Source organism: Eleutherodactylus coqui, chromosome 5, assembly GCF_035609145.1.
Source record: "Eleutherodactylus coqui strain aEleCoq1 chromosome 5, aEleCoq1.hap1, whole genome shotgun sequence".
Taxonomy (NCBI): domain Eukaryota; kingdom Metazoa; phylum Chordata; class Amphibia; order Anura; family Eleutherodactylidae; genus Eleutherodactylus; species Eleutherodactylus coqui.
In genome coordinates, this window is record NC_089841.1 from 213,823,220 (window position 1) to 213,933,164 (window position 109,945).

A 109,945-nucleotide genomic window follows, 5' to 3' on the forward strand; every position below is an offset into this window, starting at 1 on the left:
AGGTTAAACAGCAGGGAGCCGTGGTTTCTGCGATCCCCGCGGTTAGTGCAAGTGGCAGGCTGTCACCTGACAGCGGAGCACCCACTCTTCCTGGCACAGGAGACCTGTGCCAGGCTTCTCATGCAGCTGCCGTCAAAAGACTGCAGTGCAGAATAAAACTCCTTAACGGCTGCAGTCAAAGGACGTATGGGTGGCCATTAAGAGGTTAATAAATCATATGCAGCAATGTACTACAATCTAAAAAAAAAAATTAAAAAAAACAAGCCCTCATACTGTCAATGGAGAAATAAGAAAAACAACATATGGCTTTTGAAAAGTGGATATCAAAATCCCCCAAAAACGGTTGACCCTTGATGGCTAAAATAGGACATGCCCTTAAGTACGGTAGTTAATAAACCAAAGCAATAAAAATTGTGACTAGCAACATCCTGAATGATGAAAGATATGTCGTATTAATAAAAATTATGAACCATTCAATAACATCAGTTTTCCTGTTTGCTGCTGCGGTTAACGTCACATATGCACAATGTACGGTCCTGTTAGACGTCACATGAGGATAACGGTACTTTATGTCACTAGATCACCATCTCTGAATCTTTCAGCGCCCGGCCCGGACACGGGCTATCAGGGAACCTCGCGGCCGCAGACGGCCCTGTGATGTCATCTCCTTCCTTTTAATATTTTGGATTGCTGTACAATTTCCTTTCCGCCTTGAGGCACAAGACCTAATCAGCAACTATTGTATAGCAAGTCCTGCTGTTAGACGTAGTTTCACAGATCCTGTTCTCATGGCAGAAGCCAAGTGTTATCTCTCTCCACCCGATGCACAATGAAACAGTGGCTGGCTCTTGACATTTCACTTCCCAGTGATTGGACTGCATGCCTGTGTGCTTAAGTCAATTAACTTAACACAAACGTTTACACAGAGGCTACAATATTCCATTTAAATGTAAAGCGAATCCCCTGACCTGGTGATCTGCAGATATTAATATAAAAGGGTCTGCGGTCCCAAGCTAGAGAGAAGACCAGGAGGGGGCGCTAGCACATCATAGGCCCATGGGTTCCAATTTGCAGACTTTACTGGTTCCACTCTCCACCTACGGCCGACTGCACACAAGGTGCATTTATGCGTCCATGATATGGATGAGTGTTCGGGCCAGAGTGTGACCCTCGAACTCAGATCATCATTGATCCCTATGTTGATTGGAGTAAGGACTCATTCACACGGGAGTATGCATACAATGCTGCAAGTATCCCGCAAATGTGTATGCATCACAGCCCTTTGCTCTGCCGGCAGAGATCGCATAGGGCTGCAATTGGTACTGCGCATGCCCAGGAATATGGCGTCACGAACATGAGCAGTGTGATTTTGTTTTTTCCTCTTCCCCAAATTCCCCACTCTGAACAGAGCTGGAATGCATATCGAAATGCTGCCCCTTTGCAATGCATGGTGTATGGACAGCGTTTCATTCGCAACCCATAAAGGGCTGCGTAAGATTCGCGGAGAACTAGACCATGCTGCAATGTATTTCTCCTGTATACTGATACGCAGTGAATGGAGGCAATGAAAGGCCATTGACCTTCATTGCCTCCATTCACCGCGTGTTATGCGCAGGGAATACGCGTGCGTATGCGGTGACAATAAGCCCTGTGGTCAGGCTTGAACACTCGTCCATATCACACACTCATAAACGTGTCTGTAATTATTTCCTATGTAGCAAATATATCATGCCAATTTGATATGGAAAGGTTTACTTCTTCGCTGTATAACAAGTTTGTGATTGTTTTTTCCCGATAAATATTGAACACTATGTCTGTAAAACAGATTGTCACAGACTTCCATCTCCCCATGAGATTATGGATACTGGCAATCATTTGTGTTCTGCCATTAATGCGTACTTTCCAACATACAGAATGCCAAATTCAGGACACAGAAACACCTCCCACTATAGCCACCTTTGAACAGGGTTTGCAGAAATCCTATCCTTTTTGTAGGCCGATTCACGAGACTGTCCCACCAAATCGGGACTGTTGGCAATTATGTAAAGCTGCGTCTTAACCCTTTGCAATCTAATTTTGGATTCAGGGTTTCCTAGGGGGCTTTCTCTTTCTACCATTATACAATGGCGCCATCTGCTGGCTAGAGCAAGTACTACAGTATATGACATTCTAGAGAGGCCTCCCGGCAACAGAGCGGTCAGTAATTTACAGTAGGAATACCCTACTGGACGTCTTCTGATATCGGAGCTGTACAGCCTTCAATCAGAATGTCTTCAGACGTCAGACAGTGGATTGGAAAGGGTTAACTAGAGATGCGCGAGCATACTCGTTAAGGACAAATACTCAAGCGAGTATTGCCCTTTTCGAGTACCTGCCTGCTCGTGAGAAAAGATTCGGGTGCCAGCGTGGGTTGGCGCTGTGTTGCGGGAGTGAGCAGGAGGAAGCGGAGGGGAGAGAGATCGAGATCTCCCCCCCCCCCCCCCCCCGTTCCCCCCTGATCTCCCCCACTGGCACCCGAATCTTTTCTCACGAGCAGGCAGGTACTCGAAAAGGACAATACTCGCTCGAGTATTTGTCCTTAACAAGTATGCTCGCTCATCTCTAATCTTAACCCCTTAAAGACATACGGTTTTAATTTTTATTATTGCTTGCAGAGAGATGTAGCGTTTCGTATTTTTCTACTGACACAGCTATGTGAGGGCTTGTTTTTTTGCAGCAGTTGTATTAAATGCCACAATTTCATGTACCATATACTGTAGCCCAACGACACTCAACTCTAACTCTCTGGCCCAGCTATCACCTCTCTTCCATCCCTAGATTCCCAAAATGGCGATTAACTATATCCTTTCTCCCCCCCACTTTCTAAAACTCCACATGAAGAAAACTGAACTCATCATATTTCCCTCATGTAACTCAACACCCCAAACAAACATCACAATCAATGGCTCCATACTTTCACCAGTCCCACAACTGATTCTTGTTTAAACTGCACATTTAATATGTGCAGTTTCCTCAACCCAGAGAAAACAGAAACACGAGTGCATGCCCTCATCATTTCCAGCCTAGACTACTGCAACATCCTTCTCTGCGGCCTAGCCACTGCTCTTGTGCTCTTCCAATTCAATCCACCCTCAATTCTGCTGCCCAGCTAATCCATCTCTTCCCCTGTTGCTCCCCGCTGCCAATTCCTTCACTAGCTTTCCATCGTCCAGAGAATCTAGTTCCAGATATTATATATGACCCACAAGGCTGCCCACAACCTGCCCACTCTTCCATCTCTGACCCAATATGCTGTTATCTCCTCACATGCAAACTCCGGTCTTCGTAAGACCTCCTTCTCTCCTCTCCTCCCACAATCGTCTCTAGGATTTCTCCCGTGTCTCACCTCTACTCTGGAGCTCGCTACCTCAGCACATCAGACTCTCTACCACCCTGGGAGGAAAAAAACAAAACCGGGAAACTTGCCTCTTCAGAAAAACCTTAACCCTTTGCAATCCAATTTTGGATTCAGGGTTTCCTAGGGGGCTTTCTCTTTCTACCATTATACAATGGCGCCATCTGCTGGCTAGAGCCAGTACTGCGGTATGGGACATGCTGGAGAGGCCCCCGACAAAAGAGCGGCCAGTAATCTACAGTAAGAATGCCCTGTCGGACGTCTTCCGACATCGGAGCTGTACATTCTTCAATCAGAATGTCTTCAGACGTCAGATAGTAGATTGGAAAGGGTTAAAATCTACAGTTTCTACTGTTCACAATTTCACAGGGTAAATTATTTTTTAAAAAGCCAAATGTTTTCTCCTGATCCAGGATATTTTTGGAGGCCAAAACACAAAGTCCAAATAATGGTAGCATACACCCAGCCTAATAAGAGAGAATTGGGGTGCTCATCCACTCTGCGAACAAGCAGCAGTAACCACAAGTAGATCACCGCCAACTCCCGCACTGCAACTCAACTCGCCAATCCTGGTTCAATGCGACACTTAGCGATGATCTGCACGCGGTTCAGTTTAAAAAAAGGAGAAAAAAAAATTGGGGCTGTCCTATTTTGGAGGCATTTCGAGACAAAAATCGCCCATGCAAAACTGTGGCTGTATCAGATTGCACTTGCATGATGCAAGTGCATTCTAATTTTAATGCAGGTAACCATGGAGACAAATAAATGAAACTTTTTTTTTAGAAGTGCATAAAAGACGGACACACCAAATAAAAAAAATGCAATCACAAGTGCAGGAAGATTGTTTTGTAGATTCAGAACATATAAAATTCTTCGATTTTGCAAACGCCTTTGTGTATTTTGTCCCTTTATTAGTTTCGGCTGTTGCCACGTTCATGAGTCTTCAGGCTCACACACTACTTATAGGTCATGTTATCTGAAGAATGGCAACTATTCTTTAATCATGAAAGTTTTCAGTAAAAGCTCTATAACTTGTATAGCATTAGGATAGCGTTCTGTAACCACACAATGCTTTGTCACTTCAAGGAAGAACCACCAAGAGTGCTTGTAGCTCCCTTTTGAAAAACCTACTACACTTCACCACAAGAGGTCACTGTACACCAACGTGAAGCCCTGCAGCAAACAAAAGGTTTTCTACATTAGCATGAAGTGAACTCAGTAGTTGGCAACTGGGTAATTCTAAAGCCTTTTATTATCAATTCCGTCCTTTTAGTTTTCACGCTATTATCAAATTTTGCCATTTACTTTGACATCGTATGCAAAGATTTCAAGAACAATTATATAGTAATCACATGCGGTAATTCGTTAAATAGAGTACAAATTATAGAACATAGAAAAAAAGGTGCAGAATATAGAAAATACATTAGAATGTTGCAATATTAAAAAAAATAAAGGAAGGGAAACTAAAAATAACCACTTAGTGAAATATATATTATAGCTAGCATAGAAGTTGAACATAAGAGTCCGTATGACAGTCTGATGGAGAGATAGAACTACACCAAAGGGGGGCAACACATAAAACAAAGCGAAGAGGGGGAATGTAGGGGGCAGGAGAAAAAAAAGGGGGGGTAGGCGTAAGGGAGCTTAAAGAGTCTCCATCATTCCAATTTACAGTGGGAAATTAAAGGGGTTTTCCAGGCTATTCTGATCAATGGTTTTAATTTCAGGATAGGTGATCGACTAGGGTCTGCTGCTCGGTACCTCGACCAATTATCTATTTCGGTGCCCACTATCAGTGCCGAAGCAGAGTGTATGAAGAGGAAGCAGATCGCTACAGAAAACCCCTTTTAAGATAATCAAGCCTATCCACAAATGGGGAATTCAACTCTACAGCAGCTCTTAGAGATATGCTGAATACAGTCACAAAATGGAGAGGAGCTGACCCATTGACTTCTATGGTAGACTGCTCTATGATCTGTGCAGAGGTCATTGTGCCGGGAGGGGGAGGAGGTGAGCTGTGACAATCACCTATTCTGCATGGTTGATCCTGTGTTAGGCTTCACCTTTCAGTATAATCCTGCTTGTAATGGATAGTGAGAGGACTGCACTGATCAGCTGTCTGTGTATGGTTTTCTGGCTTGGTTTCCTAGTCCCAATCATTGTTATAAAGACCTGTATAAAGGGTCTGACATTGATTGAAGGAATGCTGCCATCCAACAGGTGGCGCTGCAGAGGTATCATTCTATCTTCCTTATTTGCATAAACTACCAAGAGGAGCATGCATAGCCGTATAAGTCTCCTCTCTCACTTTTCAGGTGTCTTTTCACACCCCTTCTGAGCGCTCTCCTTGGGAAGCGACAACCCACTCACCCCCTATGTGTCTCCACACACTTTTTGGGAGCTCTCCTCAAGGAGAGACGACACCCCTCTTGACTTCCCGATTACAAGAACATATGTTACTGGTACTTTATGACAGTATAACCAATAGTAACGCAGTTCACTAAAGTAATGTATTGGCTAGTTACAGAACGAGGAGGTGCAACCCCGCCCCCACCTCCCTCTTGACAGAACGCAAAGATACAAAGTTTTCTCGTCTCCATTCCACGTGAATTTATAATGTTACTTGGATATTGTGGAAAATGTATAGGTATACAGCTATAGGTAGGTCAGCATCTTCTCTAATGTTAGCTGCCGCTCGCTGCAGCTTTTTTACAGCGTGTGCCGTTCACATGCTTCGTACGTTTGCCATCATCGCCATCATCTTCATCAGACTCTAAGTCTAGATCAAAATCCAAGTCATCCTCTTCCTCACCAGCGGCATCATCGCCCTCATAGGGTGCGGAGGGGTCTGTCTGTTGTAGGGTTGCAATTCTAGAATGGGGGGGAAAAAAAAGAAAAGTTACCTCAATAAGTTAAGTTTTAGAAGAAAAAAAAATAAGAGTATCTGGAACAACACACTAATTATGCTAGAAGTGATTGGATTCAGATCGGTGTAAACAGCATTAAAGTGAACTCGTTATTTTTTCTGTGCTTCCCTCACCATGGACAGCATACAGTACTGGCAGACAGGCTAATGGCAGTGGCCTGTTGCTCATGGTGCCATCTATAGTGGGTTTTAAGAACTTACAACTTGTTTCTGCTACTCCTGGCAAGAGATGAGGACAACACTTTTCAACCAGCGGCGCAGAGTGCCAAGTCAACAGAAATGCAGTCCTAAGCTCTCGCTCACGACCTGAAGGTTGCGAGTTCAATCCCCACACGGTTCAGGTAGTCGGCTCAAGGTTGACTCAGCCTTCCATCCTTCCGAGGTCGGTAAAATGAGTATCCAGCTTGCGGGTGGGTAGTAAATAAATTACCTGAAAGTGCTATGGAATAAGTTGGTGTTATACAAATAAGACTTATTTGTATTTAGTATTTTGCTAACCATCTTGGGCAAAGCATTCTGCATCTTGTGGGTGGCACAGGATCCATCATTCACAATAGGTGATAGACATAGCTCACCTCCTCCCCCCTCACTGCATAACTGACCTCTGCATAGGCCACAGATCATCATAAGAACACTCTTCAAGAAAAGTCAATGAGTCGCCTCCAGTATTTAGGCCGGCTTCACGGGAGCGTATGCGTATTTTTGCATGCGGTTTTTTTTACAGTGATCAAGAAAGCAGCGTCTTTCAAAAGGATTCTGTTTCACACGGCACCGATCATTAATATATATATTTTTTTGCATATATTCTTTAATTAATAATTTTATGGATTTTCCCCAAGAGTAAACATACTTGTAACCTCTTCCCAACACAAGGCACCTCTGGCCTGTGAACATCTCATGACGTTCTTACATTCACACTGTCATCATGGTTTAGAACGACAGCCACAATGGCAGTGCTAGCCCCCTTATACAGGGCCAGATGGACCCCACTGACTCATAATGGGGTCTGTCAGGCTTCTATAGAAGTGCGCATTCTTTTAATTGGAAGAATAGTTCTGCATGCTGTGCTCTTCCTCCCGTCACATCTAACAGAACTGCCCACAGAGGTTTTGCATGGAGTCACTGAGGGTAGGGTGAACCCAGAACTAGTCACTGCTGCCCATACATTTTTCCTACACAGGCCACTGTGTAGGATCTGATCTTACAAAAAAGCTTTACGTCTTCATGAACCCCAGCGTCATGGACTTAAATAAAATATATTCAGGAACTTAAAGGGGTTCTGTCAGCAAAACTAAATAACTCTATACTCACCTGTGCCTTACCCGACCGTTCACCAGCCTTTCTATCGCAGTGAAGAAGCTGGCAAAGTTTCAGCTTCCACCACTGCCGGACGGCAAGTACTGCCACCCGGGCCGCATCTAACCTGTGACATCTTGGATAGTCAACGGCGAGTGTGCATGCATCCCCCTTTCCCAGTGCACTTGCCGTGGACTCTGATTTATATTACAGGGCAGCCCTGGCGTCAGCGGGGTACCGATGGGAGATGACCCCTCACGCGCCAGGAAAAACAAGGAAGGGAGGAATTACAACGGGATTAGGTAATTTTACTTAGTTTTTTTTTAATATTTTCCAGGTTAACATGTACAGGGATGCAGGGCAGGATGCAGGGCACAGGTAAGAAAGGGGTTTTGCTGACAGAACCCCTTTAAGGTCAACTTTGAATAAAACTTTTGAAGCAGAAGCACAGCCTTACTGTCGGGAGGGCACTACCGATATGGCGAAGAATACCAGAGCCCTTACTGTCAGGATGGCACTAATGATATGGCAAAGAATACCAGAGCCCTTACTGTCAGGATGGCACTAACGATATGGCGAAGAATACCAGAGCCCTTACTGTCAGGAAGGCACTAACGCTATGGCGAAGAATACCAGAGCCCTTACTGTCAGGATGGCACTAACGATATGGCGAAGAATACCAGAGCCCTTACTGTCAGGAAGGCACTAACGATATGGCGAAGAATACCAGAGCCCTTACTGTCAGGATGGCACTAACGATATGGCGAAGAATACCAGAGCCCTTACTGTCAGGATGGCACTTAGTAAGGGCTCTGGTATTCCTTGCCATATCTTAAGTGCCATCCTGACAGTAAGTGTTGCAATATTCTTCGCCATATCGTTAGTGCCATCCTGACAGTAAGGCCTCTGGTATTCTTTGCCATATCATGTCAGAAGGGCACTAACGATATGGCGAAGAATACCACAGCCTTATTATCAGGAGGGCACTAAAGATATGGTGAATACTACAGTATGTGAAATACTGGTAGTTATTCCAAAGACCGTACAGAAACAGCAACGAGGAGGTTTGTTCCTGCTTTGATAATAGAATAAAACACTTGAAAATGGTTCCAACTCAATCTATCATTGTGCTGCTCACTATATTGTTTGCACAGTCCGATGTGCTTGCCTGCCAGAGAGTAATGGTTCCGGTGGAATGTTCCATACATACATGTAGAGTCATGGCTGCAGGAGACGGGCCAAGTGTTACATCAATGCTAGGTAGCTTCAACTTGTTGGAGAAAACAATGTAACCCCAGTAGACTTTGGCTCGTTTGTCTCAGTCCTCTATAGATGATCAATTATGCCTTAATCTATGCTGTCGTTTTGTCAAAACAGAGGGGAAAAAAATCATGCGAACAAGAAGAGCAAGAAAAAAAAAAAAAGCCGTTCTGGATGGATGCCACCATTGCTTGACAAACAGCAGTGCTACCAGGTGGGCACATCGTGTTAAAGGGCCTCACCCAAATGACAAGTTATCTAGTATACTTTCTCTGGGATTAAAGTTCTCCTTAAGGCCTCATGCCCACAGACACGCACGGATTCCGCATGCGTACCTGTCTGTGTCTTGAAGTTCTGTACTGCAGGTGTGTGCGAAAGGACCTGTGCACATGCACAGTACAAGTTTTGTTTTTTTTTCAAACTACAAAATCTGCGGCCCATCCACAGTGTCAATTGCGAATGGGCCGTGGCTCGGGCGGCTTCTATTGACTTCAATGAAAGCTGTCCATGTGGGAACCGTAGGAAAATGGAGCATGCTGCGATTTGTCATCTGCGAGCAGAGACCACAGTTTTCCATAGCGTGCTAAAAAATCCGCCTGTGGACATGAGACCTTAGGCGATCATCTGCTGCCGTTTAAAAAAGTACTGGAAATTGACACAAGGGGTTCTATCATACGTAGCAGAAATGCTGCAGAATTTCCGCGGCAAAATCCACATTTCCGAAAACGAAATAGTCTGAAAAAATCCACACCGACTGATCTGCAACTGATTTGGGCAGTAAAAGTGTTCCCCTCGCCTTCCAATTCTTCACGCCACCAGCGCAGCGCTTCTCCTGCTACCCAGCACCGCTAGTCAGGTGATGCAGAAGGTTGATGTGGAAGCGGCAAAATAATTTTTTTTTCTGACTACGTTCATCATCTGGGGTAAATAATACGTTACTTTAATAGACCAGACTTCTATGGACGCAGAGATACCAAGAATTTTTTTTTTTTAATTTACATTTTTTTCTATTATAAACATAGTAAAATTTTTGTTTTGAACTTTCATTACTTTTTTTTTGGATTAATATAACTCATCCACTCTCGGCTCAATTATTGCAACTCGCTGCTGATTGGTCTCCCCCGCGCCAGGCTCTCCCCCACCCAATCCATCCTGAATGCGGCAGCCGGGCTCATCTTCCTGTCCAGCCGCTACTCGGATGCCTTTGCCCTGTGCCAGTCCCTGCACTGGCTGCCTGTCAAATACAAAATCCAATTTAAACTCTATCTTCATCCATAAAGCTCTCCACAGCATCACGCCGCCCTACATTGCCTCCCTCATCTCAATCCACCACCCAGCCCATGTCCTCTACTCCGCTAACAAAATCAGACTGAGTGCCCTTTTAATTCGAGCCTCTCATTCCCACCTCCAAGACTTCTCCAGAGCAGCACCAGTCCTCTGGAATGCACTACCCAAAACTATTCAGGCAATCACTGACTCACAAAACTTCAGGCGTGCCCTAAAAACTGACCTCTTCAGGGAGGCATACCATATCTCCTAAGCCAAACCCCTCTTTACTCCCCGATAACATGCTCCTTGTCCTACCGACTGCAAAGCCTGCCGGCCACCATAAACTGCCCCCTGCAGTCACACCGTTTCTGCAGTCACACGGCTTAGGTCTGACCATTGTCTATGAATATAGCATCCCTCACTCTCCACCTCGCCATACTGTGCACATCTCCAGCCCCTTTACCTTCTGTATAACCCCATTACTTGTAGTATGTAAGCTCGCTGGAGCAGGACCCTTACCACTACTTTTTCCATCAGCTGATTACTATGTAACCGTGGTTTTTGTATCTGTTCTCCCCGTCTTGTAAGCGCTGCAGAATATATCGGCACTGTATAAATAAAGATAACTCATTTTTACATTTTTTTCCTTTTTTAAAGTTCCCATAGGGGACAAGAACTTGTGATGATTTGATCACCCCTGCAGTATGATGCCATAATGTTTCATTATACTGCAATCTGACAGGGAATCAAGCCACGACGCAGGCATGGCTAGATAGGCAATCTGCAATAGTAGCCCTGGGAGCTTTCAGAAGGCCCCCGGCTGCCATTGCAACCAAACAGCACCCTGCAAATCTGCACAATGCGTATGCACATCAATCTTATTGCAGTGGCCGTTTGGGACCCCCGAACTCCAATCAGGGCATTTAAATCCAGCTGTCAGAATTGACTGTGACATTTAAATGGTTAACAGCTGCGATCAGCGAGAGTGCTTATCAGAGCTGTTGTGGGCAGGTATCAGTTGCAAAAAACAGCCGCCACCCACCACATTGTATGGCGTGGGATCGACTCCTGATTCCCCTCTGTACACATGTAGTGCAGCCCCCTGTTTAATGCTTATCATCTTGAGGCTGAGATTTTTTAACTTTCACAACAATCCTACGATGTATCAGCACAGCATTAGCTGAGGCTATACCATTTTCTGCATGCTTTTGGGGAGAGTGGAGGGGGTGAGCAGTTTAATTATCATTACCTTCTATAGTCGCCTAAATAAGCTACAGGCAAGTAGTAAAAAAATCAGGAGGCTTAGCTGGGATCTCCTCTAATATAACCGTATGACTGGAGCTGTGTGAGCATCATCAGTAACTGACAGTTTTTGTGTCCCTCCCAACACAGTTTCTGTGGTAGAAATCATGTAATCGCATCAGGCAAACTGAGAATTTGACTAGAAAATAAATCCATAACCCAAAGCAGATCTGAGCTGGTCAATAATCAAGATTAAATAAAACGTTAAGAAAAAGAAGGAGGCCAGAAGCTTCAGACAGAAAGAAATAACTAACCGAAGTAATGCTAGCCGCTACCCACATGTGCTGAGGGGATAGCTGCATTATGAATGAAAAACAAAATAAAATCACCGGAGTGCCCCCGCTTATGTATAGGACACTATTCAAATGAACGGGGTTCATATTGGTGTGCCTCGCAACACACAAATCTTGTGCGATTTTCTCGGCCGTGTGAGAGTGGCCCAAGATGGAATGTGCCAAGAATGACTCCTATCCATAGAATCACAGAAAACTGAGGAACAAGACCCTACGGTCCATCTAGCCTGCCCTTACATTATTTCCCGACGGCATATACTAATCCCAGGTAGCTTAGATGGATTATTAATTTTCCAACCACATCAGCTGGAAGTTGGTTACACAAATGTACTACTGTTTCAGTAAGAAAATATTTCCTGACATTGTTTCCAATCCCCCGCCCCCCCAACTAATCTCAGATTGTGCCCCCTTGTTCTTCTATTCAGCTTCCGAACCCACTTCCTTCCTGAACCTCATTTATACCCTTACCATATTTAGAGATTTGGATCATCCCTTTCCCACCCTCTCTTCTCTCCTCCAGGCTAAACTTATAAGTGTTCTTCTTTCCACCCTCCACTATATTTGTAGCCCTCCTATTTCTGTCAGCCCATGCTTCCACCTCCAGGCTACGCAGACAGAAGAACGCCATCAGCACCAGTCAGTGACCCGCTACTTACGGCAGCACAATGTCTTCCTTTTTTCCACACTTGGCACAAAGTTCGAGTTGAAGGGCGCATGGCTTGCATATGATGTGATAAGCATCCTTCACCGTCCTCTGCAGGCACTTCACACTGAACAAACACAAAACAGTGACACAGTAATGTATAAACCACAATATTTGAGTTGCTCCTTACAAATAATGAATGCCTGGCCCCCAAAACATCAAAAAGTAGTTCTTTGTTGTCCGTGGAGAGGTGTGCTAATCTTGGACAATAGGCCTAAAATTATTCGTACTAAGCAGCGAAGAGACAAAGTATCCATTATTGGGCTTTGTATTCTAAAACACATTCTGGTAATACTAAACTCTTTACTGCCAAGGTCATCGGGGGACGGGGAGTGAAGTAGTTGCTGGTGCCTCGTTGCACTGCTGTCCTCCGGCGGATCTTCTATGTAGTGGTTTTCCACCTTTGCATAGCTCCATTCCAGTAAATGCATTAATCTGCACAATCACAGTAAGCAGCAGAGCGAGTGCTTGTAATATCTGTATCAGGCTTAGGAGATAAGGTCTAGAAACAATTGTCATCGTCTTCTATTGTTCACTTCATAGAAGTAAAAGGAGATTTAGAAATAATTGCTCAGCATTAAAGCTTTAAAAGGCCAAGACTGATCCATAATCTCGCAGTAGCAGATGACAGTCTAATTACAGAACACACGCAGAAGAACGGCAAAACACAGCCAACGAGAACGCATAAAATTAGAGAGGACACTAATGCCCTAAACAGCGGAAGAATGAGAAATATAGGCATCTTCCTTCTTGTACTTAGTTAGATGTACCATGACCCTACTAGATTATCCTGAGGTAGGTAGCTGCACTCTATGCTATCCTAGGACCGTTTACCCTGAACACACAGGTTACAAACTACGGGGCAGATTTATTAACCCTTTCCAATCCACTGTCTGACGTCTGAAGACATTCCGATTAAAGGCTGTATAGCTCCAATGTCGGAAGATGTCCGGCAGGGTATTCTTACTGTAGATTACTGGCCACTCTGTTGTCGGGGGCCTCTCCAGCATGCCCCATACCGCAGTACTGGCGCTAGCCAGCAGATGGTGCCATTATATAATGGCAGAAAGAGAAAGCCAACTAGAAAACCCTGAATCCAAAATTGGATTGCAAAGGGTTAAAGGTTGTGTGATTAGAAGGAAAAAAAATTAAAGGCTGGACGGGAGATAGACTTTAAAAAAAAGACTGTATACTCGCCTATCTTCAAAATTTATTAAAAAGTGCATGTCTGCGAAAAAATAATTAGACTTTCCTAAAGGCCTCCTGTCTTCGGCACGCGTGGATTCCGCCTGGAGAATCCAGCATGGACTCCGCCCGTGCCCGTGGCTGGTGACCCTGCATACCTGTCCGTGTCTTCTTACTTCTGTATTACGGATGTGTGTGGACATACCGGCTGTCACACCAGCGCACATGCGCAGTACTGATTTTTTAAAATTTTTAAGTCTCCTGCTCTTTTCGCAGAATCCGACATGGAGTGCAGGCTGCGTGTTGGACGGCTTTCATTGACTTCAATGGAAGCTGTCTGTGAGGGAACCTCAGTGAAATGTAGCACGCTGCGATTTTTCATCCACGAGCGGAAACCGCAATTGTTTTCCCCTCATGTGCGCGAAGAATCGTTTTTCCATAGCGTGCTATGGAGGGTTATTGCTGCAGAACCCGGAGGCGGAGGCCGGCCCCAGATTCCGCAGCAAAAATCCACCCGTGCGCAAGGCCTAAGAAAAAATATGAAACCTACACTTGCTATTTGCACAATTTAGAACGGATACTTTTGTTGAAAAGTTTATGGCCAATCATTCCTCGCTGGACCCCCATCTACTTTCCCCAAGGGGCAAGAAACAAAGACTGCAAATTTTAGGGCAAATATGCCAAACTGTGTAATTTTTATTTTTACACCATAAGACCGCCTGCACACGGGCACAAATTTCCCGCAGAATTTCTGCCAGTGCATTACAAAACGCAATTCTATGCACACAGCCGCGATTTGTCCGCGTGAAAACACGCATGTTCTATTTCTGTGTGGGTCTCGCAGCCGGCACAGAGCAGAGCAGACGCGGAAGCAGGTGAGCCGCATTGGTCACTGCAGGGGCGTGGGTCGGATACCGCTGCGAGAATTCTCGCAGTGGGATCTGACCCGGCAGTCTGCAGGTGGCCTAAGACAGTTTATAAACCTCCCCATAGGTTACAACCCAGGATACACGTACCTCGGGGGATGTCTTTAGAAGGTTATTTACTCGTGGACTAAGGGGTATTTAGAATGCAATTTATTTGCATAAGCCCGCCAGCAGTGGAATCCGACCCCGACACCAGCCGGCGTCCGCATGTTCCTGTCTCTTTTCTCTTCATCCGCACTGCAGAAGGCCGCAGCGAGCCGCCATCAGAAATGCGCAGTACAGATTTTTTTCCCCACGTTTATTTTTTTCCATGCTGTCACTAGGCAAGGACGTGGAATCCGCGACCTGTCCACAATGTTAACTGCAGACGGGTGGCTTCCTTTGACTTCAATGGAAGCCGCCTGCGCAAAAATAGAGCATGCTGCGATTTTTCTTCAGTTTGTGTGCAGGTAGAATCAATTTCCCATATTATGCGGTATTTGCTGCGGATCCGCGGTGCGGACGCCCGACACAGATTCCGGAGCAAAAATGTGTGCAGGCGGCCTAAGAGGAAATTAGCTTATGAACATTGAGGAACGTTATGTAAAGTATTGAAAACACGTAAGTAAACAGTCCAAGACCTCATCAAATCATTATCACAATGGAGCGTTTCTCAGCGCCACTCCTCAAGCACCCCCAGCAGGTCATGTTCTCAGCACTTCCTTAGTACTGTAGCCTGTGTTCTCTCTACGGGATATCCTCAGATCATGACCTACTGGAGGTAGAGGAGGGCTGGAGCTCAGGAACACCCAGAAGATTGGAAGAGTAAGATAATCAAAAACACTTCTGTGCCCACTTGGTATTTTTGATCAAACTTTAGCACTAAAAGTTATCATCATTTTTAACTTTCAGCTTCAGGAATTAATCTTGTCTTCTAATAAAAGGGGTTTTCCACTAAACACCAGGGGATAAGTGATAAATGTATGGTCACCGCGGGTCTGACCGCTGGGACCTCCAACGTTGCACCGGGATTCCCTTGTGCGAAGAGTAAAAGAGTAGCTGATGAATAAGGCCTCTTTCAGGTGGCCAGATACTTGCCATTATGGAGTCAGGGAGAAATTTCCCCCCAAATAGGCTAATTGGCTTCTGCCTCTTTGGGTTTTTGCCTTCCTCTGGATCAACAAGGGGGTTGAAACAGGCTGAACTAGATGGACATTGTCTTCATTCAGCTTAACATACTATGTTAATAGAATAGCCGATGGGTGGATGAAATATATTAAAGACTTCCCGAAAGAATGCTTGTCCAAAACTTCCATAGATAGAAAGTTTCTAGAGATACAAGAACCTAAAAAGGTAAAAAATATTTGCCGGGCAGGTTCCTATAGTTGCAAACACAGAACTAGTGGGAATAGTTTGGATGCCCTAAAAGTTAGTAAGCAGGGCAAGAAGGTGAAAATCTTGATTCCACCCTTTATATAGATGCCTTACGTAAAGAGAACTGGTTTGGTGACAGGTTAGGTTACCTTTGACCTAAAATCAAAAACCTGCAAACATGTCCGTCTTACCTGTATTCTCAAAGCCAAAGAATAAAGTTTGAGAAACTTTCAGGAATGACTTACAGGTGATGCTGTAGTGTCAGGCTTACTCACCTGCCATGTATGAGCACATTCTTAGACGGTGTTGGCACAATGACTCACGGCGACGTCACGCTGAGCTGCGCCCACAGTCATTAGTCTACTCACCGGTTTCTCTAGATACCGGCGAACCAGCAGAAGTCTCTTAGCCTTCAGGGACTGTTTCTCTAAGGTGTGACTTACAGTGCTGCGCCTTTTCAGCATTGCCACTTGTACCACAAAGCAAATAATGCCGAACATTTACAGTGTTAGCGCTCTAATCCATAATTCATCCAGCCGTTAACCCTACGTTAACCCCTTAAGGACAAGGGTGTTTTGGTCCTAAAAGAACCAGACACTTTATAGGAATTTCACTGCCCTATTTTCTTTCTTCAGCTACCAAAATTATTTTTGCTGCATTTTTTCCCCAGTGATACATAGGGCTATTTTTTAAATATCTTTTTTCACTGACTTTCCTCCTCTGTCTTTTAGATCATTTGGGGTTAAACTATAAATAAAAAAATATATTTTTTTAAGCTTTAAATGAGTATATTTACGTTACTATAAAGTATGGGAATGGGTTCCTTATTTTGTTTCGGACGTTTTGATATATAATTTATATAGTCTTGAATTACAGGGGGCATATGGTGACTGTTTTGGTTGGCGGTGGGTCATTTTCTTTTTTATGTATATATTTTAGTCTGTAAATTTTTTTTTTACTTATTTTTGTAACTATTTTTTTTTTACCATCTATGTCCCCCATGATGTCATACAAGACCTCTGGGGGTCATTCACATTGTCTTTTTATACTTTTCCACTGTAGCTGGGGCATCCAAAGGAGCCCCAGTTATAGTGAAAAACTTCCCACTGTTAGTAACAGTAATCACTAACAGAGCTGATCAGGGTGCGCTAGGACCCTGCAGCTCTGCTGTAACAGAGAGCACCCGGCAGTCACATTTTAGTACATAGCGATCATTGTGCGCTATGTAGCCTGGAAATGAGAAGGCAGAAGCACTTAAACACTTCTCCCTTCTCCTCCGGGTCCTCGGCTATGTCTGACAGCTGAGGACCTGACCTGTTCCTGCTTAATTGTAGGAGCAAGAGCTTTAATCTCCCACCATCTAGAAGAAAGCAGGTTTCATCGCCAACATAGAAGGGGGTTCTTTACTGTAAGAGCAGTGAGACTGTGGAACTCTCTGCCTGAGGATGTGGTGATGGCAAAATCCATAGAGGAGTTTAAAAGGGGACTTGATGTCTTTCTGGAGCGGAAGGATATAAATCTTAGGTTAATTGTTAATCCGGGTATACAGGCAGGTAGGAACTATTAGGGGTTGATCCAGGGAATAGTCTGATTGCCATTAGGGAGTCGGGAAGGAATTTTCCCCGAAAAGGGCTAATTGCCTCCTGCCTCTTGGTTTTTTTTGCCTTCCTCTGAATCAATAGCATAGGAGGATAAACAGGCTGGACTAGATGGACATTGTCTTCATTCGGCCTTACATACTAAGTTACTGTACTTCTATCATTGGCCAGGATTAAGTGGCGTATATTAACCACGCTTGGGGTCTTGAAAAGGTAAAAAAAGAAAAAAAAAGGTAAAAAGGATTTCACAAAAAGTTAAAATACTATTGATATACCCAAGGAAAAATCCTATTGTGGTAGTCTAAAGATGCCCATATACAATAAAAAGACAGATGGTGCATGGACTATACTCCGATCATTCATGTGCATAATAATTCAAAAATTCATAAATATGCATTAGCCAAGCTGATGCAAATAAGTGCTTTTAGGGTTGCCTAGCCCCAAATTTCTCTGACAAAAAAAAAATAAAGACAAGTAATTAAAGAGGATCCTACTGGCATGTTTTAAAGAGTTGACAATACAATTTATGACCACTTTGGCCAGTATGTTCTACATTACTCATAGATGAAATGTATCCTGTACTGATAGGCTGGGTTCACACAGGGCGGATTTGCCATGGAAATTCCATGCGGAATTTCAGTGTGACCGCTAATCCCAAGATTAGCCAGCCATGTGGATGAGATTTGACCGCCAATCCATCGCGACAAAGTGGGCATAAGCCGACGCTGCGGCGCGGATTCCCCGGCTACAGCAGGTCTATTATTTTTCCCCCCGTTGCAACCGCGCTCTTCTCTATGGGAGTACAGCAATAGCGCGCAGGAAGGCTTACTGCCCCAACTGCATTATAGGAACAAGAGTAGTAGAGCACCACCTAAATAACGAATGAGGTGCAGCCGCGGGTGTTCGACAACAACTATGATGATCTAAGAAACTAGAGTAATTGGGCTTATCTCTGATTTAGCGATATGTATCCATGGTATGCTGCATAGAAAAAACCCAGATCTGGATCACAAACCGGAGATCAAACCAATGAGAAGCTTTAGGGCCCATTTACATGCAAAGACAATCTTTCAAACGATTGACAGTTGTAGTGATCATTTTGCATAAAGTACTAATGGGCACTAATGTCCATTAGCAGATTATCTCCGTTTGCGTGTAAATGAGCCTCCAGCAGCGGTTTGCAAATCCCAGCATGTGGTCTGAACTTTGCACTCTGCATTATCTTCGCACGGGCTGCCAGCTGAGTACAATGTGATTATCTGCTGCAATACGCAGTGAATAGAACCCCTTGATTTCAGTGGGTTTGTTCACGTGTCCGTATTCCGCGCGCACATTTCATTTGTGCAAAAAACAATTATACCCGTGTGAAGCCGGCCTTAGGTTGGTACTAACACCCTGCATGGATACAGGCTCTCTCTGAAAGTAGTAGTCTAGGATTTAGTGTACTATGTACTTCCCCCAAATGACATCATTGAATGGCTGTGATTGGTTCATCAAGCACCGGCTGTGATTGGCCGAGGCTGCGGTCCTGAGCCAATCACAGCATTTACGTAACCAGGGCGAGAATGGTCCGTTACCGCTGAGGACGACATGTAAGACTGCCGGAGCATCTGGAGAGCACAGAGAGGGCCTGGGACAGCACCTGTGAAGGGAGTATTGTTTTTTTTCCATGTAGGGTTTATATTTCAAGTGACACCCCCCACCTCCCCAGAAATCAGGGTAGGGCTTATTGTCGCCCTGACACATATTGATTAGCGCAAGGACGCACAACCTTTTATGCTCCAAGGACTGCATTGTCATGTTACGCTACATCAAGCGACTGTAGTAAAACAAGACGCTTATTGGTTAATAGAGGCGCATGCCATGCAGGCACGGCCTGTAACTATATGATGGGAGCCTGGATTAAAGGGGGTCATAGGGGATAACGTGCTGATTGGTGGGGGTCTCACCGCTGAGCACGAGGGTCCTCTGTCCTTCTCATTGCAGAGATCTACAGATGTTTTTGCTGTTCCGGTTAACTCCCCCCCCCCCCCCCCAACTAGGCAAAGTAACTGCTAACACCTCTACATGTGACGCAGAACCCCATGCAGAGACCATGGACCCCGGCAAGTACTCCTCTGTGCACAGTGTGTAGTGCTTTACATACATGACACATATTCCCACGCCTGTAAATATATCCGACTCCACCCTTTTATTTCCCCCTTCCTACACAAGTATCAGTAGGTGGCGACACACAGCCCTGTGACTCCTCCGTCACTGCCTTATACACAGCTGCCTTATGGACAGTCACAGAGCGGCGTGAACGCTTCCTTTAATGACAGGGCAAGGTTTCCATCCATATCTATACACTTCAGTAGTTGTAATTGAAATAGCGCAAAAATCGACAAAATATACACTCTTTTACTATCCAAATCGCACCATATGATGGAAAGATATGTAAATTAGGGTCTCCTATAAAGTTAGGAACTTTACAGACAGTTTATGGAGTCATGTAGTAAGTTTATTAATGCAAAGCCATTAGGAGCACTAAGGTCGGGCTCACACAAGCGTGATAGGCGGTGAATGGAGTCGATGAAAGTACTTTGATCTTCATTGATCCGTTCACACTTGTGTATATAAATTGTATATAATACGTGCGTAAAACGCATGTTCTATTGTACCGCATATTATGCGCGATAGAGACCCTATTGTTCTCTAGGAGTGCAAAATAAACGCTGTACATATGCTGTACGTATTGCGTACGTGCGGCATTTATAGATAATGTCACTAAGCGACAGAGCAGGAAATAAAAAAAAAAAATTCTGACTCCGCAGGACAACGCGTGGGAGAAAATACGCAGCGATACGCCGTCTCGTAGACCTTCACACGGGGCGATTACAGCCCGAATTATCACTGGGGACCGTGAATAAGGGCGATAATTGTTCCGCATACAATCAACACTGTCCTGAGCGAGAAATCACTCACTTTTAGGAGGCGCTTAGTTTTAGCAGAACTAACAACCAAGCGACCGTCGGCCCGTGCAATCAGGCAGTGATTCAACTACGAATGATGGGCGTTTACTGTGAATGAAGGCAGGCGGATGGGACGACTTCACCACCATTCACAGAACGACTATCGCTCCTGTGTAAAGCATACCGCTTGGCGCTCGGCTATCTCCATAGACCCATTGAAAATGAATAGAGTGGCAGCGGACTTGCATGACCAGCATTTCATTCATTCTCGCATGATGACAGAGTTCGCTCGTGCAGCCAGATTATACATGCAGACAAATCGTTTACATTTTGTTCGTTCCGCCATTTACATTCACTCAACTAGTGATTGGGAATAATCGCCGTTTACAGGTATCAAGTTGTGAACGGGCCAACGATGATGCCTGCATAAAACGAACGCCGAATTATAAGTGAATTAATTATTATTTGCCCTTCAATCGTCGGCCGTGTTTACGCTGAACGAATACCGGTCCAATTTGCACAATCCGACAAGGTCTTTTGAATGACAATTGTTCCGTGTAAAAGGGCCCTTACACTGTCACATTGGAATAGCTAATAAGGGAGATGGAACTATACCGCTGCAGCACCACCTAGTGGAAGGCAGCATTCCTGCAAGTCAATGTTAGACTCTTTATACAAGCCTTGTAACAATGACTGGGAATAGCTAAAATAATGCGCTTCTGAGTACAAGATGAAAGGATGCTTGGACTCAGAAGGCAACGCTAATTGGCCGCGCAGGTGTATTTCCCTTTTTAGGCAATGTCTTAAGTTACATCAGGGCCTCTGGTAAAGGATGGCTCTCCGTCAGGAACGATTTCATATACAATTCTTCCCAGCCGCAAGCTTCATGGAAAAAGTCTCAGATTTCAGATAAAAGCTTTATTGTTTCCCCAACTCCTTCATGTTCCTCCCAGAGGCATTAGCAGGAAGCTTGTGGAAACCGTGTGAAGTAGGAGCTAGATAGCCCACCGCATCACTTACCACTTCTTGGGCTGAGACAAGGGCTTGTACTTGCTGTATTTCACCCGCCATTCCAGCACCTCCTTGCAGCGCTGGCACACGCCGTCATGTTGTTTGGAGTTTATCTTCTAAAAAGGAAAGAATTCTAAAATCAACGTACAGAACATCTGGAAAAAAAGTTTACTTACTTAGCCGGGTAAGCAAATATTGGACGTACTCCTACATGCAAGTGACAAATAACGCAAAATCCCCCTTCATATATATATATATATATATATATATATATATATATATATATATATATATATATATATATATATATATATATATATATATATATATATATACACACATACACACCCATCTACAGTATGGTTGGGTCACGGATACTTTCTTAAATCACTCCTGATGGTGGATTTCCTCCTGGGTCGTCATAGATCAACCTAATGAGTCCTTTCCGATTCTACTTCCCAAGCAGTATAGGGACAGGGTATACATATAATGGTGCCAGAGAGGTAACGCTTACCGCACCGAGCAACAATCTTAAAAACTTTACAGTTAAGAAAAAATAACTGACATATCAGATGTGAGAAAGTCAATATTTGCTCAGCTTGTATAGTCTACGACTAGTTGACATCCGTATGGCACTTTAACTGCTTAGTGACCACCATCTAGTGTTTTTACATCCTGCAGGTGCAGGACGTGTATGGGGGAGATCGCAGGTAAGAAACAGCTGACACCTGAAGGCAACAGCCCCGACAAGGCGCTCAGATGATCTGAGCTGTTAACCCTTTAAGTGCCACTGTCAATTCTGACGGCAGCGTTTAAATCCCCTGAACGGGCAGCTCCACCACCCACGGCACACCCCTCCCCCCGACTAACACACGCCACTACAAACCTCCTGGTCCTCTCTGCTCTCACTGCTGACAGATAGCCACAGGACTCAATCAGCAGCTTTTGGGCGTTACCACAGCCATTACTGTAACTCACTATGTCTCCACCCATAGTTCCGGTGGAGACATATTACACTAATACCCAAACTGTCCCCGTGGGGTGGCCTGATAGGCTGCCTGCCAGATGGCAGAATGATGTAATGCTGTGGCATTACATCATACTGCAGGAGTGATCAAAGCATCGCAAGTTGTGGTTCCCTAGGGGGACTAGAAAATAAATAAATAAATAAATAAATAAAAAAGTAAAAATAAGAATAAAGTTTTACAAATTATAAAAAAAATAAATGTTCAAAAAAAACAAACAAAAACCCTTTTGCTTTATTTACAATAAAAGAATCTAAATAAAAACAAAAATACATATTTGGTATCGCTGCGTCTGTAAAAGTCCGATCTATCAAACTAATGCATTATTTACCCGCAAGGTGAACGTCGAGATGTACTTTTTTTAGTCACCCCGACTCCAAAAATGGTACCAACGGAAACTAGAGGACGTATCGCACAAAATGAGCCCACATACAACTATGTTGATGGAAAAATAAAAAAAGTTATTGTTTGCTGAAGATGAAGACTTCAAAGATGTTTAAAAAATTAAATATCTTTAAAGAAAAAAAAAAATACAGGTAGTACAGCAAAAAAAAAAACCCCAAAAGACTATATAAGTTTGGTATCGTAGTAATCGCACTGACCCATAGAATAAAGTTATCATGTCATTTTTGTTGCAGTTTGTGCGCTGTAGAAACAAGACGCACTGAAAGATGGCTGAATGGGTTTTTTTTTTCCATTTCCCTCCACTTTTATATTTTAAAAGTTTTTCAGTACATTATATGGTACATTAAATAGCCCCATTGAAAACTACAACTCGTCCGGCAAAAAACAAGCCCTCATACAGCGACATCGATAGATAAATGAAGGAGTTACAATTTTTTTAAAAGGGGGGGGGGGGGGGGGAGGAAAAAAGAAAATAGAAAAAACAAAAAAAAACAAAAAGGCTCCATCACTAAGGGGTTAAGTCAATAAAATCTTCCAGAAGAGATGGCGACATGGTGCTGCGGCCCTGTGTTACCACATAAGAATCTCTGCAGGCAGAAGGTGAGAGGGAGGGACTGTCTGCTCTGGGTGATTGAAGAGGGTCCGAAACAAGAGACCCCTAGTATTAACTTGGAATTCCAAAGAACAGATTCTAAAGATGTAATTACTATCTCTAATTTCCCTTTCGCACTCCCAGTCTATAAACTACCCGTGCTCCGTATTGTAATATTCCCCCAGACCGTCCTGTAGTACGCCGGTCTCCTAGATGCCTCAGGACCACACAGAGCACAGGCCGTTTACAGGCTTGCTGCAAGGAGGGGAAGTGAGCTCAGACATAATAATGCAATGGTTGGAAACTAGAGGATTTCAGGGGGAGCTAAGCATACAGTATATACACACAATATATCAGAAGGGTAACTCTTGCCCTTTCATTTGCATTACTTGTCACTTGTATGACCAATATTTGCTTACCTGGAGAGGACAAGGCAGAGAAATGCTGCTGTTATTTTTTTGCGATTCTCTGAACATTTTAGGTGTTGAAGTATTTGTTAAATTCACTATATGGATTATAGTAATGCGATATTTACCATGTGCATCCTACTGTTTTATGACTCACGGACTACAATGCATGTGACCCAAGAGGATATTTAGGTTTTCTCGTTACAGCCAGAACTTCAGTAAGATGTAATGCTCAAAGCCTATTTGACTGAAATTTCAGAATCAGCAGCCATGTGTGTACATGATAAGCTATTTCTAACCATTCTATGACTTGTATCCTGTGTTTTTCCTATTCTCCTCTCTGTAGGGTGAACATCTCAGTTCTCTCAGGACTGGTGAGAGGAGCCTGGCTGTTGTGCTGTGTTCTGTGAACTGTACACAGAGGTCTGCAGATCCTGCTCTCTAAAAGTCTGACATACAAACATGAAGTCACGTAGGACAGTGCACAGGAAGAGTGAACTATGGAGATGTGATTTCTGTAGCTAAACACACAGTAAAAAGCAACTATTAGCTGCAGGCTTTGTGAGTGCGAGTCTTTCCCCCCTCCCCCCTATATTTCAATGAGCCCGATGACTCATCCCCCTCTTCAACCCCTTTTAAGTCTCCACATCTCCCGTCAATCAGGCTTAAAGACGATGATGACCAAGAGGGGATGAGAGACTACTGTGAAAGAGCAAAGACAAGAGACAACAAAAGAGACAACGAGAGACTAAACAAACAAAAAAAAAAAAGGAGGATAGGAAGGAAAGGAAGTATGAAGTAGAGATCTTGCGTTTTTTCTTTTTCCCCCCTTTTGTGATTCTGTGAACATTTTAGATGTTGAAATAGTTGTTAAATTCACTATATAGACTGTATTAATGGGATATTTACCATGTGTATTTTTATGTGTTATGACTCTTGGAGGTGAGACGACGCACACGGGGAGGACGACGACACAAGAGAGAGGCGGCGAGACGACGCACACGGGGAGGACGACGACACAAGAGAGGCGGCGAGACGACGCACACGGGGAGGACGACGACACAAGAGAGAGGCGGCGAGACGACGCACACGGGGAGGACGACGACACAAGAGAGAGGCGGCGAGACGACGCACACGGGGAGGACGACGACACAAGAGAGAGGCGGCGAGACGACGCACACGGGGAGGACGACGACACAAGAGAGAGGCGGCGAGACGACGCACACGGGGAGGACGACGACACAAGAGAGGCGGCGAGACGACGCACACGGGGAGGACGACGACACAAGAGAGAGGCGGCGAGACGACGCACACGGGGAGGACGACGACACAAGAGAGAGGCGGCGAGACGACGCACACGGGGAGGACGACGACACAAGAGAGAGGCGGCGAGACGACGCACACGGGGAGGACGACGACACAAGAGAGAGGCGGCGAGACGACGCACACGGGGAGGACGACGACACAAGAGAGAGGCGGCGAGACGACGCACACGGGGAGGACGACGACACAAGAGAGAGGCGGCGAGACGACGCACACGGGGAGGACGACGACACAAGAGAGAGGCGGCGAGACGACGCACACGGGGAGGACGACGACACAAGAGAGAGGCGGCGAGACGACGCACACGGGGAGGACGACGACACAAGAGAGAGGCGGCGAGACGACGCACACGGGGAGGACGACGACACAAGAGAGAGGCGGCGAGACGACGCACACGGGGAGGACGACGACACAAGAGAGAGGCGGCGAGACGACGCACACGGGGAGGACGACGACACAAGAGAGAGGCGGCGAGACGACGCACACGGGGAGGACGACGACACAAGAGAGAGGCGGCGAGACGACGCACACGGGGAGGACGACGACACAAGAGAGAGGCGGCGAGACGACGCACACGGGGAGGACGACGACACAAGAGAGAGGCGGCGAGACGACGCACACGGGGAGGACGACGACACAAGAGAGAGGAGGCGAGACGACGCACACGGGGAGGACGACGACACAAGAGAGAGGAGGCGAGACGACGCACACGGGGAGGACGACGACACAAGAGAGAGGAGGCGAGACGACGCACACGGGGAGGACGACGACACAAGAGAGAGGAGGCGAGACGACGCACACGGGGAGGACGACGACACAAGAGAGAGGAGGCGAGACGACGCACACGGGGAGGACGACGACACAAGAGAGAGGAGGCGAGACGACGCACACGGGGAGGACGACGACACAAGAGAGAGGAGGCGAGACGACGCAAACGGGGAGGATGACGACACAAGAGAGGAGGTGAGACGACGCACACAGGGAGGATGATTACGCAGAGACGAGGAGCCAAGAATCTTGCCTTCACCGGAAAGAGTTCAAACTCATCTCTTAAATATCTTGGTGTAATTATGGACTAGGATAATGAAGAATAATAACCAGCACTTATTGTAACAATGTGGAGAAGAACAGCATTCTAATATAACAAAAACGTGCACTATAATAAATGGCGTAACAACATCCGACGCAGTCAGTTCTATCTAGTCAGATGTAATCAAACAAGAGAAAACATTGTCCTCACACAAAGCAACATTGTAGGACATCCTCATTGATAAAAGGTCATCCCAAACCTCTAAGGGCCCATTCAGACCCAACGAGTCGCACTCAAAATTTGTTCAAAGCCCTCTTTTGAGGGATAACCGTTGGGTCTAAATGCACAGACATCATGTAGTTTTTGTGCACGAGTCGTTCATCGTTCAATTCTAGTTTTCTTGAATTGAGCGATAAATAAATCTTGGTATTTGTATAGCGCCAACTTATTCCGCAGCGCTTTCAGGCAATTATTACTTATTACCCCCCACCAAGCTGGGTTCTCATTTTACCGACCTTGGAAGGATGGAGGGCTGAGTCAACCATGAGACGGCTACCTGAATCATGCGGGGATTGAACTTGCAACCTTCAGGTCGTAGACGAGAGCTTACACTCTGCGCTACACGAGGCTCTCTAGGTGCAGGATATTATCAGTCGGCAGCGCCGATAAGATTCTTTCAGCTCCTGTCTTGCTGGTAGTTCACAGCAGGACACGAGATGTAAGCCCAAAGAACAATGCAGCTGTTTGTTTATGGAGAACAGCTGTATGGTTTGCCAAGCCATAGTGGCAGTGTCCCACTCCGCCTGCATAGCTCTTTAGTAGCTAATTAGCTACTATAGACTATGCAAAGATGATCGCTCAAACCTCTCACTCAAACTCTCGTTTGAGCGATCATCTGTCAGTGTAAATGGGGTCTAAGAGACAGCATAATGAAAAGCAAACCTTGGGTTCACAGAGCAGCCACCTCCAGCAGTCACAGGTCCTGGTCAGCAGCAACCTGGAAGCACACAGTGGCTGAGAGCCAAAACCCCTTTAAAACTTTAAAGGGGTTTCCCACTAACAAAAGTTGCTGAATTAGTACAGGGACCACATTTACTGCAGACAGTAATACTAACAATTGCAGAATCTTGTAAATCCCCTTATTTCTGTCCACCTTCTGTACCCCCGTGTTTCTCTTTACTTCCTGGTTCTCTTATAAGAAAGGGGGCGGCCGCTGTGACTACTCTGATGTCATGAAGCTCCCACAATCCACCACTGTAGCCTCAGCCTATCAATGTAGCACTCGATAAACCAACCACAGCCATCGCATTGGTTTATCGAGCGCTTCATTGATTGGTTCTCTCAAGTGCTACTCAGCCAATCACAGCCAGCAGTTCCTGGAGGTGGGATTTATGAATCCTGTAACCAGGAGGCGATCATCTGTTGGCGGCTGAGGGCTTCAGGACGTGCGGTGGAGCTACAGAGGGCAGCAGGATCAAGACCGACCCAGCTAGGTAAGTATAATAATATAAGAAAGGGTCTTATTTTCAGAGAAACACAGAACTACTGGGGGCCACAGAGAGGGGCGCTGCTGCTACTTCTACTACAACTGTGGGCCACAGAGAGAGGGGCGCTGACGCGACTACTAATACTGGGGGCCACAGAGAGAGGCGCTGCTGCTACTTCTACTACAACTGTGGGCCACAGAGAGAGGGGCGCCGACGCTACTACTAATAGTGGGGGCCACAGAGAGGGCGCCGCTGCTACTACTAATAGTGGGGGCTACAGAGAGGGGCGCCGCTGCTACTACTAATAGTGGGGGCTACAGAGAGGGGCGCCGCTGCTACTACTAATAGTGGGGGCTACAGAGAGGGGCGCCGCTGCTACTACTAATAGTGGGGGCTACAGAGAGGGGCGCCGCTGCTACTACTAATAGTGGGGGCCACAGAGAGGGGCGCCGCTGCTACTACTAATAGTGGGGGCCACAGAGAGGGGCGCCGCTGCTACTACTAATAGTGGGGGCCACAGAGAGGGGCGCCGCCGCTACTAATAGTGGGGGCCACAGAGAGGGGCGCCGCCGCTACTACTAATACTGGGGGCCACAGAGAGAGGCGCCGCCGCCGCTACTACTAATACTGGGGGCCACAGAGAGAGGCGCCGCCGCCGCTACTACTAATACTGGGGGCCACAGAGAGAGGCGCCGCCGCTACTACTAATACTGGGGGCCACAGAGAGAGGCGCCGCCGCTACTACTAATACTGGGGGCCACAGAGAGGCGTCGCCGCTACTACTAATACTGGGGGCCACAGAGAGAGGTGCCGCCGCTACTACTAATACTGGGGGCCACAGAGAGAGGTGCCGCCGTTGCTGCTGCTGCTACTACTAATACTGGGGGCCACAGAGAGGGGCACCGCTGCTACTACTAGTGGGGGGCCACAGAGAGGGGCACCGCCGCTACTACTAATACTGGGGGCCACAGAGAGGGGCGCCGCTGCTACTACTAATACTGGGGGCCACAGAGAGAGGTGCCGCCGTTGCTGCTGCTACTACTACTACTGGGGGCCACAGAGGGGTGCCGCCGCTGCTGCTGGGAGCCACAGAGAGGGGTGCCGCTGCTGCTGCTACTACTACTGGGGGCCACAGAGAGGGGTGCCGCCGCCGCTGCTGCTGCTGCTACTACTGGGGGCCACAGAGAGGGGCACCGCTGCCACTACTACTGGGGGCCACAGAGAGGGGCACCACCGCCGCTGCTACTACTACTACGGGCCACAGAGAGGGGTGCCACCGCCGCTGCTGCTACTAATACTGGGGGCCACAGAGAGGGGCACCGCTGCCACTACTACTGGGGGCCACAGAGAGGGGCACCACCGCCGCTGCTACTACTACTACGGGCCACAGAGAGGCACCGCTGCTGAGCTTCTACTACTACTACTACTGAGGGCCACAGAGAGGGGCGCTGCTGCTACTACTACTGTGGGCCACAGAGAGAGGGGCACCGCTGCTACTACTACTGTGGGCCACAGAGAGAGGGGCACCGCCGCTACTACTACTGTGGGCCACAGAGAGAGGGGCACCGCCGCTACTACTGTGGGCCACAGAGAGAGGGGCACCGCCGCTACTACTACTGTGGGCCACAGAGAGAGGGGCACCGCCGCTACTACTAGTGGGGGCCACAGAGAGAGGGGCGCCGCTGCTGCTGCTACTACTACTACTACTAGTGGGGGCCACAGAGAGGGGCGCCGCTGCCGCTACTACTACTAGTGGGGGCCACAGAGAGGGGCGCCGCTGCCGCTACTACTACTAGTGGGGGCCACAGAGAGAGGGGCGCCGCCGCTGCTACTAGTGGGGGCCACAGAGAGGAGGGCCGCCGCTGCTGCTACTACTGCTGCTGCTACTGCTACTGCTACTACTACTACTACTACTACTACTACTGGAGGCCACAGAGAGGGGCACCGCTGCTGCTATACTATTACTGGGGGCCACAGACAGGGGCACCGCCGCTACTATTATAGGGGGCGACTAGAAAAAAATGGAGGTAAAATCTTGTGTTGTGATAAGCTGCATGTCTAGCCACGCCCCTGACCACACCTCCTCATTAGTGGGGGGGGAGGGGCTACCAAACTATTTTCCGAGAGGTCCCCCGAGGCTGGAGAGGTTTTTTAAACACCTGTGGATGAGGATATCCGGTCATCTTGGTACAACCCCTTTAATTCTATATATAGACTTCTAATGGTCATTAGAAGGTAAAGACGCTGTAACCCTAAAGCACGTGGCTCCTAGATGGAGACCCCAGCACTGGAGCTGTGTGACAGCAGGGGGCGCCCGTGCAGCAGACACACCTGTCCCCTCCTCTCACCTTGGTTTTCGTGCTGCTGTCATGCTTGTCGTTCTTAAACACCGTCATATTTCGATGCTTCTGCGGCCGGGACCGCTGCACGTTTCCCTTCTGAGAACTCATGCTGATGAAATTGACCCTCCGCAGCACCCGTCCTCACGGCTCACCATAATAGACGCAGCTATTGGCTAGTCACCTTTCGCTGAGTGCCACGCTATTGGACTAGATGACTGTCCTTCAAACAGACAACAAATCCCGCCCCTCGATATACAAACCTTAGTGCATACTCACGGCGGTCTGTGATTGGCCAGTGCGCTGGAACGCTTACATCCGATTGGTAAAACTTCCTTCATTCCGCCTTTAAATTCACCCTTTGACGTATCGCTTTCTCACGTTCTGATAGGCTGTGAAGGGCGCTAGTGCCCCGCCTACTTAGTAATAGCAGCAGCGCCTGGGGACTCCTCCCCCCGGGTCACTCGGTGGCGAGTGCTGGTGCTGGTGCTAGCAGTGCGGCAGAGCAGCGGGGCCACTGGTGTGCGGACTGTGCTGGAGACGTCGCCGCACAGCTGCCGGTCGCCGCATGTCAGACACAGCGCCAGCTCTCCGAGGTATGACGCAGAGCGCCCAGCAAGAGGGGAGACAGCAGTGACGTCATTGCGTGTGTGAGTGGAGTGACGTCACGGAGAGCCCCCCGCCGCGCACTACAGGCCGCGATCTTCCCAGCTGCTGCCCGCTCACTCCTCAGGTCAGTACGCTAACCCCCCGGATTATTGGGATGGGGGGGACCGGTAAGTGGTCATGTGCCGCCGCTTACTGTAATGTGGTCACGTGACACTTCTCTGTAAACTTTGTCACTAGCAGTTTATTACCTTTTAAAGAGACACTTAACCCTGAAGTGTCCGCCAGATCAGCGCTGCAGGTGTCTCGATTGTCCGCTGTTATCAGCCATTTCAGGGATGTGTAGAGAAGATGTCTATCCCGTGGGTGTCCTCATGTGACGTCACAGCTGCTCTTCCCATGACGTCATAACTATTGGCTATTGGAAATAGTAGCTGCATTGTGTCAGGATTGGCGCTGTACGGCATCCGTGGAACGCAGCGGGGTGTTACTACCCTATCGTTCGTCGTTGGCTGTGTTTACACTGAACGATTATTGTTCATTTTTGCTCATTCGGAGTGTTTTTTATTTTATATTTTTTTCATATAAAAAAGCCTAAAGCGTCATGCACTGCGCTATTCTGTCCCACAAATGTAGTATGGAAACATCATATTACTTTTTAAACATTGCGATCAACTTATGGCTGTACGTTTTTCTTAAATGGTTTTGTGCCTGAGGAAAAATTATTGAACTGTAAAACTTTATTTTAAAAAAGTTTAAATTATGCTTTTTTTTTTTTTTCTTTCTATATGTAGTTTAAAAAAAAATTAAACCGCCCATATGGTTTTAAAAATGTAAATCTACGTTTTTAAGCGTATGTGCTTAAGGGCTCATATCCACGGGTGTTTCTTCACCGCGGTGAGTTCATGCGCATGGCGTGGTGTAGATGCGTGCTAGGAATAGATGGCGGCATACTTTACTTCTCGGCGTACCGTGAGCTCCTTTACGTTTGTATAGGCCGTGCGTGCGAACGCTGTTCATAGGCAATACACTGCGACAATATCGTACGCAGCCCTGCTATGAGACTGAGCGAGGAATCACAAAAAAAAGTGGCGCTTCACGTTCGCTACGGGACACTCGCTGCCTTCCGCGGCTCTCTGCATTGCAGACCCTGCAGCCTCTTACCAACAGGTAAGGCTAAGGTCGGCTTCACACGAACGGAATTCGCATGCCGCGATCTTTCTTGCGATACACGTAAACGCCAACTTAGAAGCCTATGACAGGTGACCCCAACGTATTACGCACGGAATACGCTATTATCGCGCGCCTGTGTGACGGAGCACTTAACGTTTTTTATTCCATGTAACTTTGTCGCATATGTAAACGAAAGTGCCGCCGTGGACGGCCCTTACAGCGGCGTATAAGGGATGACCTGTATATCTACGGCCCACCGCAGAACTATGGCCGCCGTGCAGTCCGATGACAAAATATTACATCAGCGCTGTTCGTGCGCAGTGACAATAGAAGGTCTTGTAAGGGGTGACGATGGTCCCTGACACCAGTATCCCTGCTCCTTTTGTATCTACCCCTCCCCCGCTCGCCGTCCTGGGAAGGAGTCTCGCCTGGACGGGCTTTGTCATGTAAAGTACCAGCCACTTCCTCGGGACGCCAGCATTGCATTCCGCTTTAGATTTGGCGCAGGATCTGCCAGCGACAAGCGAGGAATGTAATAACCCAATTTCTGCGATGTCTTATCTCCATGTGACCGGCGGCATCGTGCCAATACCGCTCCGGACGGGAGGTCGCTTCAGGTCACGCCAACTTCTACGCTACAAATTACTGTCCGCCTCTTTAATTGCTGCCTATTTAACCCTTTGGTTGCTCTGAGACGAACAATGTATGGATTAGCTGGGATTAAGATCCCCTGTTTTCTTCGCAGCATCTCGCTCGCAGCTCTGAAGTATCATCTGGTATTAGGGTGAGGGGGCGGGCGTAGGTGGCAGGCACAGACTGAGCCACATGTCTGCCGCTACGTCTCCTAGGCATTCCTCAGGTCGTATGACCGCACGCAGTGCTATACGTCAGGTGCTGACACGGGACCGGCTTTACACGTTAATCGCGCCTATAACTCCAGAGCAGCCATCGCTAATGATTTATTAGCGCTTTAATTGGTATACTTCACCGCGGCGTATGTCATCGCCGGAGAATAATTATAACGTGCGCAAAATTGGATGATGAGTTAAAAAAAAAAAGTCTTGTGAAAATATATTGGACGGCGCGGATTCTTGCTTACGGGAATGATTCCCGTCAACGTTGTCTCACCGCGCAGTACGTGGCGAACGGAGACGGTATGTTATTTTTTTTTTCATTGATTCATTCACATTAGCGCAGATACGTTGCGTGTAAAAGAACACAATGTTCTATATTGCGCATGTGCGGCGCGGAATACCTAACGCCGCTATAAGACAGAACGGGAAATTTAAAAAAAGATTCACACTGCGCATGACCGCTGGCGCAAGATATGCTGTGTGATCAATGCAGCGTTTTACACGTACGGCCGTGTGAATGAGCCCTGAGGCTGTATCTGTGTGCGCAATACAATCGGTTCATTCATTTTTTTTTTTTTTTTTTTCTGGCGTTCGCATAATCTCCACGAAGTACAGCAAAAAAAAAAAATGCAGTTGCGCACGCAAATACGTGACGCCGTTGAATGCAGTGTAAATGCACTTACACCCGTGTGAAGCCGGCCGTAAGGAGGGTCCTATAAAGGTGTTAGTTGGAATTAGTGATTGGCTGCTAGAGTCACATGTCAGCAGGATGTAACTGCGCACAAGATGCGACCCCCAGCGTGTTAGGATTGGTACTTGGATTGTCGCACCGCCACTTCACACGGAAACCTTTTGTAAGTAAAGGTGCGTTCAGACTGGGCGATTATTGCTCAGAACGGAACGAGAATCGTTCGCCTTTCCGTTTCAGCCGGCATAAAAAATCGGCGCGGCTCATTCACTTGTCGGGCAGTTTAAACGCTGTTCGTTCAGAATATCACATGGCAACGTGAGACACTGAACACACAGTGCACGGTTCTCAGTGCAGATCCTGTAGTGTAGACAGGCGGTCAACGCGCGGGCGAGCTGGTGATGATATCAGCGGCCTGTGCTGTTCTCATTGTGTCTAAATGGCGCTTAAGCTGCGTGAGGTACAAATCGTCATCTGCTACTGATGAGAAGCAAACGTGCCGGGAATGATCAATGTATCGTGCGGCCCGGCGCCATTCTTGTCTACAGTTACAGCAGAGAACCTTTCCATCTTCCTATGAGACGGGTGACTGATGGAAGTGATGAGTAATGGGACGCTGGGATCAAGTATTTCCCCTCGGGGATGCAGGCGCAGCGTCAGGTGTGACGGGGATGCAGAGCGGGGAGTTGGTCCCCTCTGCCTCCACTTTTTTCCGGCCGTAGTCACCTGCGGGGTCTCTGCAGTGACGGTCAGCGGCAGCCGGGTGGGCATCATGGGGTTTTCACAACTTGTCGCTCACGAACGTATTGCACATTAAAAAAATACATGTGTGGTACGCAGCTTGTGCACTTGTGTGAGCCCTTAGATACAGCGTATCTTGCGCACGCTCTCATGCGCAGCCTGGCCCCTTTTTTTTTTTTTAAATTGCTGCATATACTCAATGTAATTGCGTATGTGCGACGTTTTATTATGCGCTCTATCGTGCATAATAAGTGGCTAAATACCATAGAACACGCTGCGGTTTTTTATGTACGTATTGTACGCCATTTTACAAAAAAAAAAAGCGCCAGTGTGAGTGGGTTGATGAAAATCAATGTATTTTATTTGGCTCCATTCACCACCTATCACCGTAAATCGCACGCCCAATACTTGGTGAAGTTACCTTTGTGTGAATGAGCCCTTAGAGTTGTGAAAGGTGCTATTTCTCCTACTAAGGCTAATTTCGCACGGATGAGTGTGATGTCGGGCCGTGAAACTCTACCTGATATCGCGCTCACCAGCGTGCGATGTGCCCACGGATGCCAGGCGGTTTTGTATTGAAACAGCCTTGCAACCCTTCAGGAAAGTAGCGAGCCCCCACAACTAAAGGTTGTTTTCAACAGGAAACTCGTGAGCACGCTGTGCGATGCTTTGCTGGGAAAGTTGATAACAATGTGCGAGGCGTTCCAAAGGGTCGCCGATGATGGGACATACCATGATGTTTTGTTTTTTTTTATTTTTCCTGCGCCGCAATGCAAAAAAAAAAACCATCGCTCATGTGTATGACCCCATTTAAAAGAATGGGGCTTGTATTTGTACGTCTTGCAACACACCTCGTGCGATTTCCTACCCAACCTAATGGTGGAGGCACGTGACCATAATGTGAGCTGCGCCCAAGACACTCGCGTTGTACAATCTGCGGACGGCCCCTTCCCCATGTAGTGACAGAACATTATACTCCCGCCGGGTCTTGCCAGGGTGCTGGTCTCCCGCTCCGCTATGACAGCTGTAGTCCTGCCTGGTTTGTGAAGGGTTGTCCACAGGTGGTACAACCCCTTTAAGAGTCCTTTTACACTGGATGATTGTCGGGTGCCAAAGCCCAGCAGTCGTCCCACAATAATGACTGCCCTGCTATCACAAAGGAGTGATGATCGCTCAGTGAATGGAGGCGGTGTGCGCCAGAGACTGTCCCCACCGCCAGCGTCCATTCACAGTAAGCGGACAGTCGTCCATAGATGGACTGACTTGTTTACATGGGCTGATTGCCGTAGGTGGTTTTTTTTTTTGTTTTGTTTTTTTTTAACGCCGGCACAAACGAAATGAGGAATGAATTATTGTTCGTCATTCACTTCCGGCATTCGCATGGGATCATTGTTCAGATTCACGCAATTCAGCAAGAATCTTTCTGTGTGACAGACATTTTCTGCCATGCCTGATAGGGGCCTAAGTAGTCTCTAAAGCTTGTCAGCTATTACTAGGTAGCATATCTACAGCAATTTTTCTCTCAAGCCCTAATTGGGTCGCCCCGGTAGCAATGGTGACCTCCATTTTGGCCTTGGGCTGCGCAGCACCCCCTACAGGCATTCCGCTCACCTACCCTGCAGGTGTGGTCTTGCAGTGTAGTTTGTGACTACTACCCTCTCCCTTTGGTGTCTGCACTGTGTACAAGTCGGACCTGTAGGCTGCGTGAGTAGAATGCCAGCGGGCCACATAAAATGAGAGGGCAGGCCGGATTCACTCCGCAGGCCTTGTGTTTTACTCTTGTGTTAAAAAAAATAAATAAATAAAAATTCGCCAAATAAGTGAACTATTTTCGACCAATTGATCTGCCTGTATACACAGGCGGCACGAGCGGATTCACCATTTGCTCATGTGAGCGATAAATGGTCCTGTTAAAGACCCCCGTATTACACGTGGCGCCAGGCTGAAGTTATCTTGGCAGTGCTAACCGTCTGTACAGCTCTACAGGATTTGCGCTCTCCCTGGACGATCATAGACACTAAAATGGGCACGGCCCTTAGGGACGACCTATAAATGCAGGCAGAAATGGGTCAGATAGTCCTGGAAATTATTTAATCGCTTCCTATAACAAAATGTAGGCCGATATAAAGTAAACCGCCATCCACTGTGGATGACTTTATAATGCTGGAGTCGGGCATGATGGTTGTCGGATGAGCGACCGTCCAGTGAACACTTCTAGCGCGCTCAGGGCGCTTTACTTGCCCTTCAGGACTGGAGGGGATATCTGTATCTATAGTCTGTCTTCTGGCGTTCCTCCGATGGCCACCACAACTTTCTAACAAAGGGCTTCTACCCACGATTGCCCTGGCCAATCAGAGAGCAGGTAGAGCGTACTAATAGTCGAAGGCCAAACTCACATTTGCGCACGCATAAGCATAGCGTTTTTGCCTGCACTTCGGCATATTTTACTGCACTTTTTCCATGCTCGAGGCGTGCGCATTTGCGGCCAGCAAAAAAAAAAAAAATATGCACCGATTTGAAATATGGAATTCGAGTTCCAGATCTGTTCTTTTTCCTGCGCTGTCTCATGCATCTCCTAGCGTATTTTGAGCACATTCGTGCATCCCCCATTGACTTCCGCGGGGCGTTATAATGTGCAAATGCACAGGAAAATAGAGCATGTTGTATTTTTTATTTTGCGCGGTTGTAAATTGAAGTCCATCTGTCCTATTCACTGCATATTGCTTGTGTGAATCCAGCCTAACGTTGCTACTAGCTAGTCTCAAAATCGCGTCGGCCATCTTGGCTGGCCAAAGACGAGACCCTGAACCAGTGGATGAAAGGCCTGGCATAGGGACTGCAGGTTATATACGGTCTTCCCTGTTAGTCCTCGGACAGAAGTTTTGTCCCAAAACCTTAAGGGTCACTTTAAGAATCCGTCCCAGTGCTTAAAGCTGTGACCCTGGCATCTCCTGCGGGGGATTATTCTAGTTTGGCTAATCTGTAGTGGAGTGTCCCTGAGCGCGGCGGGCACGTAATTGGATCAGGGCTCTGCTTTTGTTTCGTGTGCGCTTCATCCAGCAAACTCCCATATGATCCATAATTAATTTTGAGCCGGTTGTTGGAGTTCTCCTCCTGCAGCACTTCATGGCATGTGATAGTAATGCTGCGTCGTAGGCTGCCGGCGCTGCATGCAGAGTGCTGGAACTGGCACTCTCCTGTTACTAAGGGTCATCGGCCTCAGCCAAGTGAGGCAGTAAATACCCGCAGAAGTGTCACCGAGCCCTGCCGAAGCATTTATCCGAGAAGCCAAGCACAATGCAGACTTGGCATTCATCGGTCTGCTGCAAGGTAATGTACACCGTGTGCTCCAAATACAGCTGGCACTGTGAGCGAAGGCAGAGCCTAGAGCTTGGGGGGTCTGTCTGCGGAAGGCAGAGCCTAGGGCTTGGGGGGTCTGTCTGCGGAAGGCAGAGCCTAGGGCTTGGGGGGTCTGTCTGCGGAAGGCAGAGCCTAGGGCTTGGGGGGTCTGTCTGCGGAAGGCAGAGCCTAGGGCTTGGGGGGTCTGTCTGCGGAAGGCAGAGCCTAGGGCTTGGGGGGTCTGTCTGCGGAAGGCAGAGCCTAGGGCTTGGGGGGTCTGTCTGCGGAAGGCAGAGCCTAGGGCTTGGGGGGTCTGTCTGCGGAAGGCAGAGCCTAGGGCTTGGGGGGTCTGTCTGCGGAAGGCAGAGCCTAGGGCTTGGGGGGTCTGTCTGCGGAAGGCAGAGCCTAGGGCTTGGGGGGTCTGTCTGCGGAAGGCAGAGCCTAGGGCTTGGGGGGTCTGTCTGCGGAAGGCAGAGCCTAGGGCTTGGGGGGTCTGTCTGCGGAAGGCAGAGCCTAGGGCTTGGGGGGTCTGTCTGCGGAAGGCAGAGCCTAGGGCTTGGGGGGGTCTGTCTGCGGAAGGCAGAGCCTAGGGCTTGGGGGGTCTGTCTGCGGAAGGCAGAGCCTAGGGCTTGGGGGGTCTGTCTGCGGAAGGCAGAGCCTAGGGCTTGGGGGGTCTGTCTGCGGAAGGCAGAGCCTAGGGCTTGGGGGGTCTGTCTGCGGAAGGCAGAGCCTAGGGCTTGGGGGGTCTGTCTGCGGAAGGCAGAGCCTAGGGCTTGGGGGGTCTGTCTGCGGAAGGCAGAGCCTAGGGCTTGGGGGGTCTGTCTGCGGAAGGCAGAGCCTAGGGCTTGGGGGGGGGGGGGGGGGGTCTGTCAGGGTATGTGCATGACTGGGCTCACGGCAGTAAGCGGAACCCGCTGTGGGGCAGAGCCCACAGAATCCACAATTCAAATCCAGCTGTGCGAGACAGGCCAATGTGTTCAAGGGTGAACCTGTAGAAGGGTCTGTCTGTATGTAAGGGCAAAGAATCCGCAATTTGAATCCAATTGTGTGAGACTGGCCTGTGTGTTTAGAAGTGTCGGTCTGTAGGGGTGAGCCTATGGAAGGGTCTGTGGGTAGGGGCAAGTCTTTGGAAGGGTCTGTTGGTCTGTGGGTGGGGGCGAGCCTATGGAAGGGTCTGTGGGCGGGGGCGAGCCTATGGAAGGGTCTGTGGGCGGGGGCGAGCCTATGGAAGGGTCTGTGGGCGGGGGCGAGCCTATGGAAGGGTCTGTGGGCGGGGGCGAGCCTATGGAAGGGTCTGTGGGCGGGGGCGAGCCTATGGAAGGGTCTGTGGGCGGGGGCGAGCCTATGGAAGGGTCTGTGGGCGGGGGCGAGCCTATGGAAGGGTCTGTGGGCGGGGGCGAGCCTATGGAAATGTACTATACTCTTTGTACGAGGCATTATTCTCCGCAGTCCTGTGACTAGGACACACACTTCCCCGTCACTCAGCACAGCTCTATTAGTTTCTAGCTGGAAGGTCTTTGATCTCTGCTTTGTATGGATGCCTTTGAAGTTTGTTGGCTAACTTCTTGCCCTCACTAAAACATAACGAGCAGGTGAGCCAGTCCTCCTAATGTGAAGCGGGGCTGTCCAGTCTGATGGAAATCATAGTCCATCCATGAGGGGTTCTGTAACTCCCTATGACAGCCAGACAACTTGACTTCAGAGATACGTGTGAACAAGGTCCAGGAAGACCGGAATGTCATGTTTTTATAACCCGTCGCAGTAATTATAGTGATTAACCACTTTAACTATTGAACATCTACTCGCAAGCTGGCAAGAATCTGGATGGAGACTTGATTTGCTTCCTTATAAGGATGCTATTACAAAAGTGCTGCTAACTCCCGCAATTTGCTGCTAATTGCCAGGCTGTACCTGGACCGGCAGCTTCAGGGGCCAATTATCAGGAAATCGCAGGCATTAGTGGCGGAGGCTGGCGCGTGTGCCGACTTCACTTGTATTAGGGGGCTTTCACATGTGCAGTTTTTGATGCAATTTTTGAAGCCAAGACCAGAAGTGGATACAAAATATTCACATGTGCAAGTTATGTTCAGGTGTGTTTTATTTTTTTGTTTTTGTTTTTGAAGCCCAAGCCAGGCAAGGATGATAAAAGGAGAGGGAGAGTGAAGGACTGATACAACTCCTCTTTTGGAGCAAGTCTTAAGCTTTGGCTCTGGGCAAACTAATCTCAATGTACATATATATAGTGGCATACCTAGAGGCTTCCGATGGTGGTAGATATCTGGAGATACTCTGGTGTACTGCCAACCTGATGTGAACAAGGCCTTATCCAAAGGATCTTTCACAGATATAATGCCAACTTTTATCCAACTCTGCCAGTCTGATGCAATTTCAGTCAATGAAATGGGCCATCACAATGCCGGTAATCCACGTTGTTTTAATGCGAAACAAGATGCTATTTACTGAAAACACGACACGCCTGGAATGTCTTCATACAAATCTTAGGACTTCATGGTGGTTCTGGGGCACAGAAGATGGATGTTACGTACCGTACTAACCCATTGAAATCAATGGACATGCAGATATGTGCAGGAAACTTGTGTATTTACGCATGAAATCAATGGGGTTTTATGTATTTACGCACATATAACGACTGCCAACAGGCAGAAAAACGCGCAGCAATAGTGTATTTTTGCTCATGAATACACTGCGTATTCAGCCCGTGTGAATGCACTCTTAGGTCAGTTTCGCATGGCTGAGAAAATCATGTGGGACGAGACGCACAAATCTCGGTGACTATGAACCCCATTCTCTTGAATGGAGTCTTATATGCGAGCGATGGCATGCCCTAACTTTTCGCATTCCTTGGACGCATCGCCCATTGATTTCAGTGAGAACTTTAATGCCTTGCATGCTGTGTGATGCGAGGTTTCCCATTGAAATCAATGGAAACCCTTCCGATCCCTTGTCATGCATCATACTTGTGCGCGAAGACCAGAACTTCACAGATGCGTTGTTGCCTGACAAAAAAACTGCCTCGCCATCCGCAGGAAAACTACTCCTATTGGGCAGAGTTTCTTGGCCCGATATCGCGCTCGCCCGTGTGTAGGTAGCCTAATAGTGAGTTACACCTGTTACCTAGCTGTTCAATATAGAAGTAAGAGTTAAAAAATACTCTGCTTTTACTACTCACCTTTTTAAATTGGGTCCATATCATGCAGCCACAGACGTAGGATCCCGGGCCGGCCGTATGCTAGTCTCCACTCCCTTCTCAGCTGGCTGTGACATTCCCATAGAGCAGGTGAACAGGGGCTGCCAAGTATGGCTTATCCCAGGAGTAAAGCCCAGCTTGTGGGATCCTTGTTCCCCCTCAGCTGTGTACAGATACGCCCGTTCCCTTTATATATGGCATATGGAGGTGCCCAGGGTGAGCTTGGCATAGTTTGCCCTGCTTTTTCATTATGCAGCTGACTTGATTAGATTTCAGATCTGCAGCTTTTCCCAAGGTTTCCCCGGTGTCTGCAGAAGAATGCAGCCTTTGAGATGGGTTTGCTATACAGCCAAGGTAGTTTTTCTATTTTTACATCTGTATCTTGTGGTATTTGGTCCGTGCCATGTATAAAATACAAATAAAAAAAAAAAAAAAAAAAAAAAGACTCCTTCGTGGTCATAGTAACCAGTCATCTGCTGAGTTGAGCCCCCCCCCCATCCCCCCCCATATTAACTATGGCTGAGAACAAAGCTGGATTCATAGATTTCTACCTTGTTAATTCCCCGCAGCTCACAGGCAGAAAGTTCCTGCCATTCTGAGCAGTATAGTCACTAAATAGATGTGTAATCTTGGCAAATCCCTCCATGTGCTCTTTTTTTTTTTTTTTTTTTTTTTTCTTCTGCAGCAATCAGATGTAAATATCCAGTTTCTTGCTTTATATTATGTCGGAAAATCATTAGAAAGTAACATGCTAGCAAACCGGAAAACTTCAGTGTTAAAGGAGTTTTAAAGGACTTGACTATTGATGACCTATCCTTAGACTTGCCCATAAATAGTTGATCTGCGGAGGTCCGCCGCTCAGCTTCCTTGCCGATCAGCTGTTTGTCATGCTGCTGTCTGTGTGAACAGAGCAGGAAGCTGACAGCTGTGTCCATGTTACAACACCCAGGTTGGTAATGCAAACACAGCTTAATTCAATGGCCACTGCAATATGGACGGAGCTGTCTGCTTCCTGCTCTGTCCACACTGACAGCAGCCTGATAAACGGCTGATCAGCAGGGCAGCTGAGCGGCAGACCCCCACCAATCAACTATTACACTCCGAAATAGAACATGCTGCACTGTTTTCACGTGTGTAATATGGCCCAATGTAAATCAATGGGCTTTAGGACTGCTCGTATGAAAAATACATGCGTAGTAAGCAGCTCGTGTGAGTGAGCTCTTACACAGAATTGCCTAATGGAGTCTTTGTTTTTCAAAACTAAACCCCCATACATGAAGTCTGGTTAGTTTTTGTATCCTTTCATTCTACTTCTGTAGAAAAATGAACTTTAATTTGCATTTTCTAAAGTTTTTAGTTCTGAACCCATGTAATTGCATCCCCGGGGGTACATGCTACGTCTCTAGGGGGCACTCACACGGTCATGCTGTGCTTTTTATAAACCTAGGACAGTGTGCGGCCTTCACTTCAGTAGCGCTCTGATGTAATGGATTTCAGTACAGGCTTCTTGGCAGGGAAACGTTGAGAAACGCTGGTCTAAATCATTAATGTCAGAAATTAAATTGCATTCTTTTTTTTTTTTTTCTTCTCCCCACAGAGACCAAGATGAATAATCTGTCATTTAGTGAGCTGTGCTGCCTCTTCTGCTGCCCCCCATGTCCAGGGAAGATTGCCTCCAAACTTGCCTTCTTGCCCCCAGACCCAACGTACACCCTCATATGTGACGAGAGCGGCAGTCGCTGGACTCTTCATCTATCGGAACGAGCAGACTGGCAATATTCCGCAAGGGAAAAGGATGCTATAGAGTGCTTCATGACTAGGACCAGCCGGGGGAACCGCATTGCCTGCATGTTTGTACGCTGCTCACCCAGCGCCAAGTACACGCTACTGTTTTCTCATGGAAATGCTGTAGATCTCGGTCAGATGAGCAGCTTTTACATAGGACTGGGCTCTCGGATCAACTGTAACATATTTTCTTATGATTATTCTGGATATGGGTCAAGCTCTGGAAAACCTACCGAGAAAAACTTATACGCTGACATCGATGCTGCTTGGATTGCTCTTAGAACGAGGTAAGTGGCACCTAAAGATGGTTACCAGTTGACTCATGATGCCGTTGCATTACAGATGCTCGACCATTACCCAGATTGTAAGAACAGTCACGTGTAGTCATTGCCAAGCTGGTCATTATTGTTGGGTCCAAGTGGCATCGGTGACTACTCTCATTTGATGTTTGCTTCAACAATAAAATAACTGAGCTGAAGAATTCGATGACTCTAACCACCATTGTCAGAAAGAACTATGTAATAGGCTGGTGTCATAGGGGTATGGTCCGTTTCAGGACAAAGTGGACATTGTTGTTGGGTCCAAGTGGCATTGGTGACGAGTCTCATTGACTTCAACAATGAAATTACTGAGCTAAGGAATTCAATGACTAACCACCATTGTCAGGAAGAACTATGTATTAGGCTGGTGTGTCATAGGAGTATGGTCAGTTTCGTGCCAAAGTGGACAATGTTGTTGGGTCCAAGTGCCATTGGTGACTAGTCTCACTTGACGTTGGCTCCGTAATTTCAAGCAAAGAAATTCAATGACTCTAACCACCATTGTCAGAAAGAACTATGTATTAGGTTGGCGTGTCATAGGGGATTGTATGGAACGCCATCCTTTTACGATTCTTAACAGCAGGTCACCTGTAGATTATAGTAGGAGCATGTGTGAAGGATAGTACCTTTCTGTTCTTCAGTGCTCTTCTCCAGTGGTTTGGGTTTGTTCTCCAATGCGGTAAGCCACTCCGTATCAAAGGTTAAAATGATGCAGAATATAAGCTTTGCTTACAGTACACTTTCCATTCATTTGAATGGGACACTGCGCCACTTTCTTCACTAGATGGATTTCTTCCTTACGCCCATCAGTCCACCTCCCATCCACACAGGAAATGGGAAGCTCCTCTTAAAAGGTGGTAACATTCTTCACTTCCTCATTCTTGGCTGTGGGACAGGTTGCAAAATGCTGAGGTAGCTGCTTAGCTACCTATGCTCTTTCAAAGATTTCTCCACATCTACTAAAGGTTGCTGGCTGCAGGGTCTCGCTCCCAAACTCAATGGCATGAGGTTACTTATCCGGTGTAAGTCTCTCCATGCGGAGCCACTGGGAAAGCCTGCAGTCACCCCCCAGTCTCCTGCAGCAGATGCTGGGCTCCCCTGTCTCTGGAGGTTATGAAAGGGAGTTGATGCATCTGGACTGGAAGTTGGTGGTATGAGACCTTTTGTTTTATCTGGTGCTTCCATCAACAGATGGAATTCAGGTATGTACTAAGCTGGGCAACGCATAGTAGTACCACTGAGTGAAGAAATGAGCACCTTCAGATAGGATCTCCAGCCAGTCCAAAGTAGAATTTCCCCAATTAAGGGATTGAGTTCTGCCTTTTGCCTTAACCATACAAAAATGACAAAATTATAGGTGATGGCTGTGCGCTCAATACCCAGACCAGGACCTGTATGACCTGTGCCTGGGGCTTATAGCCTCTGAACTTGACTTAAAGGTTCTTATTCTTTGGCCTATGGCCTATTCTCTGAGCCTGACATAGATACTAATGGCCTCTGTGCTTTGCCTAGGGCTTATGGCCTCTGGCCCTCACCTATACATATTAGTCTATAGGCTTGTGGCTGCAGAGCTTCCGTCTATGACTTATGGCCTCTGGCCCTGCTTATCACCTAAGTGTTTGTCTTATGGCCTCGGAGTTTAGCTGTTCGCCTGTGATCTCAGAGCCTGATGGATTGTCTTCAATAGGAAGACCAGTAAACCTGTTCCTCACCTTGCATCTTCAGTAAGGTATCTATAATAAGGAATTCCTCTGGAAATCTGAAAAGACTTCTGATGTTTGCATAAGAACAAGATGAGGCATAGATGAGGTGCAATTTTTAAGGAGTATGGAGGTTACATTGGGTAAAGTCCCTTTTACACGCAACGATTTATTGCTCAAAATTCGTTTAAACGGACAAAAATGAGCAATAATTGTTGCGTGTAAACGCTGGCATTGTGCACTTTTCGTTTGAACAATTCTTTTAAGGTTAATTTAAAATCCAGAGAGATAAAGCAAACAATGCTGTTTTCACCATGGCATGTTTCCACTAGCCAGGAGAGAACAATGCAATCTTCCCACAGCCCCCAGAGAACAGAAGGTTATCGGCAGCTGTTTGCACAGCTGGCTGTGTGTTTAAACACAGGCTGGGCTCTGCAAACAACTTCTGGAGGTCCTTTTTACATGCAAATCAAGATAATGGTGTCAATGGCCATTAACACTTTATGCAAATGGTTTGAAAGATTATATTTGCATGTAAAAGGGCCATAAGGCCAGGTGATGTATAATTTTACCAATTTCCCAATTTGAAACTTCCAATTGTCTAATCCTTTTATGTGAAGGAATAGTTGTAGGATGCCTTTACACTACTGGTCACTTATTTAGATCAGTGTCTTCTAAACTCCAGTCCTCAGGGACCCCAACAGGTCATGTTTTCAGGATATCCTATAGTAAGAACACCTGTGGCAATGTCTGAGGACTGACAATGATTACATCACCTGTGCAACACTGAGGAAATCCTGAAAACATGACCTGTTGGGGGTCTATGAGGACTAAAGTTTAGGGAACTCTTATTTAGACTTTTTAATAAATTGAAATTCACTAAAATGCCCTCAAACAAACATTATGGGTGTACATTATATAAAACGTAGATGACAAGCATCAATGGGATGCGCAGGCAGTACAGATGTTTCAGTCCCACAGATACAAACAGCAGGAGAGCATAAACCAACATTTACTTGCGCTCCGATGACAGCAGTACTCACCACAGGGGCTGTTTGATGTGGGTACATTCTCCCCACGTCCTCGGCATGAGTATTGTAGGCAAGAGCTTTAGTGCATGTTGACGACTCTCCATATTCTTTCCACTATTCATACCCAGTTAATTTGATAAAAAATAGACTAGTTGTATTAAAAGCAAAAATGGGGGATCTATCAATATAGATGCTCATGTCAGGGTAAAGATTGACCCAACGGAACATCCAAGGAGTCAAAAAAATGATGATAAACCTCTAGAGCTTCTCACTGCTGATGCACTAAGCAGGCATGCACTACATCAAGAACCAGTAACCAGTAACCCATTCTCAACCTATGGATCCATTCGGCTTCTTAACCTAGAGAACTGATCATTTGTTGTCCTTCCACAAGATACTGTCTGTGGAATAACCCCAGAAGACAAGAGACGCTGTCCACTCTCTCATCCACACTGAAGACCAGAGTATTCTTCTACCAGCCCCAGGGCTCCTCTGTAGCATCTGATGGTGAAATCTCATAACGCTGATTATTCAATGGTCATATATTGTCTAAGATCTAAAATAACAATATTCCCCCTTGTCTGAAGGTTTTAGAACTATCGACGTACCTTGCTCTAGGTTAATCAAGACTTCATTCTCAGATCTTGTAAGGTTATTACGGAACTGATATTCACTTTTTTTTTTTTTTCCCCAACTCCTCGAATTCCCACGTTTTGATTCTGTGATATTGCCTGGACAAACCCTATTCTGATCCGGCCACCAGTAAAGACCAAGTGCAACGTACATCCAATGCTGGTGGCCAGAAGAGACCTTCGTGGAACCGGTTTGTCAGGATCGGCAGCGCTTCTAGAAGACTATGCTCAAACCTTGTGTATAAGCTGCGACGTAGACTGGATCACTAGAAGGTCCCTATCCTCCTCAGACTAGTGGATGACAGGACCTATCGCTACTTCTATAGATGGACATTTAGGAGAGTGACTCCTATAAATTGGCTATAAGCCTTACTAATGCTAATTGTGCTTACTAGACTCCACATAGATGGTCATACAGCCTTTTATCCAAAAGTCAACCCTATGTGGTAAACCTCAAAATGAATGGTTAATGTACAAGAACGGTCCCTCAACCTCAATCCTCCTGCTGACGTTGTTCTTACTCTATGGCTGTCATCACTAAATATTGGCCAGTAGGCGAAAACCATCCCAGATGAAATACTTTGTAAGGTTTCACGCATCAAACTTCATTATTCCATATTACTCATGTCAATTATACATAGAAGGTGGCAATTAACGCGACTTCTTGCTCTCTGAGCCAACATTGTCTCCACTTCCGCTTGTTGTGTCAGGTAATACATGTCCTGGCTTGGCTGATTAAAGTAACAATAAGTAGGTGAGGCATTTCCGTTGTAAGGCAATCCAACCAGACCAGTCCTAGAAGTGCAATGGCCAGCTGTCATAGTATAATGGCCAGTAGTAACGGCGAGCTCACCATTGTTTGCTACATAGAAGACATTCTTCTATTGTATCATCATGAAAAGCGGCATCTAAAGCATCCTGTTCTAGTTTTCTCCTCTCCGTTAAGTGTTTTTTTTTTTTCTTTTTATGATTTTTTTTTTTTTTTCAAGGACTGCCCATAGACTATAAACCTCACAGCAGTCCTTATCTCTGCAAGTGGTCAATGTAAGCTATAATGTACTGAAAAACGTATATACTTCTAAGGCCTCATGTCCACGGGGAAAATCAGGCCCGCTACGGATTCTCCATGTAGAATCCACAGTGGGTCCCTCCTGCCCCGCGGACATGAGGCATAAAAATAAGAATTAACTCGCCTCTCGCCCGCTCCGGATCTTCCCTTCGCCGCGGCCGGATTTATCTACCCGCGGGTGGTCAATGCATCCCTATGGGATGCGGATCTGCGGGCAGGAGAAGAGTTAAAATCCGCTGTGGATTTTAATTCTTCTTTTGCCCGTGGACATGAGGCCTAAGTGGGGTGAAATGAGGAAGAAAATACAATTGCTCCTGCTTTTCGAGAGGAGGGGGGGGGTCACTTTTTACAGCCTACACAGTGCTGCAAAGAAATGCTGGTTTACTTTATTCTGTGGGTCGGTACAATTATAGCAATATGGAGGGGGGGGGGTGTTTTATACTTTCCCGCCATAACTTTATTTTTCTGTTAACTGTTATATTTTTGCAGGGTGACCTGTAGTTTCTAATGGTACCGTTTTAGGGTATATAACGCTTTCTTTGATCACTTTCATTTGATTGCTTATACATTATACTACAATACGTAAGTATTGCAGTATATTGTATTTTTGCTGGCAATTTACCTTGTGCCCTGCCATGACACTCGAACAGCACCTCACTATCTTGTTGTAGGTGGGAAGTTTGGGAGCCACAGGGAGCTCCCTTCCTCTGTGGGGTCATCTATATACCACGGTCAGAATGGACGGTGGCATCTAACTGGTTAACAGCCAGGACATGAGTGATCTCATCCCCTGCCACGTGTCAGCTGGAAGCCAGTCGGCACCTGCCATGTATGGAGTTGGCTCGAATCCTGAACCCATTCCATACAAACACCACACACATCTGAAGTACTTGTGCCGATTTCACCAGGAGGTTAAATTACTTCTAACGAAAAGATAGAGTTAAAGTTTAAAAAACAAAGTTTCCACAGCAAAAAAAAAATGTATTTTGCTTTTGGGTGCTTATGCAAAGTAACTTCTACCCAGTCATGGGTCATGCAAGACTTGAACACTTTGCCACCTAAGCTGGCCGTACACATTAGATTGATGTTGCATAAAGCTGCTGATTTCTGTGGGACGGACTATCCAATGTGTGTGACTGTGCCTTGACTTCCCGCAGATGTAGGAAGGGGACATGGATTGTGCTTCCAACATGCCAGACCTTCTTATCAGAGGTGTCTGACAGCTGTTATCTGCCTCGGAGTACAGGCTGTAATGGTTGGGTGTTCATGGGCATGGGGTTGAACTGGAAGCCATCTGAAATGTATGGCCGATTCCAATGTCTCATCGCTTCTTTGCCCTGACCTCCATAGACCCATACACCTTACATGGTTGGGTTGTCAGCAGATATGGCTGGCATCTGACTGTGTGTGGCCAATTCTAGAATATGAAGTAAAGTATATGCCTTCTTCCTGAGGATCTGGAGCTCCAATGCTACCAAGTTGATATCTGATAGTTGTCCCTAACTGAACTTCTGTAGAAGAATACTATAAGGTTTCCTTCGTAGACGCTTTAGTTGTCTTTTTGGCTTGTAAATAAATGAATTTCATCTTTGTCAAAAGTGTAAAATGCTACAAAAGAGCGCTTTGGAGTTGTGCTTGCAAATTCCTGTTAATGACTTTTTTTAATGTCTTAGCCGGTTTTGCATCTACATTGGAACCTCGGAGATTCCGTCAGATGCGGCTGCAGATACCTTTTTTTTTTTTTTTTTTTTTTTTTTTCGGTTCTAAAACCGGGAAGCTGGGTGGAAAGCAGGCGGACCCCATTATAGTCAATGGGGTCTGCCCAGCACTGTTCAGTTCGGTCCCAAGACTGAGCCGTTTGACCACCCGAAGTGCGTTAAAAGCTGCTCTTTGTTTACTCTTGGTTTGCCGCTCAGTTGCAGCCAGCATAAGAATCATCGCTGGTCGCTCGGCGCCTCACATAGAATGCGTGCGCAGTTGTCCTGTAACGCCTTGCTGTAATGAAGTGGCCATGTAGGAAGAGGCACAGAAGATTGCTGGGGTGAGTGAAATTGACAATAGACAAGACTTGCATAGAACATCCTTGAAGGCATCTAAAGTTGACTGACCAAGCAAAGTCTTATGAGGAATGTTCAAGTCTACATTTTGGTTTCTAGTTTCCTGTTTCGTCTTTGGAACCTGAAACCTGATTTTCAGCCAGGAATGGATCCGTCCTATGACAGAACGGCATCACCCCTATGGATAGCGTTGTTCATACGGAGCGCCGACACATGAACAAACCCGTGACCTTGTTTCTAGTCTACTTTTAAATGCATCCAGCAGTGTACACAACGGGGCTGACTTCTAAATCAAAATGTGTTTTCTGGTGCAAATTGTGCCAGAAAACTGTCTGGGATACTTTACACCACAGTTACTACAGTATCAAAAAAAAAAAGTTAAGCACCTAGTAGTTGTCATTGAATGGAACTTTCTCTGTGTTAGCCACCTGCAGACAGGCGGGTCAGATCCAGCGGCGAGGATTCTCGCCGCGGGACCCGACCCGAGCGCCTACAAGGACCAGCGCGTACTTGCCCGCGGCTCCAGCTGTTTGATGTGCCGGCTTGCCGAGCAGCCGGAGCCTGTGGCGGGTGAGTGTTTCTGTGCAGGGCTCTGCGAGCACCGCACAGAAATATGACATACCGCGGTTTGTTTGCTGCGCGAGATTTCGCGCGGCCAAACCGCGGCCGTCTGCATAGGATTGCATTTGTCAACGCAATCCTATGCAGGCTTCCAGCGGCGGAAATTCCGCGGGAAACCCCGCCGTGGAATTTCCGCTCGTGTGCAGGCAGCCTTAATATTATGTTCATGCAAGTGATTACAGTATCAGAGCTAAAGGATCATTTTATTGTGGAGAACTGATCTCTTGCAGGGAGGCTCTAGTACCCTGTTGTACCGCCTCTAGCTCGGATACAAGATGTGATACGACCGGTCATGAAGGCTCTGTGCGCAATGGTATGTTTCATTCATCCATTGCTCCGCTCCATCTGAATTTGATTGCTCTGCCTTCCCTCCACTGAATCTGCTGTGATACCTTTAAATTTGTCATAATCTGTGCGCAATGGTCCCATTGCTTCATATAAATTGAATTGACTCTATTTGTACTATACGTATTTTCGTCATCACCTCCCCCAAATAGTTTTCTCCCTGTCTCATCTTAGTGTTGCTGGACACAGTTTGTTTTTGTAAGAGGGCAATAAAGCGCCCCCCCCCCCATCTTGTTCCTTAGCCATCTAAAGGTGGGGTCAGCTGGTTGACTAGTGAAATGTAACAAGCCACTCCCAGCTGAAGTCCTATAGCCAGAACTTTAAAGTCAGTTCTACCCTCCATGCCTCCCCTGAGGCAGCCTCCCCTGATGTGTCCAGCAACAAGTGTTGATGCTGTTGAATGATGCAGTTATACTGCGCAGTTGGACAGACCAGGAGACAGGTAACATGCACAACTGCCCAAAGCCTGGAGGGAAATACTCTCCTCTTTGCACTAATCTCCTTCACTATCCTCTTTTCAAGCCTTCACACTTTCCTCCAACGCCCAGCCCCAACACACTCCATCCACATCAGCCCTTCCCTCCTCTCCTCACCTATGTATGGCTCCCATGCACTGTTCAACTTCCTAAGACGCCTTCAACCCCCTAATACTGCAAAGAAACACCTCAGACACCCACACAAATCCCCTAGCCATGTGCTCACCCTTGCTACTCTGCTACTTCTAGCTGCAGGGGACATCTCCCCCAACCCAGGCCCACCCCGTACTGTTCTCTACCAAAATGCCCCCCCCTGCCCCATTCAAATGCGCCCTATGGAACTCCCAATCTGCGTGTAACAAACTCCCAACTATCCATGACCTTTTCACCAGTAAACACTTGAACTTGCTCGCCCTCACGGAAACCTGGATACAGCAGTCCGATTCTACCTCCCCCGCTGCATTGTCCTATGATGGCCTGCAGTTCTCCCACACCCCCAGATCGGATGACAAACGCGGTGGAGGAGTAGGCATCATCCTCTCCCCAAACTATACCTTCCAGGTCATTCCCTCAGCTCCCTCGCTAACCTTCCACTCCTTCGAAGTCCTCTTCCGCCCACTGCCTCTGCGTGTCGCAGTTATTTACCGCCCCCCAGGTCCTACCCACCTGTTTCTAGACCACTTTGCTGCCTGGCTCCCCCACTTCCTATCCTGTGAAATGCCAACCCTCATCCTTGGTGATTTCAACATTCCTACTAACGACTCTAGCTCCTCATCTGCCTCCCGGCTCTTAACACTTACCTCCTCCCTTGGCCTATCGCTAATCTCTGACTCCCCCACTCATAGAAATGGTAACACTCTCGATTTAGTTTTCCTCCGTCTCTGCTCTGCTTCTCACTTTACTAACTCCCCACTTCCACTCTCGGATCACAACCTTCTCTCTTTCTCCATCAGGCACCCTAGCATCTCTCCTGACCCTCCTATCTATCGCACCTCTAGGAACCTCCAGTCTGTCCGCACTAAACAGTTTGCCGAAGCTATTCAGTCCTCCCTATCGCCCATCTCTCGCCTCCCCTGCCCTAACCTGGCAGCCGAATACTACCACACCACCCTCAGCCGTGCCTTGGATGAAGTGGCACCGCCCGTGACGCGAGCTGTCAAACGCAGACCACGGCAACCCTGGCTCACGTCCCAAACACGCTTCATCCGGCGGTGCTCTAGGTGCGCCGAGCGGCTGTGGAGAAAGTCAAAGCTGCCAGCAGACTTCCTCCACTTCAAATTCATGCTTAAAATGTATAACCTAGCCCTTCACCATGCCAAACAAGTTTATTTCACCTCCCTTGTCTCCTCACTATCCCACAACCCCAAACAACTCTTTGAGACCTTTCACTCCCTCCTCAGCCCCAAGGAACAGGCCCCTGCGACAGACCTGACTGCTGGGGAGCTAGCTGCCTATTTCAAAGAAAAAATTGACCACATTCGAAAAGAAATCTCTGAAAGCTGCGTGGTTAGCCCTGATCCCAGCTTCATCAGCACTGCACCCAGCACCTACTCACTATCTACGCTAGAACCAACGACAGAGGAAGAAGTCTCCAGGCTCCTTTCCACTGCCCGCCCTACCACCTGCGCCAGCGACCCTCTCCCCTCTCACCTCCTCCGCTCCCTTTCCCCAGCTCTCATTACTCACCTTACCACAATCTGCAACCTCTCCCTAACCTCTGGCACTTTTCCCTCCTCATTCAAACACTCCATTATATCCCCTCTGCTTAAAAAACCAACCCTGGACCCGACTAATGCTGCTAACTACCGACCCGTCTCAAACCTCCCCTTTATCTCCAAATTACTGGAACGCCTGGTCTACTCCCGGCTTACTCGCTTTCTCTCTGACAACTCACTCCTCGACCCCCTCCAGTCTGGTTTCCGCTCTCTACACTCGACCGAAACTGCCCTTACAAAAGTAACAAATGACCTGATGACTGCAAAGTCGAGAGGATATTACTCTCTACTAATCCGCCTTGACCTGTCTGCTGCATTTGACACTGTCAACCATAATCTCCTTCTCACTATGCTCTGCTCTATTGGTCTAAAGGATACTGCTCTCTCCTGGTTCTCCTCCTACCTCTCTGACCGCTCTTTCAGTGTTTCCTTTGCTGGTTCTATCTCTGCTCCACTTCCTCTCGCTGTCGGGGTACCCCAGGGCTCGGTCCTTGGTCCCCTTCTTTTCTCTATCTATACTGCCCCAATTGGACAAACCATCCACAGATTCGGCCTCCAATACCATCTCTATGCTGACGACACCCAACTATACACCTCCTCTCGTGAAATCTCTGGACCATTCCTCCAAAATATCACCGACTGTCTGTCCGCTGTCTCTAACACTATGTCCTCCCTTTTTCTCAAACTAAACCTCTCTAAAACTGACCTCGTCTTTCCACCTTCTAACCGACCTCCCCTCAACATCTCCATTCCAGTGTCTGGCACCATCATAACCCCCCGACGGCATGCCCGATGCCTTGGCGTCACACTGGACTCTGACCTCTCCTTTGCCCCCCATATCCAATCTCTGGCCCAAACATGCCACATGCACCTCAGAAATATTGCTAAAATACGTCCGTTCCTAACCACGGACACGCTAAAGACGCTCGTGGTTGCGCTCATCCACTCCCGGCTTGACTACTGCAACTCGCTACTCATCGGCCTCCCCCGCACTAGACTCGCTCCACTCCAATCCATACTAAATGCAGCAGCTAGACTCATTTTTCTATCCAGTCGTTATTCAGACGCCTCTGCATTATGCCAGTCGCTGCATTGGCTGCCCATCCACTGCAGAACTAAATTTAAACTCCTCTACCTCACTCACAAAGCTCTGCATGGCGCTGCACCACCATACATCGCCTCCCTACTGTCAGTACACCACCCAGCGCGCTCACTCCGATCGGCTAACACCCTCAGACTAAACACCCCTGTAATACGAACCTCTCATGCTCGCCTACAGGACTTCACCAGAGCAGCACCCATCCTCTGGAATGCTCTACCCCAAGGCATCCGGACAATTCCCGATGCACGAAATTTCAGACGTGCCTTAAAAACGCACCTCTTCAGGGAAGCATACCAAATCTCCTGACCTAGTCCCCTGCCCCTCACTATGGTGCTCCACCCTGTTTGCCTTCTGATAAATGATCTGTACATAATATTTCCTATTGCCTGTGTTCCCCACCTCCTGTACCACCCCCAACCCATTTGTGTCTAACCCAATGTACCTTATATTGTAATTGTTGTATTGTTTTGCATTTATCCATGCCTGAAAGCGCTGCGGAATAAGTTGGCGCTATACAAATAATATAATAATAATCTTTATTAGTACCCTGTTATACTGCCTCTAGCTTGGATACCAGATGTGATACGGGCGGGCATGGAGGCTCTAGTACCCAGTTGTACTGCCTCTAGCTTGGATACCAGATGTGATACGGGTAGGCATGGAAGCTCTAGTACCCTGTTGGGCCGGCTCTAGCTTGGATACAAGATGTGATACGGGTAGACATGGAGGCTCTAGTACCCTGTTGTACTGCCTCTAGCTTGGATACCAGATGTGATACGGTGGGTCTGGAGGCTCTAGTATCCTGTTGTACCGCCTGTGGCTTGGATACCAGATGTGATACGGTGGGTCTGGAGGCTCTAGTATCCTGTTGTACCGCCTGTGGCTTGGATACCAGATGTGATACGGGTGGGTCTGGAGGCTCTAGTACCCTGTTGGGCCGCCTGTAGCTTGGATACAAGATATGATATGGGTTAGCATGAAGGCTCTAGTACCCTGTTGTACCACTACTAGCTTGGATACAAGATGTGATATGGGAGGGCATGGAGGCATACAGGTTCCCTATACTATCCTGCAGCATATCGCTCCACACTTGCTGTAATTGAGCCTCTAGATTTTGGAAACTCATAGGCTAGCAAAGTTGGTGCCCCAGATGGTCCCATACATGCTCTAGGCCGCCTGCACACGAGCGTTCCGGATTCCACTAGCGGATTTTCACGCGCGTATGGTACCTAAATGTGCTTGCAGATAGGTGCGGATGCGTGAAAAATCACGCGCGGATATACGCGGATGTGTTGCGGAAAAAAACGCGCAGAAAAATCTGGAAGACACCCTTATTGTAAACCCAACCCCTAGAGAACTGCCCATTCCCTGGAAAACAGCTTAAAAACCAACACCCAGACTCCGTTTTGTCCCCCTTGCTTGTGCGAGCACCGTTAAATTATTCTGGCAACATGCTTTCACCCGGTGAGCAGATGTCTTTGTGGGCATGGTTGATCCATGTAACTTTTTTCGGACGTACTATAAAAATACTATATAAGTGTGGTAACGTAGTAATCGTACTGACCCATAGAATAAAAATATCGGGTCGTTTTTGTTGCACTTTGCGCGCTGCAGAAACAGGACGCACCGAAAGATGGTGGAAAGTCTTTTTTTTTTTCTCTCCGATTACAATTTTTAAAGGTTTTTCAGTAAATTATATGGTACAATAAATTGTGCCATTGCAAAATACAACTCGTCCCGCAAAAAAATAACAAGCCCTTATGCAGCGACGTCGATGGATAAAGGAACTACGATTTTTTTAGGGAGTAGGGGAAAAAAAGGAAAAAAGCAAAAAAGCTCCGTCACTAAGGGGTTAAAAGTGGGGATGGAAAAAAGCACAATAAAAACAAAAGTAAAACTGCTTGGCCACTAAGGGGTTAAAATGAAAAAAAAAGTACATTTGACGCAATAGCGAATAATACTCACGCAAGTTCTTCTGTTCTGCTTCTACTGCGTTCGTCCACGCATCCCCATAAACCTGCGCGGACAGTAGACGCCAGGATTGTTCCTTTCTGTTCTTGTCGAGGTATTCTGGGGAGTTACTGTCCCATAGGCTGGGGAAGTCCTGCATGATTGCCACAAGTTTCCCCATGTCGATCATTATGGCTTGTGGCAGGCTGGTGTCTGCTGGCTGCTCTCTGGTAGATGAGGGGACTGAAAGGACAGATCTGCAGTTGAAATGTGCCTGTGAAGCTCTGTGCTGTGTGTTGGGACGCCTCCTACCATGCCTACTTCCTGTAGTCATAGCAACCAGTGACTCCATCCGCAGCTGCACTGCGGATGTACTGCGTGAAAAAACGCACCCATTGGCCGCCTTCAGACGAGCGGAAATCCCGCCGCGGGATTTCCCGCGGGATTTCCGCCGCTGAAAGTCTGCATAGGAGTGCATTACAATACGCACTCCTATGCAGACGGCCGCGGTTTGGCCGCGCGAAATCTCGCGCGGCAAACAAACCGCGGCATGTTCTAATTTTGTGCGGAGCACGCACTCACCTGGCCGCCGGCTCCGGTCTGCGCATGCGCCGGCTGCGCGGCAGCCGGCACATCAAAGAGCCGGGGCCGCCAGGCGCGGGTGAGTACGCGCTCGCCCCTGCAGGCTCTGGGGTCGGATCGCGCGGCGAGATTTCTCGCTGCCGGATCCGACCCGCTCGTCTGCAGGCGGCCATTCACTTGTATTGGAGGCTTCACGCGCATGATCCGACCAAAATTAGAACAGGTCGCAGATTTTTTTCACGCGCGTGAAAAAACGCGATACACATCCGTCCGTCTGGGGACAACTGCGGATCCTCATAGGAGTATATTGGCTGCAGTCTGGGGCGGATTATGTGCCTAAAATCACGCGCTTGAAATTCTGCTCGTGTGCAGGCACCCTTATTGATGATAAAGCTGGTGACGGGGCAGCCACTGAAGTGTGGCAATGTTGTGGGGGCTTCCTCTGACCATGGTTCTGACAGACATGGGGCTGTATGGATGGCACCACCTGTCTATGGATGACAGAGTTGCAGCTGCTCTTGCTTGTCTAACAATCCCTGATGATCCTCTCTACTGGTGGTCTGAGGGCTTCCTGAGCCCAGTCGCCCTGTGTGTGCCCTCACACATCCACTGGTCTCAACACCTCAAGTCTGGTTACAATGACCCAGGTGGTGGGCAATTTGATACGGCTTCTTGTATCCCAATAATGTGCCCCTCGCAAACTGTTATCTGGGCAAAATCTCTGTCGTAGAGGCAACTAGTGGTCAACAAGCTCTATACAAGCAGAAGTCCCTGCACACGAGTGGCCTCTGAAAGCCTTTTTATAGGCCAAGAGTGGAACCACTTTTAGTGTCTCGAGTGACAAGACTGTTCATCTAATCGCCACAACTCTAATCCTTTGCATATCTGCCTGAGATGGAACTGCATGACGAGTTCTGCAACAAAATTACAACTCCTAGGTGCTTGATGACTTTAGACACTTGTGGAAAAAGTCTCCGTAAATTTGACGAGGCATGCTCTAAATGGCACCAGAAATTGTGGCAAACTTTTTGGCAACTTTTGGAACTAAGCTAACTCATAAATTCTCTAAACTTGGGGTTCCTTTTCCACGATTGAATGCAGACTTGGATCACCATCTGCCAGACTATTTTCATTCTATCCCCTACTCCGTAACTATGTACATCTCAGAGGATGTGGCGATGTTCTTCCAGTCCATTACATTGCTGCCCTGACATGTAGTAGCTGTGTAGTATTATATGATGGCGTTCACGGAAATACCAGACCGTAGTGTGTAAAACTGATGTGACTTCTAACCTAAATAGTGTCTCAATATAGCAATGGCGTCCCAATACGTGCAGCTTGTGGGTTTTGGCACAGCTAGTTGGGGAGTTCATGAGAAGGGTCTACAAGTCACGGTACTGGAAGCGTGCTGTCGTGGACACTCGCCTTGTACTGACACAGGCCGCTCCTGTGAACACTCATGCACAACATTCAGATTAACTTTTTATTGTTAGTCTGAAACTTTCTAACTGCTTAAAGTACCATAAATCATTAAGCTGGATCATGTTTGTGCTGCTGCAGCTGGTCTTGGATTGTAGTTTCCTTTCTCCACTCCCCACATCCTTTTTAGCTTCTAGAATGAAATGGGTTAACTAACTTAGGGGGCTTTTACATGGGATGACAAGTTGTCCCAGTGATTAGTTACTGTGCTGTTACACAGAGACAGGCATCACTGAGTGAATGGGTCGTTCACCATAAACAGGCAGTTCATAAGTGAACTGCCTGTTTACACGGGACGATATATTGTTCACTTCTCGTTTTGCCTACTTTCTGCATGCAGAAATCTGAACGACTTTTGGTTGGTGGTTCAATCGGTGCACGCAGAGAACTGAAGCGCGGGAATTTGAACGATCTTTCCGTGTAAAAGCACCTTCAGATGCTAGAAATTAGGTTTCTCCCATTATGTTCAGTGTCTTCACTGTGAATGTATCGACAAGGACATTGCCCAACTAATGTAGTTTAGTTTGCTGCACAGTGTATATGTATACTCTCATGGGGGCCTGTGGCCAACCTATGCCCATGCCCTGCCATATGTCAGAGCCTTTGTTAGAGGGACTAGTTGGCAAATGCTCCTGACACCTCTCCAACCCAAGGCTCATACATAATGTGCAACGAGCCTGAAGACAGAATTCTAGATCTGCTGTACAGAGATTGTACTTGTACACATTTTATATTCAACATTACAGTAAAAACCGTTGGAGCCAAATTCCAGTCACCGACTAACTTGATTCTGATAGCCCCCTCCTACAGACAGGACTCCTGGGACTGAACTTCAACACTAGAGTAATGTATGAGAATGGTATTTGTGAGGCCGCTGTGTTGGGAGAGATAATTAACCTACAACTGACAATTCTAGTCCTGGAAAAACTTGGAGTTCACCACTATGTTCCACTACTGTGCCCTCCTGGGAGACCTGCGGCATAGATGCCACTTCTTCCTGGGCGAGTTGCCAGGCTGCCATTCAGGTGCTGACAGAATTGGGCTACTAGTGAAGCCTATGTAGAGTAACAAGGGATTCATGGTTGGTGCTGATAGATTCCAGACGAAGTACTACTGTCGGCTGTGTGCTGCATGTGACCTGCTAATGTATTGTATTGCCTATTAAATTCTTGTTTCTTTCCCCCTAAGGTATGGCATACGTCCGGAGCATGTCATTATATACGGCCAGAGCATAGGAACTGTCCCATCTGTAGACCTTGCTGCTCGATATGAAAGTGCTGCTGTGATTCTTCACTCTCCTCTGACCTCTGGGATGAGGGTCGCCTTCCCAGACACCAAGAAAACCTATTGTTTTGATGCATTCCCCAAGTAAGTAATTCTGTGTTCACCTAAGCTCCATATATGCAGAAAACAAAAACTTTAATCCATTTGCCAATATAGCATTCCCACCCAGCAGTGATGTCTGGTAGAGCGCCCTCCTTGCCTTGAATAGACCTAAACTGCTCTCCTGTCCAGAACATTGGCTGCGGATGGTATCTGACCCAAGCGAGTCCATCGGAGGCCTTTATTGACTAGCTCAGAACTGCACATTAGCTTCTTCCTAAAGCTGGTCAGTGGAGGCTGCAGATGGACTGCTCAGGTGACTTGCCCCTCTGTCAGTTGCCATCTTCTGCATGGGAGCGCAGTAGTGTAAGAAGAAAGACTATTTGAGGATGGGGTAGCTCTACAAATGAGAGCATCTGCACTGGGGTGGTAAGGTTACATTGCTAGACGTGGTATGTGAATTAACCCCCACCCCACAAAATTGCTAAGCTTATGGATCGAACAGGTTCATGAAGTTTCATGTGGAGCTGAGCTTCGTCTTATGAGTGAGGACCTCCCGATCCTCACTAGTCGTTGGTTTGTGTTTAAATGGAACGATTATCATTCAGTTTCATTCGTTTGGATGATTATCTGTATAATCGTTCCATGTAAACGGGGCTTTACAGAGGTGGGGCAGTGCCGGCTTCTCCCCACGCACATCATGCAAACTTACAGCTGTCTCCTCTCTGTGTATAGAGAGCAAGCTGTCAATCTACATGATGTGGGTGGGGAGAAGCTGGCACGGCCTGTCTGTGTCTGAGTTCTGCTTCCAGTTACACTTCATGAGCCTGGTGACAGAATCCCTTTTAAAGGTCTTATGTACTAAATGGCCTTCTGATGTTGATGATCCACTCATTATAAGGCTGGGTTCACATAGGGCGGATTTGCTGCGAAAATTCCGTCCGGACTTTTGCTGCGGCAAATCCACCTGCAGCCGCTAATCCCGTTTTTTGGCCAGCCATGTGGACAAGATTTGTCAAAAATCTCGTCCACAGGGGATGGCCAATCTATCGCGGCAGAAGCCGGCGCTGCTGTACGGATTCCCCAGCCGCAGCGTATCAATTTTTTATTTTTTTTTAAATTTTTCGTTGCAGCCCCACTCTCCTATGGGAGCGCCGACTGCAATGGAAGAGCGTGCGGCCAAGCCGCTCCAAAACCCGCAGCTAAGTGCCGCTGGTTTAGAAGCAGCGCTTTCCCGGCGGAAATCTTGCGGTTTTCCGCTGTGGCCAAACCACAAGATTTCTGGCGGGATTTCGCCCTGTGGGATCCCAGTTTAAGGAGTCTCTCCGCAGCGATGAGCCTTGTATCACATCTGATAAGGGGTTTTCTCCAAGAAACAACTTGCGAATTATCCCAGCCTTTTTACATTACCAAGTTGTTAGTGTTTTGTCATCTTGCAGCTTGTCAGCGGTCGCGTTCATTGCGTATTCTCAGGTAACCTTTATTTTTCTTTTGCCCTTGCAGCATTGATAAAATTTCCAAAATAACGTCCCCGGTACTGATCATCCACGGCACGGAAGATGAAGTCATTGACTTTTCACATGGCCTGGCCCTGTTTGAGCGTTGCCAGAGGCCAGTGGAACCACTATGGGTGGAAGGAGCCGGACACAACGACGTGGAACTCTATGGACAATACCTCGAGCGATTAAAACAGTTTGTTACGCAAGAGCTTGTCAATTTGTAAATTCCTACTTTGTAAAAGCATTTTCTCCCTATGGCAGTGGAAGGTTTGCATCGAGTTTTACGATAATGCTTTGCAGCTCTCCCAGGCCACCACAGGGTGTAAGCAACCATGTTTCTATTTTTTCTTTTGCTGGACTTTGAGCCATAGAGTTTTTTGTTTTTTCTTTCCTTTTTTAAACCTGATGGTCTGTTTGCAAATTATATTGGTTGCCTTAACAGATGTACAGGTAATGTGATAAAGGGGAGGTTCCCTTGGGGGCACTTTCTGTAAGAAGTACCCCTGCTTCAGATCAGGTGCTCCCATTTGATCAGAAACTTTTTTTTTTTTTTTTTCTTCCCCCTTTCCATTTTTCTTGGGCTATTGGTGTTTTATGTGGTCCCATTGACTACAGCAGATACAGAATGAGCCAGTAGTCAAAGGCTTGATCATCATTGGTACTGGACGTCCCATTTAAAGCCAGTAATGAAGGTTTTTATACCAGTATTAGAATGGTGAACGTTCAGTCAGGTTTCTGTATGTTACTAGGCCATAGTCAAAATCGGACTTCTATCTCTTCCACATCGCCAACAGGTCCTAGAAGAATCGGGTTGTAGTAACGAAATGGCACATCAGTATGTACTGTATCTTCGCTAAACGTTCATTCTTGAATTTCTCTCTATCTTTAGAAGGATAAGTACTTGGCCAAAACTGGCAACCTTTTTAAGCGTTTTTTTTTTTTTCTGGAGGCCTACCGGGCATATCACAAGTAGAATATTGTAGCTTTTGATCGCTTCTTCCAGAGTGATTTAAGTACTGCAAAGCTTGTATCTGCTGGGCTGCTCACCACTGATGTTCTTGAAGGAATCTCCGAAATGCTAGGAAGAAGTGTCTTACTGACCTGTGTAGTTATTCATGGAGTTTACCACTAATACAATGTCCAGATTTACTTGAGGAGACAAGACTGTCGTAGAGGAAGCATCCATTTATGATGGCCTGATTGCACTTTTTTTCTTAATGTCATGTACAGATTATGAAGTAACCCGGACCATGTAGTCCTTCAGTACATTGATATTACTGCAGGTAATGTCTATTATTTTTCTACATGTCTTAATCAGATATGGCAGTTGGTGGTCTTCTTTGAGATTGACGCCTTTTCATGGTGGAAACACTGGATCGAGAGATAATAAGGGGAGTACAGAGTCGGTCTCTTCTGTTGCTGTGCAACAGTCTCTTGTAATGTAGACTTAAGCCCATTGGGCCGAGATCCCTCGGTGAAGCCAGGGTGGGCTTTCAGGTGCTCCCTTTGGGTATACTGGGCTGGAATCCACCTACTCCAAAGTGGGGCCCCCCTTTTTTTTTTTTCTTTAATTGCATCTGCCAATTTTTTTTCTTCTTCACATCAACACACTTGAATCGGATGGGATTATTTTTTTATTTTTTTTGGTTTTCCGCTGAAGTGATTGGACTTTTTTTTTTTGGTGCATCAGTTGTCCAATCCTCTGTACTCCTTATAAAGGTTGGCATAAAAACACAAATGTGAACTCGGCCATAGCTGGTTTGTACGGTTCAAACCTCTTTGCACTGAGAACCAATGTAACATTAAGCTGCTGCTTTTGTAGCAAATGCAGATATACGGGATGGCAAACATCACAATACCACTGACCATTAACCAGTCGATGCACTTGCTGGAATATGTTCAGGTAGATCACTCTTAAAGCGCAAGGCAGCATTTTTGTAGACTTTACTGACAACTCTAACCAGACTTTGTAATAGATTTTTTGCAAAGAAATTGCATTTATTCAATAAATTATATGGGCTGTGTTTATATATTTTTTTCTTTCATATCAATTTACAAAGCAATGTTTTGACTTTTTGTATCGACAATTACTTTTTTTTTTTTTTTTTTTACTTTTATTCCTCATGAAGTTGCCTGTCCTTCAATATTTTTTTTTTTTGAGTTTGCTTAAAGTGTCAACAATGAATGCAACTACAGTACAATGTAATATTTAGTACAGTTTGTGAATGGATAATACACTGTGGATACATATAAAGGCCTTATTTAGTGTAGTAATTGTTGTGGCTGTCGAGACTGTATACAGTTTAATCATGTATTATACAGAACTGCATTGGTTTAGATGTTATCCAGTAAAATCTATAATGACTCTGCTTCAGTTGTATTTCTAAGGATTACAAACAAGCCGTTTGGTATAAAGATATCAGTTATTCTATGACTGCCCATACCCTACAGCTATATACAGTTACCAGTCACTCGGGTATACCCATAAGGGGGCAATTCACATGGCAATATTCGGAGTCTGGGTACAGATCATTTCTTTGATTGTCGGAAAATAAAACAAATTAATATTTAAGAAGCAAGAAAACTCTTCCTTTTAAGGCCTCCCTCGCAGGTGCTTTTTACTGCAGTCTTCTGAGCGCTGCGGTATAATGCTCCCATTGTTTACAATAGAGCCTAGCAGACATCTGTCCGGCGCCACGATTTTCGAGCGGAGTCTGTTCTATCACACCTCATTGATGATTAGGTATCCTAAAGTGTCGGCTGTGGCCAAAAATGAAGGTAGAATTGCGGTGCTTTGCAGCGCTGCTGTGTGATGGAGGCCTAAAGCATGAAAATTCCTTTTCATGGGATGTTCACATGGTGGAATTCACAGAATTTTTTTCCCATGCGAATTCCACCTCTAAAAGCCCCAGCTTTCTGCCACCGACCCGCAGCCTGATTCAGCCATACCATTGGGCGGAAGCGGCATATGGCATCCCGACATGTTTCCGTGTAAGAATTCCACCCTTGGATTTTGCCCACCAACCGGCTGTACATGGCCATGCGATGATGCTTGACTCTTTTTATGAAATGGCTCACAGGCGTCTTCACTCCTCTTGGTCCAGACCCACAGAAAAGACACAAAGTAGTCTCTGTGGGCATGACAACATCTACAAGGTTGCTTTCACAGACTAGTTTTCCCTTTTTTATCAAGTTTCCAGATGTCATGATTTACCTGAAACTGCATTAATTTGCATAACTTGTTTATCTGAAACCCTGAAAATTGAATAATGCTGCAACACAATCTCCAGGATGTGGCATTTAGTAGTGTGAATCCTGAGAAATGTGCTATTAACCCAGTGAGTACACACAGGACTTTAAAGAGGAGTATTTTTGTTATTGATCAACTATCCTTTTAAAAGGGTTGTAGTGTTAAAGGAAAAAAACTTAAAGGGGTTGTCCCGCGCCGAAACGGGTTTAAGGTACATATGCTCATGGAATAAGGTACATATGCTTTATTTTCTTGTAATGACACAACCACTTTTTAAGACGGGTCATCATTGTTTGTGGGGACCTGACACCTATACCGATCAGTTGTTTGTGAGATCCACTGTACTGTAACTAGCCCCAACGTGCATTGGGCAGCGGCCTGGAGTAGCACAGTGCAATTCACGGTAACTGCCCAATGTACGGAGAGCTGTGCTAGTTCTGATACAGTGGTGTTGGAGTGCCAGGCATTAGTCCCCACTCAGCTGATATTGATGCCTTTTGATTACGATAGATCATCATTGTGGTTATTTTTTTTTTTTTTTAAATGAAATACTCCTTTAAGCTGATGATAGACATTCAATATCTGGCTGGTATGATGAAAACAAAGGTTTGGTACCGTGTTAGCCAGTAGAGCAAAATGTAATTGTTCCCAGCAAGAGAAAACCATGTCGTCTTGTAACCATTTTTAGCCTGACGAAGAGCCTGAGAGGTTCGCAAGCTCGCTACAACATCATGTATTTTTGTTAGCCTTTAATAGGTATCATATCTACAAGGCCATGTGGTTTCTCTTGCTGGGAACAATCACATATCTGTCTGGAACACATTGGCAGATATAGCTACATTTTGGTGTTACGGTATGAGTGTCTTTGGTAATCATGTACATAAAACTAATAAAAACATTACTTCTAAAATAAGGTGAATCTGCGGATGGATATCCATGGGTACATCGGCCGTACTCTCGTTTGCACAAGGGAAAGACTAGAAGCAATGGGATGAACCTGAAAGGGAGGAGACACAGATTAGATATTAGAAAAAACTTTCTGAAAGTGAAGGTGATCAATGAGTGGAACAGGTTACCACGGGAGGTGGTGAGCTCTCCTTCAATGGAAGTCTTCAAACAAAGGGAGGACAGACATCTGTCTGGGATGATTTAGTGATCCTGCACTGAGCAGGGGGTCAGACCTTATGACCCTGGTGGTCTCTTATGGGTATCTTTAAGGCCTCTTTCACACGGTTACAAAAACTCACTACAAAACACATGTATGTGAAGCTCATGGTTTCCAATGCGGTTTTTTCGCATGTGCGATGTTTTGTAGCCTGAAAGAACCCATTGGAAACCATGAGCTTCACATAAATGTTTGTTGTGGCAATGATTTTGTAGCCTGTGTGCAAGAGGCCTAATGTCCACAAGACATAATTTGCATAGTAAAGCTTCAGCTGTAAAAATTGGCAACTTCCATTGTTACCTTTTTTTTCTTTTTTTTTAAATCCTACAACACATCAAGTTCAAGAACTGACTGCTCACTAACTACCACCTCTACCCTTTATTGATGGCGATATTGCCACATGATGATCAATGTTCATTTCACTTGTCAGTGCTTTACTGTTACGATTGCTCATTGTCACCCATTAACTCCCATTCATTAAATAAAAAGGTATGACTAAGGCCAGCATCACACGGACGTAGGTCTTTACGCAAAATTTGTGCGTGCAATACGCAGAGCATAAAACCCAGAGACTGCAATTGGTTCGTTCACAATCGTGTATTTTCCTGCTTTCCAGTTAGAGCATGCTGCATTTTATGTGCGGGACCCATTTTCTTGCACATTTGTGCAAAAAAGCCCCCTTGAAGTCAATGGGGATGTGCAAATGCACACAAAATACACTAGGAGATGCGTGAAACACTGTAAATTGTGCTGGAAAAAGAACACATCTGGAACTCGGACAAATTGGCCATGTGAAGGGGGCCTAAACAACACACTATACCCACTCATTATAGCATATGATCACTCTTGGCCTGTGCGATGTTAATATTCTGCAGTGTAGGTCTATAGCTGCATGGTCAGCAGGTCTTAAGCACATTGCAATGGGATGATCCATTTTCAATAAGAACATGCAACAACTGTGTGATGTGAAGGCGGACCAGAAATTCCATGGATATTTCCAGTATCTCTTTGCTTTGGTGCCATAAAGGATTGAGGAAAATTTACTTGGTGCTATTTAAAAAAATGCACTTAAAGGGGTTGTCTAGGGCAGGGGTCCCCAACTCCAGTCCTCAGGGACCACTAACAGGTCATGGTTTCAGGATTTCCTCAGTATTGCACAGGTAATGTAATTATTGTCAGTGCCTCAGACATTGCCACAGGTATTTTTTCCATAGGATATCCTGAAAACATGACCTGTTGGTGGTCCCTGAGGACTGGAGTTGGGGACCCCTGGTCTAGGGTTAGAAAAACATGGTGGCTTTCTTCCAAATACAGCACCACCCTTGTCATCGGGTGGTGTTGCAGTTTGGCTCCGTTAAAGTGAATGTGAGCTAAGCTGCAATACCAGACTCAACCCATAGACAAGGGTGGTGCTGTGTCTGGAAGAAAATAACAATGTTTTTCCAACTCTGAACAACTAATCTAATTGACTGTAGTCACATGTGGCATATTGGAGCAGATTTCTGCAGCAAAACAGGTAAATGGAGTTGTTTCTACTCGTGCCCAAACGCCATTCAGATCTATAGGATATATTGAAAATCCAATTTACTTGCATCTTACTGTATTTTAGAAGGTCTGTCCCCTCTGAACCTGCCATGTGTGAGAGCTCCTAAAATAACCCTACCATGTCACCCCTGTACCGATATGATTTGTATAAATGAAGACGGGTCGTTGCGGTTGCATCCAAGTCAAACAGGAGTTTGTTATTTCAGAGTCCATGAAGGAAAAGGATAACCTGATAACATAACCTTTTCCGCTGAACTTGCTACAGAAGACGTTGCTTTCCTGCGAATACAAGTGAATGTTCTCATTTTGTCATGTGATTAGTTTAATTTAAAGGAGATGTCTCGAGGAAGCAGTTAAATTTTTTTTTTGCCCAGTCCCCCCCATTAAACACACATTACTAAGCCCCCCTGTAAATGACATTTCTAGCTGGTTCGTACTTACCGTTCCAGCGTTTCAGCAAGTTATAAAAGTTTCCTCAAGATGGCCGCCGGCTCTTTCCCCGTCGCTCGCTGCAGCCCGACGTGCGCGCTCCCGAGACGCCGCCAGCTGTGTCTCCATGGCAACCGGACGCATCGCAGCCGCCGACCAGACGCCCCGCAGCCGCCGACCAGACAGCAGGTAACCGGCGCTAGCCCCCGGCTCCCCAGCGCTAGCTCCCCCGGCGCAGCGACAGCCCCCCCGGCCTAGCGACAGCCCCCCCCATCGCAGCGACAGCCCCCCCGGCCTAGCGCTAGCTCCCCCGGCCTAGCGACAGCCCCCCCGGCCTAGCGCTAGCTCCCCCGGCCTAGCGACAGCCCCCCCCGGCCTAGCGCTAGCTCCCCCGGCCTAGCGACAGCCCCCCCGGCCTAGCGCTAGCTCCCCCGGCCTAGCGACAGCCCCCCCCGGCCTAGCGCTAGCTCCCCCGGCCTAGCGACAGCCCCCCCGGCCTAGCGCTAGCTCCCCCGGCCTAGCGACAGCCCCCCCGGCCTAGCGCTAGCTCCCCCGGCGCAGCGGCAGCCCCCCCCGACCCATCACTTACCTGGGAGGCTTCTCGGGGCAGCTGGGCTGGGCTGGGCTGGTCTTCTCCGCTGGGCAGCTCCAGTTTCTGCACCTTCCTCTAACAGAGGATGGTGCAGAATGGCCGCTTCAGCGCGCTCCCGAGCAGTGACAGCTCGTCTGCGCATGCGCAGAAGAGCTGTAGCGGGGAGCACACTGAAGCGGCTCGTGCTGAATGGAGAAGACCGGACTGCGCAAGCGCGTCTAAAAAAGCAAGCTGCCAGCGAATTTAGACGGAACCATGGAGACGAGGACGCTAGCAACGGAGCAGGTAAGTGGAATAACTTCTGTATGGCTCATATTTAATGCACAATGTACATTACAAAGTGCATTAATATGGCCATACGGAAGTGTATAACCCCACTTGGTTTCGCGAGACCACCCCTTTTTAATGTTTGCTCCTCAAAGCCAGATGCAGAGTGCCGTCACCAAGACCTACCGGAACCGCAAATAACAGCCCTGAAAAGAACAAAACACGGATTGTGATGCAATGTTTGAAGCCAAAACCAAGTCTGGGACCATAAAGGCAAATAAAAAGTAGAAAGGACAAATCTACTTTCCCTTTTCTTTCCGATCTCCTCCTGGTTTTGTGTTCAAGAGCTGCCTTGTAAAAACCCAAATCAGACCTGTATAGGTGAGGGCAGCCTTAGAGATTGCCTATCTGTGGAAGTGCCAGAGGCAACAAAGTGGATGTTTTTATTATTGGGTAATATTTCACATTCTTGACCCAAAATAATTCATTTAAATTCCTTACAGGAGCCAGAGACATTCCATATATAGAAAAGTATGTGAGCTGCAGGTGGACAACGAGAGGCTCAGCCCGAGGATTGAGTTTACTCTTGTCTTACCGAGGGAACTTTGATACAATTATCACCCTATGAGATATAACCAGACTCTGAATGCAAATCATTAATGCAAATACAACATTAGATGCCTTTACACAACACTAAGGACAGTCCTTTCAACACACCGTCTTGTAGAGTCTGCATGGATGATTAGGAATCTACTACTCATATACTCAGTCTTCTATATCCTAGGATCTTAACTTGTACATATATTTCTATTTTATGAGCTGTAAAATAACGATAGTTACAATCACAATAACTTGCACAGGCTCTTCAGCTTCAAAAAAAAAAAAAAAAATCACAATTTAATTTTTTTTTTTTTTTTTTTACAGCTAGTGAAAAAATGTACTGTATTTAACAGACTGTCCGGGAAAGTTGGAAACCCTGGGCCCAGAGGCGTAACTTGAAGCTCCTAGGTCCCAATGCAAAACCTGTAACAGGGCCCCCAACTATCATGCTTTATTCATAGTACTGGGCTCCCTATATGGATAAGAGAGGCCTTATGGGCCCCCTAAGGCTCCTGGGCCCGGGTGCAACCGCATCCCCTACAGTTACGCCAGTGCCTGGGCCTGTGGTTTTTTTTGTTTTTTTTTCAGTAGATCACATTCACATAGATACATTATGGACAAAAATCATAGGCCATGTCTGCACGGGTAAATGCAATGTAGGTCAGTGAAAATCTGAAATATTGCACTGATTTACTAGCAATTTTTCAGGCACGTGTTATGTTTTAGTGTTACAAATGTGCAATTTGCAACAATGTACATGTGTTTTTCATACAAATGAAAAGTTCATATGTTTAAAATGGTAAAACGCATTCCACTTGTGAGTGTGATGTGGTTTTTTTTTCACGCTTCCATAGGAAATAATGGGCGATTTTTGAACAAAAATTGCCCAAAAATAGCACATGCTGCGATTTTTCTATCTCAAACTATTGGTGCAAGAGAAAAATCACTTGTGTATAAACCCATTGAAATCAATGGGTTTTTCTCCCGTGCAAGTTCAATCTATTTCATAATTGGACAGAATACGGGTGGGAAAGGGGTGGGATGGGGGCGGAGCTACGTCATGAAACTACGTCTTCGTCGATAAATCCAGGTTTAGTTTGGTCACTGATGATGGCCATGTTCGTCTCCAGAGATCTCGGAGTGAGTGCCTCAATCCTGTCTTTGCTGTGTAGCAGCACTGTCCCCACTGGTGGTCTGAGGGGCCATTGCACACGACAGTCGGTCACCCCTGGTAGTCAAATAATAGGGACAATAACAGCTTGGTGATATGTTCAGGACATCCTGCAGCCTCATGTGTTCCTCTCATGGCGGCTTCCAAGAGGCATTTCCAGCAGGATGACACTTGCCTGCACACACAAGGGGGTCACAGGAATGTCCCCACAACATTGTCACACTTCTGTGGCTTCCTGGTCGCCAGGTTTATCACCAATAGAACATGTATGGGACCACCTGGGACACCAACTTCAACAGTCTACAAGTTGGTACAATCTAGAGGCTCAGTTACAGCAAATGTGCACCAATATGTAACATAGTATGTAAGGCCGAATGAAGACAATGTCCATCTAGTCCAGCCTGTCTATCCTACTGTGTTGATCCAGAGGAAGGCAAAAAACCCCAAGGCCAGAAGCCAATTAGCCCTTTTGGGGGAAAAATTCCTTCCCGACTCCCTAATGGCAATCAGACTGTTCCCTGGATCAACCCCTAATAGTTCCTACCTGCCTGTATACTCGGATTGACGCTTAACCTAATATTTATATCCTGTAATATCCTTCTTCTCCAGAAAGACATCAAGTCCCCTTTTAAACTCCTCTATGGATTTTGCCATCACCACTTCCTCCGGTAGAGAGTTCCACAGTCTAACTGCTCTTACAGTAAAGAATCCCCTTCTATGTTGGTGATGAAACCTACTTTCCCCTAATCGTAGCGGATGTCCTCTTGTCACCGTCGTGGTCCTGGGTGTAAACAGATCAAGGGAGAGATCCTTGTGTTGTCCCCTCATGTACTTATACATGGTTATTTGGTCGCCTCTTAACCTTTTTTCTAGAGTAAATAGTCCCAATTTGGATAGCCTCTCTGGGTATTCCAGTCCTGTCATTCCATGTATTAGTTTAGTTGCCCTTCTTTGAACCCCTTCAAGCACTGTGACATCTTTCCTGAGCACCGGTGTCCAGAATTGTACGCAGTATTCCATGTGAGGCCTGACAAGTGCCTTATATAATGGAAGGATAATGTTCTCGTCCTTCGCCCCTATACCTCTTTTAATGCACCCCAAGACTTTATTTGCCTTTGCAGCAGCTGACTGGCATTGGTTACTCCAGTTTAGTCTATTATCCACTAATACCCCCAGATCCTTTTCCATATCACTTTTCCCTAGTGGTACCCCATTAAGTGAATATTTGTGACATCCGTTCCTCCTGCCCATGTGCATAACCTTACATTTTTCAACATTGAACTTCATTTGCCATTTTTCTGCCCAAACCCCCAGCTTATCCAGGTCCGTTTGTAGCCGCACATTGTCCTCCGTTGCATTAATTATATTGTATAATTTTGTGTCATCTGCAAATATTGATATTTTGCTGTGCAGCCCCTCTATCAGGTCATTGATAAATATGTTGAACAGAGTGGGGCCTAGTACTGAACCCTGTGGCACCCCGCTAGCGACTGTGGTCCAATCAGAGTATGAGCCATTTATTACCACCCTCTGCTTTCTATCATTGAGCCAATTTTTTACCCACTTACACACGTTTTCGCCCAGTCCGAGCTGCCTCATTTTGTATATTAGCCAATTATGTGGCACGGTGTCAAAGGCTTTAGAGAAGTCCAGGTATACAAGATCAATAGATTCTCCCTGGTCCAGCTTAGAGCTTACTTCATCGTAGAAACTGATCAGATTTGTCTGACATGAGCGACCCTTCATGAATCCATGCTGGTGAGGAGTTATTTCCTTAATCTCCTTGAGGTACTCATCGATGGCGTCTCTCAGAATCCCCTCGAAAATTTTTCCCGTTACTGAAGTGAGACTTACTGGCCTGTAGTTACCAGGCTCACTTTTGCTTCCTTTTTTGTAAATTGGAACCACGTTGGCAATGCGCCAGTCTAATGGTACTACTCCGGTCTTGATAGTGTCTAGAAATATTAGGTATAGCGGCCTAGCTATCTCGTCACTTAGTTCCTTTAGTATCCTTGGGTGTAATCCATCTGGGCCCGGCGATTTATCAATTTTAGTTTTCTTTAGACGCTTCCGCACCTCCTCCTGCGTTAGGTATGAGATATTTTGTGAGGGGTTCGTTTTATTCCCCTGCATCTCGTGTGGCATTTCCTTTTCTTTGGTGAATACACTTGAGAAGAAGCTGTTTAGTAGATTTGCTTTCCCTTCGTCATCATCAATGATTTCTCCTGCATTGTTTTTTAAAGGGCCAGTGCTCTCCCTGCAAATCCTTTTGCTGTTAATGTAGTTGAAAAATAGCTTCGGGTTGTTTTTGCTCTCTTTTGCGATCCATCTTTCTGCTTCCTCCTTGGCAGTTTTGATCGTATCTTTGCATATTTTGTTTTTTTCCCTGTATGATTTTAGCGCTTCTTTGCTGCCTTGTTGCTTTAGTAGTTTGAACGCTTTCTTCTTTTCGTTTATTGCCCCTCGTACCGTCTTGTCGAGCCACATTGGTTTCCTTTTAGCTGAGTTTCTTTTATTTTTAAAGGGAATGAACTGCTCACATGAGGCGATTAGGATCCTTTTGAACTTTTCCCATTTTTCCTCCGTACTGATATTTTTGAGGATGTTGTCCCAATTAATGTTACCGATAGTAGTTCTAAGCTGATCAAATTTTGCTTTACTAAAGTTTAGTTTGTTTGTCGCTCCCTGATAAGGCTTCCTATTGATTGACAGCTGGAAGTTGATTATATTGTGGTCGCTGTTCCCCAAGTGCCCCTCAACCTGCACCCCCTTTATACGTTCCGGTTTGTTGGTTAGTACTAGGTCCAGAATGGCCCTCCCTCTTGTTGGTTCCTGCACAAGTTGGTTCAGGTAATTGTCTTTAATTACTCTCAAGAACTTATCACCCCTGTGAGATGTGCAGGTTTCGTTCTCCCATGTTATATCTGGGTAATTAAAGTCCCCCATGATAATTACTTCGTTTCGCTTTGACACCTCTTCTATCTGCCTTAGTAGTAAGTTTTCAGTTTCTTCTGTTGCTTTTGGTGGTCGATAGAAGACCCCTATCAGGATTTTGTTATTTTTTCCTCCCTGTATTTCTACCCACAGACATTCCACCTGTTCGTCTCCTACCCCTATATCCTCCCGTAGCCTCGGCTTCAAGTTCAATTTGACGTACAGACATACCCCTCCCCCTTTCTGGTTCCTTCGGTCTCTTCTGAAGAGATTGTACCCCTGCAAATTCACCGCCCAATCGCACTTATCATCAAGCCATGTTTCAGTAATTCCGACTATATCACAGTTTTCATCAGTCATTCTCGCTTCAAGCTCACCCATTTTACCGATCAGACTTCGTGCATTCGTGGTCATACAATTTATATCATTTTTTTTGTTTTTTAAATTTGTTTTATTGCTATTCGTACTTATGGCTGATCTATCAGTTCTAACTGTACTAACCCCACCCCCTGCTCGACCCCCATTCCCTTTGCTTGGACCCGGATCGCTAGTTACACTGGCTACCCCACTATTTCTCATTTTACCCTCCCCCCCAGTCCCTAGTTTAAACACTCCTCCAGCCTTCTAGCCATCTTTTCCCCCAGCACAGCTGCACCCTCCCCATTAAGATGCAGCCCGTCCCTACGGTAGAGCCTGTAGCCGACAGCAAAGTCAGCCCAGTTCTCCAGGAACCCAAATCCCTCCTTCTTACACCAACTCTGGAGCCACTTGTTTACCTCCCTAAGATCCTGCTGCCATTCTAGTGTGGCTTTAGGTACAGGTAGTATTTCCAAGAAAACTACCCTGGAGATCCTTGCCCTGAGCTTGGACCCTAAGTCCCTGAAATCATTTTTGATGGCCCTCCATTGACCTCTAACTTGTTCATTGGTGCCAACGTGCACCATGATTGCTGGATCCTCACCAGCCCCTCCCAGTAATCTGTCAATCCGATTCGCGATGTGTCGAACTCGAGCGCCAGGAAGACAACACACCTTTCGACGATCCTGGTCTTTATGGCAGATTGCCCTCTCTGTCCCCCTAATAATTGAGTCCCCCACCACTAGAACCTGTCTAGCCTGCCCTGCGCTCCCCATCCCCGTCTCACTGGAACAGTCATCCCCCTGGCGTTCAGAGGGCATGTCGTGCTGCAGCGGTGCTGGCTCTGTAATGGCATTGCCCTCATCTGCCAATGTTGCAGACATGTTGGGTTGTGCCAGTTCAGGACCAGCCTCCCTGAATCTATTCCCTCTATGCCTCCTTCTATCTGACACCCAGCTGACTGCCTGCTCCCCCTGCACTTCCGTACTACCATCCGCCCCCGCCTCTACCCCAGCGAGTGTCTGCTCAGTGAGCAGCAAACTCCTTCCATGATGTCAATGGCTCTCAGTGTTGCCAGTTGCCCATTTAGATCCAGAATTTGGGCTTCTAAATGTTCGACGTGCACGCATCTTGCGCAACAGTATGCACCCTCAATCGGCTGATCAAGGAGCGCATACATTGCACAAGTAGCACACTGGATGACATTGCCAGGCATGGAGCTCATCCTAATGGGGATCTACAATTTACTTGTGGAAGTAGTGAAGATAGACTTGTTCACACTCCGCTCACACGCTGCTACAACCACTGACCCGCTGCCGCAACCGCTGACCCGCTGCTGCAACCCCTCACCCACTGCTGCAACCCCTCACACGCTGCTGCCTCTGTGCAACCTCTTACCCGCTGACACTTATGCGCAACCAGTCACAAAAATTTTTTATTTTTTTTATACCCCCCTCACAAACACTTAGACCCCCAGACACACACACACACACACGGAAGACACAACTAACCAGATACACAGAAGACACACACTTAGCTCACAAACACACACAGAGTATACTTATCAGCTCCTCCACTCCTCCGCTCCTCCTGGTGACGTCACCCGCTGTCCCGGCGGCCGCTCACTCTGCCCTCCTGTCCCAGCTGCTCCGCTGAACTCCTGGTGGCCTCTTGGCGGCGGCTGCTGCGCTCCGGTCTCTCTGGTCTCTCCTGCCCCCGCACCTGTTTCGGCTGCCCCCGCACCTGCTTCGGCTGCTGAGCTGCTCCGCTGCTCCGCTGTCCCCTTCAGCTCCCCGCTCGTGCCTCCGTCTCGTGCCGCTGCTCCTGGCGTCTGACGTCCAGGCAGGATACCAAATGGAACCTGTATCACATCTTGTATCCAAACTAAAAGCAGTACAACAGGGTACTAGAGCCTCCATGCCTGCCTGTATCACATCTTGTATCCAAGCTAGAGGCGGTACAACAGGGTACTAGAACCTCCATGCCTACCCGTATCACATCTTGTATACAAGCTAGAGGCAGTACAACAGAGCACTAGAGCCTCCATGCCCACCTGTATTACATATTGTATCCAAGCTAGAGGCAGTACAACAGGGTACTAGAGCCTCTATGCCTACCCGTATGACATCTTGTATCCAAGCTAGAGGCGGTACAACATGGTACCAGAGCCTCTATGCCTACCCGTATGACATCTTGTATCCAAGCTAGAGGCGGTACAACAGGGTACTAGAGCCTCTATGCCCACCCGTATCACATCTTGTATCCAACTAGAGCCGACCCAATAGAGTACCAGAGCCTCCATGCCCACCCGTATGACATCTTGTATCCAAGCTAGAGGCGGTACAACAGGGTACCAGAGCCTCCATGCCCGCCCGTATGACATCTTGAATCCAAGCTAGAGGTGGTACAATAGGGTACTAGAGCCTCCATGCCCGCCCGTATGACATCTTGTATCCAAGCTAGAGGCGGTACAACAGGGTACTAGAGCCTCCATGCCCACCCGTATCACATCTTGTATCCAAGCTAGAGGCAGTACAACAGGGTACTAGAGCCTCCATACCCACCCGTATCACATCAGGTATCCAAGCTAGAGGCGGTACAACAGGGTACTAGAGCCTCCATACCCACCCATATCACATCAGTTATCCAAGCTAGAGGCAGTACAACAGGGTACTAGAGCCACCATGCCCACCCGTATGACATCTTGTATCCAAGCTAGAGGCGGTACAACAGGGTACTAGAGCAACCTTTCAAGTGTTCAGTTTTCTGCAATAAACTCCCCTTTTGCTCTGATTCTCTAATCACTTACTTATATCAATGTTACAATCACACAGAGAAAGTTTCATTTGATTCCAACATCTTCTAGGGGAGGGATTTTTTTTCACACTTCGGCCCAATGTCCACAGGTGGATTTGATTAGCGGCACCCGTGTGGGAGATCCGCAAATCAAGCCACCCGTAGGGAGACATAGGCGCCCACAAAGCAGTGAAAAGCATGCGGATGTGTTTTTTTTTTCCTGCCCACGTGCGGATCGCACATGTGCGGGAAGAAATTGCAGCATGCTCCATTTTCCTGCTGATGAAGTCAATGGAAGCCATCCGATCCATGGCACATCCGCAGCTGTCACTGTAGACGCGCCACGGATCTGCGGGAAAACAGGAGATTTAAAATGTAAAAAAAAAAGCACTGTGCATGCGACAGGCGCATCGGTCAGTGTGCCCGGACACATCCGCCGTGCTGAAGCAAGAAGATCCAGCCGTGACGGGAGAGACCCGCGCTGGATCCGGAGAGGTAAGAAATTGTCTTTTTCTCCCCATGTCCGCGGGCATGCAGAGATCTTGCTGTGGGATACAGCAGTGGAATCCGTGCGTAATAGTAGACATTGGGCCTAAGTGTATATTTGCACTGTCTGTAGGTAGTATGTTATGTGCAGTTACAATGTTGCTAACCACGACTGTTAGAAGCAGTGAGCACTGGGGATAACAATAACTCACTTGTTACAGGCTGTACTTGGATGGCCTCGACTGAAGATTGTTATAGCAACAGCATTTTGCTTCAGTTATTTTCATAACTTAGTTGCGTAACAATCTACTTCCTGATTTCATTATGCTTTTGCAACAACAAATTCCTTTTTTAGTTGGGTTTGAGGTCGTAGTAGATTGTATTATATGCTGTTTTAGATATACTATAGCTTTACTCACAACAATATTCTCTAGTGACCCAGAAGGGTCCTACACAAAGCTGTCGCTGTAGTGAGGTGGTTCAGGCATTCACCTACGTCCAACAACAGGTTAAATGTAGTGCCCAATGAGTGAACGGAAATCTGACCCTTGCTATTGGTTGCTGGCAGCCCCATTTCTCATTGGCTTGTTTGCCCTATAAGAAAGTTTTGGGGTTTGGCTAATAGGCAGTTGTGTGACAGAGAAAGGGAGTTCATGATTGGTCAGGAGAGGGAGAGAAGAAAAGGTCCCACACAGGAAAACCAGAAGTGCTCAGGGAACTGAGAAGTTGTTCGAGGGAAGGCAAGCAGAGCAGACGTATGTGCAGTGAGATGCGATGAGGAAAGCGTGGAGAGAGAGCGGAACAAGGAGCAGAGCGTGGAGATGGTCTGGTACGGGTGAGCAGTCGTGAGGAAGGAGTCCGGAGAGTCCCGTCTTCCCACCTGAGTCAGGGGTGAGCCTGTAGTCATGAGTGAGAGCGCCCAAACGCCTTAGTCCCCTGAGCAAGTGAGTCTGCACAGCATCTAGTGCCTTAGTCCGTACAAGAGGAACACACAGAGGCCAGCGCCATAGTCTCCACCGCCACAGAAGCTTCCGGTTCACTAAAGGCCGTTGACACAGCAGGGCCTAGTTTTGAGGCAACCCGCTATCTCCAACACCTCCCCAGATCACAGAGGTGCTGAGATGTGCCTAGTATATGGTCTTGGTAAATTTCCCCATAGGCCCATACTCTGTTTTAACATACTAACTTTGTAAGGGCTCCCACGCACTACTGTTTTTTTTCACTGCGAAATTCGCACGTTATTTTTTTCTACAGGGGGTCTATGGGACTTGTAAAGCTAAAATCGCGATCGCGCAAAATCGCGATTTACCGCAAAATCACGATTTTGCGCAATCGCGATTTTAGCTTTACAACTCCCATAGCCCAAAGACCCCTGCAGAAAAAAAAAAACGCTGCGAATTTCGCAGTAAAAAAACGCTAGTGGGGGGGAGCCCTTAGGCCTCCTTCCCACGAACAGATTTCCGCCGCGTAATTCGCGGCGAAAATCCGCTGCGTTGCCCGCAGCTATTAGGTTCTATTGAACCTAATAGCACAATGCTCACGATGCGTAATTCCAGCGCGGAATTACGCACCGCGATTTCTCCCGTCCTCACCCGCAGCATGCTCTATTTTCTGCGGGTGAGGACGGGCTGTACGCACTGACGGCTTCCATTGCAGTCAATGGAAGCCGTCCGTTCACGCTATCTCCCGCTGTAACCAGCGGGAGATAGCGTGAAAAAACGCTTTCCCGCCCACCGCCGCGCGTCATCTGACGCCAAATGACGCGGCCGGCCGCGTCACGTGACACGGCCGGCCGCGTCACGTGACACGCTCGGTGACGCGGCGGTGGTGGGCGGTGACGGGCGGTGACGCGGCGGTGGTGGGCGGGGAAGCGATTTCACGCTATCTCCCGCAGGTAAGTATAGGGGCTCTGGGGGGCGCCGTGACGGGCTTCACTGCGTAATATTACGCGGCGGACCCCGTCACGCTCGTGGGAAGGAGGCCTTAGGGTGCAAAAAAAGACAAAAGTCCATCAAGTACAAACACATTTTTAAAATAAAGTATAATATACAGGATTAGCAAAATTAAACTTCCATCTTGGAGGCCTCTGGAGAGCGCTCTACTACTCCAAATAAGATGAAATTCAGACATGGCCACTTCAGACCATGCACTCGCAATTTATGACAAAAAAAAATTGTAAAAAATGTCGCCAATAGGTGGCGCTGTAGCTATGCAAATCACACTACAAATATTCAATATGCCCCCCTGGTCTTCAGCAACGCTGTCCATTCTCAAAACCATGTTTTTGGTTTTTTTTACTGCTGATCATAGTGACTCAGCTGTAATCACTACAGATCTAACACTGAAGCAGGTCCATCACAGTAGATCTTGTCCACTACGGCGCCACCTATTGACGACTGTTTCTAGTACATTTTTTTTCCACAAATGGCAAGAGCATCGTCTGCAGTGGATGTTGTCCAAATTTCATCTCATTTGGAACATCAGTACAGCGAATGTGAATGACTGAACGATGCTCAACAATCCTTGATTGAACCAGCCAACGATGTATCTACCTGTATAACAGGCTGCCTGAGCGAACTCTGTCATCGTTCACTGGTTAAACCCAACTGTGATAACTTTCTGTGACAAGTTATATTAAACCGTTAAAAAAAATATTGTTCTTTTTTCTTAAAGGGGTTGTCAAGTTGTAAACTATTGAAGGCCTGTCCTTAGGATTGGCCATCAATAAGGAATCAGTGGAGTCTGCCGTCCACCTGTCAATTAGCTATTAGTTGAGCTTGTACATACGTGCACTGAGCTGATTTCTGCAGGATGCAGACAGCTCTGTTCCCATTGCATTGGCCAGACTTGGTATTACAGGCTATTCACTTCAATGGGAACTTTGCTTGTTATACCAAGCCTGGCCACTGCAGTGGAAACAGTACTGTTTGTTTCCTTTAGAATTCAGCTCGGTACACAAGTCCACTGGCCCAGAAGAAAGCAGATTGGTGGGGGTCCTGGGTAGCAGCCCCCCACTGATTTACTATTGATGGCTTATCCTGCAAATAGGCAATCAATAGTTAATAACTGGACAACCCCTTTATCACAGCAAAAGCCACTTAAAGTAATTAAAATTATATACAAACTGTTACAGCAAAGTTATTATGATGCATTAAATCTCAAGTTACACTCCGCTACATCTGAAGATCAGTTAGAAAGAGCAGGGAGCGAGCAGCTACAAAGGGCGTCTTCCTCTCTGGAGGACCCATCATGTCCATGTAGAACACGGAGAGCCCATTGATTTCAGTAGGCAGAATGTAATGCTTCATTTCCACTGCGGGGAAATTGAATGCTTGCTGCTAAATTTCTCTGCTGATTACATTTGTTGTTGGTCTCGGTAAGGGGACAAACTGGGTCCACCTTATTGTTAGGGGACCCTTGTAAGAAGTGGACAACCCCTTTGATGACCAACTGCAAACCCTTATATTAGTTGACCTTTGATGTACCTGCTATATTTGACCTAGATACTTTAGTGAGGTACTAGTTCTCATAAATAGTTCTCTGCCTATTGTACGCTGACTAACGGCCCTTTGTCATAGACGGATCCTGCAAAACTGAGAATATACAAGAGAGAAAACTTTTCAGCAGACACATTGCAGCGTGTTTTGAAATCAGCCTGCTTGGTACATGAAGCCATAGCTAAAAATATTCAGGAACCAGATAGAAGACAGTGGGAAAATAGCGGCATTAATTCCTGTCTTACTTGCCCCACGTAACCGCAAACATGGATAACATATTGATTAAGACGAACTGGGAGTGCTGATGAAAATTTAATGAGAGAAATTACATTTCCTGTCATTAGTGTCTGAAAATGTTCATTCCAGACCAGAACTATGCAGATAATAACACACAGGAGCATGAGCTGAGAAGTAAATGCTCGCTAGAAGAATGATTTCATTTGTTACTGTTTAACCCCGTAAGGACCAGGCTGTTTTGTACCTTAAGGACCTGACACGTTTTAGGGATTTTTAGCCATGTGGTGGTTTTATTGCCCAATTTTTTTTCCTTTAGCTACCCAAATAATTTTTGCTAGGTTTTTTTCCGTAACATATAGGGCTATTTTTAAATATCTTTTTCACTGACTTTTTTTTTCAGTTTTTTGGGTTTATTGTGGATAAAAAGCTAAAAAAAAATAATTTTCTTTTAAACATTTATAATTTTTAAAGAAAATCTGTATATTTATGGTTTTGGATTGCAGGGTGCTTACAGCAATGGTTTGGGTTGGCGTCAGCTTTAGATTATTTTCTTTCTTATGTACATATATTGTTGTTTTATTCTGTATTGTTGTTTTTATTGATGTATGTAGTTATTCTTTTTACTATCGATGTCCCCCATATAAGACCTCTGGGGGACATTCACATTTTTTTTTTTTATATATTTGATACTATCCCACTGTAGCTGAGGCATCCATAGGAGCCCCAGTTACAGGGGAAAACACTCCCTGTAGTGACAATAGTAACTGGCAGAGCTGATCAGAGTCTTATAGGACCCTGCAGCTCTGCTGTAGCAGGGAATCCTGGCGACCACATGACCCCCAGGCTCGCGTAGTGGAACAAACACTTCCAATTTCACTTTTTAGTACATGGTACTCATTAAGAGCTGTATACTTGGGAAAGGAGGAGGCAGAAAGGGTTAAAACCCACTTCTCCCTTCTCCTCCTGTGACTAACAGCTGACAACCTGTCCTGCTCCTGATTGATTGCAGAAGCAAGAGGCTTTAATCCCTGCCATAAATTTACATATGGCTGGGCTTGAAGCCCGGGACCAAGCACCATAAATTTACAGTGCCTGGGCCTTATTAACATAGTATGCTAAAAAAGACATGTCCATCCAGTTCTGCCTACTACCCAACAATGTTGATCCAGAGGAAGGCAAAAAAAACCCAATGAGCTAGAAGCCAATTTTCATCATTTAAGGGAAAGAAATTCCTTCCTGGCTCCAATCTGACAATCGGAATAATCTCGGATCACCGACCCTTCTGAAGTTATTAATGATTATAATAAGTAATATTGTATCACTTAAGAAAAGCGTCCAGCCCCCTCTTGTACTCTTTCAGTGAGTTCACCATACCACATCCTCGGGCAGAGAGTTCCATAGTCTCACGGCTCTTACAGTAAAGAACCCCCTTCTATGTCGGTGTAGAAACTTTCTTTCCTCTAGACGTAGTGGGCGCCCCCTTGTAACAGTCATAGTCCTGGGTATAATAGATGATGGGAGAGATCTCGGTAGTGTCCCCTGATATATCTATACATGGTTATTAGGGCGCCCCTCAGCCATCTTTTTTCCAAACGAAATAACTCCAATTTTGATAACCTCTCTTAGTATTGTAGTCCGCCCATTCCGTTTATTACTTTAGTTGTCCGCCTTCATACCTGCTCAAGCTCTGATATGTCCTTCTTGAGTACCAGCGTGCAAAACTGTGCACAATATACATATTAAAAGAAATTTTAAACAAAAAAATTGAACAGTACCCATCCTTACAAAACAAAAAACAATCCCTTTCTGTAGATGTGTATTAGAGCTGGTGCAGCAAGAAAAGTTGTAACTTAGGCTGCTCTCAGGCATCTGTTAAAACACTGCATTTTAAACGCGGCATTTTAAAGGGTTTTCGAACGGCGTTTTCAAACGTGCTGAACGGCGGTTGTTAACCCCCCTAATCATTACAATGGGTGATGGGGTCCACAAAAAAATGCTTAAACTCACTACAATAGAGCAGACAGCGTTCAAAAATCGCGGTGTTAGAAACACCACATTCGACAGGCTCCTGCGAGAAGCCCCATTGAAATCAATGGAGGCATTTTACAGTGTTCAGTGCGACGTTTGAAGTGCCGCACTAAACACTGTAAAACCTGGTCTGTGTGAGAGCGGCCTTAGGGAGGCTTTTGTATGGAGCGACGGGCACAAAAGTGCCTGACAGTCTTCCCAAGTCTTATTGCTCCTGTTGATCAGTGCTGGTGAACGCTTCGGGCCGCTCACCTCCATTTACTGCAAACAAGCAGCTGTTCACAGATGAACAACTGCCTGTTAAACTGAGTGAGAACTCGCTCACCAGTAACTTCAATTCAGTGAGCTAAAACAAAGCGACTAGCGACTACTAAGCAATTTCTTACTCAGTACCCTTACGGGTCCTGTTTTGGCTTATAGTTGTCCCATGTAAAGCCCCCTTTATATTTAGTGTCTCCTTCTGACTTTCTCTTTAATTGGACAACGTGCAAACCCAGAATGTGAAAACGCGTTTCGGGGGGACACCCCTTCCTCAGTTCAGCTGGATTAAAACATACAAACAATTAGAGATCTGGGGGTGACAAACTTCCATGAATTTGCCTAGTAGCGGTCGTGCTTCTCAGGTCCCGGTTACCCTGTTCCTTACAGGACTTCTGAGATCCCCACAAACACTTGAAACTTTTTCACCCCATGAAAAAGCATTTTCACATGCTGGCTTTGCACGTTGTCCAAGTAAAGAGAAGCTCTTCACTACTTTATCCATGACCTCCAGTTTTAGTGAGTTTACAGTGTTGTGCCTATGCACCAGACTTTTTAGTCCTTTCCCTCTGTTACATTTACGTCCGTCTAGGTGGAGCGTTATCTGGCAGGCAGCACCTCTGCGGCTTCAAACATCTGTTGTATCTCTACAATCTCTGATCCTTTTTGGCTAATCAGCTCCCATAAGTTTTACTTACTTTTTTCCTTTATCTTTACTATTCCTTCTGACCTTGATATTGTTTCCATTCAAAAGTTGCATCGCTTATCCAGCACAAAATACACGAAAAAAGTCCTGCATAAAGGACTTTTTCGACTGGTAAAAGGCCGAACAGCTGAGCGGATACCAAACGGACCCCATTATAATTAATGGGGTCCATTCAGTGCTGTTTGGTTCCATCATAAGAGGGATCCACTTGCAAGGAGGTTCCCCTTTCCTGCTCCCCAAACAGATGTGAAAGTAGCCTTACAAAGATGACCTGAGTGACCAGCTGACACAATTGAGATTGGAGGATTAGGTTTTATATAAACTGCAGTGTTGTATGTCCAAAGCCTGTAGAGTAGTAAAAAGAGTCTGTATGGGCCCCTCTACACGCACACACATGCACTCAGCGAGCATGAGACAGAAAATATACATTTACAGATATGGTGGAGACAAAAGGCAAATACAACAACTATGCAGTTATTACACTTGGTCAGCACTAGATGAGATATAATCCTGCCTAATTGGTATGTTTTAAGAAAAAATGAGTTTTCCCACCCAATAACGGAACTATTATAGTTATCCATTTTTTACATGTCTCATATAATGTGCTGCAGGCAGCATGCTGGAGAGGTGGACCGTTCTTGGAAGTAATCACTACATTTACAATTACAATTCCTGTTTCTGCTTCAGAAAATATAGGCCTAAAGCCATCCTGGTTACAGTCTCAGGTTGCTAACGGTCTTCCTGACAGCAGCAAGATATAAAATCTGCTTTCTTGTGTTGTGCAATGCATTCCAGACGGCACTGAAGACATGTCGGTGGGTTGTGCCAGGTAATTAAGTATGCTTATTAATAATGATATTCTAAGTGTTCATTGTTGAAGGGCTTCTTCACACTGCCTGATGAATAGTGATGAGCGATTACTGGAATACTCGGTTCATGTCAGAATCCGGCCGATTTCATGAAAATCATTGACAATCAGGACGGACGATTACGACTCCTATTAAAGTCAATGGGAGTAAAAATGGGGTTCACGAATTAGCCCTCCCCTAATGTAGCAAAAAGCATGGGAACACAGCCACACACCTGGGGAACACTGTGCTCCCTCCAAAGAATTTATCAAAATAGTGTACAATGATGTAGGGGTCAACCGTAGCACAGGGGTGTCAGTGAAAAGAAGGCCCACATAGGGTCTCCTAAATCAAAAATATTGCTACGCAAGACAAGCAGGTGTGCTGCTTGTTATAAAAGCAATGTCATAAATAGTACAAAGACAAATGGTTGGCATTCAATGTCTTAGTCTTCTCCCTCTGGTTGTTTGGACAGCTCCATTAACATGCATGACACTGAATGATCAAACAGCTCCTCAGATTGATCCATCTAAACCGCTTCGAAGGCTGTGGGGGATTTGTCACAGGGTGATGTAGAGGGGGGATAATCATGACCGACTGGTACAGACTGACTGTGACTGGGAGTAAGAGGAGGTGGTGGTAGTGTTGGCATGCTGTGCCATCCACTCTATGACCTGTTGTGCTGCGGATGGTACACATGGGCAGAATGTTGAGCTGTTGCTTCAGTGGGAGCTGCTTGAAGTGCCAACGTAGCACATCCTTAACCACCTCCAGCACCACCACCAACGCTTCCCCTACACCCTACTTTCTTCATGTTTCGTTTTTTTTAATCTTCTTTACTTTTTAGTGTAGCTTTATGTAATTTATCAGCTAACTTTGCAGTTTGCAGAAAACAATTGCTAAGGCCTGCAAATAATTCATAGTGGTTGCTTTGAATGATGTCTGAGGCTGCTGACACGCACTGCGGATATTTGCTGTTTCCCTGTTGAGTTTTTTTTCATATTAATAAAAAAGCACCACCAACTGCAATCCCTGAGAGGCACAATAGGTGATAACAGAAGGACACAAAGTATAACTTGTATCTTCGCCAGCTCTTTGGCACAGCATAATAGAATTCCCCAAGCCCCAATTTTCCCTCCAATATAACTCCAGTAGACAAGCTTTCACACCAGTAGCAATATGTCCTCTGTAGTATAGCTGACCCTAACAAACCACATGTTATATAAGCATATAAACGTGATGCAGCTTCTCTGTCCCGTGCTCAGCTGTAAAACGGCCACTGGTTATACGATGCCTATGTTATATATGGCTAGATCATGTGATGTAGGCGTCCAATGAAACTGTTGCTCATATGCAAGACACTACTTATCTATGCATCCTATCTGAGTGAGGAAGGAACGTTTTTATGATCATAGGCCCCATGCACACCGTTGGATTACAGCTATGCTTTGTATGGGGGGGGGAAAGGACTCTCACAGATATGCATGAGCCCTAAACTGTGACTGTATACCTTCAATTTCATACGTGCCTTGCTCCATCAGATGCTGCATGTGTGAAAGTACTCACCCCTAAAAACAATGGCAGCACATAAAGGCTGCGCACCTCTACATTAAAGGAGTTGTCCAGTTGTAAACTATTGATGACCTAACTTTAGGACAGGCCATCAATAGTAGGTCAGCAAAGGGCCGCTGTCTAAGACCTCCTCTGATCTGCTGTTTGCCATGCTCATGCATTGAGCTGATTTATGCAGGAAGCAGACAGCTCCATTTTCAATGTAGTGTCCTGACTTGGTACTGCAGGCGAAGTTCCCATTTACGTCAATGGGAATGTTTCCTGTACTACCAAGCCTTGCCAGTATGGAGAACAGAGCTGTGTGCTTCCTGCACACATGGGTTCCTCGCACAAGCTCACAAAGTGTGTACAAGCTTTACATGTGTTTCAAATGCTTGTTGTAATCCTTTTAATCAATTTCACATACTAAAATACTATTTGTACCTTAAATGGGTTTTCTCATCTTGGCCAATTGTGGCCACAATGAACAAACCTCTTTGTACTTCATGGCCAGTATGACTAGAAGTTACAGAAACAGCTGAGCTGGTTGTCTTACTCTATTTGTATAGAAGTAAATGGGAATTATGGAAACCCTGATCCACCTGTATGCAGGCCGAGTGACTGGGGGAGGTCAGGTATTACAGAAACGGCCGACTGTCTTTTGTAACTCCTATAAAAGTTAATGGGAGTTACAAGAACAGCATACTACATCAAGCAAGTTGTTTCTGTACCTCAAAGCTGTGAACATAGCCTTAGCAAGTTAAAGCTCTGACAGATAATACATTTTGGGTAGTTAAAGGGGTTGTCCAGTTGTAAACTATTGCTGGTCTATCAACAGGATAGGTTATCAACAGTAGATCAATGGGGTTCTCTTGCTATGGACCCCACCAAATCAGCTGTTCTCTGGGCCTGTGTGCTTGTGCACCGAGCTGATTTCTGTAGGAAGCTAACTGCTCCGTTCCCACTGCAGTGGCCAGACTTGGTATTGCAGGCCCAGGTCGCACAAAAGTGAATGTGAATTTGGCCTGCCATACCAAGTCTGGCCACTGCAGTGGGAATAGAGCTGTTTGCTTCCTGCAGTAATCAGCTCATTGTATGAACACACCAACCCAGCAAACAGCAGATGGATGGGGTAACCCAGGTGGCAAGCCCCCACCAATCTATTATCGATGGCTTATCCAGCTGATAGGCCATCAGTAGTTTATAACTGGACAACCCCTATAATGTACGATTAATGAAGAAGTCACATACGCCTTGAGCATAAGAACCCTGCTCCATTTTCATGTGATGTACAAGAGAAGGTGACACAGAAACCTGCACTGAAAGGACCGTGTTATATAATAGCTTTTATTATGCAGCGTACATCAGGTGACTTGAATAACTTCAGATATGAAACGGAGGAACTGTTGATTGATTTCTAAGATTGGTCTTTACACCGGAGAGCTGGTGGCTGCCGGCGAATTAATGACACAGACACAATATCGTAAGAGAACGCAAATCTCCAGTGACCACCAGCAATTTACTGTGAGGACCCTGTGAGGACCTTGACAAACATACCGCCATATCTCAGCTGCCTGAAGCATCTATGAGTGTGACATACCCTTTTCACTATAATGAACTCAGCAGGTAGCTCAATATATTTGACTAGGCAAATGGGTTAGAGCTAGGACAAGAAGTGAAGAGCCGCAGCGCCAGCCTGTTTGCTATATTTACTATGTATGTTATGACTCCGCATTCAGGGTCCTTGTAGACGAGCCGATTATCGTTTGAACAAGCGAGTGACGTCATCGGTCTCTCGTTCGTACTCCTGCAGCCTGAGATACATCGTTGGCTTGTTCAAACGAGAATGGGTCAGACCTTCACATTCACTGTATAAGTGAATGAAAGGGACTGAATGATTGCTGTTTAAACTGAATGATAAGTGAATGAGCCAACAATGGCTTCTATGCTGCTTAAAATGCATAATGAGCGAAAAGTGAACAATTATTGTCAGTCGTTGGCTTGTATTTAGACAAAACCCTTATCATTCACTTGTTTGAATCGTTCCATCTTAAAGCACCTTTAAAGGGGTTGTTTGATATATGCCATTTTTTTTCTCAATATAGAGACTGTCATAAAATAAAGAAGGTTTGATCGTCCGTGATCCCGCACTGCTCCTCCCCTCCAGACTATGTTAACCTGGCTGCCCTTATACCCACATGACTGCTGGCCTCAATGGTCTTGCATTGTACAGCGCTGGGCCACACGGTTCTATGAGCATGTCATCTCTGCAGCCATGTAGACAAAGCCCAGTGTGGATGACCACAGCGGCGGTGCTGGAGTGGTTGGGGATTGGACCAACGAGTATACATTCTTTATTTTATAATATTCTCTATACTTAGAAAAAATATATACTGTATCATGGAAAACCCATTTATGAAGAAGGACGTGTGATGCCTATTGTAGTTGACACAATACCACTGCTTTGTATGCAGGCTCATAATTTATAATGGAAAAGCTATTGGAGAGCTATTTAGCCCGTGGTGTGGAAAGTAGTTGGTTCACATTAGATGAGACAGAGTTTCTCATTGTTGTGTGTGAGTATTCATGTAGCACCTGTTCAGGGGACGTCAGCAACATTCATAGGTGTGGACTGAAGACTGTACGAAATTGAACTGAGAATCTATATAGCAGTGATAGATAGATAGAGAGATATGTGATAGATATTTAAGATAGAGATAGATAGATAGATAGATATGTGATAGATAGATATGTGATAGATAGATATGAGATAGATAGATATTAGATAGATAGATATTAGATAGATATATGAGATAGATAGATATTAGATAGATAGATATTAGATAGATATATGAGATAGATAGATACTAGGTAGATAAATATGAGATAGATAGATAGATACATGGATAGATATGTGATAGATAGATATTTAAGATAGATATAGATAGATAGATATGTGATAGATAGATATTTAAGATAGATATAGATAGATAGATATGTGATAGATAGATATTACAAAGATAGATATTAGATAGATAGATACATAGATATGTGATAGATAGATAGATATTAGAGATGAGCGAACGTACTCGTTTCGAGTACTTACGCACCCGAGTACCGCCATTTTTGAGTACTTCAGTACTCGCGCGCAAAGATTCGGGGGGCGCCGGGGGGCGGGGAGAGGCGTGGCGGTGCGGGGGGTAGCAGCGGGGAACAGGGGGGAGCCCTCTCTCTCTCCCTCTCCCCCCCACTCCCCACTGCTACCCCCCGTGCCGCCACGCTGGCCCCCGAATCTTTGCGCGCGAGTACTGAAGTACTCGAAAATGGCGGTGCTCGGGTGCGTAAGTACTCGTAATGAGTACGTTCGCTCATCTCTAATAGATATTTAAGATAGATATAGATAGATAGATATGTGATAGATAGATAGATATTACAAAGATAGATATTAGATAGATAGATATATGAGATAGATAGATATTAGGTAGATAAATATGAGATAGATAGATAGATATGTGATAGATAGATAGATAGATAGATAGATATTTAAGATAGATATTAGATAGATATATGAGATAGATAGATACTAGGTAGATAAATATGAGATAGATAGATAGATATGTGATAGATAGATCGATATGAGATAGATAGTTAGATAGATAGATATTAGATAGATAGATATATGAAATAGATAGATAGATATTAGGTAGATAGATATGTGATAGATAAATAGATATGAGATAAATAGATAGATATGTGATAGATAGATATTTAAGATAGATATTAGATAGATATATGAGATAGATAGATACTAGGTAGATAAATATGAGATAGATAGATAGATATGTGATAGATAGATATTTAAGATAGATATAGATAGATAGATATGTGATAGATATTACAAAGATAGATATTAGATAGATAGGTTGATAGATATGAGCTAGATAGATAGATAGACAGATAGATATTACATAGATATATGAGATAGATAGACATTAGGGTGCATTCACACGAACGTATATCGGCTCGGTTTTCACGCCGAGCCGATATACGTTGTCACTCTCGGCAGGGGGGGGGGGGGGATGGAAAAGCCAGAAGTAGGAACTGAGCTCCCGCCCCCTCTCTGCCTCCTCTCCACCCCACTGCACTATTTACAATGAGAGGAGGCGGGACGGGGCAGGGCTAAGGTCCACGAATTAGCCCCACCCCTGTCCCGCCTCTCCCCATTGCAAATAGTGCAGAGGGGTGGAGAGGAGGCAGAGAGGGGGCGGGAGCTCAGTTCCTGCTCCTGGCTCTTCCATCCTCCCCCCCCTGCACACGAGGACGACGTATATCGGCTCGGCGTGAAAACTGAGCCGATATACGTTAGACTGTTTTGGTTGGCATCGGCTTTGGGTAAATTTTTTTTTTTATGTATATATTTTTATTTTATTTTGTAATTTTTATTTACTGATGTATGTAGTTATGTTTTTTACCCTTTCTGTTCCCCATGACGTCATATAAGACCTCTGTGGGACATTCACTTGTTTGTTTGTTTAGGACTAGGATCCATAGGAGCCCCAATTACAGTGGAAAATAACATCCCCTGTAGTGACAGTAGTCACTGGCGGGTCTGCTGCTATACTGTAGCAGGGGATCCCAGTGGTCATGTGACTGCCAGCTCATACAGTGGAAGAAATGAGCGCTATGTACCAGGGAAAGGAGAAGTGGTTAAAAACAGCTTCACCTTCTCCTCCAGGTTCTCAGCTGTGACTAATAGCTGACAACCCTATCTGCTTCTGCTTGATTGCAGAACAGGGGCTTTAACCCTTTGGCAATCCAATTTTGGATTCAGGGTTTCCTAGGGGGTTCTCTCTTTCTGCAATTATACAATGGCGCCATCTGCTGGCTAGAGCCAATACTGCAGTATGGGACATGCTGGCGGCCAGTAATATACAGCAATAATTCCCTACCAGACGTCTTCCGACATGGAAGCTTTACAGCCTTCTATCAGAATGTCTTCAGACATCAGCCAGTGGATTGGAAAGGGTTAATCCCGCGCCGTACTTTTACTATCGGCTGGGATTAAATCCCAGGACCAAGCGCTTGGTCCTTAAGGCGTTAAAGGTCTTTTCCAGGGAACTACTACTGATGACCTAAAAATATACTGTCCGCCCGCTGTTAGCGCCGCTACATACGGGGTACACAGTAGAAGCTGCTGCTCTTACCCCTGTGTAGGGGTTGGCACTTGTAACTGCAGGTGCAGTTTTCATTAAAACCAATGGGAGCTGGAGCAGCAGTTCCCACTCCGTACCCCTTTGTGTAGCGCCGCTAACAGCGGCTGCCTCATCATCTGTACCCCCGCCGATCAACTATTGATGACCTATCCTGAGGATAGGTGGATGCCACTGTCAAAGTTGATAATGCATCTAAGCAGCCAGCTGGATGATCAGCCCTCTCTGGTGCTCCGTCACCCCTTCCCTGTGACACAATAGTGGGGTGTCGATGGATTCAGATGGCAGCCCGAACCCTAGTAGAAACCGCCAGGTATTGCAATCTATTAAAGGGGTTTTCCTTGGAAAATACTATTGATGACCTGTCCTCAGGATAGGTCCTCAATAGTTAATCAGTGGTCTGCTGCTCAGGAACCTGGTTGATCAGTTGATCGAGCACCTGCCGATAGCACCACAAATACATGGGGGTGAGAGAAGCCGCTACTCCGACTCTGTGTCGTGTTCGGCGCTGTAACTGCAGGCACAGCTTCTTTATTTAAAGGGCCAGCCCACACTCTCTAATCTTTCCCCACCCAATAACCTGCACTCCTCTGCCATATTAGGCATCCCAACCCCTTCCCTTTCCCCATGGATGATGCTCAAGCAATTGGTCCCACACCATTGTGACAATGCCGCCATTTGTGTGTTCCTGGTTCTGACCTCTGTGCCCTTTGATATCGACTCTGTTTCTGGACTCTGCTTAGCTTGCTGTCTTGTCTGATATTGAGAAATTGCTGGTCTTTAAAGGGTTAACATAGGTATATGAGACCAGATCACTGAAATAGAAGAGCACTAAGTAAGCATTTGTTTACTTGGATTATATTAAGGCACAGATTGCCTCTGGCAAAGGAATGGGGGGGGGGGGGGGGGAGTTGAGATGGTTGAATAAGCAATCCTGCTCACATTTGTAGGATGATATATTTTGATAGCCAACTTACTTGCGTGCCATACTGCATTAGATCTGTAAACATCTAGCATGAAATTGAGCCGTGCATGTTTATTAAGTCGTGGTGAAATCTAGGCCTGCTGATACTAATCCCGCACACTCTGTACGTTGGCAGGGCTATTCCATGGGGGTTTCATCACTGCAAGGCTAAAGGCTCGCTACCCGCGCAGTACATGGCTCCCGCTCAGAAGAGCTATTTCATCCCAGCATTGTTTTACACTGGATCTCAGTTGTGCCTCATACAGAATAGGTTTATAGTACAGGTAGCGTTTGGAAAAGAGCTAATAAATACATTCTGTTGTCTTTCTCAACAGGCAGAGAAAATATAGCATGTAATATACGAGGACAGCTTTATTTATTATACATTGGCAGTATACTGTATGTCTGCCCATAAAAATCCAACCAAAGTCAATAGCTGACGGAGCCAAAAGTATGGCTATGAATTTGCATATGTTTTACAGTATATAGTTATACAATGCAACAGTATATCTCTTTTGAAACGTCAAAGCAGTTAATCAACTTCTAGATGTTGAAAATAGACAGCTCCGTACATTGCGCAGTGGCCTGGATTAGTATTGCAGGCTGCGTCTCATTCACTTCAATAGCACTCAGCCTGCAGTACCAACTCGGGCCACCGTACAATGTACGGAGCTGTCTATTTCTTGGAGCAAAACGGCTAGAGATGGGACAACATTTTGAAAGGAAACACTCTGGTAATTTTTTGTTTTTTATTCTCCTTTAACTAATATTCTGTGTAGTACTCCTTATCATACGAAATTAGTGTGTTGAATCTCCTCCCATGGATTTGTCTTCTGCTTTTTTTTGGTCCTTATTGTGATCGGTGAAATCAATCACGTGACTTCACTCTTACCGCCCATCAGTCACTGTTCACTGACTGGAAGTCAGTCTCATCCTATCTGAAGTCACCAGTACACATGTGTAAGGGGTCAGTCCTTATGGTTTTAGGTCACAGTACATGATCTGGCCCCCACCCAAGGATGAAACAGTCAAGGACACAGCAGTGTTAACTCACTATGAGGCAATAGGCATGGGGGCTACAGTCTTTCAATGAGGACAACACACTAAGTGGTTACATGTTTTTATAGTTACACTTCTTCACAGAGGAACACTACTTGGTGGGTTGCAGCAACAGTGTTTCAAACACTCAGCTTTCACGGGCAACTGTGAGAAGCCTCTACCACACAGTTCTATGCTTACACTCCAGTGTGTTTTTTCCTCCATGCTCAGCCTCTATCACCATCACATGAGTGTCAGGAGATTCTCAGTGTGGCTTGTCCTACATTAGGGGTACCTCAGCAACTACCAGCCAATCAGTAGCCCAGAAAAGTCGTTGAAGAGTGTGATTGCTTGAAATCTCTACAAGTGAGAATCATTCATTATTAGTTCTGAGAGATTTCTTCCCATGCCTTTACAACCGGGTGACTTTTCACCAACCAACGATTATTGTTTAAATGGGTTAAAGTGAAACACCGATCAAATTATTGCTTGTCACCCAGTTGGTGGCCATGTGTACGTGGGACAACTGTCATTTGCTTGTCCCAGTGATTATTTGGCTGATAGTGGTTCCATGTAAGGATGCCTTAACAGTTTCGAGTACACCCCTCATTTAGCCCCAGAGGTATTCTCAGGGGGGCAAACTGGCTAGTCAGCGCAACACTGGTCACACGTACAGGGGATCTTTTGAAGATCACCCAAGGATTATTTCAGCACTGATCGTCAACCGCTTGCAGGATCCATTCTTGATGTGGCTCAGCCTCTATCTCTTCACACAGAACTTGGTCTCCGACTAGACACAATTGCCAGATAAACTCCGCAGGGTACAACAGCATGCCCAAATCCCCTACAATCTCAAAGCCCTTCTAATGGCTCACTGTAACTTAACTTGGGTGGTTCAGCAATTCTCCATGCGTTACTCACCCCTGGCATGGTGTGCTTTAGTGGTGAGTGCTACTCTCTCCCTTGGACTCCAACTACTGCTACCATGACACTGTAACCAATCTTCTTATATAACGTGCCCCTGCTCATGGGGCTGTGTGCCAGAATTTTAGCATATTGCCACATTTGACCAAATACCCAGCCAGGATGTTTGCCTCATGTCTTAAAGTTACAGTGTACAATTATCATTGTTACAATGTATACATATACACTTCTCTGCTGACAGTCAGTAAATAAGGCAGGAAAGACATCATCAATAGTTCATTACAATACCAAACGGGTGGTTGAGCGTAATAACAGTCCACGTCAATCTCCAACCCTCTTACACATAAGTAATCCTAGGCCCATACAGAGCCTGGCAGTCATGAAAATCAACCCACTAAAAGGAGAAAACAAGAATGAGATAGACTGAGGGTGCTAGTAGCAACTAGTTCATACTGCATGCGTATAAACTAAGCATGGCTTCCGCCAAGTTCGGTACGACTGAGGAGCGATTCAAGATGGTGGGTGAACAGGACTAGAGCAGTTCTCAAGAAAGATAGTTAGGTAAAAAGTTTTCAAAGTTTCGACAGTTTTTTTCGTGTTAACATTCATTAAGGATGGTTTCACTTCTGCAATGGGGGTTCCGGTTTCCTGCTCCGTTTAGGGAGTAGGAAAGGGGAATCCCCTGGGCAAACTGAGCAGAACCCCTTGACTATAATGAGGTCTACTCGGTTTCCGCTCAGTTGCCCAGCATTTTACCGAAAGAAAATGTGCTGCATGCATGCCAGAGCTGCGTCAGAACCTCCAGCACAATGTGAACCCATTCTTATGCACAGCGCTGACAGAAAGAAAAATATACCTGCTGTGATGTTAAAATCCACCAAAAACAAATCCACTCGGTAACTCATGTCTTAGGCTATCTACACACGGGTGAGCGTAATATGGCCCAGAGAAACTCAGCCTGATATCGTGTTTGCTGACGTGCGTTTTCATGGCGATGTGATGCCTTTTTTGGCAAAAACGCCTTCCATCATTTCTGTGCAGTAGTGATCCACCGACGCAGCTTTCAGGTGCGTTAGAGGATCGGCACGTGTTTCCCATAGTTTTCAATGCTAAACCTTGCACTGCCTGCTTATCGCATGGCATGGGACAGCCATGTGATGCATTAAAGGTCCCATTGCGTCTTGCAATGCACAAATCTGACGCGAGACTGAGCACAGCAACAAGACACAAGGTAGTTATCCTGAATGAGCTAGATCTCTCCCAGGCAAAGGATTTTAAAGCAGACTGGGGTTTCCAGATGTGCTGTTCTAGCTCTTTTGAATAGGCACAAAGAAAAAAATTGAGGACCGTAGACACAGTGGGTCGGCCAGATGAAAGACACATCATTCTTATTTCCATTCCAAATCGGAAGAAGTCCAGCAGCGCCATCAGCTCAGAACTGGCAGAAACCAGTCGGACCCTGGTACTCCCATCTATTGTTTGGAGAAGTCTGGCCAGAAGTGGTCTTCATGGAAGAATGGCGGCAAAAAGCTATACCTCTGACATAGAAACAGGGACAAGTGATTCAACTTTGCATGAAAACACAGAAACTGGGTTGCAGAAAAATGTCAGCAGCTGCTCTGGACTGATGAGTCAAAGTTAGAAATATTTGGCTGTAACAGAAAGCAGTGTGTTTGCCAAAGGGCTGCAGAGCGGTGCAATAATGAGTGTCTGCAGGCAGCAGTGAAGCATGGTGGAGAGCGGTACAACAATGAGTGTCTGCAGGCAGCGGTGAAGCATGGTGGAGAGAGGTACAATAATGAGTGTGTGCAGGCAGCAGTGAAGCATGGTGGAGAGAGGTACAATAATGAGTGTCTGCAGGCGGCAGTGAAGCACGGTGGAGGTTCCTTGCAATCGGCAAATGAAGTTTGGGATTTGATCAGGAATAATGGTGTCCTCAATGCTGAGAAATACAGGCAGATACTTATCCATCTTGTAATACCATCAGGGAGGCGTCTGGTTGGCTTCAGATTTCTTCTACAGTAGCACTACGACCCCAAGCATGCAGCCAATGTCATTAAGAACTATCTTCAGTGTAAGGCCTCATTCAGACGAGTGTGTTTATGTGTGTGTATATATGGGCACAAAACTACCCATCTATTAGAACCATTGGTTCCCTATGGTGTGTTCACATGTCTGTCTTTTACGGACATGTGTATAGCATTGAATTCAATGAATGGCTGAGCACTCAGCCAATCAGACGCAGCCCTTTTAGCATGCAGGGATTTTAAATCCCCGCCTGCTGAAAGACCTCCATTACAGTGCCGGAGTCCAAGTGACTAAATGTGCCTAAACCCCGGAAGCGGCGGAGAGGTAAGTATATATTTTTTTAAATTTTTTACTACAGCTAGGAATGATTTTTCAGGGAAGGGCTTTTGTTTAAAGCCCTTCCCCCAAAAAATCACTGTAGGGTGTGCCAGCATCCTATTGCCATCAATGGGGCTGCCAGCAGCAGCAGCGGCCCCAATGATGGCAATAGGCGCGCAGCTTTGTTGACACGTGTTTTGGCACATGCATGTGTGTGCGGATTTGTGCGCACACACACACACGTGCAATACAATGCTCATGTGAACGAGGCCCAAAGAAGAACAAGGAATCCTGGAAGTGATGATATAGCCGCACAGAGCCCTGATCTCAACACCATCCAGTCTGTCTGGGATTACATGAAGAGATATAAGGATTTCAGCAAGTCGACATCCACAGAAGATCTGTGCTTAGTTCTCCAAGATGTTTGGAACAACCTATCTGCCAAGTTCCTTCAAAAAATTTGTGAGCAAATGTACCTAGAAATTGTACTATCTTGAAGACAAAGGTTGGTTACACCAAATATCGATTTGACGTAGATTTCTCTTTTGTTCATTCACATTGCATTTTATTAACAAAAATAAACTGTTACCCCTTCTATTTTTGAAAACATTCTTACTTTGCAGCATTTGTTTCCACATCTGCCTAAAACTTTTGCACCGTACTTTATCTTCTACATTGTGGCTGCTGCCTCCATGACTCCAAGGGCAGTAACTATTTCTCCTTACATAGAAGTCGTCTCATTGATAATCATTTCTATGCTTTTAGACAGCAACGAACATCTCTGAGTGAATGGAGGTGGTAAAAGGCAATGGTATCAGCAGAACTCAACAGCAACCAGATATAGCGGAGCGGTTTTAAATAATGCATGCCAGATACAAGAGCCGACCCAGATCCAAAATCATAGTCTGTTCAATAGGGAAAATCCAACAGCATAAAGGGTGCAAATTCATCCCATAAGGGACCTCTTTATTCTTCAGCAGACCAGCAGCGACGTGCGAGTCGAAACATCGCTGCTGGTCTGCTGGAGAATAAAGAGGTCCCTTAGGCAATGAATTTGCACTAGAGATGAACGAACGTACTCTTTTTGGGTGTTTTTGGACTCGAGCACCGCTTTTTCCGAGTAACTGACTACTCGGACGAAAAGATTCGGGGGGCGCCAAGGTTGCGCGGGGGGTTGCAGAGGGGAGTGGGGGGGGGGAGAGAGAGAGAGCTCCCCCTGTTCCCCACTGCTACCACCCCCCCCCCCCCCCCCCGCTTCATCACGCCGCTCCCCACCGCCCATCTCTAATTTGCACCCTTTATGCTGCTGGATTTTCCCTATTGAAGAGACAGTGAATGGAGGTGGAGCGGGTTGGGGATCTTTCTGGCCCGCCTGCCTCATCCACAATAAACAGGCAGTCATTCATATGTGAACAACTGCCTGTTTATACGGGCCAATCCGTCATTCAGCTTTCTACACGCAGAGACTGAATGACGAACGAGAAGCAAACAAATGCTCATGCGTCGTTCAGCGGGAAATATTAAAACTAGCCATTAGAATCAATACATTGTAAGCCTAACATAAAAAATGTCCATGTCCGATTATCACTGGTGTACTATTAAAGAATTGTCTAAATCAGCTTTTTTCGGTCACATTAAATCAGGAGGGTACAGCCAACTTTAGCGATATAAAGCAAAGCTTGTATTTTTGATACAGTTTTTAGCCTAGATTCCTTTGATACACTATATTTAGCCCCTGTAATGTTTTACACGTCCTCGCAGTAATGTACATGCATCTATTACTGACACACATTCACTTATAAAAGATTAACTGAGGCGGTAATGCAAAATGACTGGCATGGCACTACCAACTGAAAGGACGTGGAATGGTGTTTCCTGCCAACATATTAAATGAAGAGAAAAAAAACTATTAAATAGGGGGAAAAAAATCATGTTTTTTTTTTTTATCTACTCAGTTCAACTACAGGAGGAACCGGCTGGAATGTCCAGATTTGACATACAGCGTACATGTGTGTTCATGCAAACTCCAGGGCTTGCATGTGAACATACATGGCAAGCATAACAGTGAGGAAGGATTGTGTCCTCATTGCTGATCCTGCTGTGAGAGCCTTCCATTCTGCGGAGCCCCGTTAGTACAGTACGCCGTTCTGCCTGCGGGGCTGCATGAGTCATCGATGGCAATGCAGCAATTACATCATCAGCAGAGATGCAGCTCTCCCCAAGCTGTCTGTTTTCAAGCAAGACGTCTGCGCTGTCGGGATTCCCAGAAAGTTATTGATTCATGCATGAGTAACGGCTCGTCAATATAGTGACAAGATATATTAACTCCTTCAGAGCTGACAGCAAACACGGAGATCCTATCATTGGACTTAATAAAGTGAGCAGAAATGGCTACATAATAAATCACGAGTCCCTAAAGGGAACCCGCTATTTAGAGGAAAGCTGATTGTGGAGGTTCAGATGCTGTTAGCGCTGCTGATTTTTCCTACAGAGCATGAAGTTCTTTGTACTTTTTCAGCATATCATAGACAAGTAGAGTTGGAAGGGACCTCCAGGGTCATCGGGTCCGACCCCCTGCTCAGTGCAGGATCACTAAATCATCCCAGACCGATGTCTGTCCAGCCTTTGTTTGAAGACTTCCATTGAAGGAGAACTCATCACCTCCTGTGGCAACCTGTTCCACTCATTGATCAATGTTAAATGGGTATTCACTTCTGACAATCGTTTTTTGCTGGAACATAAGCTATAAGCATCTATAAGCTAAATACAGGGAACCCTACAGCTAATTGGTGGTGGAACCTGGCAGCAAGTGTTTAACCCTTTCCAATCCACTGTCTGCCGTCTAAAGACATTCTGATTGAAAGGCTGTACAGCTCAGATATCGGAAGACGTCCGGCAGGGTATTCTTACTGTAGATTACTGGGCGCTCTGTTGTTGGGCGCCTCTCCAGCATGTTACATACCGTAGTACTGGCTCTAGCCAGCAGATGGCACCATTGTATAATGGCAGAAAGAGAAAAGCCCCCTAGGAAACCCTGAATCCAAAATTGGATTGCAAAGGGTTAATATCCCGATGGATCCACTGCAGGAAATATTAAACATTACACAGTTGCCACTGAACATGGGTGTAGACGTGGTAGACACTTTTCTCTTCCTTATGCCAACTCTTGTCTAGGTTACTTTACAGCAGTAGTCCCCAACCTTTCTTATTTTGAGAGTAACCTGCAGCGTTAAGAGATCGTAGACACCATGTAAAACAGGAAACCACTGTTTTGACGAGGTCCATGGCTCAGCTAAAAATAAGCATAACATAAAGGGGTTGTACCAGGATCACAAATTATTCCTTTTACACATAATAGGGGATAATTTGCTGATGGTGGGGATCTCACCACTGAGACCGATCCCAAGAATGGGAATCCCCTGACCTTCTTCCTGTAGGCTTACGGCCCCCCACGCATATTAACTTTTTCCACCAGACTTCTGCCTTATTCAGCAATTCCAGCAACCTGATTGGTTGTTTGGGTTGGCTGATTCACCGCCCCTTCACTGATATGTGTTTGAATACACTTTTCTGGAATTAAAAATAACCCTGGCTGTATATGATCCTACACGTATAAGGATTGCTACTAGTAAAAGTATCCAGATGATGTGTCATTGCTTGACTATCTGATTTTGCCAGTTTTACAAATGGGGGCAATTACATTATTACTCCCCCTGTACTTTGCTTTGATGTAACGGCATTAATGATATAATAAGAGTAGTAGAGGATTATCACCCTACTGATGTCATTCACCCATTATAAGTACATTAGCTGCACATCAAATCACTCTGGTATGTAGAGGTCGCAGACTTGGTGTGAACCAAGCAGAATGTTCTCAGTATTCATCGCTTGCTACACATAATAAAACAATCCTCGGCTATGTTGTCTTAACTCGGCCCTTTGTCAATACTAACTAAATCTCCAGACCCGCTGTTTGTTTTATAAGAAACCGGGATTCAGATTGCATACTAAGCAAAATCCATGTCAGGAAACCTAATCAATGCCAGATGGTTTTTCCAGGCACCTACAATGGATAAAACTAAACCCAAGAATCAATAAGTCGTGGAAAGGAAAAGAACATGTTAAAAAAAGAAAGCGCCTATCTAATTTCTTGTCTGCCCCGCACCTTTTCCTCACATTTTTCACCGATTCTGCGTTCAGTTAAATCTTTATCATTGAGAAGAATCTCTTAAAGGAATTGTGCCAAGATAGAAAGTTAACCCCAACCCAAAGGAATGGGGGCAACATGCTGATGGTTGGAGGTATGACCAGAGGGACTCCCACTAATTGTGCAAAGGAATGGAAGAAAAAAAAAAAAGGGAGCAACTCCGGTGAAGAGGAAACGGGATAAAAAATGGAAGTGGGGAGCTAAATTGCTGCCGTGAGATGGAGAAATTTTCTTGTATATGGAAGGTGCTGCCCACCCTAAATGATGTAATACCCAATGGGTAAACGTGTAGAGCTACCTTACTTTCTGGAAGGGTGAATGTAGCGCAACCTTCAAACATAAAATACTTCAGATTAGGTATTTTGCCAAAAAGATCTCAATTCATTATGAAAAACCAGCTTGTAAACGCGTTTCGAGGTATGAGTACCTCTTCCTCAGTGCTTGCTGGGGTTAACTGTACAAAACGTAGATAAATGGTAAAGACCCCAAAAAGAATAAAAAGTGGCATAGGACAGTGGTTGATAGAACATGATACATTTGCCAAGATTAATTTGATTTGATAGTATTATTTATATAACCAGTATTACAATCTCACATTCTATAACATTGTATGTTAATCATTTGTGTGAACGTCATACCCTAGTTCACACACACACATATATATATATAAAATAATTTATTCATTTATATTTTCCCAAATTTAATTTACATTTTTCATGATTTTGTTTTTTTCTTTCTCTCTTTTCTTACTTATTTTTTTAATAATGTATCACATTCTATCAACCACTGTCCATGTCACTTTTTATTCTATTTTGTCTCTTTACCATATATCTACGTTTTGTATAGTGTAACCCCAGCAAGTGCCGAGGAAGAGATTCCTATACCACGAAATGTGTCTACAAGCTGGTTTTAATAATAAACTGAGATCTTTTTGGCAAAATACCTAATCTCAAGTATTTTTTTCAGGTTTGAAGGTTGCGCCAAATTCACCCTCCAGAAAATAAGTTTTTCTTTTACCTCTCCAATCCCACTGATTCTAAGAATGTTAGATTGCTTGAGATTGAGGTCAGTCCCCCACCAATCAGAAAGTTGTAGATAGCTATTTTTCTATCCTGGCAGAAGGCAATTAAGGGCTCTTTCATGCAGTTCTTTATTGGCATTTTAAAATGCATTTTAAAGTAGCAGCATTTAAAAATAAAAAGTTACATCATTTTTAGGGGTTATTCAGACAACCATATCTCGGCCGCATATTCACGCTAGCCGATATACGCCTTTTCTCTCTGCAGGGGGAGGAGGCTGGAAGAGCCGGGAGCAGTGCTCTGAGCTCCCGCCCCCTCTCTGCCTCCTCTCCACCCCTCTGCACTATTTGCAATGAGGGGAGGCGGAACAGGGGTGGAGCTAATTCCCAGAGTTTAACCCACCCCCGTCCCGCCTCCTCTCATTGCAAATAGTGCAGAGGGGCGGAGAGGAGGCAGAGAGGGTGCGGGAGCTCAGACCACTGCAGCCGGCTCTTCCAGCCTCCTCCCCCTGCAGAGAGAGACGCCGTATATCGGCCGGCATGAATACCCGGCCGATATATGGTTGTCTGAATAACCCCTTAGGGCATTTTTAATTCAGCGTTATTTTGGGAATATGTTTTTTTCTGGCATGTTTTCAAAGTGGTTGCCCCAAGAAGACAAGCCCTGTTCACATGTCTTATTAGGGTAAATGAATGTCTGAGAGGGGACTGGTGGGCTTTGAGCTGTGCTGCTGTTGAATGGCTGTCATGTACTACTACATTTCTCCTGCAGCATGCCTGGTAGGCTGCGGCTTCCCCCATTAAAATGAGCTGTGTTGCTGGGGATGCCAGGGAGGGGACCCAAAGTAATCAGTTCTTTACCCTTAGGACTTATTTACACAATCGTATATCAACCGGTGTTTTCACGGTCGGCCAATACACGCTTCCATCTGAACAGTTCCCCCCTTCCTTCCCCCTCACTGGCTCTCTGCCTCTCTCCTCCACTTTGGCGTTTGCAATAGGATGGGGCAGGACGGGGTCAGAGCTGAGCTCCGCTCTGTCCTGCACACTCCCATTGCTGGTTGCGGACAAGGGGCAGGAGCTTAGCAGGAAACGCGCAAGGGGGAGGGAAGGGGAAGATAGGGGTATGTACGCCGAGGCATTGCGACCTCGGTGTATATGTGCTGGGCCTGGGCCGTCTGAATGGGCAAACAAACGTTACATTTGTGCGCCCATTCATGCGTTTCTACGTTGCCAGCGGGCAAATGTAAAAAACGCCGACGCCTGTGTGAATCCAGCCTCAGTGCGTAATTAAAAATAGCAGCGTCTTGCCAGCAATTCCCCATCAAAATCAGCATTTAGCAGTGCAGACTTTGGTGCAGAATTCAGGGACGGCGTATTCCACAACGCTGTAGCGGAATATTCCGTTCCATGTGAAAGCTCCCTTACCCTTTTATTACATGGTTTCTGTACAGTATTTTCTAATTCGTGCAGTAAGATCCCATTGGGAAGAATAACAGCAAGAGTAAATTATACAGTAGCAATTAATGGGGAGACAGTTAGTGGTTGTGACAGAATGAAGACATGTCTTGTTCTCTCTGATAATGTACTCTGTGGAGGTGATCTCATGAGCTGCGCAGGACTGCAAGGCGAGCATGCCATAAGATAGAAGGCTTAGATGAGCGCTGCATGCAGACAGTGAGGTCACTTCTAGGCTAGAAGAGCAGATTTAATGTGATGTTAACTTGTCTCCTGGAATTACTGAAGCAGAACCAGCTGCAGAGACTCACTTACAGGAAATGTACAAGCAAGGCGCTTATGTTTTGTCTTCCTATAGAATAAAGAGGACCTGTCAGCCCTCCTGTCCAAGGATATAATTATACTCCTCAGGATATTACTGGAGCGTCTTTTCCTAAAAATCTGTGCTGTGCCGTTCCTCTGTTATTCATACAAGAACTTTCTGAGTGCTCAGTCAGACGAGAGTGCATTTGTACAGGCGTATGTGCGCACAAAACAGCGCGTCTATTAGTATTCTATGGTGTGGTTTAGAGATAAGCCAGCATACTCGGTAAGGCGATTTACTCAAGAGAGCATCGCCTTTTTCGAGTACCTGCTGGCTTGTCCCTGAAGATTTGCGGGGGGGGGGGGGGGGGGGGGCGCAGGGCGGCAGGGAGGAGCGGGGAGGAGAGTGAGAGAGATCTCTCTCCCTCCCAATCCCCTTCGCAACCCCCCTCTCACCACCCCGCCCCGCCCTCCCCCCGAATCTTCAGGGACGAGCCAGCAGGTGCTTGAAAAAGGCTCGAGTAAATCTCCTTACCGAGTATGATGCTCGCTCATCTCTAGTGTGGTTGAAAGCAATGGGATGCAAGCAACCGCTGCACTAATTTTCGGGGAAGGGCTTTAATCTAAAACGTTAGATTTGTGCGCCTGTTCGCGCGTTTTTACATCGCTGGCGGGTGAATGTAAAAATGCATATGCCAGCATGTTAATTTCCAAAATGCTCTGTCCTTCAGATATTGATTCCTCTGCCCTTGGATTGTTTACTGCTCATTACTAGAGATGAGCGAATATACTCGTTTCGAGTAATTACTCGATCGAGCACCGCGATTTTTGAGTACTTCCGTACTCGGGTGAAAAGATTCAGGGGGCGCCGGGGGGCGGGGGGAGGCGTGGCGGAGCGGGGGGGGGGGGGGTAGCAGTATGGAACAGGGGGAGCCCTCTCTCTCTCCCTATCCACCCCACTCCCCGCTGCAACCCCCCACTTACCCATGGCGCCCCCCGAATCTTTTTGCCCGAGTATGGAAGTACTCGAAAATCGCGGCGCTCGGGCGAAAAAGGGGCGTGGCCGAGTAGGTTCGCTCATCTCTACTCATTACCAATGAAAACATATAAATATTATTCCCAATATGAGAATACCCCTTTAAGCCCTGCCATAATTAGGGATTAATAGGCAACCATACATGGCGGCCTTGGGGACCTTCACAAAGTCACAACCTGTCATGATGAAGAAATGGTCTTTTGTAATCTCATCGCGGATAACCCCTTTTAGTGGCAGAGGGAACTTCCTTCCTCTGTTGGGCAATTTAAACATCACTGAGAGAATTGACAGCGATCCCTAAATAGTTAACAGGCACAATTGGCGTTTTCTCCAATTGCAGCTGCTGTGGACAGGTTCAGCTGTCAAAGACAGCCGACACCCACTGCATATGGAACTGGCTTTGGTCTGGAACCTGCTTCATACAAACCCAGCATACATATGATGTACATGCATGTGTCTAATGGGTTTAAGGCGTTGTCTGGGGTCAGAAAAATATGGCTTTCCCCCCCCAAAACAGTACCAAACCGGTCTACAGCTCAGCCATATTTACTTCAGTGGAGCGGAGCAGCATGTCAGACCAAACCACGCACACACTATCGTAACTATAGGGGATGGTAGGAATGCGGTTGCACTCGGTCCAGGAGCCTTAGGGGGCCCATAAGGCCTCTCTTCTCTATATAGGGAGCCCAGTGCTATGAATAAAGCATTACAGTTGGGGCCCTGTTACAGGTTTTGCATTGGGGCCCAGGAGCTTCAAGTTACGCCTCGGCGTGCACAGATAGTGGCACTATTCCTCTAAAATGAGCAAAAATATATTAATGAAATTCTTAAATTGAGTTCACATAAAACAAAGTTTCAGTTGAAGAGTTTTACCAAAATTGCTCAAAAACAATACTAGGCATGCTGCATGCACGGTGGGTTGTGGGGTTTTGCCATGTACTGGCCAAATATCAGAATGAGCAACAAAATGCCGCTGTTTATCCATTTGCAGATTTTCAGGCATGTTTTACACTTTGTGTGAACTCCGTCTGTTATGCCGGGAACATGAGATCTGGAGGAGGCAGCTGCATCAGCGTTGGCATAAGACGTTCAGTGGACAACGTGGCGGTGTGTTGTGTGACACGACCACAGTGACACGATGGAGACCAGAAGCCCAGGCATTCAGATTCTTTACATGCAGCCAGGCCGTTTCATTTATCAGCAAAACCACAGAGAATTGGAAATTACACTTAATGACTAATTTACGCAACTAATCATTTTTCATTTATTTTTCTGAAACCGACAAACTCATTTATATTTATCAGTTTGTCAAGATTCATTTTAAAAGTCAAGAATCTTTTTAGATTAACCCCTTAAGGGCTTTTTCGGACTGCGTATATCAGCCGGATTTTCATGCCCTGCCGATATACGCTTTCTCTCTCTGCAGGGGGAGGAGCAGTGCACTGAGTTCCCGCCCCCTCTCTACTATTCACAATGGGAGGGGGCGGGGCAGAACTTAGCTCCGCACCCATCCCGGCCCTCCAATTGCAAACAGTGGCAAGGGGTGGAGGGGGTGCGGGAGCTCAGTGCACTGCTCCCGGCCCGGCCCGCCTCCTCCCCCTGCAGAGAGGGACAGTGTATATCGGTGTGAAAAACCGGCCGATATACGCACGTCAGAATAAGCCCTAAGGACGCAGCCATTTTTTCCCATTTTTTTGGAAACGACTTGTGCCAGTGCGTGAAAGGATTGCAAGTGTTTCTCATTGACTTTGATGGGAAATGCCACATCTCACTTGCATGCACATTGAACAACATGCGAGTGCCGTGTGATATCATTGAAAGTTCCATTGAAAACAATGGGCAATGCCCAAAGATAGAACATGCTGAGATTTTTTTGGGTTTGTGAATCAATCTATTCAAAAGAATAGATTTCATATTCGTGCGCATCGCAGAAAACTCGCGCGAGAATATTGTTCGTGTGAATGCGCCCTTAGAGGACCTTCGTTCTACAGGGATTTTGTCGCCACATCTACCTTCACAATGCGTCTGAAGTTCTTTAAATGAGCTGCCACTGCAAGGTCAATAGTAAAGGGGTTCTCCAGGATCTGGTCAGCGCCCGGCCACTGAGACACCGCTTGGTCAAGTGGCTAAAAAGCCAAGCAGAACCTCTATGTGAAAGAAAGCAATTTATCCTCTAACTGCAAATAGTGCAATGAAGTCTATGAAATAGCTGGCAAACCGAGAAAATATACAAAATGGATCGGCTGAGCTTGAATGACATGTTTACTCTATTTGTTTCTCCAAGCTTTTCTCGTCTCTCTTCAGTGCACATTACACGGAAGCATGTGCAAAATTTCAATTCCCTAGAAAATAGACATTTTAAATAGAAGAGACAAAAACCCCCGTCCGCCGACTGGCAGCAGCGATCACACACAAGCACTTTACTTCTGTGATTGAGGCATTTTAGCTTCCTAGCTTGAAACATTATGAAATAATTGGAAGATGTTCCTAGTGATGCCATTGTGCTTCTGCTTTCCTACTACCTTTACAGATCTATCAGCCCTCCTGACAGCTCTGTTCTAGTAAACACTTCTCTTCCTCTTGATGAAACTATTCTCTTTTCTGAGAACTCTGCATTGTGTTGCCTCTGTTACTTCTACTGGAAATTCGTGAATATATTGAGAACTGGGTGCTACCACTTGGGAGGCGCAACTTGTATATAGCAATCTCAATACAGCCTTAAGGGCTTATTCAGACGTTTGTATATCGGCCAAGTTTTCACGCCCGGCTGATATATGGTGTCCCTTTCTGCAGGGGGAGGAGGCGGGCCGGGAGCAGTGCACTGAGCCCCCACCCACTCTCTGCCCCTTGCCACTGTTTGCAATGGGAGGCATGGAGAGTGGGCGGGAGCTCAGCACACTGCTCCCAGCCTGCCTCCTCCCCCTGCAGAAAGGGACACCGTATATCGGCTGGGCGTGAAAACCCGGCCGATATACGGACATCTGAATAAGCCCTTTGGGCTCCTTCACACAGGCACTGCGATTTTTGGCCACATTGCATCCGCAACCAAGTCACAGCTGTATCTATCGTTTTGTCGCCTGTTTAGATGGCCGTGGCTGCGGCACATATACGCCACAGCCTGGAATACCGTCGGCCGGGTGAGAGTTTAGCTCTGCTAAACTCCTTCCCCTCTTGCTCTCTGCCCTTAGCTAGCTACTGGCAAAGGGCGGGGGCAGGAGCTAACGTGTTAAACTCCTGCCTCTTGACAGCAAGGGAAGGGAGCAGGACTTGGCAGTTGCTAGTGTGCTAATCACGCACCCCATCCCGCCCCCTCCCTTTGCCGGCAGCCGTTGGATGACGGCCTGGCACTTGCTCAACCAGTGTGGACCACAGACCGCTGATCCACTCTGCTTATTCCTTTATATGCCGAAGTCAATATAACCGCAGCATGTAAAGTGCTGAAAACAAGAGAAAACTCCCTCTGTCTCCCATTAGACCCCCATGATGTGATCATGGAGTCCCGATAGGTTGTTATGGCTTGAATATGGCCTCTGGGTCTGCCAGCTAATGTGGCCTATGAGGTTCAGTCTCTGGCTAAGCTTCATAGGCTTTAGAATACACTAGCTGATATACCCGGCTTCGCCCGAGTTAATTTGGTACTGGTGTTTATCTGTTGTTCACACGGAAAATCTTATGAAGTCGTGGTTACTTTAGAGATACTGAGCAAAAAAATATGTTTACCATTTTGCATGGTTCTTTGCATTACCCAGGAAACACCATGTGGAGGTAACCATGCGACGTTTCCTTTATATAAAATGACATCAGGAAGTGAGAGAATTAGATTCCATACATAAAATTTGGATACTAATTCTTTTGTGCTAGAATTGAATAATCAAGTTGGGTCCCATTAACTTTTCCTATTTTTTTTAAACTCGTTTTATTGACAGGTTAACAACATATCAGGTACAATAACAGAACATTGTGCAGTACATAACCTTGAGTATGAGGTATAAGCCGGTCGGGCCTGTGCTTTACAGTGTACATCATTTCTGGCGTTTCATTGGTCAGGTGTGATAGGGGGGTTGGTTAGGATTAAAGAAAAGCATAATGGCATGGGGTGGGTATGTGAGGGAGAGTGGAAGTGGCGAGGGGTCTATATAGGAAGATGTAGCCGTGCTGAGGCATATTTTAGAGCATATGTCTGCTATAGGAGTCGCCATAAGTAGACATGTATACCTTTACACCAAATTATAATTATTAACCGGTTATGTTGCGGTACAGAGCCGGGGCCATCAAGGTGCTTTCCTTTTTTTAAAAGAAAGGGGGGGAGGAGGTATATTATTGCACTCCGGGTGGCCGACCGAGCGCGGGGCAGACTCTCCCGATCCCATCCCGACCCCTACGGGGACTTTACCTTCTTTGTAACGCTGATATGGCTAATGAAAGCGGCTGCGGAGGGAACAGGGTCAGTGAGGAGTCACACCATTGGCCCCACACCTTTTGGAATTTGTCCGGGCATTTGCGGGCTTTGTATACTATATTGTTGTAGGGTATAATCGAGTTTGTGGTTTTCTTCCCCATTGTCACGGTCGGGCCTCTCTGGTCCATCCATCTCATTGCGATAACTTTCCTGGCTATGAACAGGACTTCCCGTAGGAATATTCTGTGGTAGTGTTGCCACTGCTCCTCATCAAGGATTCCGAAAAGGCAGATTTCTGGGGTGGCGGGGATCGGGATATCGAGGACCGCGGAGAGCAAGTTTATGACTTCATCCCAATATGATCGGATCCGCGGGCAGTCCCAGATCATATGCCAGAAATCGGCGTATGTGCAGGTGCATCTAATGCAGTGCGTGGAGGGGATCCTGCCCATCTTATGTAGTCTTGCCGGGGTGAGGTAGCATTGATGAACTATGTATAGTTGGGTCAATTTATTATTTGCTGAGGGGGAGACAGATAAAGGCGATTCTAATATCTCTTGGAAGGTTTCTTCCGTCAGCGTTGGAATCAAAGATTTCCACTTAGTCAGGGCGGGAGGGATTTCCCTAGCAGCTTTTGAAGTTGTTAGGTGGGCATATAGTGTCGAGATGAGTCCTCGGGGCCCTTGTGATTTTAATATTCCGATTAACGGGTAATGAGATATGGTGCTACTCATTGGCGGGAATTGCGTTTGGAGCGCATGCCGGATCTGTAGGTATTTGTAGAAGTGGGAGCGGGGTATTTGGTATTGGGCCTGGAGTTGCTCGAAGGGTATCAGGATATTAGAGTTATAAAGGTCTCCTAGGTGAGCTATGCCATGCTGTTCCCATACCTCTAGGTCTGTTAATAGCCACAGTTCCCCTAGCCCTGGGTTCCTCCACAGCGGCATGTCGGCGGCTATGTCAGAAAATCCGCTTGCCTCTCTAGTCTGGCGCCAAACTCGCATTGCCAGCCTATGGATGAGTAGTATTTTGCCCTTCACGGTGGTGGGTAGTTCCAGCAGCGGCCAGAGGCTGGAGGTGTTTAGAGCCTGGGCCAGGTGAGCCTCTGAATTGGGCAATGGGCTGTCATTCAGCCAGCATTTTAAGTGTATCAGTTGACCAGCCAGGTAGTATAGGAATAAATCAGGGAGTGCTGCCCCGGCCTCATCCTTGGGTCTCTGTAGCGTGGAGAGCTTAAGTTTTGGGCGGGAATTTCCCCATATGAAGGAGATCATGAGGGAGTTCATAGTGCGAAAAAACTTCATCGGGACTGGTACAGAAATATGTTGCAGGGTATAAAGGCACTTTGGTAGGACTATCATTTTAATCAGGTTAATACGACCTGCAACTGATAGGGGGAGTGAGCCCCATATTTTGAATTTGGATCTATAAAGGTCTATTAACGGGTAAACGTTCAGGTCTAGGGTTCGGGAAATTATGTTGGTGATCTGGATACCCAGATATTTGAAGTCTTTAGAGACTCGTAATCCACACAGTGAGTCCGTGTGTTGTAGGGGGTTTTGTGCCGAAACGAACATTAGAGCGGATTTTGACCAGTTGATCTGCAGACCTGAGAAAGTTCCAAATTTATTAATGATGTCTACGGCGCGGGGCAGGGAAGTTGTTGGGTCCGACATGAATAGCATAAGGTCGTCGGTGTATAGCGCCACACGGTCCTCCTGATTTCCTATTTTAATCCCGTGATACAATGGGCACGTCCGTAGCATGATGGCCAGCGGTTCCATGGCCAGGGCGAAGAGAAGCGGGGAGAGAGGGTATCCCTGTCTAGTACCTCTGCACAGGGGGAAGTACGCAGAACAGGTGCCATTCACGGAGATTGCTGCCAGTGGTGTTTTGTAGATTAGGGAGATCCATTGAATAAAACGGTCTCCGAACCCGAATCTCTTCAGCACCTG

General features: G+C 46.2%; 2 protein-coding genes across 2 annotated transcripts; one reads left to right on the forward strand and one right to left on the reverse strand.

Moving 5' to 3' along the window:
* Positions 1-4,209: 4,209 nt before the first annotated feature.
* On the reverse strand, positions 4,210-30,258 carry C5H9orf85 (chromosome 5 C9orf85 homolog). Its single transcript, XM_066604173.1, has 4 exons — positions 30,085-30,258; positions 21,477-21,583; positions 12,397-12,510; positions 4,210-6,265 (listed from the first exon to the last, which is right to left on the reverse strand). Exons 1-4 carry the CDS (start codon positions 30,184-30,186, stop codon positions 6,079-6,081), a joined length of 510 nt encoding a protein of 169 aa, XP_066460270.1. The 5' UTR covers positions 30,187-30,258; the 3' UTR covers positions 4,210-6,078.
* A 286-nt stretch (positions 30,259-30,544) lies between these two features.
* Positions 30,545-62,739, forward strand: ABHD17B (abhydrolase domain containing 17B, depalmitoylase). Its single transcript, XM_066604174.1, has 4 exons — positions 30,545-30,808; positions 42,282-42,756; positions 58,737-58,916; positions 60,375-62,739. Exons 2-4 carry the CDS (start codon positions 42,290-42,292, stop codon positions 60,592-60,594), a joined length of 867 nt encoding a protein of 288 aa, XP_066460271.1. The 5' UTR covers positions 30,545-30,808; positions 42,282-42,289; the 3' UTR covers positions 60,595-62,739.
* The last annotated feature ends 47,206 nt before the right edge of the window (positions 62,740-109,945 follow it).

What these genes read in the sequence shown, in the direction of transcription:
- C5H9orf85 (XM_066604173.1), bottom strand. Translation starts at nt 30,186, where the DNA reads ATGAGTTCTCAGAAGGGAAACGTGCAGCGGTCCCGGCCGCAGAAGCAT. An exon ending in ACAGCAGCACGAAAACCAAG is followed by an intron (nt 21,584 to 30,084) that starts GTGAGAGGAGGG and finishes TTTCCTTTTTAG; the next exon opens with AAGATAAACTCCAAACAACA. An exon ending in TTGTCTCAGCCCAAGAAGTG is followed by an intron (nt 12,511 to 21,476) that starts GTAAGTGATGCG and finishes GTGTTTGTTCAG; the next exon opens with TGTGAAGTGCCTGCAGAGGA.
- ABHD17B (XM_066604174.1), top strand. Translation starts at nt 42,290, where the DNA reads ATGAATAATCTGTCATTTAGTGAGCTGTGCTGCCTCTTCTGCTGCCCC. An exon ending in TGGATTGCTCTTAGAACGAG is followed by an intron (nt 42,757 to 58,736) that starts GTAAGTGGCACC and finishes TTTCCCCCTAAG; the next exon opens with GTATGGCATACGTCCGGAGC. An exon ending in TGTTTTGATGCATTCCCCAA is followed by an intron (nt 58,917 to 60,374) that starts GTAAGTAATTCT and finishes TTGCCCTTGCAG; the next exon opens with CATTGATAAAATTTCCAAAA.